At 48.9% G+C, this 144179-nt stretch overlaps 2 protein-coding genes across 2 annotated transcripts; one reads left to right on the top strand and one right to left on the bottom strand.

Moving 5' to 3' along the window:
* Window positions 1-31157: 31157 nt before the first annotated feature.
* On the bottom strand, window positions 31158-65888 carry LOC133339452 (odorant receptor 131-2-like). The gene is made up of 3 exons (XM_061547622.1): window positions 65827-65888; window positions 34114-34628; window positions 31158-32815 (listed from the first exon to the last, which is right to left on the bottom strand). Exons 2-3 carry the CDS (start codon window positions 34567-34569, stop codon window positions 32279-32281), a joined length of 993 nt encoding a protein of 330 aa, XP_061403606.1. The 5' UTR covers window positions 34570-34628; window positions 65827-65888; the 3' UTR covers window positions 31158-32278.
* On the top strand, window positions 65351-121163 carry LOC133339451 (UDP-glucuronosyltransferase 2A2-like). The gene is given in 10 exon segments (XM_061547620.1): window positions 65351-65473; window positions 72065-72192; window positions 74204-74276; window positions 74278-74437; window positions 94595-94948; window positions 98527-98675; window positions 99183-99314; window positions 107932-108019; window positions 111053-111272; window positions 119566-121163. Coding segments are annotated over 9 exon segments (1590 nt in total). The 5' UTR covers window positions 65351-65473; window positions 72065-72067; the 3' UTR covers window positions 119855-121163.
* Window positions 121164-144179: the final 23016 nt, after the last annotated feature.

Here is a 144179-nt window from a genome sequence, read left to right as displayed (position 1 = left end):
CTGTTTAGTTGAACGCGTGAGTGTGTGTCGGATGTGTGCGTGGGCCAAACGTGTGAGGTGCCGCGACTCGCCGTATTTCTCTGCTGGAGCTTGGGAGGAGACGGCGTGGCGTCCGGACGAGGTGTCGCCCCGCGCTGACGGGGAGCCCGGCATCCTGAGGCAACGTGGCCTTGCAGGCCACAGTTGTAGCAGCGTGTGAGTGCCCCCGATGTCCTGGGCTGCTCCTGGCGGCTCGGTCCATTCCGAGCCTGCGGTGCCGCCGATCTCCATTCCCCTCGCCGCTCCACCCCGCAGACCTCTTCCGATGGGGGGGCGGTAGCCGCCATGGCATGGCCGGCCGCCCCCTTTGCCGCCTTTCGACGTAGGGACCGCAAGCCCCCGTGGATGTGGCGCGCGACCAGCAGGGACGACATCTCCGCGTCGTCTTGAGCCAGGACGTTGACGTCCAGCTCATCAGCGAGTAGCAGCAGCTTCTCAGCCACCATGGCATCCACTCCTTCCTCGTCCATCCTTGGAAAAGCAGCCTTCGCCAGGGCCAGGAGAGCCGTCCGGAAGGCCAGGGGCGATTCGTTGGCGCCCCGACGCTGATCGTGGAACAGCTGCCTGCAGTCCGAAGGCGGCCCATAGACGGCTGACAGCAGCTGCAACGCCAGGTGTAGAGTGGCGCGCTTTTCCCTCGGCGCCGAGGTGAGGGTAGCCAGGGCGTCGTTGTCTAGCATCGCTGGCAGCGCGCGTAGAGCCTCGGCGTCCGACCAGTTCGCCATCTCTTGATGAGCGATGAACCGCCTCTTGAAACCGCCCCAGTCTCCGTCTGCGCCTACAAATTCTTTAAGAGGCGGCAGACGCTGTTGTAAGGCGGCGTCCGTGGCTGCAGAAAGCTCTCCGTCGCTCCCCGCCGATGATACAGTGTGGGCGGGCTGTGAGCATGGCATCGCCGGTCGCTCTGATGTTGACGCGCCGGCCGGTGTTGATGATGTCACGGCTTGTGCTTGGCGCTCAGCAGACACGTGACGCGGCCCGGCCCCGCCCTCCGCTCGCACTGTAGCGATGGCGGGAAATTTGACCGCGAGCCGCGTCGGGGTGGCGGGAAACGTTGCCCCGCGCCGGCTGCCGTCGTCGACCCGCGCTGCTCCTCCAGCCCTCAGCCGCGTGATCTCCTCCAACGCGGCGGCCGCGGCGTAGAGCAGTTCCGCCAGGCGGGAGTGGGCCAGCCGGAGTCCTTCGGCCGACGCATCCCCCCCCTCTTGTCGTGGCGGCGCGGGCGTACTCGGCCCCGGCAGCTCCGATCCGACCCCGGCCATCTCTGGTGGTGATTCGGCCGCGGCGTCTTCCATCTCCGACTCCCTGGTACGTGTCGTCCCTCGTGTGTCCATCGTTGGACGTTTTTCTTCTGACACCAGATGTAGTAAGTATATGGAGGCTTGACGACAGGATCGGAGGCACACTTATTTATTACACCAACACAGTTATTACAGGTCACTTGGCTACAGGGATTTCTCGACAGCTAACCCCTCTAACCTATACCAATTCCTCCACTATGGGACTAGGGGAGGCTATCTGTCCCAGCTTGGTTAAGCTGGGATCCCGGCTCCCTGAGTCACCAGACCAGCTTCGTCTGGGCTCTCGGGGCCACGCCACCGGCTTGCCCTGGTCGGCCCTTATAAGGACAGCGAGCCAGGGGAGCTCTGGGGCCTACACTAGCCGGTCTTCCGTCTTCTCTGGTTAAAGCTGAGTCTCGACCTCGAGCCCTCGAGCTCATCACCTTTTATAGGACTCGCCCCCGAGGGGGGGCCCGTGGGGGATGCACATGCGGACGTCGGTGCGAGCGCCACCCTTGTGTACGGCCGTAACCCCGCCCCTTGTGTTTGTTGGCCATCCGTGGCCATGCATAATCACACCTCAACATTCGTAGCCATGCGCAATTACACCTCTACAGAGGTATGTGGATGACACTTTCGTTATCTGGCCACATGGCCTCCCAGCATTGAACCACTTCTTGGACCACATCAATTCTAGACACCCATCCATCAGATTCACTATGGAAGTGGAGAAAGACGGTAAACTACCATTCTTGGATATTCTGTTTGAGAGGAGGCCTGACAGATCCTTGGGACATTCTGTCTACAGGAAAGCCACCCACACAGATTCCTACTTGAACCCGGATTCCCACCACCACCCATCTCAAAATAATTCTCTCATCAAACGCTATACCACAGAGCCCATGGCATTTCTGACCAACACCACCTGGCCGGTGAATTATGACATGTACATCGGGCCCTCAGGATGAACGGATACTCTGACCGCACTATCCGCCAAGCTGTTTCTCCCATCACACAGAAACAGCCACATGAAACTCCAACCAAAACTATCACGTTACCATACATAGCAGGCGTCACCAAAAAGATCTCCAAAATTCTAAACAAACATAAGATCCAAGTCCGATTCAGTACAGTGCATACAATCCGTGATCTGATTCCATCTGTGAAGGATGTCGTTCCTGACTTACAGTATCCTGGAGTCTACAAATTGAGTTGCATTTGTGGTGATTGCTACATTGGAGAAACGAAACGTCATGTTTCTTATCGTGTCCGCGAGCACAAGTCGGATCTGAAACACGGCAGAACTGATTCTTCGGCCGTTGCCGATCATTGCTACAACTCGGTGGGCTCTCATGAAATTGTCTTTTCCGAGACCAAGGTTCTCTGCAAACCTCCTGGCTACCATCAAAGGTTTTTACACGAAGCCATACAAATATACAAACACAGACATAATTTCAACCGTGATGATGGTTACAAACTGAGTAATCATTGGAAAGATGTGATTAACTATGCAAAAAAGATTTGACTACACTTATTTAGCCAATTTTATTTGACAGACAACTATTACAGGTTATTGATAGACAGCCAGGCTTGTTTTACCATGTTTAGTTGTTTCTTTTTTTCACACTATTGTTATGTAGGCCAGGCTTAGTCACAAACCGTACCTCTCCATAACAAGGGTTCACCCTCTTAAGCCTCACCTTACCATATGAATAAAAAGTGTACCGTACTTGGCCCTTCCCCCCTCTCCAACCATTATATATACGGAGTGGTAGCTCTTGCAATCTCTCATTTACTTGATACAGCTGTCGTGGCTGTGACGGTTCCACCTGAAGACGGAAACTTGTGTTGCCTCCGAAACGTCGTGATTTTTATTTTATTTTACTTTTATTAATTTTAATGTTTTACCTACGTGACTTTACCGAAAAAACCTAAGAATATGAATCTTTGCAGTCACGAAAGCTTCAAATCTAGAATCTGTAAACTGAGTTGCAGCTGTGGTGATTGTTACATTGGTGAAACGAAACGTCATGTCTCTGATCGTGTCCGCGAGCACAAGTCAGATCTGAAACACGGCAAAATTGAGTCTTCCGCCGTTGCCGATCATTGCTATAACGCTGTCGGCTCTCATGATATTGTTTTTTCTGATACCAACGTGCTCTGCAAACCCTCTGGCTACCATCAAAGGTTTGTGCACGAAGCCATTCAGATATACAAACATAGACATAACTTCAACCATGATGATGGGTACAAACTGAGTAATCATTGGAAAGATGTTAGTAACCATGTAAAATAGATTTAACTACACATATTTGTACCATCTTATTTGACAGGTACTTTTCTACTTGACCGAGTTTCGACATCCGCAGCGTTTAACAGTACAGCCTTTTTGTATTTGGATTCTCAACCAACATCGGTTTATGTCGAGGTACACCGATTGTTTTCTTGCACATGACGACGTTGGCCAATTTCTCTTGTAGCCCCGAAAACCACCCCCACGTTCCATTCCCTGGTTACCACATTCAGATAAGCCCATCCCCCCTTAACTTGTATTCAAGGGCTGGTCTTTTGGAATTTTCCTCACTTGATGCAGTAATTTTAGCTGTGACGGTCCCACCTGATGACGGAGACTTGTGTTGCCTCCAAAACGTCGTGATTTATTATTTTATTTTATTTCCATTATTACTTCAATTAACTTTTAATTAGATTTTTTACCTACGTGACTTTACCGAAAGAACCTTGCAGTCACAAAAGCTTCAAATCTAGAACTCCAGTGATACATCCGGAGGCGATGATCCCAGCGGAGCAGCAGAAGAGGGACGTCAGCCCCTTGCTGCCGCAGGTCGGAGAGGGGTGGCATGACCCCACCAGACGTCTCGCGGGCCTGCTTTCCATTGCAGTGGAGCTGGTGATCCAGCTCGGATCCACGACGCCTGTCAGAGATGCTGCAGCATGGGGGCAGCTGGCGGGCAGCTCGACCGTCGCCGCCATGCCACCGCGTGAAACGACGGAGCTCCCGCCCACGCAGGCGGCCGCCATTTTGCCCGCCGCGAGCAGGGCTCAGCAAGCGACCACCATTTTGCCGCCCGAGCGGGAAATGTATCCCGCCAAATTTGAGTCTCCATCAGCGTCTCTTGTGGAGGTACCATGTCTACAGAAGCGGCTGCCTATCATCAAGGAGTTCGTGGCCGCGGGGGCGAATGGACGGCTTTTCAGCTCTGCTTTAACGCATCTTGCGCCCTGGTTGGGTGTTTGGATGAAGAGGAACTTGCGAGCTTTGCCCTATGGTGCTGTATGATGGCTCCCTGGCGGCATTCGAGGCCATCCCCGCAGCAGACTGAGCAATACTGCCTTAGGCATGTGCCCAGATGGCTGCTATTTTTGACCCGCAATCCAACACGCGTCGAAGATTTGTGCTGCGAAGACACCTCATGCCGTCCGCAGTACATTACTGGCCTTGGGCCATGCAGCATTCCCACGAATGGAGCAGACAGTGCTGGATTCCTTTGCGCTGGAGAGACTGCTGTCGCTGGCCCATGAGCTGGGCATCTTTCTCCCCATCATCTGTTGTCCCTGAAGGTGGCCCACTGCATCCAGGCCCATGTCAGCTTGCAGCGGTGGCCCGGGATGGCTGCCTGCATGGGATTCCCGGAGAACACGGAGGAGTTGGCGCTGCAGGAACCAGAGCGAGCCTGCACATCATTCGTCTGAAGTCCGCGCGGGAAGAAAAGCGAGGGGCGACGACTGGAGCGGGGATGGCGAGGTGGGACCCCCCTTCCAGCATGGAGGTCCCCCTTCCTCGGGACCGCAGGCAAGTCGCGATGCATCAGACACTCGGGCGCCTAATGTCACTTCATGCATCTCCCTTGTCGAGCACATTAGGTCTGCACACTGTCATCCCTCATCGTGTCACGGCCCGCAAGCAGCGGACTTCGGCGGAGAATGGGTGGCCGCGGGGCGCGGGGCAGTGGAACGCGTTGGCGCACCATGTCGTGGCGGCGGCGGATCGTCTGTTATGGTCAGGTTCATACAGGTTTCAATCTTGATTTGAAGCTTTCGTGACTGCAGGAATCCATACTCTTTGGTTCTTTCGGTAAATTCACGTAGTTATAAAATAAAATAGATCACGACATTTCTGGCGCAACACAAGCGTCCGTCATCATGTGGGAAAGCATGGTCTGTTGCTGATGCAAACTGTTTTAAAAGGTTTAAAATGGGTGTAGCCCAAGGGTTATTAAGAAGTGGCTGGGTCTAGTGATGTTAATGTGAGAAATTAGCATGTAACTGGGCATGGAAGTGGCTATGTTAATGTGCAAGTGCTGAACGTCGGGCTGGAATCCGCGGTGGTTCGAAGTGGATACAGTTTTGGCCCACGCGACGGCCGTGCGTTGTTAGGAGGCCTGCGAAGGGGCTGCAGAGGTCGTTGTGTGGGGAAAATTCTAAGCTGTCCGCAGAGCAGTGGGGTGAGTTGTGAGCCTTGTTCCGAAAATTTGAAGATATTTTTAGTCAAGGGAAATATGATATTGGCCGCACGTCACTATTGCAACACCGTATCGACACGGGTGATGCTGCCCCAATACGTAAACATTCGTATAGGCTCAGTCCCAAGGAAAATGACCATGTTCACCAGGCAGTCGACCAAATGTTGGCCACCTACATTATCTCCCCTTCCACCAGTCTATAGAGGGCTCCTATTGTCCTGATTAAAAAGTGAGATGGGAGTTTGTGTTTTTGCGGTAATTTTCATAAATTAAATAAAGTTTCCGTAGCGGACGCGTACCTGCTTCCCCGGATGGACGACTCCTTGGACGACTTGTCGGGTGCGTATTTTTTCTTCTTGCCCTTGGATGAAGGGTCCAAACCTAAAACCGGGTTTCGGACACCACAGGGGTTGTTCTAATTTAACTGTCTCCCGATGGGTCTTCACTCCGCTCCGCCCACGTTTCAGCGGCTTATGAAATTGGTTTTGGCAGGTCTTCAATGGGACTCGTGCCTCATTTATTTGGACAATGTGATTGTGTTCGGGTGCACGTTCCAGGAGCACCTGCAGCGATTGTGGCCAGTGTTCGTTAAGGTGTGGGTGGCCAACCATAAATTCAAACCTTAGAAGTGCCATCTCTTGAAAACGTCAGGTGCGGTATTTGGGCCACATTTTTAGCGAGTCCGGGATAGCCACGGATCCCGACAAATCTGCGTGCGTGCGCACATGGCCAACCCCCATGTCAGTGAGTGAAGTCCGCAGTTTTGTCGGGTTCGCATCGTACGATTGCTGGTTCATTCCCAAGTTTGCGACGATCGCTAAGCCGCTCCACATGCTCACAACTCAGGGCCAGAGATTTCGATGGGGGAGAAGGAGGAGGCCGTGTTTGTCGTGCTACGCGGTGGCCTCGCCAATGCGCCTCCCCTTGGATACCCTAATTTCTCTCTGCCCTTTGTTTTGGATACGGATACCAGCTGATGGTCAGTCATAATCATCATCATGATCCATGGACAGATAGCCCAGAGTAGGTGTCCACTGCACATTTCGTCATTTGTTTCCACTTTTTGTGCCAATGTGATCCAGTAGTACACATCTTGCTGGCACCAATCTCTTATGTCATTAATCCATTCTCTATCATGGGACCTTTTTGCAAGTATTAAAGTATGAAAAACACGAATAGGTTTTATCCTTTCTGGCAATAATACAGATGTTAAGATGTTCAAACACCAAAAAGACACCTTTTACAAGGAATAAAGTCTGCATTAAGCACACGTATTTGTGGTTAACATGCAAACAAACATGCTCTGATATATGCATCTTTGAATGGACAGCTTTCTTTATGGCCTAGTCTCACCAGTGTCAGACCAGAGAACGCCAAAAGGCGAACATTACAAATACAATGCGCATATCAGATAATTTATAGCTCTGATACGTATACTGACAAACAGTTCCCATGATATAGCTGCTCACCCCGAGCTATGAATGCAGACCTGATTCCTTGCAAAAGGTATCTATTTGGTGTCTGAACATCTTAACACAACTCCTGTTTTATTGCCAGAAAGTGTAAAACCTATTCTTATTTTTTAAGCCATTCTCTGTTAGGTCTTCCTCTCTTTCTGGTCTCCTTCCGTAGGCAGGAATAATATAATTAGTGGCAGAGAATGCAGGAAATACACTGAAAGAGATATCCACCGCAATGAATTTTAGTTCGGGTACAAGTGCTTTTGTATCACGGGACCGCGAGTGATGTTGGAGACTTGGATTGATGATAATGATGAATGCACCACTGCTTTTATTTGCTTATATTGCCGATTTATAACTGTCAATAAGATGCCTATCCCAGAATGCGATGAATCGGCTTTACTATGGAAAACAATTAACAAAAATACTGTTTCCTTGAATTTCTCATTTCAGGATATGAGATATTGTCAACTGATTGGGCATCACGATGGCATTATCACCGAAGGGAACGACTGTTCAGGACGAGCTGAAAAAAGTAGTGCAGCCAGCTGTCGCGGAAGACATGAACGCCCTTCAAGAAATTAAAAACACTGTCAGTGGCAAAGCTCACAATGTTTTTTCACGTGAATATGCCTTAACATGGAAAATTGGTAAAGCAAATGCAAACTTTGAAAAAGCACTACGATTTACGAGCAAAATGCTCGTTCATTAAAATACTGAATCAGAGAAGGTTGTTGTTACACATGCACACATGAAGAGAGCTTTGAATGAGCAACAAAGTTCGCTTTGCTCTCTGAAATCGAGAATGACTGCCGCTGTGAAAGAGAAAGAAACACGTTGTGAACAGGTCTTGTCAGCAAAACATGCATTCGAAAAATCCGAAAGGAAATATAAAATATCGACAAAGTTTTCGTGACTGCAGGAATTAATATTCTTTTTTTTTCGGTAGAACCACGTAGATAGAAAAAAATAATCAATATAATAACAATATCATATATCGCTGTAGAGCACCTTGGAAAAGCGAAACAGAAGTACCCAGATTATACGGCTGAATGTTTACAGATTCTAATTATTGGGAAGTGCAAACAAAGATGCAAAGTCCCACATTCACAAGCTGTATCCTATGAAGACAAACACTACTGATTTTCCATGAAGTGGTAGTAATTTTCGACATTTGTATGTATGTGTAGGGCTTGAGTATAGCGCGCCACGCACCCCCCGTCTCTGTTGCTGTGCGAGCAAGCACAGTACAGTAGGGTGACTAGCAGTTGCCGCCCGCTTCGCGGGCGGTGTGTATATACTTGGTTGGTGGGGAGTTGAAAGTGGCTGGACACAATATACATGTTTTGGTGATTGTTTTATGTTTATTTTTGTGAGGTTATATGTATTTTAATGACATTATTCAATAATGCAACTTCTTCAAATATAGAATGCAACTTATTCAAATATCTGGCGATTCACGATATTCTTCGTGTACACTCCGTCTTCCTCCTCGTCGTCAGGTCCCTCAATAAGTGCCTTGATGTTGGATGTTGCCGTGACTCGCGATAGTGCCACGTACAGTTGGCCGTGCGAGAAGCATGGCGTTGGTAGATATAATCGCAGGTTGTGAACAGTTTGCCCTTGCGCCTTGTTGATGGTCATCGCGAATGCTGGGACAATGGGGAACTGTTTGCGCCGAAGTCGAAATGGGAAGTCCTTCATGTCCAATTCGTGGCGGATATGGTTGTTCTCAAGCAGCGAGTCCAAGACCAAGTGTGGGTACTCGGAAAGCTGCGGGAGGTCGTCAAAGTCCGACAGAGCGATCCCACCTGCCGTGAGGAACTCGTGGAGGCTGTGAAGGGTCTTGAACTTTACCATTTTTTTTGTATTTTCTTTGATGCTGCTAATCCTGCATAATGCACGGGTATAAGTAGTACTAATCACATACCTGCATTTCCCATATCCCCTCCCTTTGATGCTGCTAATCCTGCATAATGCACGGGCATAAGTAGTACTTATCACATACCTGCATTTCCCATAAATATGCTAAATTGCTCTTGATATGCAAATTTTTTTTCAAGGCGCCCTTTCCCCCCCTTCCAACCCAGCTTATATATATGCTCCAAGCACGTGTGCTGTTTCATTCAGACGCTGTCGCCTCGACATACCTGGTTTTCACCTGAGGACGGCGGCTTGTGTTGTGGCCGAAACGTCGTGAGAATTATTTTATTATGTTTAATTTTTTTTATTGTATTACTTCCCTTGTACGTGACTTTAGCGAAAGAACCAAGAAGATTTAGCATTTCTTCTTTGTTGGTCAGCTGGCGGTACTGGTACTCGTAATCGCGAGCCAATTCGTCGTAGAATTTACCCCAGAGAGCCTTGGTATCTGCTGCCATGGAATACAGCAGAATGGTAGCGAAGAGTTGACGAAGCTGGTACGGCATCTGAAAGAGCGAGGCTTCTTCCAGACACGCAACCAATTCGCGATCGCTCTCAAGGTAGCCTGCTCGCATGGCTGCTTCCAGGGGTTTGTTTTGTTTAATTTTATTCGTAACGCACCATCCATATACACTCCACCATCCACCATGCCCTTGCATGGCAAAGACAGCTCCGGTGTGCGTCAGCGTGTGCGCCATCCACAGTGACATTGGTCAGAAATTGCACCGTTCCGATCGCACACAGGTTAGCCCCTGCATCCTCCGTCTGTATGTACACACACAGACAAATCCGTTATGGGGCCACCTATTTCTTTCTTATAAAAATATTTTGTTGGTGTTTTTACGTTTACGTATTCCCATTGTGGGTGTTTTACGCATGCATCAGATTTTTGGGTTCCTCACATATGATATCAGAGGTGTGGGTCACTCCATTTCTCAATCGAACAATAACGGGGATCGTTTCAGTTATGACAGTTTGCAGATAGAAACATTGCATGATCGTATACTAATAATGACAGAATTTGTACCCCAGTGGAGGGCATCCCCCACCCGGCGCTTCTTACCGGTACTGTGAGACTTAGAAAACCAGACCTCTCCTCCTCCTGAACCGTTCACAATACCCTGTGGTAGTACCATAATCATCTCAATAAAGCGATCACTTTCCAATGCCCATTTTGATCCCGGGAGTTACCCGGGTGGTGTCACACGAAATTTGCATGTCACAAATTTCGATATGGCTTGTGCAACGGCCAGAGAGTGACAGCGGCGGGGGCCGGGCTGCAACCTTTTTTGACAGTTTATTAAATTTCAAAGTGCATGGGATTGGCACTCCAAAACATGATAAATGTACAGTAACGCCAACTGCATCCGTGCCAAACATGATACGCGGACACATGCTGCATATTATGCAACACATGCCCTTACCAGCAGCAGCATGCACAACATCTGAATTACACAACCGAAGTAGACAGCAAGCCGTCCATGGAGACGTGATCAACGTCAATACATAATAATGGTAATAAGCCGGATAAACCGAAAAGTACCCATTGTACCCATCAAACAGTCAGCTGAGTTGCCATGGGCGAAACTGTAGGGGTGCGCTACGCAACTGGCCGTGGTCCCGGCAGGTGAAGCTGCCAGCTCAGTCCGCTAAGACTTACTGTATAGCGACCCCTGCCTACTCGTAAGGTAAATGTGTTTGGGGACTCCACTAATCGCAGCACGCAGCACCCATTTTTTACATAAATAAACGTAATATTAGCGTAACTACCATTCGCACACTTGCATACACACCACACTCACACAGCGCAGGGTCTGCGCCCACAGTGCACTGCAGCACTGCGGCGCAGACCATGCCAAACCTATGCTATCGCTCTCTTCCGGGCGTGTTAATTATTTATTTTTATCGAATCAAAGTGAGCTGTGGCTTTTTGCCGGCTGTTTTATTTCCATCGAATCAGAGCGAGCTGTTTGGGCGGGTCCGTAAATAAATTAACGTCCAGATACGCACGCAGACGACCAAACCAGCGTAGTTGTTTATGATGTGAGGTAATGCTTGTTGTTGTGGCTTTAGGCGAAGTGGGTCGTTAAGAGTTGAAACAGGTGTCAAGGTAGCCGGGAGGACACAGGCCAGTGATTGGCTGAAAAGGTAATTGGGCATTAGCGGGCGTCGCTCTGGCGGCGAAAACAAGGCCAGGTGACACGGGGAGCCAGGGGGCGAGCGATAAGCGGGGGGTAGAGATAATTAGGGAGATTAATTGGTGTGGGGATATAAGCCAGAGCGCAACGGAGAGAAGAGGGTCCTGTACGAGTTGGCGTCGTGGATGGAGCTGCAGCAACGGTGCCCAGGGAGTCTCAGAGAAAGCGATAGTAGAGTAAAGCGTAGAGAGACAGTGTTAGTAGAGTTAAGCGAAGAGAGACAGTGTCAGTAGAGTAAAGCGTGGAGAGACAGTGGTAGCGAGAACGCAGTGAGCAGACAGGGTAGCCATGCATTGGAAGGATGCAGAGTAGGAGAAACCGTAGAGACGACAAGCGTAGCAATAGTGAGGTAGAGAGGCGCGGAGCGACGCGGAGTGGAGTGAGGGCACGGAGAGACGCGGAGCGGTGGCGCAGCAGAGAGACGCGGAGCGGTGGCGCAGCAGAGAGACGCGGAGCGGTGGCGCAGCAGAGAGACGCGGAGCGGAGCGAGGCCGCGCCGAGACGCGGAGCGGTGGCACGGCGAAGGTGGACTCTAAGAGGAAAATAAAGAAAGAGAAAGACAACCCTTGTACGAGTCCTACATATGTATGTGAATGAAGGCTCTGGCCCTTTTCCTTATCCACAAGGGATGGATACCAAGGCACTGGTCCACACCTTCGTACTCACTCTCTCACGTAACGCCCCGAACTCTGCCTCCCGCTCCCTCTTTTAACCTCTACCTGGCTCCACACCTCGTCGCACTCCGTCTCTACCAATCGGCCCTTCTCACCCTGACCTGGCCTAACCGTCCCACGTGACGCTCACCCAACCCTCCAACTCTATTACATTTTGAATGTTCTGGCCAACCATCTTGGCTCCCCATGCCCTAACCAATCAGAGCGTGGAGTGTTTTCTCCCACCTTCTTGATTACTCTATCCCAAGGATCGTGTGGGACAATCACTACATATGTATGCGGAACTTCTTTTTGCACAGTATGCAATTGAACATTCAATCCAATTATAGGCGAAGTGCTAGCCTGCCTCTTCACAGTTCGGCACATTTCTAAAAAGTATTCCAGTCAAACCACTCCGCAACCTTCATTCGAACACGATGTCTTATTTTTTCAAACGTGGTATCTGTGATACATTGTTGCAGTCCTGCCATTCCTAATTGTGTTTGTCTTCAGCACGTGTCATGGAAAATGTTGTTCCTGAATAAGTGAGGAGCAGCGAGGTTTTTAAATATCACAATTATAAACAATGCAGAAACACTTTCCTATCGCCTATTGTGCAGTTTTACAATTACTGTAATGGAGTGTATTGTGTCGTGTATAGTAGTGTACTGTATAAGTGTCGTATGCATGTGCAGTGGAATAACGCGTACGGCGTTTTGCAAACAGTGTGCACGCATATTGTGAGCAGCGGACAGTGAGGTCACATCAGGGCAAACAGGTGCTGCGAGAGAAAGCGACGAGAGAGAGACGACCAATTAAGATGCATAGCGGTGATTTGCTGGCTGCAAATGCAGGCGCGGAACAAGCGCCAGGTTGGCGAGAGATTGAGGTGATAGCAGCGGAAGCCACGGGCGAGAGACGACGGGAGGACGCCATCTTCATTATGTCATTTAATGAGGAGCAGGATAAATAGGGTACGTGTGAGGCAGAGAGGTGGAGTTGGTGGGAGTGAAGAGAAGAGTGAAGAGAAGAGTGAAGACAAGAGAAGTCTGGGGCCCCGCTCGCCACACCTCGTCCACTCCAGCGGTGATGGCTGATCCCTCACTGGAGGCAAGGGCGAGGTTGGAGAAGTGAGGGTAGAAAAGCTAACAGTAGAGAAGCTAGAAGAATCCTAAGTGTGAGTGTGCGAAGACTAGCATTAGAGAAGCTAGCAGAGTATATAGCGAGAGGCTAGCAGTAGAGAAGCAAGCAGAGTATATAGCGAGTATATAGCAAGAGGCTAGCAGTATAGAAGCTAGCAGAGAGTATAGTGAGAAGCTAGCAGAGTGTGTCGTGACAGGCTAGCAGAGTGAGAGAGAGCAGGCTAGCAGTGGAGAGGCTAGTTGAGTGAGTGAGAGAGAGCAGGCTAGCAGCGGAGAGGCTAGCAGAGTGAGAGAGAGCAGGCTAGCAGCGGAGAGGCTAGAAGAGTGAGTGAGAGAGCAGGCTAGCAGTGGAGAGGCTAGGAGAGTGAGAAAGAGCAAGCTAGCAGCGGAGAGGCTAGGAGAGTGAATGAGAGTGCAGGCTAGCAGTGGAGAGGCTAGGAGAGTGAGAGAGCAAGCTAGCGTCGGAGAGGCTAGCAGAGTGAGTGAGAGAGCAGGCTAGCAGCAGAGAGGCTAGCAGAGTGAGAGAGAGCAGGCTAGCAGTGGAGAGGCTAGGAGAGTGAGAGAGCAGGCTAGCAGTGGAGAGGCTATGAGAGTGAGAGAGCAGGCTAGCAGTGGAGAGGGAGAGAGCAGGCTAGCAGTAGAGAGGCTAGCAGAGATGAGAGAGAACAGGCTAGCAGTGGAGAGGCTAGCAGAGTGATTGGGAGAGAGCAGGCTAGCGAGCGCGCGGAGCGTGGCAGGCGAGCAGAGCAAGTGGGAGAGTTGCGACGGAGATGCGTGGTGTTAAATTGGAGGAGTTGTGTTCAAATTAAGTGACAGGAGAAAAATAAGTTGTCCACGTGCAATAACACCACGACACATGTATGTTGAACTTATTTCGCACCGTACATAGCCAACCATGCTAATCGGAGGTGCGGGGGAAGGGCAACAAACTTAACACAAAAATCAGTTCTAAAGAAATAAGTTTGATTCAAGAAAGTGAAGGAGAGCAATGCACATGGGATCTACCTGTGAGAAACGTTTTCATTGGAGTGGGTGGCCAGGAGTGGCGGATATGCAAAGAAGCAGAACCGAGTCAGATGTCAAAAGTTAAGGTTTTTATTTAATTATCATCAAATATTTCCATCAATGCTTCAATACCTGCCACAAAACACATTGAATACTTTCAACTGAGCGGCTTTACTTTCAGTGTAAAATATATGTTAAACACTTTCATAAACAAATTCAAATTATTTCAGTAACAACTCTAAATGTTCAGCAGATAATTGTCAAAATTCGGTCAATAGACCGTTTCAACTGGCATCTGGCGCACATCAACACAACAACATAACTTTAATAGCTGAAACCAGCCCCCCAAATCGGCCAAACAACACCAAGCCACAAGTTGAGAGTGGTTGTTGGTTCGGGATGTTGGCATCATTCTTCCCAATGACAGTGGGTCATGTTTTTCGAGAGGTACTGGGGGAGGGTGGCTCCATTCATAAAATGGAAGCCTTAAAAATAAAAAAGGCGGATGTTTTGGCCTCGTGTTTCTTTAAACATTCTCAGCCTTAAGGTGATTCAGTTTGTCCAAAAAAGCAAATGTATTCTTGTAAAAGATAAAACAAATGAATGCGTGATTCAGTTTGTCCAAAAAAGCAAATGTATTTCTTGTAAAAGATAAAACAAATGAATGCATTTCTAGGTTAACATGAAGCATATAAATTAACCGCCCCCCCCCCCCCCAATAAAAAATACTTTACGGAGTATTATATGAAAATGCATATTCCAGGTAGGAACAACAGGTTCCACATTGCCCACCAGGGATTATTTGTCTGTCGTGCATATGGGGAGGGGAGGGTGGGGCTGGGTGGAGCGGGGAGGGTGGGGAGGGGCTGGGTGGGAAGGGAGGGGCTGGGCGGGGACGGGAGGGTGGGGAGGGGCTGGGTGGGGAGGGTGGGGTGGGTGGGGAGGGGCTGGGTGGGGAGGGTGGGGAGGGTGGGGAGGGGCTGGATTGGTTGGGTGGAGAGGGGTGGGTGGGGAGGGGCTGGGTGGGGAGGGTGGGGAGGGGCTGGATGGGGAGGGTGGGGAGGGGCTGGATGGGGAGGGTGGGGAGGGTGGGGCTGGGTGGGAGTGGGTGGAGAGGGTGGGGCTGGGTGGGGAGGGTGGGGCTGGGTGGGGAGGGTGGGGCTGGGTGGGGGGTGGGAGGGGTGGGGCTGGGTGGGGAGGAGCTGGTCACCCCGTGGTGCCCTTATAAAACTCAAAGTTTAACCTACTCACTACACTATACACGACATGATACACTACACTTATACAGGTAGGAACAAACGGTTCCACACTGCCCACCAGGGATTATTTGTCTGTCTGTTGTGCACGAATGCGCTGTCCAACCAAGTTCCTACCTGCCCACTCCGAAGGACCGTGTTTGTTTAGTCAGGTTTAATCGTGTGTTCTTTCTACATCTCTCCATCATCATCTCTTTCCTTCATCTCTCTCGTGAGTGTAAATATAATAATGTACGTGTCTGTATTCATTACAGTATTCATTACAATTTATTAACTTCGTTTATTGCAGAGGTGTCCAAACGTTTTGCATAGAGGGCCAAATTTGATAAAGTGAAGATGCCCGGGGGCCAATAGTTCCTTCTGACATTTTTTTTACCACAAAAGTTACATGAAAACACACAGTGTTATAAAAAAATAATTGTCACAATTACCTTTATTTTTCAAATGACAATGTAACCAAATATAAGCCAATAAGGCAGACGTGAACAACTCTAAAAACACAATTTTGCCTTTCATTCAGTCAGATAACATTGAATACCTTAAATTTCCATGAGTTAAATATCTTTTCCTCATGGACATTTTAAACAGGAGTTATAAGTAATGCAAAGTGTCTGTTATCATTAAACTTTAAAACAAGTGAATTTGCCTTGTCTTTTACAAGATCTTTCAGAAAGCAATAGTTTGTGTCACATCTACAGGTACATAACATCAACAGTTATAACCATATCTTATTCAAGAGTTTAATAAAACAAGTGCCATAAGTCCAAGTGCATTAGTGTGCTTTAGGCTTTTCACTGTTAATAGTGACAGATGTTACCATTCAAAACACTCAATTTCAGATTGATCAAGGAACAGATAACCATTCTACGTGACTTTACCGAAAGAACCAAGAAGATAGTTGTGCAGTGTCAGATGCATCGGTGCTTTCATCGCAGGCTAATGAGTTGTCTCTGAATTACTGACGATATGTCCTCAACTCTCCGTGCCACAGTGTTGCATGCCAGGCAAACATTCATAAATTCTTGCTTCTTCTCAGGGAAAATGTTCTCCACCATTTTCATGACACAGTCTTTGATAAACGCACCTTCAGTAAAAGGTTTGCCATGTTTAGCTATTAACATCGCCACTTCGTAGCTGGCTTTGGTGATGTTTTCCTTTGACTCACAGGCCCGCGTGAAGAATCGCTGTTGCGATGCCAGAGCAGCTCGGAGTTGCTTCACTTTTTCAGCACGGTCACTCCCTGTTAGCTTGTCGTATGTTGTAGCATGTTTAGTCTCGTAGTGTCTCTTTACGTTGAAATCCTTAAACAAGGCAACCGTCTCTTTACAAATTAGACAAACACAATTGCCTCGATTTTCAGTAAAGAAGTATTGTAATTCCCACCGCTCCTGAAAGCGGCGGCCCTCACTGTCAACTTTTCTCTTTTTTTTTGCAGTCGCAATTGCAGAAATGATTCGAGAAGGGTTCGCGGCACAGATGCAGAGCCAGATAGCATTAGAATGGTGCTGCCACCGTGTTGTGAAAGGAGGAATTACATCTTTAAAGTGCTATGATTTATTTATTCTGACAGAGCTAGCGAGCCATAAATAACACATTATAAGACCAAAGCTGCGGACCGTATGAAATCTGACCGCGGGCCGTGATTGGCTCGCGGGACGGACTTTCGACATGCCTGGTTTATTGAGTTTAAATGTGATTAAGGCCTAATCCGTTAGCGCCTCGCCTAAAGCCCACGGCTTTTTGTAAGTTATTTTAAAGAGTTTGTTAATTTGTGTAAATTTATGCACTTTCAGATATAAATGTACGTGTCTGTACAGTGATACCTCGGTTCACGAACGCTTCGGTTCACGAACAACTCGGTTCACGAACAGAAAATTCCATAAAAATATGCTCCGGTTCACGAACTCCGCTTCGGTTCACGAACAGGAGCCGCGGCCATTTTTATGCTAATTCCAGGCTGTCACATGGTCGTGACTTCCTGTAGGAAGATCGTGGAGAGAAGCAGAGACACAGAAAGAAGTACTGTGAGTACTGTGAAGACACTTTCAGTGACTTTTTGATTTTTGGTGTGCTTTTTAGCACATACAGTACTGTACTGTACTACTGTACTGTACAATACTGTACTTACTGTATTGTACAGTTCATCCGTTTGAGTGCTTACTGTCTCCCACCCGCCTCCCACCTGCCTTCCTCCATGCCAGAAGTCATCTCAAGCAAGGTTAGTGTTCTCTCTTTATACATTACTATACTGTACAGTACTACAGTAATGTGTATTGTCATTTGTTTCATATTTTTGTCCTTCAAAAACCAAAAAAAAAGGTCAGAACGGATTAACCGGATTTACATTGAACCCTATGGGAAAATGTGCCTCGGTTCACGATCAATTCGGTTCACGACCAGAGTCAGTTCACGAATTAAGTTCGTGAACCGAGGTATCACTGTATTTATTCAAATACATCGAACTCGGGTCACCGGGTTCATAATGCAACAACAAGATACAAATACACATATATTTATTCTAATTTAACATTTATTCACTTTGTTTATTGCGTTTAAACGTGACACAGGCCTAGTCCGTCAGCACCTTGCCTAAAGCCCTCAGCTTTTTGTATTGTTTTTTTGTTAAGTTGTGTACATATATGCACTTTCAAATATAAATGTATGTGTCTATATTTCTTATAATACAAATGCACGGATATTTATTCAAATGTAAGGTGTATTTACTTTGTTTATTGAGTTAAAATGATCAAGGCCTAGTTCGCCAGCGCCTCGTCTAAAGCCCTAGACTTTTCGTATTGTGTATGTATTATCCTTTAAGGTTTATGAATGAATGTGAGGAAGCCACATGGCAGATTGAAAACTACTTTCTTTAGAACAGTTTTTTTGCGTGTTCAGTTTGGTGTCCTTCCCCCCGCACATCCGATTATCGCGGTCGGCTGTGTACGGTGCGAAAGAAGTTCAACGTAGGTCTGTGAGCTGCTCACACGAGACGGCCTGGTGACACCCAGGACGGGTCGTAGGCAGGCCTCCCGGGACGTTCGAAACCGTGCAGATATTCAACTCAACACTCACAAACACCCACACACAAACACACACACAAACACACAGACAAACAGTGACAACTGCAATTTGCCGCTAAGTGGCGGTGACGTCCCCACGACGCTTGTGCCAGGCTATGTGCACGACCCAGGTGCCACAGGTCGACTGACACACAAACACACTCAGACCCCCATTTATCCTTAACGTGCTTTTGGGGCAAGTGCTGTTCCCGAGCAGCATAAATTGGGGCCCGCATGGCACAGGAGGAGGTGTGTGAGTAGCACCAGGCCCGGCCACCTTTGTCTCCCGAAGTCACAGGGAGCAGGGCCCTGCGGACTGCCGTGGTCGTGGTGGTGAGGAGTGACGCGTCGCTCGTGTGAGGTGCACGGAGAGTCTGTGGCGGAGTGCTTGAGCAGACTGAGAGCCACGGAAGAAGGACTACGACGCCATGGCAGAGGTGACGGTGGTGACGGATGGATGGCTCTACAAGCGTGCTGCAAGCATATGACTCAGACGATGAGAAATCAGGCGCAGAGGCCGACAAGACGGAACTGCAGACCACGCTCCGCTCGCTGTCCTCCAAACTCGAGGATATGAGCACATGCAACGACCTGATCGGCAAGCATGGAGTCGCCCTCCAGCGCTCGCTCAACGACCTGGAAATCAATAGTGATCTCTTGCTCTGATGACACATTGAGGGCGGTGCTCATCTCCAAAAACTCAAGTGCAATGGCGAGAAGCCGTGCATGTGTGACGAGTGAGGCAATACATTTCTTGCACTCGGCCTACAAGTATTTTTTTCGCTTGTGTGTTTAACTGTGTGTACCCTTGATATTTTAAAGATGGCAGTTCTCCTGCTGTGTATCCTATTGCTGTCCCTCCCGGCCATATCTAGTGCCACACTCAACTCTACCACCGGCAACCCTCATTATTTCTCGTCCACACTTGTTGCTTCAATTTGCCATTACACCTAATGAAACAGCTTATAGACACTTCTACACTCCATCATTGTATCCTTTTAACCCCTATTTTTGTCCCATTACTTCACCAGAGACACACACACCCATTAGAGTGTTTTTCTCTGTGTGTGTCTATCTATCTCTGCTTGTGTGTATATGTGTCTCCATGGCTGTGTTTTATCTCTCTCAAATGTTGCAATCTTTGGAAGAACGTAATCAACCAGGTAGGGTGTTGACTGTTGTGTTAGCCGACTCTCTGTGTTGTATTGCATTATATTTCCAAGTTTACTATGTTTGTTTTCTCATTCATTCTTACCTGATGATGTTTGCTTGTGTTGCAATCGTAACGTCGTATTCTATTGTTATTTAATATATTTTTTTTCGACGTGACTTTACTGAAAGAACCAAAGAGTTATCCTATTCTGTTTACCTTTCCATTCACAGTTTTGTCGATGACAGGGCATGTCTCAATTATTGAGCGTATCTTTCTACGAGAAATTCGCTATGACCGCATTTTTTAAATTGTGCCCAATTTGTTCGCAAAATAAGCAAAATGTTCGCTTGTCAAGTGGAGACCGATCGATCGAATGCGTCCGGTGGGGGCAGGGGGCACGCACGATATCCCGCAGCTGTTGTTTATCAGCTGTGCTGTGCTGCTGTGCCCGCGTGCTTGGTCGTGTGGGGGAGGGGGTGCTCGTGGCGACGCTCTAATGCAGGGGCAGGGAATCTTTTTTCTGCCAAGGGCTATTTGGATGTTTATAATATTCGCGGGCCATACAAAATTATCAACTTAAAAATTTGCCTGTTATATTTGGTCAAACATTTAATTGACTTGTCCCTAATGTGATGGCTGCAATTGCTTCTCTTTGAGGCGTGTGATGTTAGCTGGTATTGATGATGTTGCTACTCGCAACTGCTTTTCCAGGTTTGCTCCTTGACTTATTGAATTTCGAGTCCCGCCTGCGGTTACCGTGGCAGTGCCATACGGGGGCCTCATACGGCCATACGCGGGCCTCATACGGCCCGCGGGCCTCATACGGCCCGCGGGCCTCATACGGCCCGCGGGCCTCATACGGCCCGCGGGCCTCATACGGCCCGCGGGCCTCCTACGGCCCGCGGGCCTCATACGGCCCGCGGGCCTCATACGGCCCGCGGGCCTCATACGGCCCGCGGGCCTCATACGGCCCGCGGGCCTCATACGGCCCGCGGGCCGGACGTTCCCCACCCCTGCTCTAATGGGTGGGGGAGAGGGGTGGGGGAGAGGGGTGGGGGAGAGGGGTGGGTGGGGGAGAGGGGTGGGTGGGGGCGAGCGGTGGATTTGGGGGATGGGGGCGTGGCGGCGCTAATTAATTACAACGGTGAGGACAGGCACCTGTAAGCACTGTGATGTCAATGTGTGGTAAAGTGCGGTCGTGCATGTTTGGTGCATACCTATCAACCCCTTTTCAGTTCCCTACGTCATTACAGACCAATTCAAACCGTGTTAGCCTTTATACATCTCAACGTTCATCCTACAAAGTTCCGTCGCAAGGGAGAAACACAAACAAAGAGACATTTTTATTTTATTTTGCTCGTATTGACACGGCTGTACGCCTCATGCACCTGCAAACTAATTTTCCCTGTACAAGAATACGGGTAAACCGTATGGGTTGACATGTATGGTGTTGTGTTACATTTTATGTTATTTTCATTTCTGAATTTTTTTTTGCTTGTATTTCTCACTTTAACAAAAAAAATGTTCAGGAGTGGAACATTTGGGGGCTGAAACGTAGCTTAACTTTTAACATGGGACTGAGTCAGGAGGAAAACGATCATTTTACAAGTGTAATGGGTTCAATTTAGGCGCACACACTTCTTGGGAGGCAACACTCATTTATTAATGAACACAACGGTTACTCAACAGTTACTCTTACTCTACACAGCTTAGCTACTCCAGCGTGACCCAGCCAGATGGCTGCTGGCGGTCCACTCACTGTAGGCCTTCTCTTCTTGGCATCTTCACGAGGCGTCTTCATTCTCCGCAGGAACAGCCCCGAACCTCCTGAGGCCGCTTATATGGGCCTCGGCGTGCCCGGGCCCCACCCCGGCCACGCCTCCCTTCGAGCACCCTCTCAAGCCCCCCCTGCTGTCCACGTGCCCCCCGATGTCCCCCTGGACCCCGGGCCCCCACTGGGATCCGGTCACGTGTCCAGCACCGGCCCTGATGTAATTCCCGCCTCCAGCCGGGATGACGGCATGTGTGTGTGTAGACCAGGGGTCGGCAACCAAAATAACAAGAAGAGCCATTTCTTTCCAATTCGGTACAAAATTCAGTATTTCAAGAGCCGCAATGCATCTGAGTACATACTGTACTCACGTACATATCGTCAAGAAGCAGCCCGTAAAGAGCCGCATGCGGCTCCGGAGCAGTAGGTTGCCGACCCCTGGTGTAGACCCACATGGTAGTAACGCTCCCGGCACAGTGACGTCATACGTGTGCACACAGTAATGATACCACAATCATTACACAAGTTTTCGCCTACCAATCAATTTTCACTGAACGTATCTTGCTCGTTAAGCGAGACACACCTGTAATGAACACTACTTTTTTTCCGTGGAGTGGAGATGGGGGGGAGGTTCGTGCGGCCACAGAGGGACCCCAATTTGTTCTGTAAAGTGGTGTGACTGGGTGATTTGGATATCATCACAGTGCACATCCAAAGGAACGTCCAAATGAGCGTGCACTGTGTGTAACAACTCTCAGCCTTAAGTGTGGAAAACCGCCAGTTCCTGAAGAACTGCATTGTGGTATTATTTGTCTTATGCCCCCATTAATACATTGAGACAATGTGCCTTACGAGGCTCGCAGCGTCCCACTGTACCCGCGTGTAAACCTCGTGCGATACGGGCAGCACAGTTTCGGGGTCCTCCGGCCCAAAGACCTGTACCATGCTACCAGCTCATGTTTGGGATCTATCCCTGAGTCTGAGCCAGTTCCGCAAAGCAAAATAAAAAGTGTTGTTTCAGAGAGCCTACTTCAACGTGTGGTCAATGCGCTTTCGTTATGGACGCATAAGATTGCACAATATAAAATGCCCCCATTGATTTACTTACCAACAGGTAGCATTGAGAGGGCGCGACTTTAAACTTTTTAAACTGTCCTGGTTCTTATTAGGAATCGTCAGGACAGTAGAGCCACCAATGATCACTTTTACGATTCGACTTTGACGACAATTCTCAACTTCTCTGTTCACTGCTTCTGTTCTGACAATTAACCATAGCCCACAACATAAACACCCCAACCTTTATACTGTATTCATATCATATTTTATCACTGACATTCCACGCAAATATTGACAGATTTACCTTCTAACCGATCAAGTTACACACGCACACGGAGGAATGTTTACAGATTCTAGATTTGAAGATTTGAAAGAACTTAGAGTATGAATGTTTCTAGACCCATTGTGGGAATTTAGGATTTGATTTGCATGTTAATTGATGCATAAGGGTATAGGCTTACACCAGGGTAGGGGCCCCCATAACCTATTATAGAAGGCTGGTGTTCCATGTGCCCGTTTGTCCATGTGTCCGTTTGTCCGTTTGTCCGTCAACTAAATGATGAGAGCCTTTCAGCAGGCCTGAATCAAAAAGTTATAGAATGTGGACCCCGCTTCCCCCAGATGTGGGTGTAAAAAGTTTATCCAACAGGTTTCTAAAAATTGTCGTCCCCCCCGCCAAAAAAGAATAATTTTGTAGGCATATATGCCTACACACCCGACGTACAATATAGGCAGTAGTATTTCCTATCTACTGACTCTATATATGCCTACACACCCTACATACAATAAAATCGGTATTATCTGCACACATTTTGGGGTGGGAGACGAGGACATCAGTTGGGGCCACGGGTGAGGCGCGGAGCATCGAGGAGCATTCTGCAGGAGCTAGAATAAGGTGGCTACGGACCCCAAAATTCTAGTATTTTAAAGCTGGTGTCATCTTACGTGGAGCAGGGACATTGCATTGTGTAAAAGGGTGAACTGCATAGTTATGTGGGTATACCGCAATGCATCGCTGTGCAAACGTTGTTATTTATCAGGGCAGCCGCATTGCATCGTGGATAAGGGCGTGCTGCATTGTGGATAAGAGCGTTGTCGAGGAGGGTGTTGCATTCAAAGTGTTCGCAATCTTCGTGAGAATCATATTACGCACTCACGTCAACTCCCGATTTGTGCGATACACCACGATCTACAACACCACCACTTCTAACATCATCACCACCTCGAGCATCACCACCACCAACCTCTACCATCACCACCACTACCACCACCTCCATCATAATCACCAACAGCTTTACCATCACCACCACTATTTCCACAATAACTTCGACCATCACCACCAATAGATACATGGTAAGGCCTATGTCACAACTCTGAGGGCTACTCAACACTATTCATAGCGGTTGTCAGAAAATTATATTATGCTGACACTTTGAGAAGAACTTCAACTGCATAACATAATTATAATACTTTTTTTTATTTCACGTGGACAGAGAAAGATATATGGATGAGACATTGTCTGCTTATCGAACTTCAATTGTTGAGGCTAGAGTCTATAACAGGGGATCGGCAACCGAAATAATAACAAGATGAGCCATTTTTTCTAATTCGGTAACTGGACTTCCATGGTGAACTGCACTTCCATGGCGAATATGATTACCATGGTGAACTGGACTGCCATGGTGAACCGGACTTCCATGGTGAATTGGACTTCCATGGCGAATTGGACTATCTTGGTGAACTGGACCCCCATGGTGAACTGGACTTCCAATGTGAACTGGACGAACATGGTGAACTGAAACTTCCATGGCGAACTGGACTAGCATGGTCAACTGGACTACCATGGGCAACTGGACTACCATGGTCAACTGGACTACCATGGTGACCTGGACTACCATGGTGAACTGGACTACCATGGTGAATTGGACTTCCATAGTGAATTTGACTACCATGGAGAACTGGACTGCCAAGGTGACCGGACTTACATAGTGAATCGGACTTCCATGGCGAATTCGACTACCATGGTGAACTGGACTGCCATGGTGAACTGGACTACCATGGGGAACTGGACTTTCATGGTGAACTGGATTTCCATGGTAAACTGGACGTCCATGGTAAACTGGACTACCATGGTGAACTGGACTACCATGGTGAACTGGACTACCATGGTGAACTGAACTGCCATGATAAACTGGACTTCCATGGTCAGGGAACAGCAACAATTATGTAGGGATTATTACGGGAGAAACGGCGGACAACAAACACAGGGGTGTCGGCACTCACATACACGGGTGGTCACACCGACGTCCGCATCCGTTATTGCCCACGCCCCCAGCCCTCGGAGGCGATCCCTATAAAAGGTGGAGACCCAAAGAGCTCGAGGCAGTTCGACACGAAGCTGACCAGTGAAGATCCAAGACTCGGAGATTAGGCCCTGGGACTCCCCGGTCTCGCCGTCCTTATAAGGGCCGAGCCGGGTAAGCCAGTGGCGCGGCCCAAAAGCTTCCAGACCGCTGCCCTTATCAGGGCAAGGCTGGTTAGCTGGTGCCGAGATCTGTGCTTGCCAGGGCCAGATCAGTCAGCCTCCCGTAGCCCAGTAGAGGAGGACTGGGGAACAGGACAGAGGGCTTAGTACTAGGGTGGGTTTCCCATAGTACGGGTGAAGGGGCCGATACCCCTTCAACTATTGTGCCTGTCCCTGGGTTAATAAACAGAGTGTGCCTCAACTTCGACATCGTCTCCTCGAACTTACTACATCTTGTGTTGGAAGTGGTCCAAGCATGGATACGAGACGGAAGACTCGTGCCCAAGACCCAGGAGAGGATGACGACGAGGGAGGGGCGGTGCAAGACATCACCGCCGACGTACCTGCACAACCGCTGCCGGCTCCGACATCGGCGGGGTCGTCGGAGAGGGCCGGGACGTCGACTGACGAGTTGGCGTTGGCTCACTCGCGGCTGGCGGAGCTCCTGTATGCAGCGGCCGCCATGCTGGAACAAATAACTAGCCTGGGGCCGGGAGGAGCGACGCGGCGGGAAGATGGACAACGCCCGCCAGAAACTCCCGCCTTTACAACAGCGGGGAGACTCGAAATTCCCGCCACGAAGACAGTAGGGGCAGAGGGAGGAGCCCCAGCTCGTCACGCGGGGGACGGAGCCCAGCCAGCAGCCGCCACGTCATCGGCGGAGGCGGGTCGCAGTGGCGGCCTATCAGGGGTTGCAACGTCACCACCATCGGACGCCAGCACCGACCAAGCCCCGACCAGCACGTCACTGACGGCGCGACACCCATTAGAGTCCGCCATTACTCGTACAGTACGGGGACGCGATACGGATGCTGCAAGAGGTTCAGAGACGGAGCCGACATTCCAGCAACGCCTGCCGGCCCTGCAGGTATTCATAGCAAGCGACGGCGATTGGGGGGGGTTCCAGCGCCGGTTCCTGGCCCACCAAGAAATGGCGGGCTGGTCGGACAACGAGGCGCTGTGTGCTCTCCCGGCGATGCTGGACGGCGACGCCCTGGGCACCCTCACCGCTGCACCCAAGTCGGAACGCTCCACGATTCAGTCGGCGCTGCAGCTGCTGGCCACGGTTTATGGGCCGCCCTCCGATTGTCGCCAGCTCTTCTATGAACGGCAGAAGGGCGACAAGGAATCGCCACTTGCTTATCGCACGGCCCTGCTGTCATTGGCGAAAGACGCTTTCCCGCGTATGGACGAAGAAGGGATCGATGCGATGGTGGCCGAGAAAATGTTGCTGCTGGCCGACGATTTGGACTTCATCATCCTAGCACAGGATGATGCGGATATGTTATCATTGCGGGCTGCAAGGCACATTCACGCCAATGTCATCTCCCAGCGGAGGAAGGCAAACAAAGCAGCTGCACGACACACCGTGGCGGCGACCTCTTCCAGAATGGAGGAGGCCTTCGCTGCGGATCGTTCTGCAGGATGGCGATCTGCCGAGCGACCGGCTCGGGACGTTCCGAGCCACCGAGATCAGCCCAAGTCCTCTTGAGCGCTCGTCGTCTGCTACAATTGTGGCCTCCGGGGCCACGTGGCGTCCGGATGCCGGGCTCCTCGACAGCGCGGAGCGAGACCTGGAGCTGCGGACGGCCCTCCCCACAAGCCTTCGCAACATCCTCGGGCAAGTCATGGCACCCCACATGTTCGGCCTGCACACACACCCACTTTCCTCTCACAAGGTCCGACACACGATTCTCGGGGTTTGGGTGCCGGTGCATGTCGGGGAGGGCGCTCCAACCGGGCCAATGGTCTGAGTTGGCTCACCGGGTTGTGGCTGCATCGGCGGGGTCGTCCGTTGTCACGGGGCATATTGACGGGGTGGAGGTACGGCTACTGGTCGATACGGGAGCTTCGGCAACTATCATTTCGGATTTGATTTATAATATCCTGCCCGTTCAGAGTCGCCCGTTGCTCCCTGTCGACATACCGTTTTACGCTGCGAATGGGGGCTCGTTGGGTATTATCGGCCAAATTCGAGTGCAAATTTCTATAGGGGACATTAAACTATCTGGCCCGGTGTTCGTCTCCTCCTCGCTGGCTATTCTGTGCCTGTTGGGGACAGACTTTTTGGCCAAATTGCCCATCAAAATTCTGATTGACCAGCGATGCATCGAGCTTCCATCGGGCCGACGTATTACGTTCCTGCCTTCCACCCCTGCCTTGCATACTGCCTGTGCTACGGTACAGGCGCTCGTTGCTCGAACGGTGCGTGTACCCCCGGGGGCACAGATGTTAGTACCCCTGCGGTTGCGTCGACCGTTCGATAAAGGGGTCTCTGACCGGGGCATTATGTTGGGACCATCTAGAGCCGGGGTGAGTGGGCCAGATCTGGTGACGGCCAAGACTATTGTTAAAGGGGATGGGGACCCGTTTATCGCGGTCCTCAATGTCGGGACACGGACGGCAGTGGTTTCACAGGGTACCGTGTTCGCACATGCGGTTCCGGTACCTGCGGAAACGCCGATCATTGGCCAGGTGGCCACCGATTCTCAAACGCGATTAGCCTCAGACACTGACCGGGGTTGGCTGGAGGCGTTGTGTGCTGAGTCACCTGACCTGTCCGACGCACAACGTGCTAAATTACGCGCCTTATTGTGAGAATTTTCCGACGTCTTCAGTAAACATAAATACGATATCGGATGTACCAAATTGCTACGCCACCATATTGACACCGGTGACAACGCTCCTATCCGCCAAAATCCTTTTCGGTTAAGTCCCGCCGAAAAGGATCATGTCAAATCGGCTGTAGATGACATGTTGAAATCTGACATCATTTCTCCCTCGACCAGCCCTTGGGGTGCACCCATAGTGTTGGTTAAAAAGCACGACGGGTCCCTAAGGTTCTGTGTTGATTTCCGGTGATTAAATAAGATCTCGGTGGCCGATGCTTATCCGCTTCCTCGAATGGACGAATCGCTGGATGCCCTCGCGGGATCGCGATTCTTTTCCACTTTGGATTTGCTCTCAGGATTTTGGCAACTTCCCTTGGACGACGAATCTAAGCCCAAAACAGCTTTCCGAACGCCGCACGGCCTCTTCCAATTCAATCGCTTACCCATGGGATTACACTCTGCTCCCGCGACGTTCCAGCGCCTGATGGAATTGGTCCTCGCTGGCTTGCAATGGGAGGTGTGTTTGATTTACCTGGATGACGTTATCGTATTCAGTAAGACGTTCGAGGAACATCTTGATAGGCTTCGGGCCGTCTTTCTCAAGATGCGCGCTGCTAATTTGAAATTCAAGCCACAAAAGTGCCATTTGCTGCGCGAATCTGTTAAATATTTGGGTCACATCGTCGGCCGGTCAGGCATCTCAACCGATCCCGCCAAAACGCGTTGTGTCAGCTCCTGGCCTACTCCCACCTCGGTGGGGGAGGTTAGAAGCTTCATCGGATTTGCTTCATATTACCGCCGGTTTGTCGCGGACTTTGCTTCCATCGCTAAGCCACTACATGCCTTAACGTCAAAAGGGGTCAAATTTCATTGGGAGCCGGTGGAGGACGCCGCTTTTGTCTCTCTTCGGGATGCCCTGGTGGGGGCCCCGCCGTTAAGCTACCCCGATTTTTCCATGCCCTTCGTGCTCGACACGGACGCAAGCAATACCGGGATTGGAGGCGTGCTGTCACAAATTGTGGGTGGCGTGGAGCGCGTTGTGGCTTATGGTAGTAGAGTATTGTCTCCGGCCGAGCAGCGGTACTGCGTCACCCGCCGCGAACTGTTGGCTATCGTGTTCTTTATCCAACAGTACCGGCCATATCTGTACGGCCGGCATTTCACCGTCCGTACAGATCATGCGGCGTTGCAGTATGCCCTACGAATTAACCAGCCATCGGGGCAGTTGTCCCGATGGCTGGAGATCATGCAGGATTTCGATTTCGAGACAACTTACCGAAAGGGGATTCGCCACACCAATGCCGATGCCCTATCACGCCTGCCGATCGCTCCGGATTGCACTTGTTTCTTGGGTTCGGGCCGTTGCAAATCGGCCAGTGACGGCCGGGATCGGGTTCTTGCGGTCGCAGTTGATACCCCTTCGGACGCTGGTCCTATTTCGGGGGGAGGGAAAGATTCCCTACTAGGCTTGTCAAGTGCTGAGTGGGGTCGCCTCCAAATGGAGGATGCGACCCTCCTGGCGCTACGACGTCGCGCGGAAGGATCAGGTCAAGGGAAGTCGGGCGTTGACTCATGGGGGTGGTGCCAGGGCCTACTCATGCATTGGGACGGGACGATCCGCCGTCACAGGCTGGTGGTGCCTTCCACGTTGAGGGGTAGGGCTGTATGGGCTGCTCATGAACGGCTCCTGCACCTGGGTACCCTCAAAACACTTGCCATGCTCCAGCTTAATTACTTTTGGCCGGGCATGGCAAGAGACGTGGACGATCTGCTGCGGTCCTGTACCCAGTGTGCACAACGGAAGCCGCCAGCAAAGGGAGCCAGTCCACCGCTCCAGTCTATTTCGGTCACCCGGGTTAATGAGCTGGTCGCCCTTGATATTTTGGGACCGTTTCCTTCCACGCCGAGGGGTAATAAGTACCTGCTGGTTGGCGTGGAATATTTCACGCGATGGCCTATGGCTTGGCCCCTCGCCAACCAGTCCGCAGCAGCCGTTGCGGAGGCTTTTGTTCAGGGCTACGTCCTCGACAAGGGCGCTCCGGAACGGTTGTTGACCGATCAGGGAAAGAATTTCACTAGTACCCTTTTACACGAGGTATGTGGCCTTCTGGGTACAAAGAAAATTCGTACTTCACCTTACCATCCACTAACGGATGGGATGGTGGAACGCCTGCATAGGACTCTTACGTCCATGTTATCCCACCAGGTATCTGAGTCCCAAACCGATTGGGATCTACGGATCGGGGGAGTCCTGGCAGCATACAGGATGGCTCCTCACGCGGCGACCGGTTTTTCGCCATTTTTTTTTATGTATGGCCGCGAGGTTGACCCGCCTGTCGCGACTCAGCTGACGATTGCCGCGCCTCATGCTAAGTCCAAAATCGCGGACCATGTTAAATTTAACATCCTTCGGTTGGCGGAGGCACGGCAGGTGGCCATGCAAAACTCTGACTCTCGCCAGAAACAAAACGAGAGATTGCGATCGCGCCGGACACACACGCACGAATGGCACCCGGGCGACCGAGCATGGTTGCACTGCCCCCAGGTGCCATTGGCCACCTCGGCTAAGTTGTTGCGACCATGGAGGGGCCCCGTAGAAATTGTGCAGGTTATGCGGCCTCAATGTGTGCGCATTAAGTGGGGGAAGCGTCGGTGGTTTGTGCACCCTTCACGGTTAAAGCCATTTTTTGCTCCGCACGCTTCCTCTCACGCAAATGGCCGAACATGTGGGGAGTCCACTGACTCTGGGAGGGCGGGGTCACCGCCAGCCTCTGATCCGCTAATGACTGTCCCGTCTTCAGGAGCCCCAGGACTGAAGCCCTCTTGGCTGCCAGCCTCCCCCGTGGGGGTCGGCGCTGGCACGTCCGGGAAGCCGGACGACCAGGCACCTGCAGATGCGACACCTGCCACCGACTCTACCAAGCCGGCCCCTTGTGACGGGCCCGCTGCACGGACTCGCGCCAAAACGCGCCGGTTGTTATGAATAGCTTTCCGCGCGTGTTCCGTTGCTGCGGAACCCGCTCATTGTATATATGTTTTTTTTGTTGTTTGTGTGTGTGTGTATGGATGCTTCTTGTGCGTGGGGATGGCGAACCGCGTTCTGTATATGTGTTGCATTTTTGGGGAGGGGGTTTTTATAGGGGACCATCGGTTGTTGTTACACTTGTTCTTGTTATTGTTACTGTTACGAGGCACACGTGTGTTGACTGTGTTAATCTTTATTCTTGGGGGTTGAAGGATTGTTGCAGCCGGGACGGCTGCGAGCTGTACAGGGGGGGGGGGGGGTGATGTAGGGATTATTACGGGAGAAACGGCGGACAACAAACACAGGGGTGTCGGCACTCACATACACGGGTGGTCACACCGACGTCCGCATCCGTTATTGCCCACGCCCCCAGCCCTCGGAGGCGATCCCTATAAAAGGTGGAGACCCAAAGAGCTCGAGGCAGTTCGACACGAAGCTGACCAGTGAAGATCCAAGACTCGGAGATTAGGCCCTGGGACTCCCCGGTCTCGCCGTCCTTATAAGGGCTGAGCCGGGTAAGCCAGTGGCGCGGCCCAAAAGCTTCCAGACCGCTGCCCTTATCAGGGCAAGGCTGGTTAGCTGGTGCCGAGATCTGTGCTTGCCAGGGCCAGATCAGTCAGCCTCCCGTAGCCCAGTAGAGGAGGACTGGGGAACAGGACAGAGGGCTTAGTACTAGGGTGGGTTTCCCATAGTACGGGTGAAGGGGCCGATACCCCTTCAACTTTTGTGCCTGTCCCTGGGTTAATAAACAGAGTGTGCCTCAACTTCGACATCGTCTCCTCGAACTTACTACAAATATAACAAAAGCCGTTTTTTTTTCTAATTCCAAGAGCCGTACTGCGGTCCTTAAAGAACCGCCTGTGGCTCTGGAGCGGCAGGTTCTGCCGACCCCTGCTGCAGAGTGAGGGAGGCCTTCATCCAGCAGAGACGATTTACAATGCTGGTGCGCATGTACCGCCGATCACATTGGTGTATCACGCAATAGCAGCGTGCGTCAGCAGCAGCTCTTTCTCAGACACGCCCAGTGTCTGAAGAATTTCCGTTGAGACGATTTCTTGAAAATGTCTACATTTGTTGGCGTCACTTTTTACGAAAGCGGAAGTCATGGAGGGTGATTTGTTTTTTTAGTTTTTAAGTTCGAACAAAAGAATAATTCGTAACCATTTCGAATTAAAATCGATTTATTTTCTCATCATAAACAATATTATTTTAGTGTATCTGAGACCTCGAAGGAGGCCTAACCACTAGTATGAATGTATTTTGGGTCGAAACGGTGGTGAGATGTTAACTACCTCGCCTGGTTTACAGGCGGCCATGAGTACGATCCCGACCCCGACGCCTGCGGGAAATTGAAGTTTGCACGTTCTCCCCGTGGTCGTGTGGATTTTTCTCCGGGTTTTTTCCGTTATTTTTCTCTACATTTAGAAACAACATCATGCGTTTCGGGAATTTGGCTGCGATAAATTTCCACGTGATAATAAGCCACTTCGTTGAGCTATCATTTGTGATGGCCAGGTCGCTTCTGCAAAAAGAGCTATACAGCTCAGTGAGCCTTATCTGGTGAAATAAAAATAGTTTAGTTTAAGTAATTTGTTTATTCAGTTGTCCACACGGGAGATCCATGGTGGCGCACGACTCCACTTAAGGATTCACTCGCTTCGAACGGACGCAGCAGAGGAGCCTCCGCAGGTCCTTCATGATCTCCTCGTCCCTGACGCCATAGAGAAAGGGGCTCATGAAGCGCGGGACCACGTGTAGCACAAAGTATATCGTGACGCGAACTCCGTACAAGCCGACGGGGCTCAGGTCGAAGAGGCCCACAATGTTGTGGGCCATGGGCAAAGCAGCGGGCAGGAGGCACAGGCCCAGCTGAATTCCGTGCAACACGATGGTCTTCAGAGCCTTGGAGAAACTGCTCCGTCTCTCTGACGCCCTCTTAGCGGCGCGAGCCGTCAGGACATAGGCAATCAGCACGCCCAACGTGCACAGGACGAAGAAAGTGTACAGAAACACGTTGCGGATGATGATGGTCTCCTCCCCGTAGGGCAATTGTGCGTCGAAGGTGTTGATTTCGCAGACCGGTTCGCTGCCCGTCAGGAAGGGCGGCCCGCTCGCGAAGTAAAGGCCCAGGCGCAGGATCGGAGCCAACAATGACAGCAGCCAGATGCTGGCGACTGCCTGCAAAAATAGCAACAACAATACAAGTTCAATGTGGATGAGAGAACATACAACAGTTAAATACATAATGCCGTCTGATTCATGATGATATTTTTTTAGTTAGATCATCGTGCAGGTATAATGTAACATTTAACAGTAACCCTGCACCACCCGACAGAGGCCATCGAATCACGTCACGTGGCCAATTATACCGATCGATTTCCTTTTTTGCAACACAAATTAGAATTTCGATTTAAAGCTTTCGTGACTGCAGGGATTCATCTTATTGGTTCTTTCGGTAAAGTCACGTAGAATGGAAATAATAAAATAATAAAAATTAAACATAATAAAATAATTCTCACGACGTTTCATTCAGACTCTGTCTCATCGACAGACCTGTTCTCCCTCCACCTGAGGACGGCTACTTGCGTTGTGGCCGAAACGTCGTGAGAATTATTTAATTGTTTTATTTTTATTATTTTATTATTTCCATTCTACGTGACTACAGAAAGAACCAAGAAGACAAATTAGAATGTTGAAACACAAAGCTAAATTCTGATTTATATTTTTTCTGCGACATTTTTCTATAGGCATAACCCAGCATCATCATGTGTTAATAAACGCTGATCTGAGAATAGGTTTTCCCCTTTTTTCTGGCAACAAATAGGTGTTAAGATGTTAAAACACCAAACTGAAACTTTTTACAAGGAATCATGTCCACGCCTTTTGGCGTCCTCTGGTCTAACACCGTTTTGAGACTAGACTCAAAAGAAATCTGTCTCTGGTGTGGACCAATCAGTGGGTGACAGATGCCCACCCACCTCACTCATCCACTCACCCACCACACTCACCCACCCACTCACCCACCACCACACGGACTCGCTCACTCACCCACCCATTCACTCACAGACTCACTCACCCACCCACTCGGTGTAGCATACAATTGGCTATGTTTGTCTTTGTGAGTATGAATGTCACGACGGCACTTTGAGTGGGAAGATTTAAACAAAGCATTTACAGTTGACATACCTGCATGTAGGTGGCAGATGGCCACTCACCCACTCACCCACTCTCCCCCACCCACTCGCCCACTCTCTCACCCGAACTCTTACCGACACACTCAAACTACTCACCAAACCACTCACTTAATCACCCATCTCACTTAGCCACTCACTCACCCAACCACCCACACACAGATTCGCCCACTCACCCACCCACTCCCACACTAAAATTGTCTGCATTTATCTTCATGAGCGTGAATATCAGAGCGGTGCTCTGAGTGGGCAGATTTTAAACAACGCATTGACAATTTGACGCACCTGCAGACCAGAGCGGCGGTGCGACAGCTGGTGGTACCTGAGCGGGTGGCAGATGGCCACATACCGCTCCACGGCCATCGCCGCAACGCTGAGCACGCTGTTCACGTGCAGCGTCATGCTGAGGTTGACCTGCAGGGCGCAGAGCACGCGCGACACCCACACCTGCTCCGAGCGGAGCACGGTGAGGATGCCCGACAACAGCATGTACATGGAGTCGCTCGCCGTAAGGTTGGCGAAGAGTATGTACTTGGCGCTCTCGCTGTACGCCCTGAGGCGGACGAGGAGGCACGCCATGAGGACGGAGAGCGCGAAGGTCGGCACCCAGGTCAGGGTGAGGATGGCGTAGACCACGAAGCGACCGCCGTTCCAGAAGGGCGAGGGAGGCCCTCCCGCGTGCTGGGTCTCGTTCCTCAGGGACTGAGAGCCATTCGCCGATGGCCCCACTGCGCTGGCCATGGCATGCGCACACGCAGAACGTCGACGACGATGGTAATGCTATTGCTGCTGCTGATGATCTGCGGCAGAACGAAGGTGTACACGGGGCAGGGTGGGGTAAACGAGAGAGGGAACGCGTTACGAGGAGTTACACAGCGAGAAGTGTCGGGGGCAGTTTGGCAGTTATGCTGCGCGGGTGATGCTTGCATTGTTGTTGTCCTTCCGTCCTCACCTCCGATTATCACGGTTGGCTACGTACGGTGCGAAAGAAGTTCAACATACGTACATAGACTCACACAGAGACCTATAGACTGACACGGAGACCGATAGACTCACACAGAAACCCATAGACTTCCACAGAGACCCACAGACTCGCACAGAGACCCATAGACTCGCACAGAGACCCATAGACTCACACAGAGACCCATAGACTCACACAGAGGCCCAGAAACTCACACAGAGACCCATAGACTCACACAGAGACCCATAGACTCACACAGAGACCCATAGACTCACACAGAGGCCCAGAGACTCACACAGAGGCCCAGAGACTCACACAGAGACCCATAGATTCACATAGAGACCCATAGACTCACACAGAGACCCGCAGACTCGCACAGAGACCCATAGACTCGCACAGAGACCCATAGACTCACACAGAGCCCCATAGACTCACACAGAGGCCCAGAGACTCACACAGAGGCCCAGAGACTCACACAGAGACCCATAGATTCACATAGAGAACCATAGACTCACACAGAGACCCGTAGACTCGCACAGAGACCCGTAGACTCGCACAGAGACCCGTAGACTCGCACAGAGACCCATAGACTCACACAGAGCCCCATAGACTCACACAGAGGTCCAGAGACTCACACAAAGGCACAGAGACTCACACAGAGACCCGTAGACTCACCCAGATACCATAGACTCACACAGAGACCCATAGACTCACACAGAGACCCATGGACTCACACAGAGGCCCATAAACTCACACAGAGACCCATATTTTGGTGTCCTTCCCCCCACACCTCCGATTAGCACGGTTGGAAATGTACGGTGCGAAAGAAGGTCAACATACATACATTTATAAAGAGAGTTTTGTCATTCAGTGATTGGTAAATTCAACAACAATTGAGCCCTACGTTCAATCACTCGTGGATAAAACCAAAATTTGGTCCCAAATTCTCAGCGGTTCCGGCTCAAGAGATCTGACCCCTTGAGGCACCCGGCAATCGCCCGTTGCATAACAAAGACCCAATTAGTTGTCGTTGTGGAAAAAGCCGCTTGACTTGCGTGTAATGTTTAACAGCTGTGCCAACCTTCGCCAAGATGCGCTCTGTAGGATGCGTTGCCTTCTTTAGTTGTCATGCCGTTGTCTTCCTTAACCATCATTCACATCACCCTATCTAGAGAAACCAAGACCAACGTACTTTTTGTTTTTCTCCGTACTTGTTGCGCACTCTTCATCTGTTAATTTAACATGTAGTAGGCTTTCGCGACCAATATTATCCATAATAGAGGTTTTTGGTATAGATCTCGTAAATACAAATGTGTTGTTAAACCCATCACCACCCGACACCACAACCAATCAGTAAGGGTTGTCACGCATGCCAATTAACTAGTTAGTTAAGCACTAACCGATAGTGTGTTGGAGAGTAAACCCACTGCAACATTTACAATTCGAGAACTGTGACGTTTCGCCGGTAATTACAACAACCAGCATCATCAGGCGACAGCCATAGTTGTGGAAAATGATTCTCTCTCAGTCTTAAATAGCTAGATTTGAAGCTTTCGTGAACGCATCGGGAGGGGGCCCCGCCCCCCCTCCCCCTCCCGATGCGTTCTACGTGGCACTTCGTGCCGTCTTTGAGCCCCGCCCCCCTCCCCCCGATACGTTCCATTCATTGGCTACCACATTCTGATTAGCTCCCCCCCCCTCTCCTCCCCCCTCAACTTGCTTTTAAGGGATTACATCTTGAATCATTGCCTCACTTGATGCAGCAAATCTGGCTGTGACGGTCCCACCTGATGACGGAGACTTGTGTTGCCTCCGAAACGTCGTGATTTTTATTTTATTTTACTTTTATTAATTTTAATGTTTTAACTACGTGACTTTACCGAAAACACCTAAGAATATCTTAAATAGCTGTTGTATATTTTTTTCTACAGTTTTATTTAAACCAGGTAAGGTCATCACTGAGCTGCTGCTTTGTAGATCCTTTTCAGAAGCGACCTGGCTATCGTAAATGATAGTCCAACAAAGTGGCTGATGTCATCAAATACTCGAAACGCGTGAAGTTGATTCTAAATGTGGAGGGAACAACACTGGAGGAACCAGAGAAAAATCAACGCGACCACGGGGAAAGAGACATGCAAATTCCAAATATACAGCAGGCGTCAGGTTCGAATCCATGAACTCCTGTATAACATTCTAGATTTGAAGTTTTCGTGACTGCAGGGATCCATACTCTTTGGTTCTTTCGGTAAAGTCACGTAATTTTTCTTGCTGTGGTTATCACACCGGATGATGGACGCCTCTGTTGCGCCCGAAACGTCGTGATTTAATTTATTTTATTTTATACCTACGTGACTTCACCGAAAGAACCAAAGAGTTTAGATCCTGTATACCAGTCGAGGTAGTTGACATCTAGCCACTGAGGTGCCCATATTATGGTAGTAAATACACTTTTAGTGGCGTTGGAGAGAATATAACTAACAAAAAGAAGTGGGTGCCACAAATACGTGTGGGTTGATGCAGACTTGATGCCTTGCAAAAATGTAGCAATTTGGTGTTCGAACATCTTAACATCTGTTTTTTTTTCCAGAAAGTGTAAAAGCTATTTTTATTTTGATACTGCCAAAAAGATCCCATTGTTATGTCTTTCTACTGTTCGTCTTTTGGCGTTGTTCTCTTTTCTAGCACTGGTAGTGAGACAAGGCCATAAAGAAGGCTGTCTCTGGTGTAAGCCTTAACATTATTATCAAACCATGTTTATTTGCATGTTCACTACAAGTACCGGGTGTGGTTCATGCAGACTTGATGCCCTGCAATAGGTATCTATTTAGTGTTTGGACATCTTAACACAACTGTTTTATTGCCAGAAAAGGTAAAATACCTAATCCTAGAGGCAGCGATGTCACCTTCCGCACATATCCCCTTCTCCACGAAAAACAAATATTACAAAAGCGTTTGTTGCACAACGCTATCGGAAACACAGCCTTCCTGGAGTGTGCAATATCGGCAGTGCTTGACTCAAGACAAGCAGAAACTCTGGACCAGACTCATCAGCAGCATCACAGCCTTGCTTGCATTTATGCTGGTAAACGGCCAATTAATTATGTTTTCCTAAAGCGCGGTAGTAATTGCGTTCCTGAATAACACCGCGTTCTGGAAAAAAAATATCGAATTCTAATTAATAATATATAATATAGGGTAATGCATAGTCCGCGTTGAGATGCGTTACGCAGGCTGAACAAAGACTCAGGCACATGGGTAGCATCTAGAAGCATCCAGCAGCGTCCCACCTTGTGTGAAGCTGCGCCGAGGCAGCCGTACAACCGCTAATTCCTACTCGCGCAATGTAGTTCCATTGACTCGATCGCGTTATATCCAATTCGCATCCGCGTTATGAAATAAGTGTTCCCTAATACATTCATCGCGTTATATCCAGTTGGTGTTATGAAAAAACGCGTTATAGGAGAGCAGACTGTTTTGTACGTGTATATTGAACTTCTTTCGCACCGCACGTAGCCAACCGTGCTAATCGGAGGCACGGGGGGAAGGACAACACACTTCACACAAAAAAGCAGTTCTGAATAAATTAGTTTTCAATATCGATAATTTTAAAGTGCACACCTCCAGTAGCTTCTTAATTTCGGAAGGAAGAGCATTCCAGAAGGCCGCAGAAGAACATCTGAAAGCGCGCGATGTTGTGACCATTTTTGTTCGATGGTTAGCCAAAAGCGTGATGATGGTTTATTTTCCTTGACAAGATCATCAAGGTATTGTGGTTAATATGTTGCAAGAACTTTGTGTGCAATGAGTGCTACCTTATGTTATTAGTAACTAGGATCTTTCTCTACGATATGGGCGACAGTTCTACGTACAATCAGGTGGCTCAGGTATCAGAGTGCTGAGTTGGCACTGATGTGAATCTGGATTCGTTTCCAGGAAGCCACTTGTGAATTAATCTGTCCCGGTCAAAAACAAATGGCATTAAGGATCCTTGCAGTCACAAAAAACTTCAAATATAGAATGCATTAAGGTTGTTGCTCTAAATAATTTCATTAAATTCCATTTCTGAGACTAAAACTACGTGGTTTTACGAACATTATCACTATGTGTGGTGACAGAGAGTGTGGAAATATCGTATAGATATCAGGATCTTTATTTATTCTGGAGAAATCCGATGAGCTATGAAGCCCTTATTTCACAGATCGATGTATAGCATCACCGTTGTGTGGCAAGGGCTGGAGGTGACTGAGGCCGCCCTCTGTACTGAAAACCTCATTCCCCCTTTAAAGACTGAAAGTAAAATCGCGTCGCTGCAGTTATCCCTCCCCCACGTTGTTCGATTGCGTAAATATTAACATGTCGTTAAACCCGCCACCACATCCTGACACGGCCAATCAGTAAGGTTTTCCACGTAAAAAAAAACGTGGCAATTCGAGTACAGTGTCGTCTCGCTGGTGATTACAACCAGCTTCATCAGGCGTGAGTGAACGTGCGGAACATCCCAGAGTGATTAATGGCAGGGTCTTTTGGTTACTCACAAATAGCCAGCGGACCATCATCTCCATCGCAGCTCGAAGCTGCTAAGGCAACGAGTTGGGAGCGGTGGCGCAGCAGTTAGCGCACCACGCTACGAGCCTGGCGAACCGAGTTTGATTCTCGTTCACAGCCAACAACAGCGGTTACAATAATTTGAAACGGTCTTGGGTCTCCCCTAGGTCGACTCAGCCTCAAATGAGGCTGAGTAAATAAAACGTGCCAATGAGTTGCTAGTTATGCAAACCAACCGGTTGTGTCTTTAAGAGTAATGCCACAGCATTTGCAATTCAAGTACGACGTATCACTGGTGATTACAACCAGCTTTACCAGGCGATAGCCAGAATTTGTCGCAAAAGCCTATGTGTTAAATCGAACTAATTCGGTCGTCCCTTCTGCCCCCCCTGCCACTGATCTACCTCCTGTCCTTTCATCTCCTCACCGTGTCACCATTTCACCTCTCTCTCCTCCTTCACCCTGACTTCTCCAGCCTAACTCTTCGTGGTAAATTTCCAAAGCTCACCCTGCCTGCCTTCTCCTCCCTCACTTGACCCCATGCCTGTCTCCCTTCTTCCTCGCCTTCTCCCCATTATCATTCCCCACCTCATGCGTCGCCTCGCTCGCCAGGGGCGTCTTTCCCTCCGCCTTCAAATCTGCTGTCGTTGATCGTCTCCTAAAAAAAACAATTCCCTTCAACCCTACCATTCTTGGCAATTATCGCCCCAATTTCTCTTTCCCCCCTCACGATTATAAAATGCGTAACCAGCTCTCACTCCTCCGATTAGTACGGTTGGCTTCGAAAGGAGTTCAACATGCATACGTACATACGCCACGTGTCTTAACATTCCCTCCATCACCAATTCCAATCCAGAACCATCTTGCGGCATTTCCAACATTCTCCTTCTTCTTGACTTTCCCTCCACCTTTGACACGGTCGGTCACCCCACTCGTCCTTTCCACTCTCTCCGACCTCGGCATCTCTGGCACCCACCCTCTCGCCTGGCTCAAGTCTCACCTTCCTTTTCGCATGTCCTAAGCCTCCAAGTTGCGGAATGACTACGTTATTATCAGCTCAGGGGAGGGGTGCGGCAATCGGTCGGGTGGGGGCTCCCAATATTTGATTTGTCTTTTGCACGGTCGCACCTCGAGGCTATTATATATCGCGGAATCCCCTCGCCTAATCAAATTGCCGTCACGCTCACGGCCTCGAACATTTAACCGTGTACGTGGCGATCCGTCTAAGCAAATTACAGCCACGACAGATCCGCAGTATGGTGGTTGTCAAGTGGGCTTCCAGGGGGAGGGAAAGGCACCCCTGCCCCCAAGCTCGTTACAACGTTGCTGCTGTATCCCCTCTATCCCCTCTCAACGTTGGTGTTCTGAAAGGTTCGGTTATGGGTCCCTTTACGAGTCTCGGTATATTATTAATCTACTATCTCATCTTTCTGATTTCCTCATAATGGATTTGCTGACGACACTCATCTTCTTCTTTCCCCCCAGTCATTCGTTTACACCGTGACCTTTCCTCTCGTATTTCATCCTCATGGCTGGCTGCCATCCACTCCTGGATGGAATTTCACTCACTCGATCTATCTCTCTCAATCCGTCCAGAACATCAATCATCTTCTTTCTGGCCTCTTTCTCTCCTCCTCCTCTTCCCACCATCTCCTTCCCTCCTCCACCCTTTCTCTATCTCTCTTGCCACTCTTTCCTCTGTCCTCAATCTCGTTTCCGTCTTTGACTCTTCCCTCACATGTCCCACCCACAGCTTCGCTGCTGCTCGCATGCTGTCGCTTTCAACTGTTCAACATCAGGAGAAATCGGCCCTCTCGTTTCAATTTCGGACATCAAACACCCGCTTAATCCTATGGTCTTTGTTTACCACATATTTGGGATTTAGCGACGAATATTATCTCTAACAAATGTGTTTTGGGGTTAGGTCACAAGCTGGTTGCAATCAAAAGCGAAATGTCACAGTCCTCGAATTGTAAATGTTGTGGGTTTACTCTCGAACACACCGGTATGTTGAAGTAGTAAATAATTACTCTTAGGTTCTTTCGGTAAAGTCACGTAGGTATAAAATGAAATGAATTAAATCACGACGTTTCGGGCGCAACACAAGTGCCCCTCATCAGGCGGGACAACCACAGTGACTTTACCGAAAGAACCAAAGAGTAATTGGCACGTTTGTTTACATTACAACCCTCACTAATCAGCTGTGCCAGGTGGTGGCGCGTTTAACGACACATTTATATTTACGCGATGTAACCCCCCCAAATCTCTGATCTTTACCCGTTCTGGACCACTGCGATTCACTTCTCGGTCTCCCTGCCTCTGCGCTCACTCCCCTCTAACAAATTGAAAACGCCTCTGCACAAGTGATTATTACAACCTCCCCTGTAATTCTCACACTTCACCTCTCCTCTTTTAACTCCACTGCCCTCTTGTTTACTGCACCGCTGTCATTTGAAACGCATTTCGCTCTTTAAATTTCCCCATGGCTTTGGCCCACCTCTCATCACTTTGCTCGTCTCCTTCCTTATCCCCTTATCTCGTGGTCTTCATTGCCAATCTTCTCTCTGTGTCTCTGCTTCTCCCTCGACCCAATCCCGTGATTGGTCCTTCGCCCTCCTTGCTCACCTCCACTGGAATTAACTTCCCCTGTACATTGAGCAGCACATCCCATAGACTCAACACTGCCCATAGTCTTAACACTTCCCATACACTCAACACTGTCCATAGACTCAACACTGCCCATATTCTTAACACTGCCCATAGACTCAACACTGCAGTCACGAAAGCTTTAAATCGAAATTTAACTGCCCATAGTCTCAACACTGCCCATAGACCCAACACTGCCCATAGAATCAACACTGCCATAGACCCACCACTGCCTATATAATCAACACTGCCCATAGAATCAACACTGCCCATAGACTCAACACTGCCCATACACTCAGCACTGCCCATAGACTCAGCACTGCCCATAAACTCAACACTTCCCATAGACTCAGCACTGCCCCTGTACATGAAGCAGTCCCCCCCCCCCTTAACCTCCTTCCGTTCCTCTTCCCTCCCCTCACTTCTCCACTCTTTCCCGTCCTTCCCCTATAGCCCTTTTAGTGATCCACAAGTACCCCTCTATCGCTGTCATTCCTCAACCCATGCACGCTCCTGCCATCTAAATCATCCTATCTCAAGCGCCTTGAGTGAAGACGCTCGTTAAATATTAATTAGATTCGCTACAGAAGATTGAAAGAGTCGCATGGAGACTCATGGAGATACACAGATAAATGCATTGAAATACATTAAAGATAAGCCACGGGAGTGCGATTGTGGCGATGCAATCGAAGTCCATGGACTATTCCATTAACCACTGTTGTCTGCACTTCTTCAACGGATGAGGAATAGCAAAACTACCCAAACTCTTTCCTGAAGCGCTCTTTACACGACCACAGAATAAGTATAACCCGTAAAAACAAAGTTTTTCACTATAAATCCTTTATATGCGTGGCAGCGAACTTAATATAAAGGATTTAAAAAGATATTCGCCTGTGGAAGACACGGGGATCGATCCCGCGACCTTTGGCATGGGAAGCGAGGGCGCTACCAACTGCACTACTCCGCCACAGCCTGTGGAGGGGTTACGCTCTGGGCTCTTATACTGTGACGTTCAACCAAAGCGATGAATGAGTTATATTTGAATATATGTAAAGTAAAAAATTTTTTGCATAAAAAGTGTAAAATTTTGGGAATTTTTTTTCACGAACAATAATTGTCTGGCACAACGAGTCTGTGTGGAAAATGTCAGCTCGATTGGATCACGGGAAGTGGGTTAAAAAACGACCGAAAGATTTGCACGGTCGTAAGCAAGCAAGCAAGCACGCAAGCAAGCAAGCATGCGAACTTAATATAAAGAATTTAAAAAAATACGCGAACTCACAAAATCAAAGATTCCCCGTATAGCCTCAACAGACTGTTGGGTCAAGTGCTGTTAGCAAGCACATATGAAGGCCGGTACAGCACACGAGAGGGTGGGTGGACAGCAACACGCACGGCCACCTGTGTCTTCCCAGCAGAGAAGTTCACTACACACCTCACCAGGTACTAATTTGAGGCTGAGCCGACCTAAAGGCCCAGGACCAGAAAATATAATCGTCAGAGGCGTTGGTGGTGGCCGTGAGTGGGAATTAAACTTTGGTCTATGCGGGGTTCGTAGCGCAGCGTGCTGATCGCCCCGCCACACTCCGTCACACTTACACAGGCGCGAATAGACATTTCCTGCGTGGCTCAGCATGTCCCTGAAATAACACGGAGCCAGCCGACTCAGATCCACTCTTCAAAATAAGAATAATGTATTTATGCCGGAGGAATCCGACGAGCTATGAAGCTTTTTTTCACAGATGCCCAGCAGGGGCAGGTCAGAACGTTACAACAACAAACAGTACAAAAACACAACAGGAGTGGAGAGTATAGGAAAGGTAAACCAATCACTTAAAATGTTTTACAAACAAAACTTAACAGCCATTGGAACCTCATTTGCCAGTAAAAAATATGATAATTGTTTTTTTTACCCTTTTATCTGGCAACAAAACTGACAACTTTTTTTACAAGGAGTCATGTTTGCATAGACCACAATACCTGCAGCCATAATGCAAACAAAAAACATAACTCTGAAGTTGATTGGTCCACTCTCTCGGGTGTGGACCAATCAACTTCATGGACAGTGCATATATTATCAGAGTTATGTTTTTTGTTTGCATTATGGCTTCAGGTATTGTGGTCTATGCTAACATGACTCCTTGTAAAAAAGGTGTCAGTTTTGTTGCCAGATAGAAGGGTAAACAAAACTATTATCAAAACTTAACAGGTAAAGCCAACTGAGTTATTAGCTTATTTTTTCAGAAGCGATCGGGCCACAAGTGATAGCGCAACAAAGCGGCTCATCGCGTGGAGATTTATAGCAGCAACATCATCTAAAAAAATGTAAACGCGTGATGTTTCTAAAATGTGGAGGAAAAAAAGACATGAGGAGAAAAATCCACGCGACCACGGGGAGAGAGAAAGAACACGCAAACTCCAAACATACAGCCGGCGTGTCGGGTCTGTATCGAACCCCCGACATCTTGCATACCAGGCGAGGAAGTTAACATCTCCTTGCCACCGTGGTGCCCTTTAAATGTTGTTACCTTCGGAGTTCGGCGCTCGACGGGCACTCGCCATGAAGCTAAGTTTTGTGCATGGCGTGTGTCCCTTTATATTGCTCTGGGTGCCCCTTGAAGGTGATTGCGCCCAGGGAGATTTAAAAATACGCCTGTTGTGTGAGATGTTATTTTTTTCGCTTTTTTCTCTCTTTGTTTCTATGCAGTGACCACTGAGGTGGCATCGTGCTTGGTGGGGGTCCCTGGCTGGCTCTGGAGAGTCAGTTTGTCCAAGGTGTCGCTAGTGACAGACTATCAAGGTGGGGTAGCGAAGGGGTATTTAAGGCATTCATTATAACACGTGTGAACTGACAGCCTCAGGGATTTAAGCCGTTGCACTTTAAAGATTATCTTTAGCCGAGCACCAACCCACCTCTTCAATGACAAGGACGGCAATGCCCAATTCGTAGCGCGCTGCACAGTGCCCCTCTAGCTCGAGGAGGGAAGAGAGAGGAGACTGACTCCTCAAGAGGAATCACGATCGAGCGGGTCAGGCAGCAACAGTCACCGGAAAAATGTATTTGAGAGTCCACACGCGTTTTAGTTTTTTTTGCTGAACCTGCCCTTCTGCTTGCGAGCCAGGGAACGGATCCCTCCTCGACTGCCCCCAACGGGGATGGAAGTTTCACGCGACGTTCGTGCGGTGATCCAGAAAGCCTCACCACGTACTGAGCCGCTGGCTTACAGGTGGTGCGTCATCAACACCGCAGATGTGTGCGTGAGTACATCAAGTGCTGTTAGCGAGCAGCACCTCACAAAGGCCGGCACGGCACACGAGGGGATAGGTGGACAGCACCACGCCCGACCACCTTTGTCTCCCCAAGTGGCGATATTTGCATACCGCACCAGGTACTCATTTGAGGCCGAGTCGACCTAGGGCAGGCCCAGGACCGATTCAGATATTCGTCACTGTTACTGTTCGTGAGCGTGAATCGAACTGGGGTGGCTAGGTTCATAGGGTGGCGCGCTAACCACTGTGCCACCGCTCCAAGCTTTGTTTTTATGTACAGGTGTGTCGTGTTGTTAAAAGGCGAAGCGATGCTGCCGCTATGGTGTAATGAATATCACACTGGACCTCAAAAAACTCAAAAGAACTCAGAAAAAAACCCACCACATTGTTGTGAAAGACCTAAAGCAGAAGATTCCTGGAGTTGATCTTCCACGAAGGTCATGGTCAACCCTAAACCGCATCCACTGCACAAAGTTTGTCAGATGCGGACGCCCGATGCACATTTGTACAATTAAAAACTCTCCAGTAGTGTGGGACTATGGTTATACAACGTATTACGACGCAACGCCCCGATCCGCTGCTTCTGATGAGGTTATCTGGCTTGACCACCTGAATGTGAAATTGCAGTTGTTGCTCTGCATCTACATCGGCCTTACGGAAGAATGTTTTTTTTTACGACACATGCGCTCTGACCGATCGATTCTAAAGCACCCACACCGACAATGCACACGCGGACCACAATTGCACAACACTTAGCACTTGCGCTGTGACTATTTACTATTTGTATTTTACCAAGTATGTAGATATTTTTCAGAAGGGATCTGACTATCACAAACGATAGCTCAACTGTGGCTTATCCTCACGTGTGAATTTATGGCAGCCAAATAAACGAGTGATGTTTATTCTAAATGTGCGGGGGAAAACCCAGAGGACTCGGAGAGACATGCAAACTCCAAATATACAGCATCAGGTGTCAGAGTCGGGATCGAACCCACGACCTCCTGTATACCAGGCGAGGTAGTACCATCTCGCCACGTTTGGCTACTCTCACCTGGTCGAATACCATCTGGGCCAGCGTGGAAGAGTACGCCAAAGTGCCCTCTTATAGAGGGGACTTTCAGGAGCACCCTCTAGCGGAGGCCCTTTCACCAGCGGTGGCGTGAGAAAGCAATTGCAGGGCTGATCCTTTACCTTGTTGCTAAAAAAAATGAATCAAACGATGCAAGGACCGGCTTCTGTTTCCAGAGACGCCGAGGTTCCTGTTCACTGACAGCTCCATTCGCTGTCTCCCTCTCCTTCTAACGGGTGCATGTGCGCTTATTTAGAACTGCTTGCTATTGTTGTGTTCAGTTTGTTGTACTCCCCCCACCCCGCGCCTCCGATTAGCATGGTTGGCTATGTATGGTGCGAAAAGAAGTTCAACACGCATGCATACGTATGTAGACTCACGCAGAGAACTATAGACTCACACAGGGACCCATAGACTCGTACAGAGATCCATAAACTCACGTAGAGACCCATAGACTCACACAGAGACACAGACTCACACAGAAACTCACAGACTCGCACAGGGACCCATAGACTCACACAGAGACCCATAGACTCACACAGAGACACAGACTAACGTAGAGACCCATAGACTCACACAGAGACCCATAGACTAACACAGAGACCCATAGACTCACACAGAGACCCATAGACTCACACAGAGACACAGACTAACGTAGAGACCCATATACTCACACAGAGATCCATAGAATCGCACAGGGACCCATAGACTCACACAGAGACCCATAGGCTCACACAGAGACCCATAGACTCACACAGAGACCCATAGACTCACACAGAGACCCATAGACTCACACAGAGACACAGACTAACGTAGAGACCCATATACTCACACAGAGACCCATAAACTCACACAGAGACCCATAGACGCACATAGAGACCCATAGTTTGTTGTCCTTCCCCTCGCACCTCCAATTAGCACGGTTGGCTTACGGCCGATGTGAAAGAAGTTCAACGTACGCACACACATGAAGGGGACAGAAAACTCAACACATTTGTGACACTGCGTGGCCTTAATGTATGAAATCTATGACAGGCGACGTTTCGGACCTTGGTCCTTCTTTTTCATAGCACAGACAATCGAAAGGCGAGTAGAGAGAGACGGAGTGGATGATAGGAGTTGGAGACTGCACCGAGCCTACCCCACAGAGACCCATAGACTCACACAGATAATTATATTTCGCAAATGTTTTCTGATCACCGAGTTTTGCCAAACAGCCTTTGCGTAGTCACACGAATAGTGAAAGCTATTAAACGTAAGGCACGTGCGCAATACTAATGGAACTGCACGACCCACGCTACCGTTGCGTTTCCAGCTCATTGCGTGTCATAGCTGTCCCCCATCTGTGCGTGACCCACCAAACCCCCAGAGTGCTGGATAAACAGACGCGCGATCCCGCGGCAGATGTGATTACGGAAATAACAACGCACGCGGTTACAGCCGTTTCTTTGTCTGATTCACTGCTGGTTGAGGGCCACCTCGCACGCCACCCGGGATGTGGGGGTGGTGGGTTATTTGACCTTTACTTCACTACGCAAGCCAATACGGGCTGCTCTCTGATACCCATTATTGCCACGTGACCTCCGACAATCGGTGTGTTTGCGTGCGTGGTTGGTGGTCGCCCACCCAAGTTACTACTCTGGCTTATCACTACTGTCTAGCTTCTAGTATCTGATGAAATCAGTGACAATCGCCTGGTAGGTAGGAGAGCATGGGTTCGATCTCGACCCTGACGAATGATGTATATGTAATGCGGTTGTAAACGGCCCTTCTGAGGTGCCGTCAGGGGGGGAGGAGTTAGGTCACGTGGGGGGAGAGGGGTTGAGTATAGAAGGAGGGGAACCGGAAGAGCAGAGGGAGTGACGGGGAACCAGGAACAGAGGAAGGCCACGAAGGGCGAAGCGGGGTGTGGCGAGATCGCCACGAACACGGGGGGAGCGAGGATCGGCACCGTTGGCCAGCGGTGACCGACCCGAAGCAGCGAGGAGGCTGCAGTCAGCAGCGGGGCTGCACAGAGAGAGTGGGCAGCGGGTCTGCATACAGGGACAGCCAGAGGGTCTGCACATAGGGGTAGCAGCAAGTCTGCAGGGAGGAGGTTACAGTAGATGAAGCAGAGAGTCAGAGGGGTGAGGAAGCTATAATAGCAGTGAATAGCCGGGGGCTACAAATACAGGAGTTATAACAGAGTGCCGTGTGGGTAAAGACGTGAACCTGAATAAAGACACGAAGACAGAAAGAAGTGTTCGAGTCCTTTTATTACACTGGAGTCAGAAGTGAAACGGCATGGCGAAACAACTGAGGAAGAAGAATATCCCATCTCCGGCGTCGGCTTCATCATCGGACGACGACGATCTTCCTCCTGAGGTCGGCTTCACTTCGGCGGAGGGAGAGATCCGTGAGGGCCCGGGTGTGGAGGAGGTTGCCGCTGCGCCCGACCCATCTGCGTTGAAGGACGAAGATTTAAGATGGACCCGGATGGCGGAGCAACTGGCGACCCTAAAAACCGTCATCACGGAGTTGTGTGACCTTGTCACGCCAAGGGCGGCGTTGGAAGGTGATGGTGGTGATCGGCAGGAGCCCGGGTCGTCTTCGATGGCGCCGCCATCGACCACGCGGCGTGAAGACGCCATCTTGGGCGTGGCGCACCACGGAAGGCGGGAAGCCGCCATCTTGGGGCCGCCACGAAGATCGTCCGCCATCTTGGCGACACCGCGTTGCGACGCCTTGCTGAACTTGCCGCCGGAAGAGTCGGTGACGGACGGAAGCAGGCCAAGGAGCCGCAGTCGTCACCTTACAACTGTTAAGGAGTTCTCCATCGGGGGCGATTGGAGTGCGTTCGCTTGTCGATTTTTGGCGGCGGTACGAACGGCAAGGTGGACGGACGCCGAGGCGCTGGAGGTGCTTCCGACTCTCCTTGACGATGAGTCTGTTCGTTTTTTTCGCTCTATAAAAGCTGCGAAGAAGAAAACATTGCGTGGAGTGTTCGACGAAATGGCGGACGCGTACGAGCCACCGGATGACGCCCATCGCCGCTTCGTGCAGCGGCAACGCGCACCGGAGGAGTCGCCTGTAGCGTACAGGGGCGCCGTGCTGGAACTCGCGATGGCCGCTTACCCGGAGACGGAGCCTGACCTGCTGGAACCTCTCATCTTGGGGAAGATGTTGGAGTTATCCCGGGATCTGGGCATTCCTATGCCGGCTTGCGGTCACGAGAAACTCACGTCCCGGACCGCGGCTAAGTGTTTGGACGCCCAGTTCAATCTCCGCCGCTGGAAACAAGTCACGGCGTGGACGGGCTGTCCTGTCGTCGATGGGGGGGCCGTAGGGTGGGACCCTACAAAGGCCGTGTACGTGCCGGATGCGACCGGCCCAAAGGAGCTGTCGGCCGCCTCCACTCCGTGGCCGGCTCGAAGCGAGCCGGGGCCGCGGGCTCCGCCGCCGGCGCGGCCACGTCGGGACGGGGTGCCTGCTGCGCGCCGACCCGACGTCGACTGTTTCCGCTGCGGCCGTCGGGGCCACTATGCCAGGGACTGCTGGGCCCGGGTTCCGGGGCCGCCCCAGCAGGAGGCCTCGATCGCGGATGTCCCAAAGAAAGACCCTCCGGCACAGGCAAGTCGGTGCGCACCAGACACCCGGCAAGGCCTGACACCTCACTCATCGCCGTTGTTGTGCGACGCGGATGTTCTAAAATATGGGAGGCCAGTATCTGCGCCTTGTCGCTCGATAACGCAGTGGCGTAAGTTGGCTCGGCGGGTTGTCGCGGCCGCTACAGGTTCGTCCACTGTACCGGGGTCGATCCAAGGGGTGGACGTGCGTATTTTGGTGGATTCCGGGGCGTCCGCGACCATTATTTCGGATGTCATATTCCATCTTTTGAACATCCCACCGGGGGCCGTGAGGCCGGCTTACGCTTCCTGCATCGCTGCGAACGGGGGTAGTATGGGCATCGTGGGACAGGTGGACGCTAATATTTCTATCGGGGGGGTCTCGGCCTCGGGCGTTGTGTTAATTTCGAGGTCCCTGGCGGTTCCTTGCTTGTTGGGCACGGATTTTTTGGCTAAGATGCCCATTTTAATTAGAATCAATGAAAATTGCATTGAACTGCCAGGGGGCCGCAAATTGGCGTTTTTACAGTCCACCTGGGGGCGACCGGCTCCGGTTGCCCAGGTGCAGGCGTTATCGGAAGTTTCAGTTGATATTCCACCTGGCTCGCAGATGCTCATTCCCCTACGATACCGGAAGCCGGTTCCGGGTCGGCAGAGTGCTTGTGGAATTTTGCTGTCGCCGTCCGCCGCTGTTACGGGCGGATTGGCACTGGTGGGGGCGCAAACCATTGTCCGTCCGGATCAGCGCCCGTTTTTGCAGGTGTTAAATGCGACTTCTGAAAGCGTGTGTGTGCCGGCTGGTACCGTTGTGGCACACGCCACTACGGCGTTTACGGCTCAGAGTGACATTCCGGACGGGGGGCTGGTGGGTGGTGTTTCACACGACGGAGGGGTGGACGATCGTTGGATCGCCGAATTATGTGCGGAAAATTCGGCCCTTTCCGCTGAGCAGCGTTGTGCGATTCATAAATTATTAGCGAGCTATTCCGATGTGTTTAGCTCGGACGATTTGGACTTGGGACGCACCTCGCTGCTCTCTCATCACATCGAAACGGGGGACGCGGCCCCTATCCGCTTGAACTCGCGTCGGATGAGTCCGGCTGAGCGTGAGCACGTTCGAGGGGCAGTGGAAGACATGTTGAAAGCGGATATTATATCTCCGTCTAATAGCCCGTGGGGTGCGCCTGTCGTGTTGGTTAAAAAGAAAGATGGTAAATTACGATTTTGTGTGGATTTTCGGAAGTTAAATAAAGTGTCGGTGGCAGATGCGTATCCCCTGCCGCGTATGGACGATTCTCTCGACGCCTTGTCAGGGGCTAAGTTTTTTTCAACGCTAGATCTCTCTTCGGGCTTCTGGCAGCTTCCCCTTGACGAGCCCTCGCGGGAAAAGACAGCGTTCCGTACGCCGCAGGGGTTGTTCCAATTTAACTGTCTGCCGATGGGGTTGAATGCAGCCCCTGCCACCTTTCAGAGATTGATGGAGTTGGTATTGACGGGGTTGCAGTGGGAGACATGTTTCATTTATTTAGATGATATTATTGTCTTCAGCCGCACATTTGATGAGCATTTATTGCGGTTGGAGGCCGTTTTTGCCAGAATGCGTTCTGCTAATTTGAAATTCAAGCCTAAGAAATGTCATCTACTGCAACGTTCCGTTCGATACTTGGGACATATTGTTAGTGCGGACGGGGTGGCCACGGATCCAGAGAAAACTGCGTGTGTCCGGGATTGGGCAACCCCCGCCACGGTGGGTGATGTGCGTCGGTTTTTGGGGTTCGCCTCATATTACCGGAGGTTTGTTCCGAATTTCGCTACTATCGCCAGGCCTTTGCATCTCCTTACTGGGAAGGGGCACAAATTTGTGTGGGGACCGCCGGAGGAGGCGGCGTTTCGGAGCCTGCGCGATCTACTGGCTACTGCGCCGACGTTGGATTATCCGGATTTTGAACATCCCTTCATTCTGGATACTGATGCGAGTGACACCGGGATTGGGGCGGTGTTGTCCCAGTCAAAAGGTGGTGTTGAGCGTGTGGTGGCGTACGGGAGTCGGGTTTTGTCTCCTGCGGAAACTCGTTACTGCGTCACTCGCAGGGAACTTTTGGCTATTGTGTATTTTCTCCGCCAATTTCGACCGTATCTGTACGGTCGGTCGTTTATTGTCCGAACGGACCATGCGGCCTTGCAGTACGCTCTTAAGATGGACCAGCCATCCGGACAATTGGCGAGATGGCTGGACACGTTGCAAGAATTCTCCTTCCAAATTCACCATCGGAAGGGTGTGCGTCACGCTAACGCGGACGCACTGTCCAGGTTGCCGCAACAATCCCCTTGTGCGTGTGCGTCGGGGACGCATAGGTGTGGACCGGCTCAGCCCCCCCCTCAACCTGTCGCGCGGGCAGTGGATGTTCTCGAACCTCCGCTTACACCGGGACCGGTTGAAGGGGGACCGGCTGACGGGATTTTGCGTCTTCCAAGGTCTGTGTGGATTCGGGAGCAAATGTTGGACGATTCTTTGGTGTCGTTACGGAAACGAACGGAGAAGGCGGGTAAGGAAGTCGGTGCGGGTGGTAATTTGGAAACTGCTCTCCGAGATGGGTTACTGATGTGGAGGGAAGGGATACAGGAACACTGGCGTCTCGTTGTGCCTGCGTCATTGCGCTATGAGTTGATTCGATCTTTGCACTGTGACACACTTTTACACCTGGGGGTGCAGAAAACCCTATTGACGCTGCAACGAGACTATTATTGGCACGGCATGACGACGGATGTCGTCGGTCACGTTCGCGCGTGTCCCGATTGTGCCCGCCGTAAGCCGCCTAAACATCCATATGTTCCGCCGATACAATCGATTAAAGTATCTCGGGTTAATGAGTTGGTGGCGTTAGATATTTTGGGACCCTTTCCGCCATCAGCTAAAGGGAATAAGTATTTACTGGTGGGGGTGGAGTACCTCTCTCGCTGGCCGATGGCCTGGCCCTTGCCTGACCAGTCAGCGGCGTCTATCACGGACGCCTTTCTATTTGGGTATGTAATGGACAAAGGGGCTCCGGAGAGGCTCCTTACGGATCAGGGATGTAACTTTTCGTCTAAATTGTTGGGGGAGGTGTGTGCGGCTCTTGGAACTAAAAAGATACGGACGTCCCCCTACCACCCGCAAACGGATGGTATGGTGGAACGGTTGAATCGGACTCTGTCCGCCATGCTGTGCCATACAGTCGGGGAAAACCAATCTGATTGGGATTTGCATATCCCTGGGGTGCTTTCGGCGTATCGCATGACGCCGCACGCGGCTACTGGATACTCGCCGTTTTTCCTTATGTACGGCCGTGAGAACGTGCCGCCGATTCATGACCAGTTGGGAACCGGTGCGAGGGGGCCTGTTAAGCCTCTTCCTGAGTATATTAAGGACAACGTTCGGCGTGTCGCTGAGGCGAGGGAAAATGCCCGCATGGCTACTGCCAAGGCTCAGGCCAGGAATGAGCGGTGTGCCCGACGTTCAAAGGGGGAGTGTCCCTGGAAAAAGGGGGACCTGGCCTGGCTTCATTGCCCACAGGTGCGGCCAGGTACATCTCCTAAATTACATCGACCTTGGCAGGGTCCGGTCCGCCTCATTGAGGTTCCCAACCCACAGTCGGCGCGTGTTCAGGTTGGTGCACGGCGTTGGTTCGTGCACACGTCCCGGTTGAAGCCATACATTGCCCCACGGCCGGATGCGTCATCTCCCCAAGTTGCCTTGCCGGGGTCTGTTGCTGCCGACTCGCCCTTGCCTGTGTCTGCTGACCTTGCGAGAGCGCCTGTCGTACCCTTCACAGACAAGCCGGCCGTGACAGCGCAGGGAGGAGGACCTTCCGCTTGTGGGACGCCGACCGGAGCCGCAGAACCCACGGGACCTGCAGCTCTTCCTATCCCTCCGCGGACGCGAGTACGGGATGTTTCTGGACGCGAGCGGGACAGTGGCGGGCCTCCAATGGCGACGGAAGAACTTGCGCCCGTCGCCCCTAAAACCCTTCCACGTTCCCGCTCGGCGGGTGGGCCGCCGACCGTCCGGGACGGCCCGGCTACCCGTACTCGCTCGAAATCCCTCACGTTTCGTTAGATTGTGTTGTGTTGTGTTATTGTTATAATGTTCTTCAATGCTTCGTGTCTTTTTGCGTGTTGGCCCTTTACACCCGCATTGCTTTTCAGGTTGCAATTCAGCCGAGGTCGGCTGGATTTTCTTTAGGGGGGAGGGTGATGTAATGCGGTTGTAAACGGCCCTTCTGAGGTGCCGTCAGGGGGGGAGGAGTTAGGTCACGTGGGGGGAGAGGGGTTGAGTATAGAAGGAGGGGAACCGGAAGAGCAGAGGGAGTGACGGGGAACCAGGAACAGAGGAAGGCCACGAAGGGCGAAGCGGGGTGTGGCGAGATCGCCACGAACACGGGGGGAGCGAGGATCGGCACCGTTGGCCAGCGGTGACCGACCCGAAGCAGCGAGGAGGCTGCAGTCAGCAGCGGGGCTGCACAGAGAGAGTGGGCAGCGGGTCTGCATACAGGGACAGCCAGAGGGTCTGCACATAGGGGTAGCAGCAAGTCTGCAGGGAGGAGGTTACAGTAGATGAAGCAGAGAGTCAGAGGGGTGAGGAAGCTATAATAGCCGTGAATAGCCGGGGGCTACAAATACAGGAGTTATAACAGAGTGCCGTGTGGGTAAAGACGTGAACCTGAATAAAGACACGAAGACAGAAAGAAGTGTTCGAGTCCTTTTATTACATATATCTGGAGTCTGTATGTCTCTCCCTGTGGTCGCATGTCATTTTTCTCTGTGTCCTCTGTTTTTTTCCCTCCACGTTTAGAATCAACATGCGTTTAGATTGTTTATATTATTTTGCTATTATATATTTCCACGTGATAAGCCACTGCGTTGAGCTATATTTTGTGGTCAGGCTGCTTCTGAAAAAGAGACTAATAGATTAGTGGGCTTTACCTGGTAAGATACAACACATATTTTGGGTTTTAATAGTGCATTTTTTAAAATGCTATCTATTGTCATTATATATATAAACTGTGTAACAACACAAATGTTTTGTTTCTGGGTAGTAAGTGTTATTTTCCAATTGCTTATGCCTCAAAAGTACAGAAAATGGTTCTTATTCCCCACAAACGTCGCTTTTGTGACCAGGACACAAAAGCAAAGTTAATAATCCACTCCATTAATAACACTGTGTAACAAAAAAATCAAGACTGTGTAATAATTTTTTTTATTTTTTGTTCCTGGGTAGAAAGTGTTATTTTCTAATTGCTTTTGCCTCAAAAGTACATAAAATGGTTCTTATTTTCCACAAACTTTGCTTTTGTGACCAGGGCAGTAATATTTTGAAATTGACCTATTTTTAATAAGAAAACGTGTGCATTTGTGTCATTCCTTCACATAGTGTCCTGGTCACAAAAACTTTGAGTGGAATAATAGCCATTTTCTATACTTTTGAGGCATAAGCAATTAGAAAATAACGCTTACTATCCAAGAACAAAAATCATGTTATTAATGTATCTATGTTTCTTCTTCTCCTTCCTGTGGAGTCACCTCCAATCCGTTATTTACAAAACTCGATCAAGAACAACAGCACCCACACACATTATGACCGTTCAAAGATTATAGCTCTAATATTTAAAAAAATATTTCAAAAGAGAATTCATGCGTGCATTAATAGAAGTCAGTTTGAACATTTGTCGAAGTATATTAAATAATCCTTCTTGATTTGCTAAAATAAATTGAATGACCCTGTGTGACCTGACTTTTGATCCACCATGTATATGTAATGCTGGCGTAAATGGGCGGGTCGGATATGACGATCCGAGAGGGAGGAGTCAGGGTCACGTGGGGGAGAAGTTATAGCGGGGAGACAGGAAGCCATCTGGGTCAGTCTGGAGAGTGAAGAGTGGTGAACACGTTGGGTGGTCGCCGTGCCTCAGCCTGGTGGCTGAGGGGCTCATGACGGCGCCAGCCAGCGGGGTGGAAGAGAGAGTTGGGGATAGAGACAGAGAGTGGCGAGATCGCCACAGAGGCCACGCAGGGCTGAGGTTGGAGATGGCGAGATCGCCACAGAGGCCACGCAGGGCTGAGGTTGGGGAGTGGCGAGATCGCCACACACGGTAAGACTCGGCACCGCCAGCCAGTGGTGACCGAGCACGGAGGAACGGGGAGCAGCGGTGGAGCTGCTGTGAGAGCAGCCGGAGGCTGCACCAAGAGCCTGCAGCGGAGCTGCAGGAGCGCGGAAGGCTACGGGAGCGAAGGCAGCTGTGGAGCTGCCAAGCAGAGAGTCTCAGGAGGAGTTCCGTGAGGGAAAAGAGATCGAACCCAAATAAAGGACACAGGACAGAGAGAGAAGCGTCCGAGTTCTTTATTACATATATATGAAGTGGGATGTCATGCAGCATGCTCATCGTTGGACATATGCCATGCTGTGCAAAAATACGAATAAAGAACAGCTAATACTGTCCGAAATTGCCTTTAATGAAAGAACGTAGTTATTTCCACTTCAACCAAATGATTACTCGGATATTCCTCTCACTGGCTTCATAAAATGAAGCCCTCTATATGAATGTGGAATTTCCACCTCCTAGGGATGGGATCAAATAAAGGTAATGTCTGTAAGTTAAAATGTTGCACCCTAACCCATTTTTTCTGGACCACCATCATCATTGTACGTGCGGGGTGGAATGGTGGCACAGCGGTTAGCACATTGCACTGTGAAGTACGAACATTACAAGCCTGAGTTAAATTAGAGCCACAGCTACATCGAATGTCAGGGTGATAGATGAGCCGGTCCTGGCGAGGTATGTGTGTATGCCCCCTTGAAGGACAGCCGTATTAAAAAAAAAACTCTAAAACGTAAATGAACACGAAGATAATTAGCAATGTATTAAACAGGGCAGGGAATGTATCACTATGGAATGTCTTCGTGACAAATAAGTGTGCAGTATCGTTAAAGAACAACTAAGGGGGGACAAAAACGAAAGAGATGCAGTTTATTCCATCACCTATTTTGTTTATTAAGTGAGAATGTGTGTTGTTGTCATCTGCCATATACACGCTGCTGTGTTTGGGTTCAAATGGCTCTGCGTGTGATGCGGCTCTCGTAGAATTTTGGTCAACGACAAAAAACAATGGCTCCTCTTCTAATTGGCAACGTTGCTGCCGATCCCGGGTCTGACACATCCCATAGCCAAATAGCGAGGGGAGGTTTTAGTCCAGCAGTGGAGTGATATATATATAGAAATCAATCATTTCAACTTGGAACGTTGTGCCACACAGCGGTCCTTGACACTCGCAGAGAGTGAGGGAGGACGACTCAGAGGTGCGAGGAAGAACCGCACCTCCGATTAGCACGGTTGGTTATGTACGGTGTGAAAGAAATTCAACACATACATACGTACAATACATATCTGGAGGTCTGTTCTTGCGATGTCACACACGGCAGTTGTGTCAATGTTGGTTCTACTCTGCTGGAATCGTGACGAACGAGGGGTTACATTTTCGGCCTTCCGGTGCTGTGAGGTGACATCCGTCTCGCGGAGACAGCAATGAAGTCCGCTATTTGTGCAGGTGCTGCTGGGGTATGGTTCCATCGCAGGCTCGCGTCATACGACATCGACTACGGGGAGGGCCTTCGTCCAGCAGTGATTGTTCACTGGAGCCGGCACCAAATTATCCCCCCCATCCCTTTGCAACTGCCCCCTGCACAAGCTCTGCAGTTCTCACTTCATGAAGATGTTATCGGCCAGTGAATGAGCATCACCAATTGTTTGAGAAAACCGGAGCACCTCCCCCGCCCCCCCCCCCCCCGGCGGACAACTGAAACAAGCTCTGCAGTTCTCTCTTCATGAAGATGTTCTCGGCCAGTGAATGAGCATCACCAATTGTTTGAGAAAACCGGAGCACCTCCCCCCCCCCCCCCCCGGCAGACAACTGAAAACTCACACGAGGTGCGCAAGGGGGCAACGCTCTATCCCGTACAGGTAGGACAGTTGAGAGTGCACCCTTCCTTTGAACCGCCATCTCCAAGCACCGTGTATGTTGAGCGTGCATGGTGTTTTCTCTTCAGCAGTGCTCTTTACTCATTTTCAGCGGGGTGGCACTTCGGCCGATAAGTCATCACAAATGTGAGGGTCACCACACATTTGAAACCATTGGGGGGTTGATAGCAGCACGATGATGATGGGGTGGGGGGGGGGTGTTTTCACTGTTTCATAGCTGTAAACGCCTTACCAGTGCCCTACCTTACTACAGACCAATTCAAACCTTATTAGTCACCTCGTGCCCTTATAAATCTCAACTTTCATCCTACATAGTCCCATCACAAGGGACAAACACACACTCATCACTACTCCACTCACCAGTAAAACACTCACCACTAGTACACTCACCACTACAATCACCACTGTCAACCCCTTATCAGTGCCTACTTTCTCACAGACCAATTCAGACCTCATTGGTCACCTCGTGCCCTTATAAATCTCAACGTTCATCCTACAAAGTCCCATTACAAGGGAGAAACACAAACAGAGACAAAAACAATTCCCGCATTGAAACTACTGTACGCCGCATGGACCTGTAAACTCAATTTCCCTGTACAAAAATACGGTGTAAATTATAGATTTGAAGCTTTCGTGACTGCAAGGATTTATACTCTTAGGTTTTTTCGGTAAAGTCACGTAGGTAAAAAAATAAAATTCAAATTAATAAAAGTAAAATAAAAAATCACGACGTTTCGGAGGCAACACAAACTTCCGTCTTCAGGTGGAACCGTCACAGCACGATTGCTGTATCATTGCTGTGAGCAATCGTGCTGTGACGGTTACACTTGAAGACGGAAGCTTGTGTTGCCTCCGAAACGTCGTGTGTTTTTATTTTACTTTTATTAATTTTAATTTAATTTTTTTACCTACGTTACTTTACCGAAAAAACCTAATAGTATACGGTGTAAAGGCGACCAGGGTCCGCCAATGGCCCGCGGGTCCTTGCAATGAAGAATACTGCTCGAGGGTGATGCGTGGGCTCACGATGAGTGGCCAAGTGCGATGTCAAGCTTGCGGCCCACTGAGGCGAGGGAGGGCCGCTCGTGTAGCTCACCGACTCGTCTGGGTTGACCATCACTGATGTCCTGACGAGTATATGGGGGCCCTCTTATCCAGCACGTATAGTTGTGTCTGCAAGACACTCGGACCTCTTCACAATGTCGCCGCAGATCCCCAGTCAACGCCTTTAAATAATACGGAAAAAAATGCCACTTGCGTTTTGTCGGGGGGCCACACTAAAGGTCGCCGCGCGGGCCTTGCCATGAAAAACCACTGCGTTGTGAAGCCGATGCGTTAGTACACCACTGCAAAAAGGGCCTCGGCAGGCCGTGGGGGTCGTTTTACCATACTTCACCATGCTGGTCAGTGCGGGTTATTGAAGTGTGAGAAGTGTGGACGCGAGAGGGTGGGATCACCGTGCAACAATGGATTTTAAAAGGACAATCGGTTCCGCTACAAACGTGTGTTTCCATCACGCGAATTGGATCTAAACGCAAATTAATGTTTTTGAGGAGCACATTATATATATAACGCAGATGCGAATTGGACACAACTCGATCGACTGAACGAAACTGCGTCGCGTGAGTAGGAATAAGCGGTTGTACGGCTGCCTCGGCGTAGCATCGCACAAGGCATTGGGATGCTGCTGGATGCTTCGAGATGATACCCACACGGCCACACGCCTCGGTCTTTGTTTTTGCCTGCGTACGCATCTCACGCGCCATCGCAGACTCTGCTTTACCCCCTATATTATTTGTCTCGTTTTGCATGCAACTTTGTTGATTTGAATCGCAACGAGTGGCTTAGGGACTCACACTGTAACATGCATTTTTCACTCGTTGTCGTATTTGTATTTAATTCATGAATTAAATCATCAAACTAAAACACAGTAATGATACAATAGCACGTAAAATCAACAGTAATATAACAAATATGTAATGAAAACTGTCAGTCATGTTGTTGTTTCCGAAATCGACTACCCACTAACGTCTTCATTCCCATTGAATCGATGGTTATTATCGCGCGATTTGTCTATAACGCGGGTGTTCTTCAGGAACGCAACTACTACCGACGTGCTACAGGAAAACGGACTGTAGCATCAACTGTCTCGGTCTGAACGTGAAAATGCACTCGATGTAGCCGTGTAGACGTAAAACTACACGCGGGTCATACGGTCGTGCCTCAACACGCGTGGTTGGTGAAGGCGGGGGACCATATACGTCGTAGCGCAGTAGAGCACAACTACTGCTTCTCTGCAGTTGCCTGCTGACCAAAATGGTGCCTACCGCTGCTGCTGCTATGCACGGTGGCCGCCCTTCGAAAGCACTTCACGCAGTCGCAAATTTTGCTTAATAGCTTCCGAGCAGCTACACAATCGGAGGCGGTATTCCTCGTGATCAGTTCGAGGGCGCGGGGAAGTTATGCACCGAACCGACCCTGGCGAAATGAACTTCGAAAGAGAAGGCAGGTTGTCAACACCGCCGGTGGCGGCAGCTTGGTACGTAGAATTTATCCAAACATTAACTCGCGGTTTAATAACCTGGTTCATGCATCGAATCATTGAGTAACCTCCATTACGTGAACCTCGGGTGACATCCAGGTTTTTTTGGCAGCAAAGATAAAAGATCGCCAATTGTGTAGACCCGTTGAAGCGAGTACTGTTAGCGAGCGCCTATTAAGACCGGCGTGGCACACGAGGAGGAGGGTGGCCAACACCGATCCCGGCCGCCACACACCGCAAGGTAGTCATTTGAATTTGAGTCGACATAGGGGAGAACCAAGACCGGCTCAGATTATTGTAACCGCTGTTGTTGGCTGTGAGCGGGATTCGATCCTGGGTCGCCATGCTCGTAGCACGATGCGCTAACCGCTGCGCCACCGCTCCCAACTCGTAGCAGCTTCAAGCTGCGATGGGGATGATGCTCCGCTGGCTTTTGGTGAGCTACCTAAAGACCCTGCCACGAATCACACTGGGATGTTCTGCACGCCTGATGAAGCTGGTTGCAATCAGCAGTGAGACGTCACGGCACTCGAATTAAAAAATGTTGTGGGCTTACCCTCCAACCCACTGGTGTGCTGGAGTAGTGACTCATTGGCACGGGTTTTTTACGTGGGAAATCTTACTAATTGGCTGTGTCGGGTGGCGGCAGGTTTGACGACACATTTCTATTTACGGATTCTAATCCAAGAAAAGCACGTTTGTTTCTGCACATTATACCACAGATATGTGTGGTTAATGCAAACTTGATGATGCTTTGCAATAGGTCTGTCTATTTGATGTTTGAACATCTTTAAAATTTTGACAATTACTTTCGCGTTTTGCGTCGCGATTGCATCCGAAATCGTTGAGCGTTAACCAACGCTCAGATTTTGTGCGAGAGAGCCTCCGGATCCTCATGGGCCCTTAATAGTTGGTGTCTGCTCACTATTAGGGGAGCACCCGGTGGCGAGATGCTATATGTCTCGCCTGGTATGAAGGAGGTCGTGGGTTCAATCCCGACCCTGATGCCTGTTGTAAATTTTTATTTTCCGTGTCTCTCTCCCCATGGTCGCGTGGATTTTTCTCCGGGTCCTCCGGTTTTCCCCTCCACATTTAAAACACGCGTATAGAGTATTCGGCTGCTATACATTTCCACGTGACGATAAGCAACTTCGCTGAGCTATCATCTGTGGCCAGGTGGCTTCTGAAAAAGGGCTAATTGCTAAGTGGGCCTTTCATCCCATATGCAATATGCTGTGCCACCCGATTATGCACAACCCTGCCAAGCCACGCGCTTGGCCCCCTCTCCACAGTTGCCAGAACATTGCTCCCTGGACAGAATCTCCCTTCTGCACTCTTCTGTCCGGATATTGAACTGTCGGCAAAATCACCGATTATGGTCTTCAGGTCTTCAAATGCCCCGAGTTCACACACATGGACATCTTCTAACTTCACCTGCGTGACGTAATTTGTTCACTCTCGCTGGTTACTCTTGGAAACCCGCATTGTTTACTATCAATGAGTTTATAAAGGTATTTTGTATGGTTTTTCGTTACCATATGGATTTTTATGTTATCGTAGTTATTTAATATTGACATATTCGTACGACGTAATTATTCACCCACGACTCTCATACATGATATAACTTCATACATTTGTAATGCGGGCGCGGGCGACCTCCCGGATGTGACGTCACGGAGAGGTGGAGTTAGGTGACGTGGGAGCAAGGTTAAGGTTCTTAAGAGATGAGACCGGAAGAGGAGGGCAGAACGAGTGAGACTGGACCAGAGCAAGGCCACGTGGGCAAAGCCAGAAGGGGTGGCACGGCGGCCAGCGGTGGCCAGCTAAAGGAACAGCCAGCGAACCTGAGAGGGAGAGACAGCAGTGGGGCTGCTGGAGAGAAGGCGGTCGGGGAGCCGCAGTGAACACAGCCGGCGAGGCTGTGTGTGAGGGAAAGGCTACAAGAGCAACGAGAGGAGAGAGAGAGGCTACGAGAGCGACGAGAGGAGAAACTGCAGAGAGAACAGCCAGTGGGGGCTGCGTGAGGATAACAGCCAGCAAGGCTACAACGACGACGGGAGACCAACAGAGGAACTGTTGGCGTGACGGAGTTAACAGCAGTATCAGTGTCGGTATAGAAGTCTAATAAAAGGACAGCCGTGTGGGTTACGAGGAAGGACCGAATAAAGGACACCAAGCCAGACTTCGTGGTCGAGTCCTTTATTACATTGGTGTCGGAAGTGCAACGGCATGTCGAAACAAGTGAGAAAGAAAAATGTTCCAGCGCCAGCATCGGCTTCTTCGTCCGAAGACGAAGACTTCCCTCCAAACATGGATCCTGCCGGGGTGGTGGAGGAGTGCCCTGCTGAAACGAGTGCGGGGACGGGAGTTGAAGATGTAGCCGCAGTGTCAGGGCCGCCGACAACATCAGACGCTGATCTGCGATGGCTGCAGGTGGCGGAGCAACTGGAGACTCTCAAGGATGTCCTGGGCCAATTGTGTCATCTCGTCACCCCAAGGACGGCGACGGAGAGAGCGGAGAGTGCTCCACAGGCCGCCACGGTATCTTCACTCCCGGCGCCATTGGCCACGCGGCAGGAGGCCGCCATCTTGCGCGTTCCGCGGCGGGAAACCGCCATCTTGACCACGCCGCGGTTCGACGCCATTTTGAATTTGCCTCCGGAGGAACCATCGGCGGAGGGCGGAGTAAAGCGGAGTCGGAGTCGCCATCTCACCACGGTCAAAGAATTCGCCATTGGGGGCGACTGGAGCGCTTTCGCCTGCAGATTTTTGGCGGCGGTCCATTCTGCGAGATGGACCGATGCTGAGGCCTTAGAAGTGTTACCGACTCTTCTGGACGACGAATCTGTTCGTTTTTTTCGCTCCATTAAGGCCGAGAAGAAGAGGACTTTATACGGAGTTTTTCAATAAATGGCCGACGCCTACGAGCCACCTGACGACGCGCATCGGCGATTCGCTCAACGACAACGAGCGCCCGAGGAGTCGCCTGTGGCGTACAGGGGTGCGGTGCTTGATTTGGCTATGGCCGCGTATCCAGATACAACACCTGACCTGCTCGAGCCTCTCATCTTGGGCAAGATGCTCGAGCTGTCGCGGGATCTTGGGATTCCCATGCCGGTGTGCGGGCATGAGAAGCTCACCTCCCGGGCGGCGGCGAAATGTCTCGATGCGCAATTCAACCTACGACGGTGGAAACAAGTTGCGGCGTGGACAGGGGGGCCCGTTGCAGAGGGTGGCGCTCTGGGATGGGACCCTACGAAGTCGGTATACGTGCCGGATGGGGGGGGCCCTCAGGAGCTGACGGCCGCCTCGGGGCCATGGTCAAGCCCCGGTGGACCGGCCTCTCGTGCTGCACCACCGATACGAGGCCGGCGCGATGCAAGGCCTGCGCTTCGGCGCAACGACGCCGATTGTTTCCGCTGCGAACGGAGGGGCCACTACGCAAAGGACTGCTGGGCCCGCATCCCGGGTCCGCCGCAACAGGAGGCCTCATTACCGGCCAAGCCGCCCAAGGATCCACCGAAACAGGCCGGCCTTGACGCCGGAGGGGACGAGGCGCCCTGCTCGGAGGGTGCCTGCCAGATCTGCGGGTCCTTCGAGCCCTGCAGCCCTTCCGACCCCGCTGCAGACACATCCGCGGGACACGCCCAAGACTGATCCTTCAGGGACACGGGACGTTGGTGGACTTCCAACAGCGACAGGGGGATTTCACCCTGTCGCTCCTCAAACTCAATCACGTTCCCGTTCCGCGGATGGGCCGCCGACCGTCCGGGACGGGCCGGCGACCCGCACACGCTCTAAATCCCTTGTGTTTCGTTGATTGTTATGTTGCGTTGTTCTTACTGTGTATTTATTGCCTGCTTCTGCTACGTTATTTGATTGTTGAGTTGTGTTGATTGTTCTTACTGTTATATTGCATGCTTGGTGTCCTTTGGTGTGTTACGCTCGGGTTCGCCCGCATTACTGTTGGTGTTGTTCAGCCGAGGTCGGCTGGGTTTTTCTCCACGGGGGAGGGTGGTGTAATGCGGGCGCGGGCGACCTCCCGGATGTGACGTCACGGAGAGGTGGAGTTAGGTGACGTGGGAGCAAGGTTAAGGTTCTTAAGAGATGAGACCGGAAGAGGAGGGCAGAACGAGTGAGACTGGACCAGAGCAAGGCCACGTGGGCAAAGCCAGAAGGGGTGGCACGGCGGCCAGCGGTGGCCAGCTAAAGGAACAGCCAGCGGACCTGAGAGGGAGAGACAGCAGTGGGGCTGCTGGAGAGAAGGCGGTCGGGGAGCCGCAGTGAACACAGCCGGCGAGGCTGTGTGTGAGGGAAAGGCTACAAGAGCAACGAGAGGAGAGAGAGAGGCTACGAGAGCGACGAGAGGAGAAACTGCAGAGAGAACAGCCAGTGGGGGCTGCGTGAGGATAACAGCCAGCAAGGCTACAACGACGACGGGAGACCAACAGAGGAACTGTTGGCGTGACGGAGTTAACAGCAGTATCAGTGTCGGTATAGAAGTCTAATAAAAGGACTGCCGTGTGGGTTACGAGGAAGGACCGAATAAAGGACACCAAGCCAGACTTCGTGGTCGAGTCCTTTATTACACATTAATAAATCACCTCACGTATCCCCCTGGGACATTTCCAACATATCCCCCAGGGGTCCGCGTCCCTCTGGTTGAGAACCACCGCTTTAAACATTATAAACATCATCATAGTGAGTCACAGTCCGAGGTTAAACTTATCTCCTCGATGTATCGCCTTTGTGTGCTCACGGGCCAAATGGGGTTGCTTGTCAGTGGAATGTCAATGATTAAAAACGAACTTTGAAACCTTTTACCCCTTTCTCCAATAATCTTTGTACCTGCTTGAGCTCGCTCGCTGTTATGCAACACACACGCGCGCGTGCGAGGTATAAATTTCCTCTGCCAGGCTTTGCAGCTTGGAGCCACCGTTGATGTGTTTTGTTGGAGCGCAGTCAGACGACTCTACGACCAGCGGATAACCCCCGGTATGCACACACGAGCCTCTGGGTTCACCGTCACGACCTCTCAACATCGTCATCATTATAATTGCCTCTCGGTTGTAGAACATTACTGAACGTTCATAATAGATGTTTTTTGGGTTAGATAGAGTAAATATATAAATGTGTCGTTAAAACCCACCACCACCCGACAGAGCCAACTAGTAAGGGTTGTCAGTTAAACAGAACATGGCAATTCGTCACTCGTACAGCACATCGGTGTGTTGGAGTGCCAAGCCACAACATTTACAATCTGAATACGACGTTTCGCCAGTAATTACAACTAGCTTGATCAGGCGACAGCCAGATTTGTGGAGAAGTCTAACTGTTTTGTTCCTTACTTAGAGGCGTAGATGTGGTGACCACGCTTCTGCGCTCTTGCGCCACGTGGGGGTGGGGGGTTGCTGAGGCAACGACCATGATGCATTATGCGAGCCCTTTGAACTTGTCCTTCCTTTCTATTGTGTGTATTAAAATAGCCGTACCAACGGTAAACCCTATTGAAGTATGCTGCTCTTTATAGGTATGCATTTAAATCATACTCTTTGGTTCTTTCGGTAAAGTCACCTCTGTAAAAAAACTAATATATCACGTTTCGATCGCAACGCAAACAATCGTCATCAGGCGGAAAAAACAAGCAATCGCATGATGACGATTGCTTGCGTTGCGATCGAATCGTCGTGATCTATTATTTTTTCTACCTACGTGACGTTACCGAAATTACCAAAGAGTATGAATTCCTGCAGTCACGAAAGCTTTAAATTAAGACATTTAAATAATGTATTATTTGATGATTCGCTTCCACGCAGCACTAAGGCGGTAGCTATCTTTTCGGTTAAAGTTATTTTTATTTCTTTAAATTTCGATAGATTCTATAATTAGTCTTGACCAGTCGTAGCTAGTTTTGCACAGAACTTCAACATTATCAAAATCAATTGATTTTGATAATGGCTTGGCACGCGTGTTCTGCTGCTGCTGCTGACAGTTGTTTTGGGTGGATTTGGCGTCTGCTGCTGGCATGAGTTTCTGGACGCCTGTGCCAAAGAAAATCTTCATAGCTCATCGGAATCCTCTGGTCGAAATAAAGATTCTGATTAAAACAAATTAGATTCTGAGATGTGAACTCCCTCCCCTGGTAGTTCAATCCCCATCCTGACGCCTGCTGTATATTTGGAGTCTGCGTGTTCTCTCTCTCTCCGTGATCGCGTGGGATTTTTCTACTGGTCCTCGGGGTTTTCCCTCCACATTTAGAATCAAACATCACGCGATCACAGTATTTGGCTGCTGCTGTAAATTCCCACTTGATGATAAGCCCACTTCGTTGAGCCATCATTTGTGATGGCCAGGTCGCTTCTGAAAAAAAGCTACATAGCTCAGTGGGCCTTACCTGGTAAAATAAAAACAATATAAATAATAGGGATTGTTATTATTCTTCTTACATGCCCCCACCTCTGTTCACCTCGGTATGCAGCGTGTGGTGGGTGGGGGAAATCGTGGCTAAACTCCCACTACTTTCTAAGACGTCTGAGCCAACGTGGAAGAGCAGGCAAAACATACCAAATAGAAGGGGCTTTCCAGAGCTCTCTCTCTTGTGGGTGTACTCTCTAACACACCGGTTAGTGCTGAACTAGTAACTAATTGGCACTTTTTGTGAACGTGACAAACCCCTCCTGACTGGCCGTGTCTCCTGTCCTTACCTGAGCTGGCTTTGTGGTTCGAGTATCCCTCTTTCTTCTTCTCCTCTCCATCGCCTTTCCTCTCCAAACTCTTCACGCTCTTCTTCGACTCCCGCTCTGTTTCTTTATTCCACATCTTACGTCGTTTATTTTTATTTTGTGCTTACCGCCGCTAATATCGGCGCGCCTGCTCGTGCCGGTCGTGAGCGCAGGGGGAGGGGGGGGGGTCGCCTGCTGTGCTCTACCACCGGTCCAGTTTTGCTGTGCCACGCTACCGAGGTGGTCCCTGCCATTGCGACCGTTGCAAGTGCTGCAAGTGGGCTGTGCCCCACCATCGAAGTTGCTGTCTCCAGCGCCAGCGTGAGCGCGGCATTGCCTGCTGTGCCCAATCACCGCCGCCAGCGTGAGCACGGCACGCCCGATCCTGCCGACTGCATCACTATTGTCGATGTGGACGCAGTTCGTGCCTCCCTCCAGTGGCCCTGCAAACAGTGCAGCTGAGCGCGGTTCGTCGTCCTCCGCCAAGCATACATCAGCGAGCGGGAGTTGGACGCGGGTCGTCCCCCACTAAACACCACCAGCAAGTGGGGGGGGGGGGGGGGGGCCTTGGTGTTGCTCGCCCCCCTTGCTCAGCTGCACTGTTGGGCTCCACTGCTCGGCCGGCTCTTAGCAACACCAGCGAGTGTGGGCGTTTGGCGCGTCTCGTACCTGGCTCAGCACCAACAAGGCAGTGGAAGTCTCGATTTGAAGTTTTCGTAACTGCAGGGATCCATACTCTTTGGTTCTTTCGGTAAAGTCACGTAGGTTTAAAATAAAATAAATCACGACGTTTCGGGCGCAACACTTCAGCAATTTTCTTCTTGGTTCTTTCGGTAAAGTCACATAGAAGGGAAATAATAAAATAATACAAATTAAACATAATAAAATAATTCTCACGACGTTTCGGCCACAACACAAGCAGCCGTCCTCAGGTGAAGAACAGGTCTGTCGGAAAGACTTCAGACGCTGTTTTTCCGACAGACCTGTTCTTCACCTGAGGACGGCTGCTTGCGTTGTGGCCGAAACCTCGTGAGAATTATTTTATTATGTTTTATTTTTATTATTTCATTATTTCCATTCTACGTGACATTACCGAAAGAACCAAGAAGATGAATCCCTGCAGTCACGAAAGCTTTAAATCGAAACTTCAGCAATTGTGTATTGCTGTGGTAGTCCCACCTGATGACGGACGCTTGTGTTGCGCCCGAAACGTCGTGATTTAATTTATTTTATTTTATACCCACGTGACTTTACCGAAATAACCAAAGAGTAAGCCAGTGGAAACTCGGCGAGGCTGGCCCCGTGCTCAGCGCCACCTGCGAGTGGGAGCACGGCACGGCCTGCTCACCCCCCCCCCCCCCCACTTAGGGGCCGTCTATAAATGACGTCACGCACCTGGGGGGGGGTCAGACATTTGTGACGATGTATGACGACGGGGGGGGGGGGGGTGAGAAATGTGGCGTCACATCAAAATGCGCAACTTTAAATAAATATACACAAGACATTCTACTTAATTAAATAGACTTCTTAATAAATGTTTTCTCCTACAACATCAGAGTGCATAGCCACATTAAATGCACTACAATGACAATAGTTTAAAGCGATTTGAAGCATGTTAATTTTTTTGGGGGGGGGGGGGGCAGAGTTTTGTGACGTCATATTTGAAGGGGGGGGGGTCTGACTTTTTGTGTCGCCGCGTGACTAAGAGGGGGGGGGGGTCAAAAATCGTCCAAAATCGCGTGACGTCATTTATGGACGGCCCCTTAGTATTGGCCATTACTCCTGTGCCCTATTTGCTCGGCACCACCCACTATCATACGGCCCGACGCTGCAGGAGACGCTGCTTGCGCTGTATTTGTTTCTAATTTTACTGCCCACCGTTGGGGAAGCAGTTGGGCATGGAACTACCACTGGCAAAGGCAGGACTTGTTCCTGTGGTGCTCCCCTTGATCGGACTTTGCTGTTTTTTAAATCCTTTATATTAAGTTCACTTGCTTGCTTGCGCGCTTACGACCGTGCAAATCTTTCGGTCGTTTTTTAACCCACTTCCCGTGATCCAATCGAGCTGACATTTTGCACACAGACTCGTTGTGCCAGACAATTAATGTTCGTGAAAAAAAAATTCCCAAAATTTTATACTTTTTAGGCAAAAAAAATATATTTTACATATATTCAAATAGAACTCATTCATCACTTTGGCTGAACGTCACAGTATAAGAGCCCAGAGCGTAACCCCTCCATAGGCCGTGGCAGAGTAGCGCAGTTGGTAGCGCCCTCGCTTCCCATGCCAAAGGTCGTGGGATCGATCCCCGCGTCCTCCACAGGCATATATATTTTTTAAATCCTTTATATTAAGTTCGCTGCCACGCATATAAAGGATTTATAGTGAAAAACTTTGTTTTTACGGGTTATACTTATTTAAATCCTTTATATTAAGTTCACTTGCTTGCTTGCACGCTTACGACCGTGCAAATCTTTCGGTCGTTTTTTAACCCACTTCCCGTCAACCAATAGAGCTGACATTTTGCACACAGACTCGTTGTGAGTGACAATTTATTGTCGTGAATTTTTTTCCACAAAATTTTACACTTTTTAGGAAAAAATAAATTTCATATTAAATTTAAAATACCAATGTGATAAAAATGAAACTCTTACTCAAGAAAAAACAGAAATGAATAATAAAATAAAACCGATGCCACGCATATTAAGGATTTATAGTGAAAAACTTTGTTTTTACGGATTAATTTTTCCTGGATTATTCTGTTTGCGCGTAGTCACTTTAAGATGTTTCTTGTTCATGTTTTTGTTCGTTGCGGTTGCACCCGATTCAAGAGCCGAATGGCTCACAGGGCTATACCAAATAAATGAAACTGCAACTGAAAATAAATGAAACTGAAAAACTGGTATTCATCCAAATCCTGTTCCATCCAGGTACACATGTCTTTCACGTGATTTTCTGATCGGTTTCCGTTATTCCGATTGCGCTTAGCATCGCACGCTGAACTCTGTTCACTCAGCTTCTTAGGGGAACGAAGTCTACAACGCTGTCTTACTCGTCGATGCAAAGGTGGCATTGATGTTGGACCGGTTGAATGTAAGAGGTTGGTCCATGCACTTGTCCTCTTGTGAATTGATTACTGCAATGCTTTGCTGGTTCGTATTTAAAATAGGTCCTTGGTAGAAGACAAATTATTCAGAATGCGACAGCTAGGGTGCTCACCCGAACCCCATTACGTGACCACATTTCTCCAGTTCTCTTATCATTACACTGGCTACCGGTCTTGAAGTGAGTATAGTTTAAGAGCCTTCTCTACTCGTTTTTAAAGCCTTGCATGAGCTGGCACCACCATATATTCACAAGGTCGTTAAGATCTGCGTACCTCGATTCTGCTGCATTGCTGGTGTGAGTGGGCATTTTTCGTGGTTGCGTCTGGGTCGTGGAATTCCCTACCATTGGAAATTTGTTTAACCGACAATGTGGAAATGTTTAAGTCGCGCCTACAAATACATTTTCTTAATTCCATTTATTATATTCAGCTCTCTTCTCGTGGCCTTTCCTTAACCTTATTCTTACAAGGCCCCTTAAGACATTAGTGGAAGGCGCCTTACAAATACATGTAAATTATTATTTAGATTTACGGGCTCTAACCCAAAATATCCCCTTTTATTATGGAAAGCATGTTTGTTTGCACGATTTACCACAGGCATGTGTGGTTAATGCAGATTTGATGATGCTTTGCAATAGGTATGTCTATTTTGTGTTTGAACATCTAAAACATTTTTACAAATGTTTTTCGACGTTTTGCTTCGTGATTGCATCCGACATCATCAGGCGTGGTGGCAGATTCAACAACACATTTATAATCTTAATTTTAGAACTTTCGTGACTGCAGGAATTATTATTTGGTTCTTTCGGTTAAGTCACGTCTAAAGATAAAATAATAAATTAAATTAAATAATGGAATACGTCGTATTCTATAATAAATTAAATTAAATAATAGAATACGTCGTATTCTATTATTTAATTTAATTTATTATTTTATCTTTAGACGTGACTTAACCGAAAGAACCAAATAATAATTCCTGCAGTCACGAAAGTTCTAAAATTAAGATTGAACCACTTCTACGGGGAAGTTTTAAACTTATCTTCTTTTTTCTCTCTCTCTGACTACTTATTCTCTCTGCCTGTGTCCTCTCTTTGGAATGTTCACACTTAAATTCTAACTTAGCAATCTTTGAAATACGTAATCAACCAGGCTATGCGTTAATTGTGTGTTGACCGACCCTCTGTGTTGTATTACATTACATTTCGATATTTTACTAGGTTATTTAATTTTAGTGTGTCCTCCTGATTTTCAGGCTTGCTTGCCGTGTCATTGCACTTGCAGCACCACGTTTGTTGTCCACTCATTGATATGCTAATTTTTTCTCTAACCCCCCTCCCTCTCTCTGCCTCCGCCCCCCTCTGTCTATTTAAGGCCACCCCACAGAGACGATCACCCCTCTCTGTTACCTGTGTTGCTCTCTCTATGTATCTTGGTGATATCTGTCTGCTAATGTCTCTCTATAGTTTTCTGGTTAGATTTTATGTCGCTATTTCATTATACCTGATGATGATTGCTTGTGTTGCAATCGAAACGTCGTATTCTATTATTTAATGTAATTTATTATTTTATCTTTAGACGTGACTTATCCGAAAGAACCAAATAATAACACATTTATACTTACGCAATCTAACCCCAAAAAACTTTATTATAGATAACATTGGTCGCGAAAGCCTATGTGTTAAAGCGATCTTTCATATTATCTGTATAAAATGGCTGCATTTCTTTTTGTTGCCAACGCGTGCCTTCTATGTACCCAGGAAATGCTGCTTCACTGGACTTCCCTGTGTCTCGTCGCTGGGCTGTCCCAAGTGGCACGTGGTGGCAATGTTTTGGTGTGGCCAGCCGATGCCAGCCATTGGATCAACATCAAATCCATCATGGATGAGTATGCAAGAGACAGTCATCATAATGCCATCATTATCAGCATCATCACCATCTAATTATACCCTACTGGATGAAGGCTCCTATACGCAATCGCCATCCTTCACAGTCCCACCATGGCACAATCCAGCTCGCTACCTTATCCTTACCTGATGTCATCACTTAATTCCCACGGCGAGTTCTCTCCTATGGGATTCCACTCCGTCTCTTTGTCTTAATATATGTTCTTTAATTAAAGGGTGCTGCGGTGCCATGGAGTTGTCTTCCTCACATGGTTAGACGGATGTCGGAGGGTCAATCCTGACCCTGACGCCTGTATATTTGAAAGTTTGTATGTTCTCGCCGTGGTCACGTGGATTTTTTCTCCGGGTCCTCCGGTTTTTTCCCTCAACTTTTAGAAACATGCGTTTATATTATTTATATTAAGTGGCTGCTATCATTTGAGGCCAGGTCGCTGAAAAACGGTTAATATCTTGGTGGGCTTTACCTAGTAAAATAAAATAGTTTAGTTTATTTATATATATAATTAAGTGATTTGCTTACCTTTCCTATACTTTGCACTCCTATCGTGTTTCTATATTGTGTTCGTTGTTGTAACGTTCTTGCCCACCCCTACTGAACATCTGTGAAAAAAAGCTTTATAACTCATCGGATTCCTCTAGTTGAAATAAATAAACTGATTCTGATTTAACACCACTCATCATCCCTTCTGATGGGCCCTGTCCAATCCATTATGTTTTTAACAGTAAATATGGTGTGTATGATTCTACTTTATTCTCTGATCCATCTCTAATCGTAATAAATGACCCCATTCTAATTTGCGCAATATTGGTATACATTTTTAAAAAGATCACTAACCATAGTTCTTATATATTTTTACGGAATGCTCGATGTCATGCAAAAGGGCAGAAGGAACCCAGCACATGTATGAACGTATAAACAAGGAGAACAAACGCACCTCTGATTGGCACGGTTGACTATGTATGGTGTGAAAGAAGTTCAACATACATAAAAAAACCAAAAGACAATCAATTCTTGGTGAGATTAATATGCATGTATGTTGAACATGTTTCACACCTTACGTAGCCAACCATGCTAATCAGAAGTACAGGGGAAAGACAACACATCTAAACACAAATAGCAGTTCTAAAGAAATTATTTTTAATCGAGATTTAAAAGTACGTGGACGTGCCCATATTTAAATTAGTTGAGGCAGTCATGTGCTACAAGGGTCATAGTAATGAACCCCACATTCATGAAACGTGGATTTCAATCCAGGCAGCCATTCAAGCAAATGTATAAGTGTCGTGAATTCTAAGTTTAACTGTATCTCGTTTAATCAGCTGTGAGAACTCAAGAAACCAGGATGAGCAATGTGCAAGAGTGACCTGGGGCATTAGCCTGCCAGTTAGGGCGTGACGATCGCTGGGTATAAGTTCGACCTCAAGTTAATGGGAGTTGAAACAAGGAAAATATATTAAAATTCCCCCTCCCCCTTTTAACCCCTACCCCCCTTCCCCCTGCCCCTCCCACTGCCTGTCCATCCAGCAGTGTAATTGGGTACACCACAGTGTCATGATTGGGGTAAAGAGTGCCTAAACCTGGAATAGTAGGCAAAATATCTTACACAGGGGTGTCTAGAACTACCTCTATTATGTAACTTTTCATATGCCCATTTAAATAAAAACTGGTCATCAGATATACTTTTTTAAATTCGATTTTCATCAAGACCCATTGTGTAAAGTGCAGTCTCCAACTTGTATTATCCACTCTACCTCTGGTTTATTTACGTGCTACGAATAAGGGACATTTATTGAAATGTCTACATTTACATATATTGTTTCGTGCCATTTAAAGCCACACAGTGCTATTGACGAATGTGTTGGAATTGTTGCTATTTGTGCTTGTGCACCACTTCCAAATACATCATCACCAAAAATGAGTCCTCTTGTAGAGGCCCCATTCCGTCAAGAATGGCGTGACTGCAGGGCTTGCACCGTTTACCGTTGCACCAGGCTCGTCGAGAGAGGACACCAGGTTACCGTTATCATCCCCACGGGGGCGATGTTCATGGACACGCGGACGCTGGGGACGCGTGAACCACGAACTCCTGAAGGTCAACTTCACCAAGGAGGAGCAGGAGGTGAACATGGACAAATTCTTCCAATTCTGGATTTTTGAGAGTACAAAACTCTCTTACTGGGAGGTCTACTGGAGACACAATGCAGAGGTTCAGGAGAACATGAAAGGTAAGGAAACTATCAAATAATATAAACTATCTTTATTTTAAACTATTTTTTATTTTACCAGGTAAGGCCCACTGAGCTATACGGCTCTTTTTTGCAGCAATCTGGCCACAAGTGATAGCTTAACGAGGTGGCTTATCACGTTCAAATTATAGCAGCCGAATACACTAAACGCATGTTTCTAAATGCAGAGGGAAAACTCGGACTCGAATAAAAATCCATGCGACTATGGGGAGAGAAACACCGCAAACTCCAATTATACAAAAGGCATGAGGGTTCGGATCAAACCAACAACATCCTGTATATTAGGGGAGGTAGGTAACATCTCGCTACCGTTTTACTCCTCACATTAGCCCGACCACCAACAACCAAACAAACAAACCATGTGGTTGGACAGATCTTTCACATTTGGTGCACCACACCTTTGGATCAATCTCCCCAAAGCGATCTGCACACCCGACTCCAACATTCTGATATTCAAGTCACAACTAAAAACACATCTCTTTGCACTTAGATACAACTAACTCTCAATCACATGCTTTTTTTCTTTCAAACAACAGTAGATATTTTGTCAATAAATATTCTCTCATTGTTTAGTATCTTTCTAATTTTACATTGAGTTTAAGAGTTAATGTGATGATGGTGCTTTGAATGGCGGATTTGTGCCAGAAAGGCACCATATATGTAAACAAAATAAAATTCACTTGATGTTGCTTAAGAAGCTTCCGTATTTTCCGTCCATATCTTGAACTTCTTTTGCACCGTACGTAGCCAACCGTGTTAATCAATTGGAGGTGCAGGGGAAGTACAACAAACTAAACACAAAAAGCAGCTCTAAAAAAATGAGTTTTCAATCTATAATTAAAAGTACATACGTCCCATATCAAACATCCCATATATCTCCAAGGTCCTCGAGTGCACAGACACGGTGGCGAGATGGAATGCAGGTATGCATCGTCTGGTATGGAGGAGGTTGTGGGTTCGATTGCATCGCTGACGCCTGTACATTTGGAGTGTGCATGTTTTCCCCGTGATCGTGTAGATTTTCCTCCGGGTCCTAATGTTCTTCCCTTCACATTTAGAATCAACGCCTGTTTGGAGTATTTGGCTGCTATACCTTTCCACCCGACAAGACACTTCGTAGAGCTATTTTTTGTGGTCAGGTCGCTTCTGAAAAAGAGCTTTCTAGATCAGTGAACTTTATCTGGTAAAATAAAAAAATTGCTTCGTTATTAGTTTAGTTCAATGATGCAGACTTGCATAGCATTTTTATCCTTATAAACCTGAGCGCCCCCTGTGACACTGCATCTTGTTCGAGTGATTGTAAGGCTACTTCAGAAAAGATTTGTCATCTCCGGCTCTGTCTTGTGCCAGTTCACCTCTTATCTTTCTGATCGAAATCCGTTTATCAACCTGGAGAGAGCGAAATTCAGACACGTGTTCAGATTTATTTGCCGTTCTCCATGAATCAGTCCTTGGCCCACTTTTGTTGTGGATATACTTGACCCCATTTTGGCATTTAAGCCAAGTCATGCTTAGTTTCCACTGTTATGCTCACTCCAATATATATTGATTCCAAATCCCCCCTCAATGTGTCTGCCTCGAGTCGTTCCTGGTGTTTAGTTTATTGTCGTTCCCCCGCACCTCCGATTAGCACGGTTGGGTATGTCGGTCTGGAATAAGTTCAACACGGATACATATGTAGTGACATCGCAGACGTCACTCTGTGGTGCCGGCCCAAGAGAGGCACAGCGCGCGATGTACTTACATCGTGGACATCGCGGACATCGCGGATGTAGCGACATCATGGATGTCACTGGGTAATGCCGGTTATAGCGAGGCATGGCATGCGATTTAATTACATCGCAGATACCCCGTATATGTGGGTGTAGTACCAGCCCTAGAGGAGCTCAGTGAGTGCTGATAGAGAGCGCTGAGTGGCACCACGCTCGGCATGCAGTGCTGTCCCCTATAGGAGGGAGGTGTGAGAATGCCGGCCATGAACAGGGTTAATGTAGGCCATGGCACTCTGGTTGACCCTAGAAGGCACGTGACGGGTAAGATCTACAAAGGGGCCCCAAGTGGGGGCTAAGGGTGGTCACGTGTCGGGGTCCAGATCCTGCTAGAGGATTCGAGAAGGTGGTCGTGGCCAAAGGCGGAGCCAGCCACGACCAGGGAGCATATAAACCGGGTCCCCAGATGGGCAGGGGTTCAGCGTTGCTGTGTTATCCTGAAGATCTACGTTCTATGTTCGATGTCTGAGAAGAGTCACCAACACGTGGACCTAGACCCAAGCTGGGGTTCTGTCTGTTGTAGCTACTCCCAGTGTAATTAGTGTAGTTAGCCTGGTGGTTCACCATCATAGGTTGTTTTCTGGTAAAGGGGAAGTTACCCCTTTGTGTTGGTATCAATAAATGTGTTGCCTCCAAGGAGTACGTCTGCGACTCAGTTGAATCCACTACACATACATTAGACTGAAGTTGAATCTAAGCCGGACCAAAACAGTAACCAACGTACAAGTAGGAAAAAGGTTGCACACAGAAGAAACCCTGATGATGCAGGAAATGTTGAGAAAGAACCTAGCACTATTTGGACACGTATGTAGGGTGGATAACAACAGCAAAATTAAAAGTGTGCTGTTCGGAAAAATGTAAGTAACCAGAAAGAGAGGAAGACTTTAACAGAGAATGGCTTGACGACGACACAAGGGATTGGTGCCGTAAAGATGTGGCACTACTTGAGCATATTAGAATATATCTCACAGAGAGGAAAGTGGAAACAAATGACGAAATGTGCAGTAGACATCTACTCTGGGCTTTCTGCCCCATGGATTGTGATGATGATGCTGATGTTGGGGTTGTTGGTTCCGCACACCAATGGTCTCAGGTTAGTTCTGTGAGCGTAATGATCAATGGCCACAACACTGGTGCTGCTCAGGCATTCCACAGTCTTGATGTTATCCATAATCCCTCAATACAATTTGGAAGCGCACATTCACAATGCCACTGAGGCTGATTTCTTTAACCTCGTAAATATATAGCCAAGTTGCGCCCCATCCTCTCTCTATGTGTTGGATTAACATAAGCTGATTCACGCCTTTTATCTTCTCTCGCATCGACATCAGCAACGCCTTTGTTTTCTGTTATTCCTGTTCAGCTGTTGCATCAGCTGCAGGACGTGTGGAATTCGGCAGCCAGTATTATCACCCGTGTACACCTGTTACTGAATGCATTATCAACCGTACATAAAACGGTTGGCTAACTGGGGTGCGAAAGAAGTTCAACAAACATACATACATACTGCTCCCTTGCTCGTGTCTCCTCACTGCCTGCCAGTCGGGTTTTTGGGTGGAGTTCAAGATCCTCCTCACCTACGAAGCTCTCAATGGTGGCACTCCTTTGTATATACACGATCTTTTCCATCTCTGCATCCCAGGTAGCGTCCCTCCAGGTCAGCTTCCACCAGATAGTCGGTTCATCCTGAGTCAGCTAATTCAAATCCCGCCTTAAGACGCATCTGTTATTGAAGGCATTTTAACTTCCTTATTATATAAGCGTATCTATTTATTTGATCTGGATTTTTCCAGTGCAGCTGCCAAGCTTTAGAACGCTTTGCCTTTGCCCATGAGACAATCCGAGTCGTTATATACAGTATATTAAAACTGTTGTGAAAACTCACCTATTTAAACTTGGTCTTACCCTGCAGGTCCAGTTTATTTCCTGCTTTCCATTGATGTCGCATTGGGATCTACGGATGAAATCCACATTACAAATGTAAACTATTATTATTTATTAATATTGGGATGAATAAGCTGGGATATAGTTGGTATCAGCGAGGTGAGAAGAAAAGGGGAAACAACTACAAATATTCAAAGATTAGCAATCCTTTCAATTTCAGAGGGGAGTTGATAGTACGTATGGAGCAGGGGCGGTTTCTTCATTAGGGCGATTGGGCGACGCACCACCAATGTCATTCAACCACAGAGTCACGCTAGCCGTCACTGTCAGCCTCTGGATATAGTCCAATCAGCGTCATGTCACGTTCTGTGGAGTACCGCCTCTTTTTGGGCGATTTCACTCCGGCTGAGAATCGCCCCGAGTGGCCCCATAGACTTACATTCAAAGATGGTTTTTTTCGAACGGGGGCGCTGCAATGCATTCTCTATGGCTTCCGGGAGGGCATGCACTAACGTGCTTACGTCATCATACGTGCTAACATCATCATACGTAAGCACGTTTCATCCAACAATATAATTTATCGCTACCTAGTGGAATCTTTAATAAAATAAACTTGAGTGGTTTGTTTTAATAGTGAGTATATAAACAAACAAGATGTATTGTAAGAGTCACTTTATTTTTCATTAATATTAAAGAAGTGAAGTTGCCTTTACATGCTTAAGCTGTTAATTTATTCATTGCATGGGTGGACCTTATCCTTATCAATCATCCAGACATTTGCCCCCCCTGAGAGATTTTGCAGGAGCCGCCACTTGTATGGAGTAGTGGAATTTGTAGTATATGCAGGACTTAGACATATAGTTGTACGGTTTAAGGGTTCATAATATGGAGATGGACGGCTTACGCCCAGGCAAGAGGCGATCAAAACATTTCAAGTTAAATCTCATTCAAATATATTGTATGTATGTTGAACTTCTTTCGCACCGTATATAGCCAACCATGCTAATCGGAAGTGCGGGAAAACGTTTTGGAAGTTATGATTCATAATAAGCCTCAATGAGTGGTGGACCCACCTTGATATTGTATTGATAGATATAGTGTTAGCATATTGATATCGTTTTTGATGCAACCAATAATGTTCTGTTAAATTAATAAAAAATATTCCCATTTTTGTAATAACTCCCCTGCCACCTTTTTGTAATGTTTCTACACCAGCTCCTAGTCACATTTATAGAACGAAGATCAAGTTTATGAATATACAAACCAAACCATAAATCAAAGTTGAATTTGTTCAAATATCACAACGGCTGACTTAAATGCTACATTTGTTAATAACATGCAAAAAAAATTTGTTTCCCACTGCATTGTTCCAGCATACTTTTATATTTTGACTTTCAATATGAATATTCCTGGGTTCTTTCGGTAAAGTCACATAGATAGAAAAAGGAATAATACAAATAAGTGAAATAAAATAATTAAAATAAACTAAAAGTAAAAATAATAAATAACAAAACACCGTTAATTTTGGAGCTTTCGTGACTGCAGTAATTATTCTTTGTTTTTTTCGGTAAAGTCACGTATAAAAATAAAATAATAAATTAAATAATAGCATACGACGTTTCGATTGCAACACAAGCAATCATCATCAGGTATAATGAAATAGCGACATAGAATATAACCAGAAAACTATAGACAGACATATAAGCAGACAGATATCACCAAGATACATAGAGAGAGCAACCCAGGTACAGAGAGAGGTGATCGTCTCTGTGGGGTGGCCTTAAATATTTAAATATTTAAATATTTGTCTGCTTATATGTCTGTCTATAGTTTTCTGGTTATATTCTATGTCGCTATTTCATTATACCTGATGATGATTGCTTGTGTTGCAATCGAAACGTCGTATGCTATTATTTAATTTATTATTTTATTTTTATACGTGACTTTACCGAAAAAACCAAAGAATAACAAAACACCGCTCATGTAGACTGGTTCTTAATCAGAGTGAGTGTACTGGCAGTCTATAATGTAGACCGTAGCCTGGTTATTAAGTTGGGTGAGTGTACTGGCAGTCTATAACGTAGACTGTAACCTGGCTCTTAACCTCGGTGAGTGTACTGGCAGTCTATAATGTAGACTGTAGCCTGGTTTTTAATCTTGGTGAGGTTATTGGCAGTCTATAATATAGACTGTAGCAATGATTATTAAACTGAGTGAGAGTACTGGCAATCTATAATGTAGACTGCAGCCTGGTTCTTAACCTGAGTGAGTGTACTGACAGTCTATAATGTAGACTTATTCTTGGTTCTTTCGGTAATAAAATAAAAAAATAAAAACCACGACGTTTCGATCACAACACAAGCGATCGTCTTCAGGAGGAAAGAGTGGGAAGGTCACCGAAGGTAACCGTTTATAAAGGTTTAAAAAATGGGCGTGGCACAAGCGCTTTGGCGGTGCAATTTAGTGCGTGGGGAATATGTGCCCTGGGATCAGAGAGCACCAATGTGAAGCACGGAACATGCAGTGCCACAAAACGTCTCAGTGTCAGAACGAAGTGGGCAGGGCATATAAGCAAGAAAACGACACAAATCAAGTCATGACTTGACCTGTGCTCCCTTGACAATTAAACACAAATCAAGTCATGACCCAAAGTGATTGATGACATCTTTCCAATGATTGCTGAGTTTATAACCATCTTCTCGGTTGAAATTGTGTCTGTATATATGGATGGCTTTATGAACGAATCTTTGTTGATATCTAGTTAGCTTGCAAAAAACTACCATCTTAGAGAAATCAATTTTGTGTGAGCCAGCCGCATTAAAATAATGATCAGCCAAGGCAGAAGTAATGATCTTACTGTGTTCAAATCTTCTTTATGCTCACGAACAAGGATCCGAGATATGTCACTTAGTTTTACAATGTAACTTACCGCAGATACAGCTCAGTTTGTAGACGCTGGGATATTGCATGTCAGGAATCATGTCATTCAGAGATAGGATCAGATCACGAATTTTATGTACTGTGTTAAATCGGATCTGGATCTTGTGTTTGGACATGATTTTAGAAATCCTTTTGGTGACCCCTGCTATGTATGGCAAAAAGATGGTTTTGATTGGACCCTCAGATGACTCCTTCGTCACGGTTGGGGTGATGGCTTTGCTGATTGTGTAGTCAGAATATCCATTCGCCTTGAGAGCTTGGTGTATATCTCGGCCTCGCTGTGCGCTGCGTTGCACCGCTAGTCGAGTAGATAACCTTGCGTTCAATAAACCCTCGGAGCCAGGATGAACGTCCAACTCCAATCGTCATTTATTGATTGTGTAATAATCCTTCTTGAGACGGCTTTGGAATCAGCCCTTTTTATTTCCACTTCCACAAATACACTTTACTCACACACTCTCCGTTGCTGGCAGACAACGGAGAGAGGGCAGACTTCACACCAAGTCCCCACCGCGCACGTGGCACCCAGAGCCCCCGTACGCGCGTGACCCTGCTCTTGTCGTTCCCAAGTCTGCTCTCGATCATTCCCTCTCTCTCTCTCTCTCTTAATCCCTTCGTCACGTGGTACCCCCCAGCCAATCCTCCATGGACAGCCTTGACCGTTCTCGATGGTTCCCTGTCAATCCCGGGACCACGCCTCTGATCCGGCTCCCCATTAGCTGGGGCCCCGAATGGCCAGGCCAATCACCCCTGCTGACATGCCGTGATCACGCCGGGGCCATGCTCCCTGTCTCAACCCTTATTGGCTACAAAGCAGGACCGGCAAGCCAATCCCCACGTGAACCCTCTATGGCTGTTATTACATCACCCCCCCCCCCCCCGGTGAACATTTTTTTAGCCGTCTCGGCTGGGAAAAGGGTGATGAACCAATTCCGTTAAACATCTTATTAGGGCACCAAGGTGCGTTTAACAGTTGAGGGTGAAACGGCGTCCCCGCGCCTAACAACACTTAAAAACAGTCACCCATGAAAACCCCGACATACATTAGGGCGCCCCTGCAGCGCAGTAACGACAGGGAAAATAGCTAAACGATCAAACGTTAACAAAACGGAAGAGATTTCGTCCGCGTACGCGACGTGGGACCCTCTCCGCTTCCAGCGCATGGTCGCTTTGCTTCCGGATGGACAGGAGGTAGTAGGCTCGAAGAAGAAGTAGGTTGTTGGTGCTTGGTCACGTCCAGGGCAGGCCCCGTTGGAGGGGGGGCAGCGGGGGCTTCCTCAGCCCTCAGAACCTGTTCATCTGTAGGAGGCACAACACAGTCCCCCTTGGGATCAACGGGTGTGGCAATCGGCGTAGTCGGCTCGGCAGAACCCGGCAGGTCAGCTAGTGGGGATGAAGGACCGACACGCGCGTCAACATAGGGTTTAAGTCGCGAGGAATGAACATACCACCGACGTTTTCCGTACTGAACACGGATACTTTGCGAGTTCCGAACATCTACCAACGTCACAGGCCCCCGCCACGGCCTGTGCAGTTTGGGGGACGTGCCCGCCGGTACCTGGGGGCAGTGGAGCCACGCCATGTCTCCCACTGACCAAGGCATGCGAGTATGCGATCGACGCGCATACCGTTCGTTCCTTGCCTGGGCACGGGCCGTCGCACACCGGGCAGCCTCTCGCGCCTCCGTTACTCGTTCAAGCGAGTCACGCACGTGGTCAGGCAAGGAGCGGGACGGTCGTTCACTCGGCTTACCCAGTTGCACATCGATGGGTGGAACATTTTCACGGCCATACATCAAAAAAAATGGTGAGTATCCCGTGGACGTGTGCGCAACCATGTGGTATGCCGCTAAGACGCCTGGTATGTGCAGGTCCCAATCGGTTTGCTTTTCACTGACCGTGTGACAAAGCATAGCCGAGAGGGTACGGTTGAATCGTTCCACCATACCATCTGTTTGTGGATGGTATGGGGAGGTGCAAACTTTCTTTGTACCCAGCGCGTCACAAACGTCCCTAAGCAATTTAGAGGAGAAATTCCGCCCTTGATCTGTGAGCAGCCTCTCAGGTGCCCCCTTGTCCATGACATACCCGTTCAAGAAAGCGTCGGTGATGGACGCTGCCGTTTGGTCGGGCAGAGGCCAGGCCATCGGCCATCGAGAAAAATATTCCACCTCGACCAGAAGGTATTTATTGCCCCTAGTCAACGGGGGAAACGGCCCCAGAATGTCGAGAGCAACTAATTCGTTGATACGGGACACCTTAATGGAACGCAACGGTGGTACATAGTGGTTCCGAGGCGGCTTCCTCTTCGCACAATCATGGCATGAGCGGACAAAGTCATTGACGTCTGCCGTCATACCGGCCCAGAAAAAATCCTTTTGCATCGCGGCCAAAGTCTTTTGGACGCCGAGGTGCATCAACTTATCAGCGTGCAGAGCACGGAGCAGGTCGTAGCGAAGCGAAGTAGGCACTACCAAGCGTGGTCGGTCAGACAACCCGTCGGTACACATTAACAATCCCGACTTGCCTCGGAACATCTGCCACTTCCAGCCCGCCAATTGAGATTTTTGTTTCCCTACCAATTTCCGTAGCGGAGACAGCGAGGCATAGGCCTCCTGCTCACGTAACCAGACCGCGTGCGGCAGCCGTAAGGTATCATCGGTGTCCACCGACACCTGTTGGTCATCTTCCTTCGCTTTCGCCCCTGCGTCGTCCTCATTCGCTATCGCCCCCATAACCGGGCAGGGCGACGTGGGCGGTGCCGCACAGCGGTGCGTGCCCGTCAGGCAAGTGCACGGAGGAACGGGCGGCAGCCTTGAGAGCGCATCAGCGTTCGCGTGACGGGCCCCCTTTCGGTATGTAATATCGAAGGAAAATTCCTGTAACGATTCCAACCACCGGGCCAATTGGCCTGACGGCTGATCCAATTTCAGGGAGTATTGCAAGGCCGCATGATCAGTGCGAACCAGGAATTTCCGTCCATACAGGTACGGCCGGTACAATCGAACAAAATGGACAATTGCCAAGAGTTCCCGCCTTGTCACGCAATATCGCGTTTCCGCAGGGGATAGAACCCTGCTGCCGTACGCCACCACTCGCTCAACCCCATCCTTACGTTGTGACAAAACGGCCCCAATGCCGATATCACTAGCATCCGTATCAAGGATGAATGGCTGCGAGAAGTCTGGGTAATCTAGCGTAGGCGCTGTCGCGAGGTGGTCCCGAAGCGCCCTAAAAGAATTTTCTTCCTCCGCTCCCCATTTAAACCTTTGATTTTTGCCAGTTAGAACGTGTAATGGTTTTGCCAACGTCGCAAAGTTCTTAACGAAGCGGCGATAATAGGAAGCGAATCCAATAAACCGCCGAACATCACCCACTGAAGTGGGTGTGGGCCACTCACGTACACATTTGGTTTTCAGAGGGTCAGTGGATACACCGTCCGAACTGACAATATGACCCAAGTAACGGACGGAGTGTTGCAGAAGGTGGCATTTCTTAGGTTTAAACTTAAGGTCAGCCGCGCGCATTCTTTTAAAAACCATCTCTAGGCATTGGAGGTGTTCCTCGAACGTGCGGCTGAAGACAATTATATCGTATAGATATATGAGGCACGTTTCCCACTGTATTCCCGCCAACACCAATTCCATGAGCCGCTGAAACGTCGCCGGAGCCGCATTCAGGCCCATAGGCAACCGATTAAATTCAAAGAGACCTTGCGGCGCGCGGAATGCCGTTTTGGCTTTCGACTCGTCATCGAGGGGAAGCTGCCAGAAGCCCGAGGACAGGTCGAGGGTGTAAAATGATTTAGTACCCGATAAAGCATCCAATGAGTCATCCATCCTCGGTAAGAGGTACGCGTCCGCTACCGAAATTTTGTTCAACCGGCGGAAATCAACGCAAAACCTCGTACCACCATCTTTTTTCTTAACCAGAACGACGGGCGCGCCCCAAGGGCTGTTGGACGGCGAAATAATATCCGCCGCCAGCAATTCATCTACTGCCCCGCGCACGTGTTCCCTTTCCGCCGGGCTCATGCGGTGAGGGTGCATACAGATGGGAGGTGCCGCACCGGTGTCAATAAGGTGTGACAAAAGCGACGTGCGGCCAAGGTCCAAATCATGTCTGCTGAAAACATCAGCGTATCGTAGCAATAGTGAACGCAGGGCGTTCCTATGTTCATTTGACAAGGAAGAATTCTCTCTGCATAAATCTGCGATCCAGCGTTCCTGTGAACGATCGTGCGGAGATCCACCCGCGGGCATCCGAGCGTGCGGCGTTTTGTCACAAGAGGCGAAATCAGTAATGGGGTGAGCCAGCACCGATCCCTCCGGAACAACAATGCGGTCAGGTCCCCCATTCAACACCTGTATGAAAGGTGCCTGACCTGGTCGCACGATCGTTTGTGCCGCCGCCAAAGAAAAAGATTTAGATACCGAATTCGATGGGGATAATAGCACGCCCTTCGCATCCCTTCCCATTTGAAGGGGTTTTCGGTAACGCAGCGGAATGAGCATTTGCGCTCCCGACGGAACCTCCACCGTAGCAGCAACTACGGCGGTAACTGCATTACCTGTAGGCGCATTGGCCAGCAGGGAAGGCAGGAACGCCATCCTACGACCCCCCGGCATTTCCAAACAGTCCTGGTCGACCCGTATTCTCAGCGGCATCCGGCGCAGGAAATCAGTACCAAGCAAGCATGGAACAGCTAGCGAGCGAGAGATTAACACAGGTCCTGCGGCGGTAATATTTCCGATAGCGATGCTCACATCTACCTGACCACAGATACCCATGCTTCCCCCATTTGCGGAAACACACGCATCATTAACCTTGCGTATCCGCGACGTAGGAATGGACAACAAATGAAAAATAACATCTGAAATGATGGTAGCAGACGCGCCCGTGTCTACCAAGATATGGACGTCAACGCCGTCGATGGTACCCCGTACCGTCGACGAGCCCGACGCCGCAGCCACAACCCTGCGAGCCAATTTCTTCCACTGTGTAGCAGAACGTGTAAATGGAGCAGGAGAAGTAAAATTATCCTTAGGAGTGTAAGAATGAGTGCGAGTGGATGAGTGATGTGACAAGACCTGCCGGGTGTCCGATTTGTGCCGACTCGCCCGAGGTTGTTGCAGCTCCGCAGCAGGTGGAGGAGATGGAGGTCCCCTTGGCGGAAGAGGCGACGGCAGAGGTCGGCAGCGGCAGTCACGGGCGAAATGACCCCGTCTGCCGCACTTGAAACACGCGGCCGACGTCGGCCGGCGGTCGGACGACCCGGCCCTTGCGTGTGGACGGCCCGTGTAGTCGCCACGCTGGTCGCGCAGCCGCCGTCCCGGAATCCTATGCGGAACAGCAGCAGCCAGCATGTCGTCGTCGCCCGAGTCATCGGAGCAGTGGACAACCAGTCGCGGAGACCACCCCAAAGGCGGCCCGTCGATTTCGGGTTTCCCCGTCCACGCCGCCATTTGGTCCCAATGCTTAATATTAAACTTAGCGTCCAGGCAGCGCGCCACCCATCGCGATGTAAGCGGTTCGTGGCCGCACACTGGTAGAGAAATGTTGAGCTCCTGAGACAACTCCAGCATACGAGAAAGGATGAGAGGATCCAAATGATCGGCCGTCGCGTCGGGGTAGGCAGCCATGGCCAGCGCCATCAACGCCCCCCGATAAGCCAACGGCGATTCCTCCGATGCTCGGCGACGCGACATAAATTTTCTGGTGGCTGACGTCGGTGGGTCATAAAATTCCGCCATCTCTGCGAACGCATCCCGCAGTGTCTTCTTCTTGGACGCCGGGATGGAGCGGAAGACCCCCAGAGAAACATCATCAAGCAGTGTAGGTAGCGCTCCCAGCGCTTCATCCTCCGTCCAGTTCACGGATCTAAAAGCTGACTCGAAGCGCCACGTAAAAGCACTGCAATCGCCCCCGGCGATAAATTCTTTAATTTGTGGAAGGCGATGTCCGCGGTGGCAAGCGCGTGCCGCAGGCATCTCCGACTGCCGTTCCCGCTCTCCACCCGTTGCAGGCAAAATGGCGTCCGGCGGCCGCGTGGTGGTAGGCGCTCCCAAAATGGCGGCCGATGGCTCCGGCGCAGCCGCCCCACCCAAAACGACGGCGTCTTCCCGCGTGGCAGGAGCAATGGCGGACTCAGATTCCTTTGCAGGACCCCTTCCCGCGGCGTCCAGCTGATCGGCGATCTGGCGACCCACGGCTGGTGAGGACGCCACCGCGGTCACCAGGCTTAGCAGAATGGCGCGTAGCGACTCGATCTGCTCCGCCATCAGCCGCCATTCGTCTTTTGTTCCTGCGGTGGTCGCATCTTCCCCCGGTCGACGCTGAGAGGCGTCGAGGAGAGTATTATCAGCAGGCGGTATCGGGGCTGTAGCTCCCAACAGCTCATTTTCATCTGTCTCGACCTCTTCCACCGATAGAGGCACGGGCAGGTTCTTTTTTCTGGGGTGTTTAGACATCTTGACGATTGTCCAAACAGTCGCAGAAGCACTTCTGACACCAGTGTAATAATCCTTCTTGAGACGGCTTCGGAATCAGTCCTTTTTATTTCCACTTCCACAAATACACTTTACTCACACACTCTCCGTTGCTGGCAGACAACGGAGAGAGGGCAGACTTCACACCAAGTCCCCACCGCGCATGTGGCACCCAGAGCCCCCGTACGCACGTGACCCTGCTCTTGTCGTTCCCAAGTCTGCTCTCGATCATTCCCTCTCTCTCTCTTAATACCTTCGTCACGTGGTACCCCCCAGCCAATCCTCCATGGACAGCCTTGACTGTTCTCGATGGTTCCCTGCCAATCCCGGGACCATGCCTCTGATCCGGCTCCCCATTAGCTGGGGCCCCGAATGGCCAGGCCAATCACCCCTGCTGACATGCCGTGATCACGCCGGGGCCATGCTCCCTGTCTCAACCCTTATTGGCTACAAAGCAGGACCTGCAAGCCAATCCCCACGTGGACCCTCTATGGCTGTTATTACAATTGTAACAAGGTAAAACTGGTGAGAAAACACAGATACAGCATCTGTTATAATCCGGAAACACCAACACAATGAACACCACAGCATCAGAAAATTGTCTTAGATAACAATAGATCCTGGACGGACCAGGCCCCTACATTACCACTGAACAACTAGACAAAAGCACAAGCCGGTGCGTTGCATACAGGCACATCGTGTATTCATCCCACTGCACCCCAAATGTACAGCATTACACATAACACTAAACTGTGGATGAGATACTCCGTCATCTTTACTCTCAGGATCGCAACATAGGCACAAGTCTGACTCGACCTACTAAATCACAAGTAACATCCACAATAAGGAAAGTCGCAGGCTTCGTTACTAACTAGGCCTCGTATTTACTACAACAACTTAACGGCACCATAAAGGCATTTACATCACTATAACGGTCATTCCAACATTACAACCGCATTGGCAATATTATAGGAATATAAACAACTTACAGACAATGCTTATTAAACTCCCACAATGGACAAGTGCGGCTGTGGTCTCACTGAGATGCGATGCGTGCCGCCATCTTGAATTATGAGTAAGATGGCCCATGCCCGCGTGGTTCACTGAAATCTAACATCGTGACTTCCTGGTCACGTGACCAAAATTAGCATAAAAAAACAGGAAATTCCTGTGAACGAACGCTCCACATCTGCCGTGAGGCAAGACAGTGTATGTGTTTGAGTTAACTGGTTAGGTGTTCATGGTCGGAGATACATTGCGCTCTATGATGTAGCGTTTTCATGAGGGAATTATTCTGTGATGGATGGTGGTGGGAATCAGGTTTTAGTTAGGCATCAGTATGGGTTACTTTCCTGTAGACAGAATGGCTCATTGAGCCATCTGGTCTCTTTTTGATATAAATTATATTTCAATATAAATTATATTTCATGATACTTTACATGTTTGAAGGATGTGTATAATAGGGTTTTCCCCTTTTTTCTGGCAACAAAACAGGTGTTAAGATGTTAAAACACCAATCTGAAACCTTTTACAAGGAATCATGTCTGCATTGACCACAATGCTTATGGTCAGAATGCAAACAAAAAACATACTCTGATAATATATGCATTGTCCTTGAAACTGATTGGTCCACACCAGAGACAGCTTTATTTTTAGCCTGGTCTCAAACAGTGTTAGACCAGAGGACGCTAAAATATGATAATAGTTCAGTTCATTTATTAGGTTTCGCCCTGTGAGCCATGCGGCTCTTGAACCGCAACAAACAAAAACATTAACAAGAAACATCTTAAAGTGACTACGCGCAACAAAAAAATCCAGAAAAAAACAGCAAAGCCTTCCAGAAAAAGCACCGTATATCAACGCTGTGTGCAAAAATCCCAGTGGGATGCAAGTCAAACAATAACAACCGTATAACATTTAGATTAAAGTTATCAGTCGAACTCTGTACTACAACAAACTAATATGGCTAAACCAAAACGTTTTCGAAATCACCAAAATATATCTATAAAAACAATGTAACAGTGATCATAGGAACTCTGATTCAAATTTAACAATAAACGATATACATAACATGTACGACCAAACTTTGCAGCCATAGCTGGCAGCATGAGTCACTCCATAACAGCATCAGTATCAGTAGGAGTATCAACATTTTTCAATGCACCTTTGAAGATCAGCACACTATTATCAAAACTCAAGATCATACTTTGCAGCAGTCATCCGGAGCGATACATTTGATTTTAGGCCACTGAATAGCAGTGGCAGCTAGGGGTGTATACCTCTTCTAGAGCAGTTTTAAGTGAAGATCTCACAGGTAGTGATCCAAGTTGCAGTTTATTGGCGAAAGCATTCCAGACCCTGGGGGCATCAATAGCAAAGGCCCTTCCTCCAGTATTTGTACGGCAATAAGGAATGTGAACCTGGTTCGAAACAGTGAGGAGATCCAGCAGGTAATCTGCTGATTTATTTGTAAGTACATCGTGAATAAATAAGATCTGATGCACACGCCGTTGATCATTAAGAGAAGTTAAGTTTGACCCAATATAGAGATCGCAGTGGTGGGTCCTATACGGGAAGTTCAATGCAAATCTTAAGTCCGAGTGATACATTGAGTCAAGATTCTTCAGTACATTCAGTTTTGAATCAATGATGACCACAAGATACTTATAGATCTTGACTTGTTCTATTTAAAAATTCTTAAGGAATGTAATGGGAGAAAAATAACGTCCTGCTTATTCCTGGTGAGAAGCATAGTACCTTGGTTTTGGAGGTATTCAGGACTAGTTTAAGAGCAACTAGCTAATATTGTCGTTTGTTGAAATCACCCTAGAGCTTAGCAATCACGTCATCTGGAGAGCGGCCAGCAGTAATCAGTATCGTGTCATCTGCAAAAAAATTTACCCTGGAATGATCCAGGTCAGTCAGTGCCCAAGTCATTGACATAAAGCGAGAACAAGAGGTCGCCGAGGATGGAACCCTGTGGAACCCCTGCTGTTATCTTAACAATGTTTGACCTTACTCTTTTTGACCTCCAATCATCTATTAATACAGTTTGGGTGTGAGAAGAGAGGTAATTGTTTAACCATTCCACTGCGTGTTTGGAGAGACGGAGGCAACTTAGTTTACTAAGCAGGGTGTTGTGGTCGACTGTATCAAAGGCTTTGGACAAGTCAAGAAAAAGACTGGCGCAGTACTGCTTATTATCAAGGCTATTGTAAATGTGATTCAGAGTCTAATGCAGCAGATGTGGTGCTGTATTTTTTTCGGAACCCAGATTGGTTTCGATGTAAGAGATTGTTGTCGGACAGGAAACTGCTAATTTGGTAGTTCATTTTTTTTTTTATTCATCAACGCGGACAAAATTGAGAAAGGTCGGTAGTTATTTGGATCATATTTAGGGCCCGCTTTGTGAAGTGGACGAACATAGGAATGTTTCCATTCTAGAGGTACTGACGCTTCTTTGATGGACAGGTTGAAAATATGGGCGAGAGTTTTGTAAATTAGGTGACCAACAGTTAGCAGAGCAAAGACGGGAATGCTCTCTGCTCTGGTAGAGGAGGACCCTTTGAGGTAGGAAAGTTGTATCAGAACATTACTTTCATGGATAGGCTGGAAACTAAATTCGTTTAATGTTTGGACAGGTGTGTAGGAAATTGCATGAGCAGGGGTGACTCCCAATAAATTATTTAAAAAGGTCACCAGCTTAAGAAAAATGAAGGTTAAAATTGTCGACTACTTTTTGGGTCTCTGAAAAATAGTTCCCATTTCGGTTAAGCTCAACAAAAAGATTATCTGTGTTAGGTGCCCTTTCGATACATTTGACTGTTTTCCAGAAGATCCTGGCATTGCCATGTGATTCCCGGAGAGTGGAGGACAAGTAAGCATTTTTTACATGCCGTATTTTTTTGACACATCTATTCCTTAAAATTCGCTATTCTAGCCAGTCTTTGACCAAATTACTTCTCTGAGCATATGCCCAAGCCTTGTCCTTAGTTTTCATGAGCTTAGTAATCAAAGGATCAAACCATGGTGGGCAGTTGCCTTTAATTTTAAATCTAACCGACGGAGCATGTTTGTTGAGAATTTGGAGAAACGTGTACCTGAAGGTCTCCCAAGCCGTAGTCAGGTTGGGGATATCACAGACCTCGTCAATATCCGAGTGAAGCACATCATTAGTAAATGCCTGTATGCTGAAGTGTCTGATGGAGTGCTTATCAACCAATTTAGGGGGAGCTTTGGGTTTGGCTAACGATCTCACCCCAAATATGAAGGAGTCATCACTAAGGTTATAACCCAGAACACCAGTAAGTGGGAAGTTGTGAGAGGCATTAGTCAATAGGACACCAAGCAGAGATGACTGTCCCGGATTTTTTAGGTTGGGTCTTGTGAGGACATTTATTAATTGTAATAGGTTAAATTCATCTGCAAAATATGTGGCCACGGCTGGCGGGTTTAGCCAATTCCAATTCCGATCACCCATTAAAATAATTTCACCTTTAAGGAGGCCCCCAAAAAGCTCCCTCAGTGCGTTCCCAGCTTCAACATCCTTACCACTAGGTGGTCTATAGCAGCACACTACCAATATCTGTAGATTTTTAAGGAGAGTGATATTTTTTTAAACAAGGAATGAGCTGGTGAACATGCAATAGCACTAAGAACATATATGGCAATTCCACCTCCTTTAGACCCTTGGTCAAGTCGAAAAAGGTTGTAGTTGTCAATCGTAATCTACAAGTCATTGACGGCCGGAGTGAGAAATGTTTCTGTAAGGCAGAAAATGTCCAGGTCCAGATTTGCCACTTTTAGTTTTAGGTGACTTAATTTAATCACAAGCCTTCTGATGTTGACGTCTAGAATACCAACACATTTTCTGCCAGAAAAATCTTTGTAATTAAATGAGTTTTTTACATTTGGGCCAGGGTGAAGCTCAATACCTCCCAGAAATAAGAAAAGTAGAGTTAATAGTTTGTACAAATATTTTCTGTGAAAGGATGAAGTGCGGCGAACCTTGGACGAATAGCAGCAGCTTGCAGATGGTGACATTTTAAAAAGCAAAATGAAGTTAGGAAGGAGTGCTGGTGAAGTAATAGGACAGAGATAGGGTTTAAAAGGATACAATGATGGAGTGTAGAAGTGTCTATAAGCTGTTTCACTAGCAGGTGTAATGGCAAATAGAGCATCAAGTATGGACGAGAAATAACGACGGCTGCCAGTGGTGGAGTTTAGTTTGGTACTAGATATGGCCAGGAAGGGACAGCAGTAGGATACACAGCAGAACTGCCATCTTTAAAATAACAAACGTCCACAACAGTTAAACACACAAGTGAAAACGTACAGGTAGGCCGAGCACGAGAAATGTATTACCATACTTGTCGCACATGTACTGCTTCTCGTCCATGTGCTTGACAGTTTGTGGTGGCGGTCAGCTCCAGGTCACGAAATTGAAAAGTCGTTCAAGTTATTGCTGTTTGTAAGCACACCTTTGTGCGTTGCTATTTCTCTCCGCTAGTGTGGATGTGACCTAACACTTCACTTTTTTTTCTCTCAAGGAGAATATTCGCGAACAGGGCAATAACCTGATCAAGCAGGTGAAGGGTAAAAACCTCAAGGAGCGGGTCAAGACGGTCGAGGGCTTCCTGCAGAAGCTTCGGCTCCTTGCTGACGAGGAGCGTTTCTGAACAAACCAGGGAGCAGCAGTTAAGGCAGGCTAGGGAGTAGCAGCTCAGGCAGATCCAGGGAGCAGCAGCTTAGGTAGACGCAGGGAGCAGCAGCTTAGGCAGGCCCAGGGAGTAGCAGCTCAAGCAGGCCCGAGGAGCAGCAGCTCAGGCAGACCCGGGGAGCAGCAGCTCAGGCTGACCCGAGGAGCAGCAGCTCAAGTAGACCCAGGGAGCAGCACCTCAGACGTATACTGCGTTATGGCATTACTATTCGCATGAATGACGCTCTATAAAAAATACTGCATGTGATAGCCACAGATCTTATGAGCTGTTATTGAAGAGTCATAATGTCTTGTTCCTTCATATCCAAGTTGAGTGTAATCATGTTACCTTGTTGGTTTACCCCACGAAGGCCGACAGCATATTATGTGCTATACGCCAAGAGTATGAATCCTTGCAGTCACGAAAGCTTCAAATCTAGAACACAGTGATTTGAGGAAGATCTCGTCAGGCTTTCTAGAGCTTCTTCTCGTGGCGGCATGAGCCGCCAGTTGCAGGAGTGCACCTTAACCTCTGCAACATTCATGAACAGCTAGGACCAAGATAACATGACAGATAATTAATCCTCAAATTACATTGAACAAAATTACTTATAGATTAAGGGGTGACATAATCTGCAATTTATGGATCTCGGTAAAATTGGTAAGTTATTAAACACCTTCGGTGAGTAAACAAATGAAAGTTTTAACATTTAGGCCTACTAATCTGGTACTAGGCGAAGCCTGTGGTAAGATAATTGATCCTCAATTTAGTTTAAAAAATACTTATAGATTAAGAGGTGACTGATAATTTCCCATCGAAGGACCTCTGCAAAAAATTTCACACTTCAGCAAAAAAATATTCTTGCTGTGGTTTTCCCACCTGATGATGATTACCTGTGTTGCAATTGAAACGTAGTGATTTAATTTATTTTATACCTACGTGACTTTACCGAAAAAAACAAAGAGCGTGTATAGATTGCTAACATGTGCCCCCCCATACCCAACTCAATAATAAACTGCTAATTCAGAATCATCATCTGTATTTATACTGGAGGAATCCGATTATCTATGAAGCTCGTTTCACATATGTCCAGCAGGGCGGATCATAACGTTACAAAACAAATACTAAAACACAACAAGAGCACAAAGTATAGGAAAGGCAAACAAATCACTTAAAAATACAAATAAAACTAAATTATTTGGTATATTACCAGGTAAAGCCAACTGAGCTATTAACTTATTTTCCAGAAGCCACCTGGCACTGTTGCAGAAGAAATTTAAAATTCATGCATACGTCCTTATATACAACACATACCGTCAACAAACGCACGCGTTGTTCCGTCAAATCTCACCAACAGATAACCGGGAAATCTGCACAGCGATGGTGCGAGACAAGAACCTGATATCGCGTCTCCGGGACTCCCAGTTCCATGTGCTCTTGTCCGACCCATTCGCCATGTGCGGCGATGTACTGGCGCTCATGCTGGGCATTCCCTACGTCTACTCGCTACGCTTCACTCCGGGCTACATGGCCGAGCGCCTCTGTGGAGCAATGCCCGCACCTCCGTCCTACGTGCCCGTGCCCATGTTCTCTCTGACGGACGAAATGAACTTTTGGCAGCGTGTGCAGAACTTTTTGCTGTACAGGATTTTTGAAATGATCGCGATGCACATGGGGCAGGAGTCGAACAACATCTACAGTGAGATTCTTGGTAAGTCTCTGAACGTGTGTATGTTGTTGTTTATTGTTGATCGGGAGTGGTAGGGTTAGCAGTCAGCACACTGTGCTGCGAACCTGGTGACCCGAGTTCAATTCCCACTCATGGCCAACACCAGTGACGATTATATTATCTGAACCAGTCCTGGGCCTCCCCTAGGTATACTCATCCTCAAATGAGTACCTGGTGCAGTGTGTAAGCATCACCACTTAGGGAGACAGAAGCGGTCCGGCGTGGTGCTGGCCACCTGCCCCCTCGTGTGACGTGTCGCCATTCATAGGTGCTACTTGCTAACACCACTTGCCCCAATAGTCTGTTAAGGCTACGTGGGATTTTTGTCTTTGTTCATTGTTGGTTCCAGAGTCGTTCATTTATGTGTGCATGCATATGTAGTGTCATGTGTTTCTTCTTCCTTCTCACTCGAGGCTTGTGTGTTCGTGTGGGTGGCATGCGTCGCACACACTCAGTCGGAGATGAGGTAGTCGCAGTAGGCAATGTCCTCCCCTTTTATTGTTGTTGAGTTCACGCCACCACTCGGGCCCCCTCTCTCTCACGACCACACTGCCGCATGCCCCATCCCAGACACAACCCTGTCTAGATTGCACCGGTGGCATCGACCGGGACAGCCAACTATTGTCTGGCCACGCAATGATCGGGCAAAGGCAGCAGTGATGAGGGCGGCGACAACGACAGCGACGACAAGACGAGTCCAATCCCAGAACTAGCAGCCCGGAGCTTTCGTTCTCCGCTGCATATATCCCCCTCGGTGTGGTTTGGCTCCGCCCTAGCCATGCCTACCTTCTCAAACCAGGGATTCCCCACGAAGTTAACCGTCACCCTTGCCCTAGTTTTCCGCCCTGCCAGCACACCCGTGTATATGCTCAACGGCGTGTAAGCTCAGTGCCACCTGCAGTTGCAGCTACTGTACAACAGTCGGCGCTATGTCACTACACATGTGTAGTGGCATAGCGCTGGCTGCTGGCAGAAAAGGGAATCTGTGGCTTACGGTAGTCCTGACATAAGCAGGCCAGGATATACACGAGAGGGAGATCTAGGGGAAAGGTCACAGAAGGGGCCCACCAGGTCCCCGCTAGTAGGTTCCAGAAAGGGGGGTGGCCGGGGTGGAGCTAGGCCACGCTGTTGCTGAAGTCCATCGTCGCCATTCTTCTTGTCATCTTCATCATTCTTCTTGATATCTTCACCATTCTTCTCATCGTCGTCTCCGTCTCTACCATCTCGGGGCGCCACTAGTAAGACAGCCTACCAACTGTTATAGCTAACATAACAGGTTTTTTGGGTTAGATCGCGTAAATAGATAAATGCATTATGCGAGCCTTTTGAATGTTGTCCTTCCGGTCTATTGTGTGTATTAAAATACCCGTGCCAATGGTAATCCCTTTTGAAGTATGATGCCCTATTTAGTCATGCATTTAAATAATGTATTATTTGATACTTTGCTTCCACGCAGCACGAAGACGGTAGCTATTCGAATGGTTAAACTAATTTTTATTTGAAGCTTTTGTGACATGCAGGAATCCATACTCTTTGGTTCTTTCGGTAAAGTCACGTAGGACGATTGCTTGTGTGGTGATCGAAACGTCGTGATCTATTATTTTTTCTACGTACGTTACTTTACCGAAAGAACCAAAGAGTGTTTTTCATTTTATTTCTATTTCAATAGATTATCTAGTTAGTTTTGGCCAGTAGTAGCTAGTTTTGCACGTAACTTCAACATTATCAAATTAAATTGAGTGCCCTTGTTGGCACGCATGTTCCTCTACTGCTGACAGTTGTATTTGGGAGAATTTAATATTTCTCTGTTCTTTTAGTATCGTGCTGATCAATCGTCCTTTTTGCCCAACATAACATTTCCCACATGTACAGTTAATCCTGTACACACCTTCTGTTGATAGCTTCGGTAATGCATTTTGTATTAGATAATAATTCTGTATTTTTATGTACCGTGCCAAATCTGACTCGGATATTTTGTTTTTCCAAACATCTGGCTAGTTTATCAGTTACTCCCGCAATGTACGATATTTTGATCGTTTTCATTGCTTGGGCAGTTTCAATGCTCATGTTATTTGATTTGGTTTTGGCATTCAATGCCTTGTTTATTTGTGCATCACTGTAACTGGTCATTTGCAGCGCTTCTTTAGAATGTTGAATTTCACTTCTCAGACTGTCACCCTTTGACACTTTCTTAGCTCGATGATAAGAGCAGATTTTTGTGAGGGGTGATGGTGTGAATCTGCATTCAGATAGGCGTCAGTATGCGTTTTCTTTCGGTAAACACTGTGTGTTATTTTACCATTTCGACCTCGTCCGAGCAGAATATCCAGAAATAGTAGAGTTTTGTCAGCTTCCACTTCCATGGTGAACTGGATGGATGGGTTTTACGAGTTAAGATAATTTAGAAATGCGTTCAGTGTATCTTTGCCGTGTGGCCAGACCACCAATGTGTCATCCATAAAACAAGCAGAGGGTTTTAGTGTGCTTGAAGCTATTGTTTTTGTTTCAAAATCTTCCATGTACAAATTCGCTATCACAGGAGACAAAGGAAAGCTCATTACTGCTCCTTCCTTTTGTTTATAGAAGTCACCTTTCCACAAGAAGTAGGTGTTCTTTAGAGAGTATTCAGCTAGTCTTGGGATAGCTTTGACTAAACCGTTGGTCGTTACCAGAGTTTCAAGTAATTTGACTCGTTGACTGGAACCCTCATGAACAGAGAAGTCACATCAACACTTACGAGAATATCATTAGGGTTAAACTTAATATATTTCATTATATTTAAGAGATGTTCATCGATTTTGATGAACGAAGAAGTCCAACCAATGTAGGTGCTGTATTTGTTTCGTTATGTATTGTGCTAATTTGTACATGGCAGAGCCTATTGTACTAACTATGGGTCTTAATGGGACGTCAGGTTAGTGAATTTTTGGTAGCCCATGAAGTCTTGGTGGTTTTGATGCCCTTGGTTTTATCAGTTGGGAATTGATGACTTGGGAATGATAGCCGTTGTTTTACGTTCCAAGGTGCTGGTTGGGTCTCGTTTCATTTTAAGGTAGGTACCTTTATCGAGTAAATCTTTGATTTTATTTTCATAGTCCTTACGGGGCATCACAACAGTTGATCGGTTCTCCAACACACCGGTGTGCTGTACTAGTGATGAATTGGCATGTTCTGTTTACGTGACAACCCTTACTGGTTTGCTGTGTCGGGTAGTGGCGGGTTTAAACGACACATTTATATATTAACGCGATCTAACCCAAAAAAACCTCTTATGGATAATATTGGTTGTGAAAGCCTACGTGTTAAACTGTTATAACTATGTAGTGATAATAGACGGACTAAATATTAAGTGTGTTAATCCCGATGGTGCTCGCTAAATAAAGAAGTGCCTCCAAGTCTTATCGTCTCCGAGTTAGTCACTACACATGTGTTCACATATGTCCATGCGCATCGCTATGTGTGTGCGTAAGTGCATTATGGGGAGTGGTAGTGTAGCAGTTAATGTGATGTGCTTTGATCTCCGGCAAATGGTTTTTACAGCTCCACGTGTTCTCTCACAGGAGAAGGGACTACACTATGTCAAGTGATGAGCGGTGCCGAGTTATGGCTCATCCGGACCAACTGGGACCTCGAATTTCCACGTCCGTTCCCTCCCAACTTTATCTTTGTCGGGGGGCTCCACTGCAAGCCCGCAAAACCATTACCTGAGGTAAAAAAAATCACTAGATTATACACTATTACAGTCTGTTCTCCCATAATACGTGTTTTTATAACATGAACTGAATACAACGCAATGAATGTATGAAGGGACACTTTTTTTAACGCAGATGCGAATTGGAAACAATGCAATTGAGTGAACAGAACTACGTCGCACGAGTTGGAAAAAGCGGTCATATGGCTGCCTCAGTAATAGCATCATCACAAAAAGCGGGACACTGCTGGATGCCTCTATATGTTACCTACGAGCCTCAGTCTTAGTTCAGCCTGCATATGCATCTCACGTGGTATCGCGGACTGTGCTTTACCCCATGTTATGTATTGTACCGCGATCTTTTCCATAACGCGGCGTTCTTCTGGAATGCAACTACTACCGCGTTATAGGAGAACAGACTGGACTCGGAAGCTGCTACTACAATCCGTGTCTCGTGAAGAACATGTTTGGGTTTCCCTCTTTAACAATTGTCACTGTACGTTTTCTCTCTGTGTGCGTTACCAGGACTTTGAAGAGTTTGCCCAAAGCTCGGGTGAGCACGGCCTCATTGTGTTCTCGCTGGGCTCCATGATCAAATACATGCCTATTGAGAGGGCTGAAGTGATCGCCTCTGCACTGGCTCAGCTCCCACAGAAGGTACAGAAATTCCTCGCCAACCACGGGTGTTAGGTTCCTGGAAAAGGCCGCGGTAGGTAAATCCGCAGTTGGTAAAGTACAGGGGGCCTATGGGAAATACGGAGTTAGGGGAACCTGTGAAGGCCGAGGTCTACCCCACCACCTTCGATGGGCAGGTGGGGCGCGACGTCCGCCTCCTCCACTCCCTCCTCCACCATGTCGATCGGCTCCCGCCGGGCCCCCGCCGACTGGGTGATCACCCCCCTCGTGCTGGCACTCTTTCTGAGGGACATGGCTGCAGCGCTGGCTCACCGCCACACGGGGTTACTCCGCACACGCTCACGTACATCACCACTAATACGAAGGCCGTTGTGTGAATATGCGCGCGCGCGCGCGCCTTGGGGTGGTTAAACCCTAATCCGCTTGCACACAAAGTCTAATGCCAAAGGGCTGCTCGAATTTGCGCACGCGCCTCAGGGTGGTTAATGCTATTGTTGTCACGTGAACACGCACGAGCATCGGCGAGCAGGTTTAGCGCGCCCCGCCCTGATACTCGCGCGACTCAGCTGCACGGACGCGCGAGCATCGGCGGCCGTTTATGTTTAACTCCATGCGCGCCTCACACACACAACTCAAATTACCAACACCACGCCGAGGTTCCACCCACACACACACATATCACATTGCACCGATACTCTGGACTAAAGTTTATTAACGGCGCGTCTAAAGAAACACCGTGTGTGGCCCGAAGCAAATATTCTACCAGCAGCACCTAACCTATTACTATCCAATCCCTTAGGTGTTCCCCCACTTTATTACTCACCTCACAGATGCACTCACGGTGTCGCACGGATGCTGTGCGAGTCGGAGGGTCGACGATCAGAGACGACTCTGTCTAGGATTGACTCGTAGCGGCACCTGCTGGTGGCGTCTCACGGATGCTGCGAGTGGCTGGGAGTCGGTCCGGATGGTTGAATGGCTGGAGAAGTCTCTAACCATTCTTCACTCCCTCCTATTATGCCCTGGGATTCCGAAAATTTAGGGTATATGACGTCATCCTGCGCAGCCAATCGTGCGCCTAACTTTCGATTTTCGAACGTCTCGCGGCCGTTACCTAGGGCATTATGTCACGCTATCCCCCCCACCGTCCATTGTTTCCGCGCACGCATTACTCACCCCTGACTCAGCCGGTAAACCCTGAGTGGCCGCCCGGCTCAATACACACCCGCGGTGTCCACAGGGATTTCCCTCCCCCTTTGAGGGGGGCCGCAATGTAATTTGGCCTGGGGGGATTGGCCAATCTCCTGGCACCAGGAAACTGTGGGACATCCATGCTAGGGGCCTTTCAGATGAAAACCCATGATGTCAGGCGATCCCCCACCGGGACCCTACACGTGTGCATGTGTGCGGCGTGTGTATGTGTAGTAAGTTGCAAGAAGCTTGGACGACGGGGTCGGAGGCACACTTATTTATTAATACCAACTTGTGTACAGTAACGGGTACACACAGCACTTGAAGGGGTATCGTCCCCTTCACTCGTCTAACAGGGAGACACACCGTCTAACCCCGCTAACCTACGCCCGAGTCCTCCACTACAGAGCTAGGGGAGGCTACCTATCCCAGCCCTGCTCAAGCTGGGATCCCGGCACCCTGAGTCTCCAGACCGGCTCTTATAAGAACGTCAGTCTGGGCTCTCGGGGCCACGCCACCGGCTTGCCCTGGTCAGCCCTGACAAGGACAGCGAGCCAGGGGAGCTCCGGGGCCTATTTTAGCTGGTCTTCACTCTTCGCTGGTTTAAGCTAACACTCGACCTCGAGCCCTCCGGCTCACCACCTTTTATAGCACTCGGCCCCCGGGAGGGGCCCGTGGGGGATGCACGTGCGGACGTCGGTGTGAGCACCTCCTCTGTGTACGGCCCTAACCACGCCCCTTGTGTTTGTTACCCATCCGTGTCCATACATCCACACAATTACACCTCTACATATGCATTCAGGGCGGGTTCGCAGCGCTTGCGGAGTGACTCCGTGATCGTGGCACCACAAACCACGTCCTCGGTCAGACTCGTTATAGCTTAACGAAGTTGCCTCTTTTTTCTTCACTAAACACTAAAATAATATCGTACATTACACAATGACATAATAGAACATAATAACCATTCAATCAACGTTATACATCTTTTAATATTAACGATGCTGATGGCAACTAGGTGATGTGGGAAGGGCTGGTTTGAAGGAGGAGCGAATCAGCCCCCCCCTCCATCTTCTTCCAGGCCACAGGTGCAACATGAGTAAGTGAAAAATTATTGTGTCCTGTACAGTATGTCCAAGAAAACAGACGGGCAGCTGATCAACTAAGCCGCGTTCCGGGTGGCAACTGTAGCATGCAGGGGCGGCCTGTCCATATAAGCGAACTCGCCAATCGCCTTGGGTGCCAAGATAAGTGGGACGCCAATTTCAAAGAATAAAATACAAGTAAAAAAATACGAATAAAATTACAAAGATATAATTTCAATTCTCATGCGTATACATAGGGAATATGAATTATGATTCATTTCTCAACGTTTACGATAATTAATTCACGTAAAATATTTTATTTAATGCAAAAATAAATACTGTGAATCGGACTGAAATGTTGTCTAGCTGTCGTGTACAAATCTATTCTTAAAATTTAGTGTCTCTATTTTATCTGATCTCAGAAACATTGGTTAAACAGTTGGACAGATGGACAAACCGAATAATTATGACTTAAAAAAGCTTAAAAGACATTAAATGAGAAATAGGAGTGGTTAAATCTTAACTTAAAGCTTTCGTGACTGCAGGAATTCATATTCTTTGGGTCTATTGGTAAAGTCACGTATATAGGTTCAAAGAAAATAACAACATTTTATTTGAACCTATCTACGTGACTTTACCGAAAGACCCAAAGAATATGAGAAATATGAGTAAATCTTTTACAACTTTATTAAAAACCTCAGCCTGGATCTGGCCTCGGGGTTCGGAACTGGGGGCGCCTCGGGTACTAGTTGCTGGCAGCTCGTCTAAGGTCACCCCTGGTAGCATGGAGAACTGTGGGGGCCGACGTCTGCCCCATAGCCCACAACGTTTGCCCCCTCCACTCCCTCCTCCACCGCGTCGATCGGCCCCTGCCGACCAGGTGATTGCCCCCCCCCCCCCCGTGTTAGTGCCCCCTCTAAGGGACCACTAAATCGCTGGCTCACCGCCGCACAGGGTTATTCCACACACGCACACACACTAACGCTAATGCTACGGCGGCGGCAAGAACGCGTGCGCCCCTGCCAGCTGGTTAAACCCTAATCCGCTTGCACACAAAGGCTATCAATAAAGCGTCTGCATAAATATACGCGCCGGCGGGTGTTGATCCGCTACCCCGCACCCGCGTTAAGACGCGCTCTAAATTGGCAGCGCGAACGCGCGCGCACCTGCAGGCGATTAATTTAACACGCACGCGCGTAAACATGCGCGAGCGTCGGCGAGTGGTTTAAACTTACCCTGCCTCTGCCCTAATACTCGCGCGGCACAGCTGCACGGATGCGCGAGCATTGGCGGCCGTTTATGTTTTAATACACGCGCGCCTCACACACACACAAATTACCAACACTATGCCGAGGTTCCACCCACACACAGAATTCACACTGCACCGATACTCTGTATAGGAAGAGCTTAGCCTAACTCTACGAACCCAGTCACTCAAACGTCCTACCACGTACCTTGAAGCTGTGCTCACGGCGTGGCAGGGACGCTGTGAGTGTCGGAGGGAGAAGGACGAGATAAAACTTTACCTATCACTGCCTCGTAGCAGCACTCGCTGGCATCACACGAATGCTGCGAGCAGCTCGAGGAGACAAGACAAGAGGCTAAAATCGTCCTGGGCTACTTTTTGTATTCTCTAAATCATGCGCTTACCTGCGGCGGCGTCCCTCTTGACCGTCTCTACCGTGGCCTAATCCTAGTCCGCGGTGGTGGGCGCCTGCCACCTATTGCCTCTTGTTGCCCATTTTCTGGAAGGGCGCTTGCGCTTTTCTTGCCTAATATTCCACCCTCCGTCCTCCCGCCAATGTTGTGAGTAATTCATTGCGGTTGGCTCAGGGAACATTTTCTTTCTGCGCCCATACAATTTTAAACCAATTTTAGGGGCATCACAATGTAACCTGTCCTACGAGGGTCGGCCAATCTCCTGGCACCGGGAAACTGTGGGACTTTCCCTCTAGGGGCCCTTTGGATTAAAACCCGATGTGCCAGGCAATCCCCCGCCAGGACACTACGTGGGTGCAAGTGCTACGTGTGTGCGTGTGATCAGGGTGGAGGGTAGTGGACTATCGCGGCGCTTGCGGAGTAGCTCCACGGTCGTGGCACCACAGAACGTCGGCCCCGCGGAATTTATAACAATGACGTCACAAAACACAATTACGTCACGCTGTAATGCAATGACGTAATACCTCTCTCACGTGACTTCCTTAATGCCGTGCATACTCGTGGATACTAAAATGTCCAGGTCGCAGTTGGTAAATTGGTCTACAAATAATAAGCCGTGTATACACCACACCGCAGTTGGCAAATCAGCGGTTGGCGAGGGATTTCTGCATTTATATCGGTTGAAAAAATGTATGAGTTGATGCTGCTGCTGTTGCATTGGCAGTGGTGCGCAAGTAGAAATAACAAACGAAAAAAATCTCAATACGTTCCTTAATAACAACCCTATGTGTATGGTCTTGAAGTAATATATATATAAACTATCAAAATACATTTTTACCAGGTAATGTCCAATGAGCTTTATAGCTTATTTTCAGACGCCACCTGGCCACAAATGATATGTAATAGGGACCATTACCATTCTTCATAGCCCATAAAGATAGAAGCCAGAGATATGAAGTGGATAATAAAAGTTGGAGAATGCACTTCACTACATGGGGCCTAACGAGAATTATACTTTTAAAACATATCTTCTGATGAACCAGTTTAAAAAAATAGGCTTATAAATAGATAACTAATAGTAGCTATTAAGTTCCAGACACACTGTTAAATGACTTTACCGAAAGAACCAAAGAGTATGGATTCCTGCAGTCACGAAAGCTTCAAATCAAGATTAAATAAACTTATTTTGCTTGCCACTAATGAAGCAAAATATCTTAAAGATATTCGCACCATACGTAGCCAACTGTGATAATTGGAGATGCGGGGGAAGGACAAACTAAACACAAAAATGCAGTTCTAAAGTACTGACTCTTCAATCGAGATTATTTCAAAATCCATAGCTTCAGTGGCTTCCTAATATCGGAAAGAAGAGCGTTCCAGACGGCCATAGAAGCGCATTTGAAAGTGCGCGATGCAGTGACCATCTTTGTTGAAAGCCTGCCAAAAGCCCCCTTGTTGATCTGGACGAGATCAACAAGGTAGTGTGGTTCATAGCAAGGTGTTGTGTGGCAGCACTGCCATTTGTTTGCCGTAACGTTTAACAGTAATGCAGCAATTTCAATGCTTACATTTGAAAGGTGAAATGCACGGGTTTGTTTTGCACAGGCCACCAGTGCGTAGTGTCTTCATAACAGTATATTGTGATTCATTGGGTAACTATAGCCTTCTGATTTTGCTTGATTTCTAAAAGAGCTATTTGAGAACACCAGTAAGCGATGACAATTAAATAGCCAATGCACTGCTCGAACAATCCAAGCAGATGATGCACACGCGTTATGTTTTCTGCAAGAGAAACGCCGAGACAGGCTGATGTTCTGCAGGTTTGAACAAAGAAAACGTGCACGTCGTTGCATTGCTTCGATTATTATAACGCGTTATGGAAAACTTGTGTTATAACAAATAATATATAATATAGGGGGTAAATCAGTCCACAATAAGACGTGAGATGCATAACCAGGCCAAACATAGACTGAGGCGCATGGGTAGCATCTAGAAACATGCAGCAGCATCCATATGCGATGCTACGCCGAGCCAGCCATATAGCCGCTTATTTCTACTCGCGCGACTCAGTTCCATTCGCTCAATCGCGTTATATCCAATTTGCATCTGCGTTATAAAAAGTGTTCCTTAATACATTCATCGCGTTATATCCAATTCGCGTTATGAAAACACGCGTTTTAGGGTAACCGACTGTATCTTGCTTCCCTCATTTCGTTGTACACCCCTTCTCGCCCTCTCCACTCACAACCCTAGCTGTCTCTGTCTCTGTTCCCCCTCCTCCTTGTGACCAATCACAATTACATGCTCTCTTGCTTCTGACCTGCCTTACAATGGAAGGAGCTGCCTGTCCCTATGCGTCAAACAATCAGCCAGCAAGACCTTTTTTTCCGAATGCAGCAAGTCCGTGCTTAACGCGGGGGTTGCGTTCCTGAAAATTGCCTCAAGCAAGCGAATTCGCGTTAAGCCAAAGTACATTTTCCAACGAGGAATATTGATGAAGGAGGTGAATGCCGTTACAGACCGTAATTTTACGATTGATTTTATCTGACAGTACACTATATTTTACGTATCTCTTTCTAAATGTGTTGTGTTTATATAGTTTTTTTCCAAAAATACGCTAATCGTCACAGTCGTTCATTTATATTTTAAGCGCGTGAGAGACATATATTATTGGTTCTTTCGGTAAAGTCACGTAGAGAGAAAAAAAACCGTTTTAAAAAAAAAAAATAAAAGCCAAAAAAACCACGACGTTTCGATCGCAACACAAACGGTCTTCATCAGGCGGAGAGCAAAGAGAGGGCAAACCTCCAACTGCAACTGCTTATAAGGGCTTTCAGAGTGAGCAAAGCTGTGCGGCATAAACAGCATGGGCGGGGCAGCCAGCAACAATGTAGGAGCAAAGCACCACAAGAACCAGGAGTCAGAGGTCGCAAACGGGTTTTGATTCCTTACCCGTACCCGGCCGCACCAGGGTCGCAAACGGGTACCCATACCCTACCCGATACCCAGCTACCCGTACCCATTGGCAGGACGATAGTACCAGCAGTGGCTTCACTAGGATTGGTGTCACCCAGTAACTCATGGTGTCACCCCCCATGGATCTCCTTTCGTACCTGACTACACATAATCCTTCGTAATGTTTTTTTTGTACCAATGTTAATTGTAAATCATAATTCCCGTATATCACTGAATGTAATGGCAATAGTAGTGATGTAAACAACTAGCAACATACAAATTACACCTTTAAATTGCAATATCATACGCACAACCTAAATGTATTTACATTTACATAGTTCCATGTGGTTAAATGAAAATTCGGTAAGAAAGCAATATAATTCGAAGTAAAAACGTTAAAGAACTTCATCAAAATTACGTTCATTTTAACATTAAATATTACCGTTACATGAGATATATTAATGGATTAGGTTTGCATGATCAATAATTGCCCAAATAATGTAGAAGTTGTACACAAATGCATATGGAAATATACTCCTAAATGAAATAATGGGGAAGAAGATGAAAACCTGCTCCCGGTCTTCCCTGCTACGTGCGAAAGCACAACAAATATCATCACACCGGCGGCCGAATGTCCGACAAAGGTATTCTGACCTGAAAAACAACAGCACAGAGAGGATTTCACATGATCAGAGCAATGTGAATGTCTGTCAGAGCAACATACGTAAAGAACGACCTGAAGGACACGTTCCAGGTCGTGCCACACACCTCGTCACACTACATCGCCATCAATTACCGCAGCCGAGCCACCCTATCATCCACATAGGCAACTTCAACAGCCACCACACCTTGTGGGGTTATAGCGCCAACGATAGAGCTGGTGAACAACTGATATCATGGGCAGCGGCAGAAGACCAGCACTTGCTCTATGACGCAAAAGACGGCGGTACTTTCAAGTTGGCGAGGTGGAAAAAGTGCTCTACGCCCGATTTATGTTTGTGTCTCGGGACCAGAACGGAAATCCGATGCCGTCGACGAGAACAATCCTAGACGACTTCTAAATATCAAACATAGACCTGTAGTGATCCATATAGATCTTCAAATTCTGCTCTTCCGCTTGCGCTCAAAACCGAGTTGGAATGATACCTCCACGCGCAGTCAACTACCGTCGCTTCGTTGGTCTCATCAAGGCAGTTGCCAAGGCCAACATCGCAAGAGGCTTCAGAAAAGTCTTCACTCCATGTTGGGCTACAGGCAGTGCCTTACCTGTTGGACCAGGTCTACTTCCACCCCCCCCTCCTCCCGTGCCTATTTAGAGCCACAACAGCAGATCATTCTTTCTCACCTGGTGACGGACGCTTGTGTCGCGACCGAAACGTCGTGTTATTTTTATATATTTTTCTACCTACGTGACTTTACCGAAAGAACTAGAGAGTATGGATTCCTGCAGTCACGAGAGCTTCAAATCAAGATTATATTTATGGAATTAAAAAATAAAATACATTAATATTATCCAGTACTCTACATATATGTTATGCATTTATGAGTTACTAATCTTCGTGCGTGTCCTCTGCTGGCCTTCCCGTGTCGTCTGAATCTTTCACAAAACTCCCAAAAACTCCCAAAAAATTCCCATTTAATTTATTATGCCGACCCCGCGATAAATCGAAACTGCAATGGGGAAAGTCGCGATGCAGAAGGATCGACTGTACGTGCATTGCTTGCTGGTTGTACCACAACTGTCGTGTTAGGTCGTGTGGAGATACACGGGAGAGAAGCCGTCTTCCCTGGGCTCCAACACCAAACTGGTGCCCTGGCTACCACAGAACGACTTGCTGGGTACGTCCTGCTTGTGGTGGTGTCATGATTAAGCGGGGAGTGATGGCGCAGTGGTTTGCGCGCTGTGCTGCGAAGCCGGCGGCCCGAGTTCGATTTCCAACATCGGTGACGATTGTTTGAACTGGTCCTGAGCCTCCTCCCCTAGGTCGACTCGGCCTCAAATGAGTACCTGGTGCGGTGTGTAATCATCGACCACTGGGGAGACAACGACAGCCGTGCGTGGTGCTGGCCACCCACCCCATCATGTGCCGTTTCAGCCTTTTTGGGTGCTTGTTAGCAGAACCTGCCCCAACAGTTTGTTAAAGGATATATTGGGGATGTTTGTCATTGGTGTCATGATATTAAAATATGATTCAACTTCCCTAAAACCCTATTATTTCACAGATGCAGTCCTACGTATTGAGTCCAAACCTGGACGTTGTTTGCCCTCCTCTTCCCTTTCGTAATCCTCAAGTACCCTCTTTCTCTATCACTCAATCATTGTACAACATCTGTCAGCTACATCATTCCTTTGTGTCATCGTTTTGTCAGCTATCTATGCCAGGCAACTTGTGTTAAGGTGCTCTATGCATATACAATTAGACTTGATTTTGAAGCTTAAGTATAGCAGTGACAATGGACATTAGCTTTGTCACAATACTCCAATCCCTCCAATGTCCGAAATCCCCCCTTCCTCTGGAGCATCATATATTTTTTGTTTGTTTTATTGCCTTGCAAAAGGTATCTATTTGTCGTCCTAACATCTTAACACTTATTGCCAGAAAGGGTAAAACATATTCCTATATTTATCATGTTTTGTTTATTGCAATTCCCCCGCACCTCCGATTAGCATGGTTGGCTACGTATGGTGCGAAATAAGTTCAACATGCACACGTACATCACATATTTCCCCCTGCAAGCACTCTCCCGCCCCTTCCCTTTCATCTCCATCTACTCTCCTGATCACTCTTCGCTCCAGCAGTCAAAGCTCCTGGTCAATATAAGCTCAACCTCCTCTGCTAGAGCCTGGATCTCCTCTGGCGTCAATCTCCTGTCCCTTTTCAAAGCCAGGCTCAGGATTTCCCTACATGTGACTGATTGACTGCGTCTCTATGTAAAGTAAGTATGATCACTGTTTCTGTACATAATGTTGAGATGTGGTCATAGTTATACGCGATATAAAGCCACAGTGTACTGTGTTAATTTTCCATAATAACGTTATTTTAGTAAGATCGCTCTAATCTAAACGTGTTGTTAAACCCACCACCACCTGATACAGCCAATTAGTAAGGCTTTTCACGTAAACAAAACGTGCCATTTAGTTACTAGTTCAGCACACGCGTGTGTTGGAGAGTAAACCCACAACGTTTACAATTTGAGTAGAACGTTGCATATATGTTGTTGGTTTACTCTCCAACAAACCGATGTGGTGAACCAGTAACTAATTGGCACGTTTCATATACGTGACAAACTTTACTGATGGGCTGTGTTGGGTTTGTGGCAGGTTTAACGACACATTTATGTTCATTCGATCTAACCGAAAAAAAACCTTCATCGTTGATAACATTGGTCGCGAAAGCCCACGTGTTAAACTAACATGAATGACGATTTAAAGCTTTCGTGACTGCAGGGATTCATCTTCTTGGTTCTTTCGGTAAAGTCACGTAGAAGGGAAGTAATAAAATAATAAAAATAAAACATAATAAAACAATTCTCACGACGTTTCGGCTACAACGCAAGCAGCCGTCTTCAGGTGAAGAATGAGACAATGCCAAGCTAGGAGCTTATATATAAGCTGCGTTGGAGGTGGAGGAAAGAGCGCCTTAACAAAAGAATGTGCATGTGAAGAGGAATTTAGCATATTCATGGAAAATGCGTAGGAGGTGGGCGGGGGGGTTTCAAAGTCATATTATGCCCATGCATTATGCAGGATCAACAGCACCAAGGGGGGGGTGCAGGGATTAGCAGTAACAAAGGAAAGGAATGTTAATGATATGTAGCTGCAGTTACTCAACCACCACGTAGAAAACTAAAGTATAAACTACATAAAAAACTAAAGTATAAATAGCATAGCACCATCAGTATACTTACTATACTCTACACTAAGCTGAGTTACTAACAGCAAGTAATACATTACAATTCTACGTCGTAAAAATTATATAATATGCTTCCATCTAAACTTTATTCTATTGCATATATTAAATGTATAAGCTATAGGTTGGTTTACAGCAATACAGTATATAATTTAATGTTGGCAGTATATAGTACGGTATATGCTCGTTGATGCAATAGAATAAAGTTTAGATGGAAGCATATTATATAATTTTTACGACGTAGAATTGTAATGTATTACTTGCTGTTAGTAACTCAGCTTAGTGTAGAGTATAGTAAGTATACTGATGGTGCTATGCTATTTATACTTTAGTTTTTTATGTAGTTTATACTTTAGTTTTCTACGTGGTGGTTGAGTAACTGCAGCTACATATCATTAACATTCCTTTCCTTTGTTACTGCTAATCCCTGCACCCCCCCCTTGGTGCTGTTGATCCTGCATAATGCATGGGCATAATATGACTTTGAAACCCCCCCGCCCACCTCCTACGCATTTTCCATGAATATGCTAAATTCCTCTTCACATGCACATTCTTTTGTTAAGGCGCTCTTTCCTCCACCTCCAACGCAGCTTATATATAAGCTCCTAGCTTGGCATTGTCTCATTCTTCACCTGAAGACGGCTGCTTGCGTTGTAGCCGAAACGTCGTGAGAATTGTTTTATTATGTTTTATTTTTATTATTTTATTACTTCCCTTCTACGTGACTTTACCGAAAGAACCAAGAAGATAACATGAATGACATTTGCACCGTCTCTCCCCTCTTGAGAAGGGGTCTGTTAATCAGGTATTATTGACGCAAGCACTATCTCTTCTGACGTGAATCTGTTCAATTGTGACCGACTTTACAAAGGGGGTTGCTGCAAAAATCTAACATCGAAACAAATCAATTACTTATCATCAGTGTGGTAACGCTAATAGTGAGGCTCCCTTGCTGTGAAAGGCCACCCAAAAACTCGCGCCTTCATCACACACGGCGGGACTAACGGGGTCTACGAGGCCATCTACCACGGCGTCCCGATGCTCGGCTTCCCGCTTTTTGGCGACCAGAAGGACAACCTTTTGAGACTTCACAAGCATGGGGGTGCCATCGTGCTGGACATCAACACGGTCACTGCCCCAGAGATCCGAGACGCACTGGGCTTGGTCATCCATAACAGCAGGTGTGTGTACAAAATACAGGACGTCGTGGGTTCGATGATGACCCTGACGCCTGTTGTATATTTGGAGTTTGCATGTTCTCTCTCCCCATGGTCGCGTGAATTTTTCTCTGGGTCCTCCGTTTTATCCATCAAAATTTAGAATCAATATGCGAACAGAATCTTTGGCTGATATACATTTCAATTTGATAAGGCACTTCGGTCAGCTATCATTTGTGGCCAGGTCGCTTCTGATAAAATAATCTATTTAGCTCAGTGGGCCCTACCTATATGTATAAAATATATGTTTTATGTAAGTTGAACTTTTTTCACACCATATGTAACTCACCGTGCTAATTGGAGTTGGGGGCTAGCCCCGCAACATTGACAGGATGTGCAACGCCATTGCCGATCTACGGAACTAATCCAACCACCGTACTGTAATGCGAGCGTAAACGGCCTCGTGGATATGACGTAACAGGGGGGAGGAGTTGGGTCACGTGGGAAGAAGGGAGAGCTCTTAAGGGCAGGAACCGGAAGGGCCGGGGAGAGAGTGTAAGGATAAAGACAGGAGGAGGCCACGCATGGCAGGAGGTGGAAAGTGGCGTGATCGCCACAGGTCGGGACTCGGCACCGTTGGCCAGCGGTGTCCGGGCACGGGGGAGACGGAGAGCAGTGGTGGTGCTGCAGAGAGAGCAGCCGAGGGGCTGCAGATCGAGGACGGAGAGGCTGAGAGGAAAGCCAGCAGCGGAGCTGCATCGGGAGCCAGCAGCAAAACTGCGGGAGCGACAGCAGCAGAGGGGCTGCCGAGCGGGAGGCGGAGGAGACTCTGAGCGAGGCGCCGTGTGGACAAAGTTGTACGAACCACAATAAAGGACAACGGAGACAGACCCAGTGAAAGAGTCCTTTATTACACTGGTGTCAGAAGTGAAACGGCATGTCAAAACAGCTCAGAAGAAAGAATATCCCCACACCATCATCTGCTACATCTTCCGACGACGACGACCTTCCTCAGGCAGTGGACCTGCCTACAATGGAGGAGGAAATCCCAGCGGGAACGAGTGGTGGGCCGGGAGTGCAAGACGTCGCCGCGTCGGTGGATCCGCCCGCGCTGGAGGACGCTGACCAGCGATGGAGACAGATGGCGGCCCAGCTGGAGACTTTGAATACCTTATTGGCGCAACTGTGCGACCTCGTCATGCCGGCGACGGCGTCGGGGAGGCCCGGGGGTGATCGGCAGACCGCGGCCTTGCCTGCGCCGCCAGCGCCCTCTGCAACGCGGCGCGAGGACGCCATTTTGGGCGTGGCAGGGGAAGAACCGCGGGAAGCCGCCATCTTGCGCCCTCCGTGGTGGGAAGCCGCCATCTTTGACACGTTGCGGTGCGACGCCATCTTAAATATGCCACGCAATGCACCGTCTGCGGAGGACGGCGGAGCGAGGAGCCGCAGCCGTCACTTGACAACAGTTAAAGAATTTTCGATTGGAGGCGATTGGAGTGCATTCGCCTGCAGATTTTTAGCGGTGGTGCGTTCTGCCAGATGGACTGATGCAGAGGCCCTGGAAGTTCTGCCAACTCTTCTCGACGATGAGTCGGTCAGATTTTCCTGTTCCATCAAGGCCGAGAAAAAGAAGACACTGAGAGGGGTTTTGACGAGATGGCGGATGCGTACAAGCCACCGAACGACGCTCACCGACGATTCGTTCAGCGCCAGCGGGCACCCGAAGAGTCGCCACTGGCATACAGGGTGCTGTCTTGGAATTAGCCATGGCCGCATACCCTGAGACGGAGCCTGCCTACTGGAACCCGTGATTTTGGGCAAGATGCTTGAGCTGTCGAGAGATTAGGGGATCCCTATGCCGGTGTGCGGCCATGAGAAGCCGACGTCTCGGGCAGCTGCGAAGTGTTTGGATGCCCAGTTTAATCTGCGCCGTTGGAAGCAGGTGACGGCGTGGACGGGGGGGGGGGGCCATCGTCGAAGGGGGTGCCGTGGGTTGGGATCCCAAGAAGGCGGTGTACGTTCCTGACGGGGGGGCCCGCAGGAATTGACGGCCGCCTCTGTGCAGTGGCCGGCCCGCGGTGGACCGGGGCCGCGATCTGCGCCGCCGATGTGGGAGCGTCGGGATGGGGGGAGTGCGGTGCGTCGTAATGACGTCGAGTGCTTCCGCTGCGGTCGCAAGGGCCATTACACCAGGGACTGCTGGGCCCGTATCCCGGGGCCGCCCCAGCAGGAGGCCTCGACCGCAGACGTGCCGCGGAAGGACCCTCCTGGACAGGCAAGTCGGTGTGCACCAGACACCCGGCAAGGCTTGGCACCTCATTCATCACCGTTGCCGCGCGATCCGGGTGTTGTTAACAACGGGAGGCCACCGACTGGCCCATGTCGCTCGGTAACGCAGTGGCGTAAATTGGCACGGCGGGTTGTCGCGGCCGCTACTGGTTCATCCACTGTGCCGGGATCTATACAGGGGGTTGACGTGCGCATTTTAGTGGATTCCGGTGCGTCCGCGACCATTATATCTGATGTCATTTTCCATCTGTTGGGCATCCCACCGGAGGCTGTGTGCCCGGTTTACGATTCCTGCGTTGCAGCGAATGGGGGAAGTATGGGCATTGTGGGCCAGGTGGACGCCAATATATCCATCGGGGGGGTGTCGGCCTCGGGAATTGTGTTGATCTCGAGGTCCCTTGCGGTTCCGTGTTTGTTGGGAACTGATTTTCTGGCCAAAATGCCCATTCTAATAAGAGTTAATTAAAATTGTATTGAATTACCGGGGGGTCGAAAAAGTACATTTTTGCCGTCGCCCTGGGGGCGACCCGCTCCGGTCTGCCAGGTGCAGGCGCTGTCCGAGGTATCTGTTGACATTCCACCTGGCTCACAGATGCTTATCCCCTTGCGATATCGGAAACCGGTGCCTGGTCAGGAAGGAGAGCCTGGAGTTTTGTTATCGCCGTCCGCAACCATAACGGGCGGATCGGTGCTGGTCGGGGCGCAAACTATTATCCGGCCGGACCAGCAGCCATTTTCGACCGTATCTCTACGGCCGTTTGTTTATTGTGCGCACGGATCATGCGGCTTTACAATATGCTCTGAAGGTAGACCAACCATCTGGCCAGCTGGCACGATGGTGGGACACTCTGCAGGAGTTTTCCTTCCAAATTCAACATCGGAAGGGGGTGCATCACGCGAATGCGGACGCGCTCTCCAGGTTGCCGCAGCGATCCCCTTGCGCTTGACCGTCGGGGACGCATAGGTGTACGCCGATCCAGCAGCCCCTCGGCCTATTGCATTGGTGGTCGAGGTGCCTGAAGCTCCAGTGTGCCCGGGACCAGCCGATGGGATTTTGAACCTTCCACGGGCTGTATGGATTCGTGAACAAATGCTTGACGACTCGTTGGGGACCCTGCGGAGTCGGGCTGCAGAGAGAGGGGGGGCTGGTTTCCGGGGGGACGCCGGGGACCGCTCTCCGCGACGGACTACTGATGTGGAGGGAGGGGTTACAGGATCGCTGGCGTCTTGTTGTACCGGCGTCGTTATGGTACGAATTGATTAGGACTCTGCATTGTGACACCTGGGGGTGCAGAAGACCTTATTGACGTTGCAGCGAGATTACTTTTGGCACGGCATGAAGACGGATGTCGTCGGGCACGTTCGCGCGTGTCCAGAATGTGCCCGGCGGAAGCCGCCTAAACACCCATATGTTCCGCCGATACAGTCTATTCAAGTGTCTCGAGTTAACGAATTGGTGGCGTTGGATATTTTGGGACCCTTCCCGCCATCCGCTAAGGGTAATAAATACTTGCTAGTTGGGGTGGAGTATCTCTCCCGCTGGCCAATGGCCTGGCCCTTGCCCGACCAGTCGGCGGCGTCCATTACGGACGCCTTTCTATTTGGATATGTCATGGACAAGGGGGCACCGGAGAAGCTGCTCACGGATCAGGGCCGGAATTTTTCTTATAAATTGTTGGGGGAGATGTGCGTGGCTCTGGGAACTAAAAAGATCCGGACATCTCCCTACCACCCGCAGACGGATGGCATGGTTGAATGGCTAAATCGGACTCTGTCCGCCATGCTGTGTCACACGGTTAATGAAAAGCAAGCGGACTGGGATTTGCACATCCCTGGGGTACTCTCGGCATACCGGATGACGCCTCACGCGTCCACAGGATATTCTCTGTTTTTTCTCATGTACGGTCGCGAAAACGTGCCGCCAATGGATGTGCAGTTGGGAACAGGAGTGAGAGGACCTATTAAGCCTCTCCCTGATTACATTCAGGACGCCGTTCGCCGCGTCGCTGAGGCGCGGGAGGGGGCCCGCATGGCTATGGCCACAACCCAGGCCCGGAACGAACGGTGCGCTCGACGCTCGAAGGGGAAGTGCCCCTGGAAGGTGGGGGACATGGCTTGGCTGCATTGCCCGCAGGTGCGGGCAGGGACCTTCCCTAAATTACATAAACCATGGCAGGGGCCTGTTAGGCTCATCGAGGTTCCCAACCCGCAGTCCACGCCCGTTCGGTTCGGATCTCGGCGCTGGTACGTCCATACGTCTCGCTTGAAACCATACGTGGCCCCTCGAACGGATGCGTCATCTCCTGATGTTGCCTTGCCGGTGTCTGTTGCTGCCGACGCACCCTTGCCTGTGCCTGTTGACCCTGCAAGAGCGCCTGTCGTGCCTTTTACAAACAAACCGGCCGTGACACTGCAGGAGACAGGGGACTTTGCTCTGGGTGGGCCTACCACGGCTGTGGGGACACCTGGCCTCGCCGCCCCTCCAACCCCACCACAGACACGGTTGCGGGACGCTCCGGACTCTGGTCCTTCGGGGAAACGGGACCTTGGCGTTGGCGGGCCTCCAATAGCGACAGGCGGTTTTGATCCTGTCGCTCCTAAAACCCCGTCACGTTCTCGGTCTGCAGGGGGCCGCCGCTTTTCCGGGACGTGCCGGTGACCCGCACGCGGTCGAAGTCCCTTTCTTTTCGTTGATTAATGTTGTTCTCGTTCTTGTTGTTATTGTTATATTCGTTGCATTCTCCATTGTCCGTTCATGGCGGATGGTTGGTGGTCGCTCGCATTACTTGGTTGTTTCAGCCGAGGACGGCTGGAATTTTCTCCACGGGGGAGGGTGGTGTAATGCGAGCGTAAACGGCCTCGCGGATATGACGTAACAGGGGGGAGGAGTTGGGTCACGTGGAGAGAAGGGAGAGCTCTTAAGGGCAGGAACCGGAAGGACCGGGGAAAGAGTGTAAGGATAAAGACAGGAGGAGGCCACGCAGGGCAGGAGGTGGAAAGTGGCGTGATCGGCACAGGTCGGGACTCGGCACCATTGGCCAGCGGTGTCCGGGCACGGGGGAGACAGAGAGCAGCGGTGGGGCTGCAGAAAGAGCAGCCGAGGGGCAGCAGATCGAAGGCGGAGAGGCTGAGAGGAAAGCCAGCAGCGGAGCTGCATCGGGAGCCAGCAGCAAGACTGCGGGAGCGATGGCAGCAGAGGGGCTGCCGAGCGGGAGGCGGAGGAGACTCTGAGCGAGGCGCCGTGCGGGCAAAGTTGTACGAACCACAATAAAGGACAACGGAGACAGACCCAGTGAAAGAGTCCTTTATTACAGTACTTTAAACCGTGCTGGTTTTCCAATAATTACAATAATGCCATTTGTGATGGTCTGGAGAAGCCTTTATCCAGTTTTTGCCATGCTGAAAATAACGTAACAATTAGGCACCTTCATGCATTTACTTCGGAGGCGTTTTAATGGAGCATTAAAACGTGCAGCAACCAGATTGTTGCACTTTCTAATTCTCTGGTAAAACGTGCATCAATCTGGTTTCCTGAAACAGTTATTATATTAACGTAAGGGAATATCTACATTTTACGCGTTGAGATGTATGGATTCATTTCAAGAGATACCACTACAAAATTACTCTAGATACAAAATATTAAGCTGTTATATCACAACGGCGGTTGTTTCAAATAAAATCTTGCATGGTTCATCAGTTATACTAATATGCATTGTTTCCAGTGTACTGAATGCAGCTTACCTCAGCAATGCCCACTCACCCTGGCGGTCGTGGCCTAAGCTCGGCCACCTTGATAAACAGAACGTACATCCACAGTGTTAGCTTTAACCCATATCTATCCTTAATCGATAGTTCACATTTAAACGATTATCATTTACGAGGGACGTAGTTTTCTCAATCGTGCACTTGCTTATACAAACAAGTTTGGCAAGTCCTCACACTACAACACATTTTTTCTAGAGCGCAGTTCTTCCATTCGGGAACACTTTTCTCACAACGTGGAACGTGCCCTAGTACAACGCGGAATGCACCCAGTTATAACGCGAACACGCCGTAATAACGTGGGACGTGCTAGTTATAACGTGTAAGATGCATATTGCAACACGGAAAAAGTACATACTATCTCGCCAAAACTTATCGTTACATTATTCACGGGGAAATTGTTTTCTTGCCCGTTTTTCGCTGAACGAGGCACTTTTCAGGAACGCGTGAAAGACCATGTTTACACGTACATTATATGAAGCTTTCCAGTGTGAGTATAGCATGCTATTTCGTTTTCAACAATATTGGTAGGGCTCGTGCCAAGCGTGCAAGAAACAAAACATGCAACAGGCCTTAGATAGACGCTTTTCCAAGGGAGGGTGCGCTTCGAGACAGTAGAACTGTGATTATGAGACATCTGTTTATAGAATCAGACTATTTACGTATGCTGGAGGAATCCGATGAGCTATGAAGCTCTTTTTCACAGATGGCCAGTCAGGGTGGATACGAACGTAAGGACAACTAACACAACAAAAGTGAAAAATATAGGGGGGGGGGGGGGGAAGCTAATAACAAAAAAGCATACACATGAAACTAAACTATTTTATATTCTTAGGTTTTTTCGGTAAAGTCACGTAGGTAAAAATTAAAATTAATAAAAGTAAAATAAAATAAAAATAAAAATCACGACGTTTCGATTGCAACACAAGCAATCATCATCAGACATAAATGAAATAGCAACAAAAAATTCTAACCAGAAAAACTATAGACAGACATATAAGCAGACAGATATCACCAAGATACATAGAGAGAGAGTGACACAGGTACAGAGAGGGAGATCGTCTCTGTGGGGTGGCCTTAAATAGGCAGAGGGGGCGGTGGCAGAGAGATGGAGGGGTTAGATAAAAAATATACATGTCAATGAGTGCGGAAAACGCGTAGTAAAGTAAGCAAGTTTGAACATTAGGAGAGAGGGATAAAGAACACACTAAATTAAATAACCTAGCAAAATATCGAAATGTTATGTAATACAACACAGATAGTCGGTCAACACACAATTAACGCATAGCCTGGTCGATTACGTATTTCAAAGATTGCTAAGTTAGAATTTAAGTGTGAAAATTCCAAAGAAAGACAAAACATAAAACAAAAGGAACGGAGACACACAGACAGAGCAGAACATAAGAACGACAAAAAACGAGTGTAGACAGAAAGAGAACACTAAATACACAGGCAGAGAGAGAAAACAAAAACCCAGAGAGAGAGAAAAAGATAAACTTGGAACTTCTCCGTAGAAGTGGTTCAATTCTAGATTTGAAGCTTTCGTGACTGCAAGGATTCTACGTGACTTTACCGAAAAAACCTAAGAATATGAATCCTTGCAGTCACGAAAGCTTCAAATCAAGAATTAAACTATTTTATTTCATCATGTAAAGCCCACTCAACTATTAGATATTTTTTTCAGAAGTGACCTGGCAACAAATGATGCCTCTCCAAAGTGGCTTATCATGTGGAAATGTATAGCAGCCACATAATCTAAAGGCGTGACCACAGAGAGAGAGACACGTAAACTCCAAATATACAACAGGCGTCAGGGTCGGGATTGAATCCCCGACCTCCTGCATACCAGGCGAGGTAGTTAACATCTCGCCACTGGCTTGGGGATCCAAGTGTTAGGTAACCCATTTGATTTATTTTGCCAGTTCAAAAAAAAACCTTTACGGTATAACTTTGGCGCTGCTATGTCTGCTACGCAGGCAACATGGGCCGGCATTAAGTGTTGCCAGATTCCCTTGTCCATACCAGTTACGCCTGATATGGGTAAACATGGAAACTAGCACGTGTTGTGAACGCATACAGATGGAGATTCTGTTCTAGGCTCACTCTCGCATCGCCCCGTGATACTCATCACTGACGCTTCGGCGTCTGGGAAAACACCGGTAGCACTGCATTAATGCATGTTGAACTTATTTCGCACCGTACGTTGCCAACCATGCCACATTGGTAACCGCAATGGCTGGCCATTCCTTTGACGTGACGTCCACAGCTACCAAGAGAGCATTGAGCGCCTCTCCCGCCTCCACCACGACCAGCCCGAGCGACCGATGGACCGCGCGGTTCACGCGCTGGAGTTCGTGATGCGTCACGGCCACGCGCGCCACCTGCGGCCCGCGGCGCATCGACTGGCCTGGTATCAGCTGCACTGCCTGGACGTGGTGGCCTTCCTGAGCGCTGCTGCAGGGCTCGCCGTCGCACTGCCCGTCCTCCTCTGCCGCCTGTGCTGCCACCACAGGAGGGCGACCAAAGTGGCAGCCAAGAAGAGCAAGAAGGAGTGACCGGAGTGTGGACACGGTTTCGCATCTTCGAATCAAACAATAGTTGATGGTTTGATGCTCACGTAACACAGTGAGAATCACAACACCATTGTTATTTTCTCTAACCCATGAGGTGAATATGCTCGTGATTCTAATGAACAAAATTTAGCAGGAGATATATGTTGTGATCGTATCTCTTTGTCACGTTGGAGTGTGTTACCAAACCCTCTTTGTTCGAACACAGACAGCCGGAACGACAGAGCTAAGAGTTAGCAGGGGACCATGTTTACTTCCGTTTTTACAATTACATTGTATGAATCAATCGCACATGTTTCAGAAGAATGCTTATTATTCTCACCCTTCACATCTCAAACTCTTTAAACATAAGGCTACGTAAAGCCCAGACCTGCATGGTGAGCAAAAACCAGTCCACAATAGAGCATATAAGACCAAACTGTTGAACTTTTTATTTTTGTGAATTATGCGCATGCATAAAATAGCTTCTGATGTTCATACAAGTCAGTTCATCAGCCTTGGACCACGTTTATTCACAGAACACGACGCCACGTATGTTTCTTGAATTAATATGTTTTTGTTATAACACAGCGTTGAGCACTTGTGGTGTATGTGTTCATTGCCAAACACGTTTGAGCACTTCTACAGATCTATGAGATTTGGCGCAGTGCAGGCTACTATCTCAGTTGGAAGGCTGCGGTGGAAAAGTAGTTAGGAGGTGTTAACTCCCTCGCCTAGTATACGGGAGGTCGTGGGGTTCGATCCCGACCCTGACGCCTGTGTATTTGGAGTTTGCATGTCTCTCTGTGGTTGCGTGGATTTTACTCAGGGTCCTCCGGTTTTTCCTTCCACGTTTAGAATCAACATCACACGCTTAGAATAATTTGGCTGCTATACATTTACACACGATGATAAGCCACTTTCGTTGAGCCATCATTTGTGATAGCCAGGTTGCTTCTGAAAAAGAGCGCGATAGCTCAGTGGGCCTTACCTAGCAATATAACACGAAATATTGCGTAATAGTTTAGTAAAAAAAAATGTTGAAAAAGTTACATGGCCTTGGAATGTTCAAAAATGTGCACATCATAGGTACTTTTATCTATTTCAGCGCTCACATCTGATGCCTGGGTCATTTTCTCCCCTATTCTTACATTTGTGTGTCGCGCTTCATTCATTACACTCACAATTAACATTTTTGTACATATCAGTTATCCAAATGGTTCACAGCATTGTTAAGTCACTAAATAAATAGGCAGGCAATATGTCACCTTCACTTGTCTTGCCTACCAACCAAAAAATAAAAACGATTTTTGCATCTCATTATCCACACCGTCTTCTGCAACACACAACCGGCGTGTTGAAGTAGTAGTTAATTTGCACATTTCTTCTACGTGACAAACCCTTACTCATTGGCTGTGTCGGGTGTTGGTGGGTTAACGACACATTTACATTCACTCGACCTTACCCCCTCCCAAAAAACGTTACTTTGAATATACTTTCACATACCCACACATACACATGTCATGCATTCATGGCTACGAGTGTTCATTAACACCTCCACTCACTCCCTCCTGCTGCTGGATATACTGGACGTTGTTTTTTTTTGGGCATGAAGCAATCAATCAAACCAATAGGCCTCGGGATTCTTATGGCCGCCCGTTTGATCACATCAATTTAACAACTAAAAGCCAACCACGCGATTAATTTTATTACACATGGGATATTTGATCCGATGAATTACCCCGAGAGCACGGGGATGTATTGAAGTAACAAACAAAAACAGCTGTCTCCAACTGAACATTTTTCCTTAGTAGGCGTACAGTGCAGAAAATCGAAAATCTTACACAAGAACGGGTCCAGGTGCGGCCTGGGGTCGGCAACCAAAATAACAAGAGAGCCATATTTCAGAATTCGTATACCTGTCAACCGTTTATCAGTGCCTACCTTAGGGGCCGTCCATAAATGACGTCACGTACCTAGGGGGGGGGGGGGTGTCAGACATTTGTGACGATGTGTGACGAGGGGGGGGGGAGTTTGAAAAATGTAACGTCACATTCAAATTCGCAACTTTAAATAAATATTGAATTATTATAACAACACTAATTGTTATAACAACACTCCTACAACATCAGAGTGCAGCGCCACATTCAATAGGCACTACAATGACAATAGTTTAAAGCGATTTGAAGCATGTTTTATTTTCAAAATGGAATTATGATTTTTGGGTGGAGGGGGGGGGGCAGAGGTTTGTGACGTCATATTTGAGGGGGGGTCTGACTTTTAGTGACGCCAAGTGACGAGTGAGGGGGGGGGAGTCAAAATCGTCCAAAATCGCCTGACATCATTTATGGACGGTCTCTTATTATATACCAATTCAGACCCGATTGGTCACCCCGTGCCCTTATTAATCTCAACGTTCATCCTACAAAGTCCCATCACAAGTGCAGTGGTGATAACTTTTCGCTGTTCGCAAGCTGTGAGAAAGCGGATTGTAAACAGGGTTTTCTCGCTCGTTCAAACGGTCAGGGTCAAATCGGGTAAGGTGGGATCCAAACGCCAGAATGGGAAGGACCAATCGGCGGGTTCCACAAGGTGGCCGGTGATTGAACAACCCGGCCACGAACTGGTATAAAAGCCAGAGCGCTGAGAGCTCTTGGCCAGTTCTGCTACACAAAGACCGAAGTCGGCCGAAGACATCTAGGACCCTGGACCAAGCCCTCCAGCCCTTATCAGGGCTAGGGCTCAGTGTAACCAGTGGTCATGGAGAGATCCCCTAGGTCCAGCCAGAGGACGCTGGGATAGCAGATAGCAGGGAGATCAGAATACGGGAAGACCGTATGGGTTGACAGGTATGAATTCGGTATGTAAACTAAATATTACCTGGTTACACCAGCCCACAGAGGATTATTGTGTCCGTCCGTCCGTCGTGCATTCAAAAATGGGAGGGGTGGGGCTGGGTGGAGAGGGGAGGGTTGGGAGCGGCTGGGTGGGGAGGGTGGGGCTGGGTGAGGGGTTGGAGGGGTGGGGCTGGGTGGGGAGGGGTTGGTCACCCCGTGGTGCCCTTATAAAACTCAACGTTTAGCTTACTCACGCCGGCTTGTGCCCGCCCTCACAGTCGGCCATATTTGCGGGATACACCACGCCGCCGTTGACCCTGGCCATTGACCGAGCAACCCAACGTTCCTACCAGCTCCCTCCGCAGGAATGTGTTTCAAGAGCTGCAATGCATAGTGAATTACGTCACGAAGCAGCAATTTAAAGAGCTGCATGCGGCTTCGGAGCCGCAAGTTGCCGACCCCTCATTTAGACCATAAACTATTTATTGTAAAAAAATAAAAATAAAACTCCCCGCAGAAAAACTGAACTCTTGCAGGTTAACACCCAATTAAAACGAAACAAGGATGAAAATCTCAATTAGGTATGATATTTAATTTGAGGCTACCTCAAACATCCTCATGACAACATCTGGAAAAGAGATTAAGAATCCAGGAAAGTTAAAATCAAGAAGTCACCTGAAATGGCTTCCTGAAAGAGATGACACGACCTCACAAGAACAATCAATTAAATTTAAAGTCGGTATTAACCATGACCATGAATTGATTATCATGTTATTATGATGCATGTTTGCCAATGGTTAAGATTATGTGCTTGATCCGTTATAGCTGCTCATGAATATGCTAGCTTGTAGCAAAATGGACATATTATTTTAAAAAGTGCTGAAAGTCTGATAGTATCCATGAAAGAAATAAACTAAACCTTTTAATATACTTTCAAACCGCACTTCATGTATAGCTATCAGCTGAAATAAAGATCGTTTTTCTTATTCTTTGGTTCTTTCGGTAAAGTCACATAGATCAAAAAAAAATATTTTAAATCAGATAAAAAATATTAAAGCAAAAAACCCACGACATTTAGTCGTGAGGTTTCGTCGTGGGTTTTTGTCTTTGTTTTATTGGCTTTCCAAATTCCCCTCTGCAATATAATTTCGTTTTGCATAATACTTCCATGTTCTGAAATGGACAGATACGTTGGTCTGAATATTTAATGCATCTCTGATGCTGTGCGCCGACTGGCAGCCGTGAGGACTAATCACGAGTGGCAAAACAGCACACAGCCTAAGCATATGGGAGTGAGCACAAGAGATGGAAGAACTAGGCCAAGGGTCAAAGAGGAGGGGGTCTATCAGGATGCTCCCAGAACCCGCGAGAGACTTCGCGAAGAGAAGCGTGGCCAGGGGCGGGTCATGGCCGCGCGAGGGGGGATATAAGGGAGAGGGAACGGAGTTTTGGGCGCGCGGGGAGTTCGGGGTCATCATCGTCGTCGCTGCTGTCTCTTCGTCGTCGTCGTTGCTATGTGGCTGTCTCACTATATAGTTAAACATTATCGTCACTATATAGTCAACCAGCTGTATAGTCAGACATCGCCGTTGTCGCTGTATAGTCAACCAATTATATAGTCAGTCAGAGATACGAGTTAGTGACTGTGTCATTAAAGTCGTAACTGTATGCCGACGAGAAATAAATGAGAATCCCTCTACAGTATGTGTCTGAAGTCGCTACGTTACACTAAGCGGTGGTGACCTCTTTCGCACCGTACGTAGTCAACCGTGCTAATCGTAGGCTCGCTGACAGGAGGTCACGGGACCCATGGCACCTGGGTTTGTCACGGAGCAGAGCCAGGTGCCATGGGTTGACTGACTGAGATGAAAACAACCACCTCATCTAATATACATCCCTCAGATGCCAAATCAGGTTGTCTACATATAATCGGTGTTAACATGTTATTTTATTTACGGTGACAATTTATAATTTCTTGTTCGCAAATAAACTTAGCAATACGATTGGCCATACTGCTCACAAAGGCTCATTTAAATGTTTTAACGGTTACAGTCTCTTTGTAATGTGGGCTATTTTATTTTTTGCTGTGCCTTAAGGTTATTTACATATCATATGTTCTATACCCGTTACACTGGACATGCTGTGATTAACCTATTCAGTGCTCAGCAATTTATCACAGTATTGGCCAGGTGAATGAGCCTCTGGATGAGGGAGAATATTTGTATCAGATTGTGGTCTGATTTATACTTTACATAGGAATCAGTATGTTGTACAAAAATAAAGCTCCATTTTTTTTCCATATGTATTATGTCCTAGCAGATCATCCAGGAAGCGGGGGTTGTTTACCCTCATAGACTTCCGTGTTTTTTTAAATAAAGGTGATTAAAATTGATTTCAGGTTATACCTCCCATGTAGCCAAGAAACAAATGTGATGTCCAAACATTTGAAACAATGAGATGGTCAAAATGTACTTGTAGTAAGTGCTCGCGTCTCATCTGGTGTCGTGCGTGCCAGGGACATTTTCAAGAACTTAAATGCCATTTGAACCCAAGGCAGAATCTTGGCACATTCTGATCTTAATTGTCGAATGTACAGTCTGTTCTCCTACAACGCATAGTTTTCATAACACGAACTGGATATAACGCGACGAATGTATTATGGAACACATTTTTGTTTATAACGCGGATGTGAATTGGATATAACACGATCGAGTGAACGTAACTACTTCACATGAGTTGGAATAAGCGGTTGTGCGGCTGCCTTGGCGTAGCATCACTCAAGTTGGAATGCTGCTGGATGCTTCTAGATGCTACCCACGTGCCCCAGTCTTTGTTTGGCCTGCTTCCGCATCTCACGTGCTATCATGTACAGTGCGTAATCTTATATTATATACTAGCTTCTTTGCCCGTCCTAGGACGGGCAAAGCCACCGAAGGTGACTGGATGGCCTTCAAGCACCGATTCCAGACAAACTGCGACTTGGTGGGGTGGACAGAGTTGGAGGCGCTGAGAGCGCTGCCCGCTGCGCTTGACAACGACACTTTAGCGGCGTTTTTCACCATCCCGCCGTTGGAGAGGGCTACAAGAGGCCTTTGCTCAAATGGCGTCAATCTACGAACTGCCATCAAATGTTCGCCATAAGTTCACTGCACGGAGGAGAGGGGAGCTAGCAAAGGCTGCCTTCCTGAAGATGAACCACGACGGAGTCAACATCGCTGGTCCTCGGGAGATTGTTGATGTTGGCAAAGGACCTCAACATTGTCCTGCTGGCCGTCGACAAAGACAACTTGTCTTCTCTCAAGGTTGCAAGATGCATCCATGCGCACCTGCTCTTGCAACGACATAAGGGGTTGGTGGCGTGTACCGCGCCCCGTGAGGCACGTGATACACCCGAAGATGTGGAGCCCGTCCAAGCCTGCGCTTCAATCCAAGGCGGAGGCTGGCGGGGGTACGGCATAGTGCAAGGGGGATGAACAATACGTTTTCCCCTTTTTTCCAGCAACAAACAGGTGGTAAGATGTCAAAACACAAACTGAAATATTTTACAAGGAATCATGTCTGCATTAACCATAATACTTGTGGTCAGAATGCAACCAAAAACATACTCCGATAATATATGCATTGTCTTTGAAACTGATTGGTTCACACCAGAGAGAGCTGTTAGACCAGAGGATGCCAAAAGGCGATTGATGGAACTGGTTCTGGCTGACCTCCAGTGGGACTTGTGCCTGATATATCTCGACAATGTTATCGTTTTTAGCCGTATGTTTAAAGAATATCTGGAACGGTTACGTGCTGTCTTTCTTAAAATGCGTGCGGCGAATCTCAAATTTAACTGCAGAAGTGTCACTTGCTCCAAAAATCTACTCGGTATCTTGGCCACATAGTCAGTAAATCAGGGATAGCAATAGACCCGGACAAAACCACGATCCCCACGTCAGTGGGAGAGGTGCGCGGTTTCATTGGTTTTGCGTCTTATTACCGCCATTTTACTCTTTTGTCGCCGGGTTCACCACTATCGCCAAACCTCTCCACGACTTTACGGCAAAGGGTCAGAATTTCCATTGGGGGGAGGAGGAGGCCGTATTTGTTGCGCTCCGGGATGGCTTGGTGAACGCCCCTCCCCTCCGATACCCTGACTTTTCCTTGCCGTTCATCCTTGATATAGACGCTAGCAACACCGGAATTGGCGCTGTTCTGTCTCAAGTCGTTAATGGCGTTGAGAGTGTTGTCGCATACGGCAGCAGAGTGCCGTCTCTAGCCGAACAACGGTACTGTGTCACACGCCGGGAACTTTTGGCTATTGTTTTTTTTAGTGCAACAGTATCGCCCCTATCTTTATGGCAGACGCTTTGAGGTATGCTCTGACCATGCATCGCTACAGTACACGCTGCATATTGAGCAGCCGTCTGGGCAACGTTCACGTTGGTTGGAAGTACTCCAGCACTATTCCTTTACTGTTTTCTATCGCAAAGGTACCCGACACACGAACACGGATGCTCTGTCGCGATTACCAACGAGCGACGGGTGCGCATGTTTCTTAGGCTCGGGGCACTGTAAGACGCCTACCGAGGACTCGCCCCCTTGTTGTATATATGCCCTTTTCCAAAAATGTATATTAAGAGTGATTCTGTCAATTTTTGTTGTTGTAATAATTGATCGGGGTATAGCGCGGGAGCGCGAAAAGGGGTTTCCACCCCCTCCCCCCTTGCCTCCTGCCTCGCGACACAAAGGCAGCTGGAGGGAGGAGGTCATAAAAAAGTAATAAAAACCCAGTGCAAGGGGGGGCTAATGAGATTCTGGGGAAATACCAACCAACTTCAAAAGCCGCCATAAACACGTACAAACAGTAGGGGCCATGGATCTCTCCGGACCGCGAGAACAGCAGGGGTGGTTGAACATGGCAACTGTTTTTCTTTCTTGTAATACAACGATAAAAGTTTGAAGCTTAGCTATAAGAATAAGTCGACATTATAAACTGCCAGTACACTTACTCAGATTAAGAACCAGGCTACAAACTAAATTAGTGGTTTATTATTACTCTTATATTATTTTATTTTTAATATTATTCCTTTTCATTTTATTATAATTCTTCTATCTCCGTGGCTTTACCGAAATAACCTTCTTCTTCCTAGCGTTGTTCCCGCTGTGGCGCAGGGTCCGCTTTTCGGCATTGTCTTCTCCATTTGGCTCGGTCCAGGGCATCTTCAGGGGATGCGTTGACCGTCTTCATGTCTTCCTTTATTCGATCCATCCATCGCTTCTTTGGACGTCCGCGTGGACGGCGGCCCTCTGGCTCAATACGCACGGCAGTCTTGGCCACTGATGACTCTTCACTTCGCATCACATGGCAGTACCACCGAAGCCTTGCCTCAAGCATCTTGTCCGCAATGGGGGCCACACCAAGTCGCTTCCGAACGTCTTCGTTCCTGACACGATCCCATCGAGTGAGCCCGAGGCTCCATCTGAGCATCCTCATCTCCATGGTGTGGAGAGCTTGTTCATGTACAGTTGTGGCTGGCCAGCACTCGGATCCATAGAGTGCCACCGGTCGGACGATGGTCTTGTATATTTTTCCCTTCAGCCTATCCGGCATTATTCCGATCACAGAGGACTCCGGTGACTTGCCTCCATTTCATCCACGCCGCATTGACTCGTGACCTCACATCAGTCGTGATGCTACCATCTGAGCTGATGGTGGAGCCCAGGTACTTAAAGTCCGTCACTTTCTTCAGATCTTCTCCGTCAATGCTGATGGTGCCGTCGGTTTGGGGGCCACACTCCATATACTCCGTCTTTTTGATGTTGAACCTCATCCCGTTTTCGTCCAAACGTTCCTTCCACAGGCGCGTTTGTCTTTACACTTCTCCTCTCTCTTCATCTGAGAGGAGGACGTCATCCGCGTAGAGAATTGACCATGGAAGGGGCGTGTGCAGGTCGGCAGTGATCGTGTCCATGCACAGGATAAACAGGAGTGGTGACAGGGCCGATCCTTGGTGCACTCCAACGCTGATGGGAAATGGCGGTGATATTTCCACTGCACACCTGACTACACTGGTGACGTTCTTGTATAGTAGTTGCACCCAATGCACGTAGGTTTCAGGGACTCCATGGGATCGAAGCGAGTGCCAGATGAGGTCGTGGGGGACCCTGTCAAATGCCTTTTCAAGGTCGAGGAACGACACGTGCACAGCTTTGTTTTTCTCTCTGTGCCTCTCCAGCAGGAGCCTCGCCGCGAATATGGCGTCCGTAGTGCCACATCCTTTGACGAAGCCGCATTGGTTGGGTGATAGGGTGATGATGTTTATAATCCTCGTGTCCAAAACTCGCTCAAAGATCTTCATCGCATGACACAGGAGCCTGATTGGCCTGTAATTCGAGCATTCTGCCACGTCCCCTTTACTCTTCCAAATTGGAACCATCGTGCTGGTCGACCAGGCTTCTGGGACATCACTGGTGCTCGTGATGGTGCTGAAGAGCTGGGTAAGGAGGGCAGCACCCTGCCTGCCAATGATCTTCCAGGCCTCAGCAGGGATATTGTCCGGGCCAGTCGCTTTCCCATTCTTCATTCTCTTGATAGCTTGTTCCACTTCGGTGATGGTGATAGGTGAAACCGGACCGAGGACGTGTTCAGCGCTAATAATAGGTGGGTGGGGAAATTCCTGGTTGCAGATTCCAGAGAAGTAGTCGCTCCAGCGTTGAAGGATGGCGGGCGAGTCTCTGAGAGCGCTGTGATTCTCATCCTTTATGCATTTGACCTGACCAATATCCTGAGTCGAACGATGGCGCGCCTCTGCCAGTCGATAGATCTTATTGGCACCTTCTGGGGTGTTCAGTTCGACATGCAGTTGGTCGTATTGAGCTAATTTCACCGCTGCAACTACTCGCTTCGCTGCCGATTTGCAGTTTCTGTATTTTTGGTAATAACCAAAGAATGAATTTCGGCAGTCACGACAGTTTTAAGTCAAAACTTATATTCAACCTCAGTATATCAAAATATATCTCGAGAATAAGAAGCACGGGTCCCTGGTGATACAGACGGGGCACAAAGGTTAATAAAACCCTCGGAATACCTGTGGTACGAACTTTGGTAGATCACAAATCTTGGTTAAACATAAACCAAATAATAATTATAATGTATTAGACCTAGGGTCATTCAGAAGAGATACAAGGCGAAATAGGTAAATCACACACGACCAAGACAATATGTATTCCATAGAATCAGAGCCTCCCCAACCGCCTTTGTCTTCCAGCAGCACATGATAGCAATACATTACATATGCAGGGAGGGTGCCTCCCCTTGATATATCAAACACCATGAAAAAATTCCAAACTACGATGGAAGTGCTGTAAACACTGCTCAAAATATACCATGAGTCACTTACAGAGTCAAAACCGCGGGAAGGGATACGATACTAAGATAAGGGGTGGAAAATAATATTTATTTTTTCTCTCAACTTGCAGCCCATAAGATTGAACGGAAAACATGGTGACAAGAGAACACTTCAAAAGACGGCGCACCTCTTTGTGAGAGACAACAAGTAAAATGTAACACGCCCAACCGTGAGGGAAGATAATGGGGGAACGCACTCCAACAAAGGACAAAAGGACCCCCCCCCCGCTTCCCTGTGAGTGGCATGGGTGTCGTGTCTCGCAGAGAAAAGGGGCGATGTATTGTGAAGAGTTGAGTTCGGCATGGACCGACAGAGTATCGCTGAAAGTTGTATTCTACATCAAGCCTTATGTTTTGAGTCGCTTGCTGAGTCAAGGACTGCGATACGTTGTATTATGCTCAGCTATACGAGTTGTGATGAGCTAAGAGGTGTGCTAATACAATTTACGAGTTTTGAGAGTGAGTGATCCAGCCAGCGATGAGCAGCTCAAAGCAGGAGCCCTCTTGAAAGAAGGGCAGAGAGCACGAAAGTTAAAAACGGCGCTGCACACCAGCAAAGGTCGAGTCTACAAGGATCAATGGAAATTGAATCTGGCTGTAGCAAGCTCCGGGGGTGGGCCCCGCAATCGACCATGGATGACGAGGCTTGCAAAGGAGCGTTGAATTGCTGAGTGTGAAGTCGGCGCTGACAGACGAAGTATCGCTAAAAGTTGTATTCTACATTGAGTGCCAGCGAAGCTGGCAGCTGCTCATCCAGGGTAAAGAGCACGGAACAGTGGAAAAAGCCTGAACCAGCGCAGCCCTGTAGGAAGGGCGGGAGAGGCACCACCGGGTGCCCGCGTGAAGCTGGTAGCTGCACGCCAAGGGAGAGATAACGGAGAGAGCACGGGGAGAGCTGGCACAGCCAAGAGGAAGGGCGGGAGATGCACCACCGGATGCCCGCGTGAAGCTGGCAGCTGCACGCCAAGGGAGAGAGCACGGAGCAAGGGAGAGAGCGTGACCAGCATCCGAGAAAGAATGTTGGCACTGGCGACCAGCGAACAAGCTGCGAGCGCTATCCGGCACCGCCGAAGGCGAGCATCGTGCTGACTCAACAATTATCCAGTAGTGGAGAAGCCTGGAGCTGCCACCAAGAGCTAGAGAGAGAGTGCCGGGTATATGACACGCCCAGATACACATCGCCCAGCAGGGAACATGAGGTATTTTCAGTACAAGTGAAGTACTCTCGAAGACGCGTGGACAAGGTAGTAAGGCACACCGTATTTATTACACAATGTCGTACAGCACTGGAGGGATGTATCGGCCCCCTCACCCGTATAACTGGGAATTCACCTCTATCTAGCCTTCCTAGCCGAGTCCTCCACTAACGGGCTAGGGGAGGCTGTCTGGCCCGACACTGGTCAGTCGGGCTACGGTACCCGGAATCCCAGAGGACTAACTCTGGTTCCGGGACCACGCCACTGGCTCCAGCCTGCGCTGCCCTTACAAGGGCGGCGGTCCCAGGGGGAGTCCAGGGCCTATCTGGCCGGTCTTCCGTCTTCCTTTAACTACTCTAAGACTCAACCCCGAGCTCTCTGGCTCATCCCTTTTTATACCCCCCTAGAGGATCGAAACCCCCCTCACGCCGTCCAGTGCGGACGTCGTTGCGGGCACCACCCCGTGTGCTCACGGAGTCCCCGCCCACTGTGTTTGTTATCCGTTAGCTCCTATGCAAACAGCCCTACACAAACAGCCCCTCTGTAACAGCCCTACATCACCCCCCCCTGTACAGCTCGCAGCCGTCCCGGCTGCAACAACTTCAATAAAGGTTAATTAACCCCTGGATCCCCGCGTGTGCCTTAAAAAAACGTTTTTTTTTTTTTAACGATAACATGAAGGGAACAACAGCAACAACAACAACAAAACCCACAACCCCGAAGGAAACAATCCGACGCACCCCCCCTGAATAAATACGAATACCGTAAGATCGACGTATATACAGGTTTAGCAGGGAACCCCTAGCACACATGCAACACAACAAAAATGTGGTAGGAGCTCCCCACCGACGCAGCACCCCGCAACCGTGCACAAGAGAATTAAGTGTTCCTCCAATGCATCATAAGAGTCTGCGCATTTTTGCGCGTGTCCTTGCTGCAGGCCCGTCACACGGGGCAACCCCGGGTGGCGAATCGGCCGGTGGCAGTTGTTCGTTCTTTATTGAGTCCGCGTTTGACGTCGCGAGACCCTCGGCATCCCTCGCAGCGGTAGGTGAGTGCGAGCTCGTCAATCCTGGTGCACCTGTGGGCGGGACAGCCGGTGACATGTCAGGCGAGGGCAGTAAGGACGGACCCTTTGAGTCGGCCGACCCCCCACATGTTTGGCCACGCGTGTGTGGAGTGGGGCCTCGCACCGCAACGAATGGTTTTAGTCTCGAGGGGTGCACAAACCACCGGCGCCTCCCCCATTTGATGCGAACACACTGAGGCCGCAGAACCTCGACCACCTCTACAGGACCCCTCCACGGCCGCGCCAGTTTGGGGGATGTTGCGAGCGGTACCTGGGGGCAGTGCAGCCATGCCCTGTCCCCCGGCTTCCACTGCAGCACGTGTGCGCGACCCAGTCTGAGGCGCTCGTTTGCTTTTTGACGCTGTTCTGAATTTAGCATGGCAGCTTCCCGTGCCTCAGCCAATTTTTCCAGGTTGAATTTGACATGGTCAATTAATTTTGTTTTACTCAGTGGTGTGGGGATCTGCAGCTGCGCCCGAATGGGTGGGTCAGGGTCGCGCCCATACATGAGGAAGAATGGTGAAAATCCCGTTGCAGCATGGGGGGCCAATCTGTATGCTGCCAAGACCCCTTGGATTTTCAAGTCCCAATCAGTCTGTGAGTCCGAAACCTGCTGTGATAACATAGACGAGATGGTGCGATGCAGACGCTCGACCATCCCGTCAGTTTGCGGGTGATAGGGGGAAGTACGAATCTTTTTCGTTCCTAGGAGCTCACAAACCTGTTGGAGGAGTTTTCCGGAAAAATTTCTACCCTGGTCGGTCAGCAGCCGCTCCGGGGCACCTTTGTCCATGACATAGCCTTGGACAAAGGCGTCGACGATGGCCGCTGCCGACTGATTGGCCAGGGGCCAGGCCATAGGCCAGCGCGTAAAATACTCGACCCCGGTTAACAAGTATCTATTTCCCCTAGGGGTGGCGGGGAATGGGCCCAGAATATCCAGCGCGACAAGCTCGTTTACCCTGGAAACCCTGATAGACTGCAAGGGCGGGTTTGATTCTCGTGCTGGTGGTTTGCGCTGTGCACACCGCGGGCATGAAGCCAACAGATCAGAGACATCCCTTGTCATGCCTTGCCAAAAGAAATCACGCTGGAGCAAGGCGAGGGTCTTCTGGGTACCCAGGTGGAGGAGGCGCTCATGAGCAGCCCACACCACCTTACCCCGTAAGCCCGAAGGGACCACCAGCCGGTGTCGGTGGGATTTTCCGTCCCAGTGCAACAGCAACCCCGCGTGCATTTCCCATGCGTCGGTATCACCCGATCCCCGCCCTGCCTTCCCGGCGCGACGACGCAACGCGAGGAGGGAGGTATCCTCCATCTGGAGGCGCCCCCATTCCTGAATGTGCAAACCCAGCAGGGAATCTTTCCCTTGTTGTTCGATAGAATTCTGAACAACTGTCCCTCCGTCGGCGGCGGCCGCAAGGCCCGGAACCGACACGTCCCCTGCTGGTTTGCAACGTCCCGACCCCAGGAGGCACGCGCATTCCGAGGTGGTTGGCATGCGCGACAGAGCGTCCGCGTTGGTGTGGCGAACGCCCTTACGGTATGTGGTATCAAAGTCAAAATCCTGGAGGATCTCCAACCATCGGGACAATTGTCCCGATGGCTGTTGAACTCGCAGGGCATACTGCAGTGCCGCATGATCTGTGCGGACGGTGAAACGCCGACCGTACAGATATGGGCGATACTGTTGGATGAAATAAACAATTGCCAACAGTTCTCTGCGGGTAACACAATATCTTTGCTCTGCTTGAGACAACACCCGACTGCCGTACGCAACCACCCGTTCGACGCCATCAACCACCTGGGAAAGCACGCCCCCAATACCCGTGTTGCTCGCATCGGTGTCGAGCAGGAACGGCTTTGAAAAATCGGGGTAGATCAAGGGAGGAGCTTTTACCAAGGCGTCCCGAAGGGAGCAAAAAGCAGCCTCCTCCTCTTGACCCCAGTGGAACCGAACCCCCTTTGATGTTAATGCGTGTAGGGGTTTGGCAATTGTTGCAAAGTCGGCGACGAACCGTCTGTAATATGACGCGAAGCCGACGAAACTCCTGACCTCTCCCACCGTGGTGGGAGTCGGCCAGGAGCTGACACACTGCGTTTTGGCGGGATCGGTAGCAATACCCGAGCGCCCTACGATGTGGCCCAAATAATGCACGGAATCGCGTAACAAATGACACTTTTGGGGCTTGAACTTCAAATTAGCAGCCCGCATCTTTAGGAAAACCGCCCGCAACCTCTGGAGATGTTCGTCAAAAGTTTTAGCGAAGACAATAACATCATCCAAATAAATCAGGCACGACTCCCATTGCAATCCAGCCAAAACCAATTCCATCAAACGTTGGAAGGTTGCCGGCGCTGAGTGTAAGCCCATCGGCAACCGGTTGAATTGGAACAGGCCGTGCGGTGTACGGAAAGCAGTTTTAGGTTTCGATTCATCATCCAGAGGAAGCTGCCAGAATCCCGAAAGTAAATCCAGCGTGGAGAAGAATCGCGCTCCCGCCAAGGTGTCCAGCGATTCGTCCATCCGTGGGAGCGGGTATGCGTCGGCAACCGAGATTTTGTTAAGGCGCCGAAAATCCACGCAAAACCGCAACGAGCCGTCCTGCTTTTTAACCAGGACGATCGGCGCTCCCCACGGGCTGGTAGAGGGAGAGATAATGTCGGCGGCTAACATGTCATCCACAGCCAATTTGACATGGTCCTTTTCGGCGGGACTCAACCGAAACGGATTTTGGCGAATTGGCGCACTGTCACCCGTGTCAATATGGTGACGCAGCAGATGAGTACAACCCAAATCGTATTTATTCCGACTAAAAACGTCGGAAAATTCCTGCAGTAGTGATCTAAGCTGTTGGCGCTCTGAATTTGACAGGTCCGTCGATCCCGCACAAAGCGCGTCGAGCCACCCGTCATCGCTGTCCGAATGTGGGTGCAGTCGGGTGGCGGTGCCGACATGATTCGCAACCGGTTCCTCACAGGGCATCGGCGTCGCGTGCGCAAGCACCGTCCCTCGAGGAACCACAACAGATTGCGATCCCACATTGAGGACCGCGATGAAAGGGTCCCCATCTCCCCTCACGACGGTCAGGGCCGGAATCAAATGTGGTCCACTAACCCCGGCCCTAGACGGTCCCAACAGGATTCCCTGGGCCCCGATACCCTCTGCGAAGGGCCGACGAAGTTTTAGAGGTACTAACATCTGAGCCCCCGGCGGCACACGAACGGTTTCGACGACGGACGCAGGTATAGTTACGACCGCCGTCCGAATCACAGAAGGGGAGGGTAAAAACGCCATGCGCCGTCCCGACGGGAGCTCAATGCATCCCTGGTCTATTAAAATACGGATCGGCATTCTACCCAAGAAGTCCGTCCCCAGCAGGCACGGAACCGCCAGCGAGGAGGAAACAAAAATCGGGCCTGATAATTTAATATCTCCGATACAAATTTGCGCTCGAATTTGTCCAATAATACCAAGGGAGCCCCCATTCGCCGCATAGAATGGGACATTAACTGGTAGTAAGGGACGGCTTTGGACAGGCAAAATGTTGTAAATCAATTCGGAAATAATGGTCGCCGATGCCCCCGTGTCAACCAGGATGCGTACCTCAACCCCGTCAATAAGTCCCACGACGGCCGACGACCCTGACGATGCGGCCACAACGCGATGGGCCAACGCGGACCACTGCCCGGGCTCGATTCGAGTCCCCACAGTGGTTCGCGCCGGCCCGTCGCGATGCGACGTCGTCCCCCCATTCGTTGCGATGCGAGAGTGTGCGACAGGTGTGTGTGTTGGCCAAACATGTGTGGTGTCGCGACTCGCCGGATCATGTTGATGAAGCTTGGGAGGAGGAGGAGGCCCGGCGTCCTGGCGAGGCGTCGTCCCGCGCTGTCGGGGAGAGCGGCACCCCGAGGCGACATGGCCCCGGACGCCGCAGTTGAAGCAGCGCGGGAGCGGCGGCGGTGATGATGGACGGTCGAAGCGGCTCGACCCATCCCGGCCCGGCCGTGCTCCCGTCCCCTGCTGCCGACGATGGTGGACGGCGAGGACCTCCTCCACCGGGAGGGTGGCTGCCGCCACCGCACGCCCAGCCGCTGCCCTGCTGGCCTTCCGCCGCTGCGACAGCAGGTTGGCGTGGAGGAGTCGCGCCGCTTGTAGAGAAGTCATCTCAGTATCCTCCTGTGCCACGACGGCGATGTCCAGGTCGTCTGCTAGCAGGAGGATTTTCTCAGTCACCATGGCGTCGACCCCGTCCTCGTCCATGCGAGGAAAGGCTGTCTTGGCCAACGCCAGGAGACTTGTTCTGTATGCCAGCGGCGACTCCTTCGCGCCCCGCTGGCGGTCGTAGAACTGCTGCCTACACTCCGCGGAAGGCCCGTAGACCCCGGCCAGCAGCTGCAGCGCCATCGGCAGCGTAGAGCGCTTCTCCTTCGGCGCCGATGAGAGGGCGGCGAGCGCGTCGCCGTCGAGGAGCGCCGGCAGCGCGCAGAGAGCTTCAGCGTCTGTCCATTTGGCCATTTCTTGGTGGGCGAGGAAGCGTCTCTGGAAGCCGCCCCAGTCGCCCTCTGCGCCCACAAATTCTTTAAGCGGAGGCAGCCTTTGGTGCAGCGCAGCGGTTGCCGTGGAGTCCCGTGGGCTGCTGTCTCCCCGACTCGGCTGTGTCTCGGCGCGAACGGCAGATGGAATCGCCTGTCGCAGCCTTGATGACGCGCCCTCCTTCGCCGTTGACGCGGCAGCCCCAGCGCGGCCGATGTCGGACCCCCGGTTGAGGTTGGCCACGCCCCTAGCGGTCGCCGCGTCGATGGCGGGAAATTCAAAGTTTGAATCTTCGGAAATGGCGGGAAGGCGCTCCGGACGCCGGCTCCCCTCGCCCCGCGGTGGACCACCAGCCCCCAGCCGTGTGATGTTTTCTAGCATGGCGGCAGCGGCGTAGAGCAGTTCAGCCAGCCTTTCGTGAGCCAGCCTCAGCTCGTCTGTCCGCGGCTCCTCTTCATGCCGACGCTCCGGTAAGAACGCGTCCGGCCCCGGCTGCACGTTGTCTTGTTGAGCCATCTCGGGCTCGACAATTTCGGCGGCGTCTTCCATTTGTTGTACTTTGGCTCGAGCTGATTGGCGCGTGTCCATGTTCGTGGTTCTTCTGACGCCAGATGAAGTACTCTCGAAGACGCGTGGACAAGGTAGTAAGGCACACCGTATTTATTACACAATGTCGTACAGCACTGGAGGGATGTATCGGCCCCCTCACCCGTATAACTGGGAATTCACCTCTATCTAGCCTTCCTAGCCGAGTCCTCCACTAACGGGCTAGGGGAGGCTGTCTGGCCCGACACTGGTCAGTCGGGCTACGGTACCCGGAATCCCAGAGGACTAACTCTGGTTCCGGGACCACGCCACTGGCTCCAGCCTGCGCTGCCCTTACAAGGGCGGCGTCCCAGGGGGAGTCCAGGGCCTATCTGGCCGGTCTTCCGTCTTCCTTTAACTACTCTAAGACTCAACCCCGAGCTCTCTGGCTCATCCCTTTTTATACCCCCCTAGAGGATCGAAACCTCCCTCACGCCGTCCAGTGCGGACGTCGTTGCGGGCACCACCCCGTGTGCTCACGGAGTCCCCGCCCACTGTGTTTGTTATCCGTTAGCTCCTATGCAAACAGCCCTACACAAACAGCCCCTCTGTAACAGCTTTACACAAGGAACGCTGTACTGCGTAAGCCGTTAATTAAACAAGAAGCAAGAAGACACACACACATAACGTGCATATCAGATTGCTCCAAGAGTTATCTTGTTTCGAAAAGGACCATCCTAAGGTGGTGCGTTAACTATTAGCTGATCCTAGATTTGAAGCTTTCGTGACTGCAATGATTCATATTCTTAGGTTTTTTCGGTAAAGTCATGTAGGTAAAACACATTAAAAAGTAAAATAAAATAAAAATCACGACGTTTCGGAGGCAACACAAGCTTCCGTCTTCAGGTGGTACCGTCACAGCCACGACAGGTGTATCAAGTAAATGAGAGATTTCAGAAGCTACCACTCCGTTTATATAATGGTTGGAGAAGGTGGTGGAGCAAGCGCCGCATACTTTTATTAATATGGTAAGGTGAGGCTTAAGACTAAGAATAGACTGCATAACAAAGGCTGAGCCTTTGTTATGGAGAGGTGCGGTTTGTGACTCAAACTGTAACAGGGAGACCTCCACTAGACATGGTAAAACTGTGATGGTTGTCTGTCAAATAAGATTGGCAAATAAGTATAGTTAAATCTCTTGCACTATCCGCGAAGCTGTTTCTCCCACCATACAGAAACAGCCACATGAAACTCCGACCAAAACTATCACGTTGCCATACATAGCAGGCGTGACCAAAAAGATCTCCAAAATTCTAAACAAACATAAGATCCAAGTCCGATTCAGTACAGTGCATAAAATCCGTGATTTGATTCCATCTGTGAAGGATGTCGTTCCTGACTTACAGTATCCTGGAGTCTACAAATTGAGTTGCATTTGTGGTGATTGCTACATTGGAGAAACGAAACGTCATGTTTCTGATCGTGTCCGCGAGCACAAGTCAGATCTGAAACACGGCAGAACTGATTCCTCGGCCGTTGCCGATCATTGCTACAACTCGGTGGGCTCTCATGAAATTGTATTTTCCGAGACCAAGGTTCTCTGCAAACCTCCTGGCTACCATCAAAGGTTTGTACACGAAGCCATACAAATATACAAACACAGACATAATTTCAACCGTGATGACGGTTACAAACTGAGTAATCATTGGAAAGATGTGATTAACCATGCAAAAAAGATTTAACTACACTTATTTGCCAATCTTATTTGACAGACAACCATCACAGTTTTACCATGTCTAGTGGTGGTCTCCCTGTTACAGTTTGAGTCACAAACCGCACCTCTCCAATAACAAAGGCGCAGCCTTTGTTATGCAGTCTATTTTTAGTCTTAAGCCTCACCTTACCATATTAATAAAAGTATGCGGCGCTTGCTCCACCACCTTCTCCAACCATTATATAAACGGAGTGGTAGTTTCTGCAATCTCTCATTTACTTGATACAGCTGTCGTGGCTGTGACGGTACCACCTGAAGACGGAAGCTTGTGTTGCCTCCGAAACGTCGTGATTTTTATTTTATATTACTTTTTAATGTTTTTTACCTACGTGACTTTACCGAAAAAACCTAAGAATATTAGCTGATCGTGACAAACATTGTTCGGTCCATTGAGCTGCATTAATATGGTTGTTTAGAAGTTTTTAGTCATTCGTTTTCGTTAATTGCGTAAGTATAATATTGTTTCCGGATATTCCTTAATTACATAACCCCACCAATGAATTCATTGATGTTTACTTTCGCCATTGGGCACCTGTTTCTCTATCACTGTTCGTATGAATATTGTCAAAATATTTTTTAAAGGAATTTTTCCTATCGCCGTGTATGCTCGCTCTACTCTGAGGGATTAGCCGATTTTTTTATGCTCAGTTTAACAAACGTAACCATTGAGGGTTATTTATATGGATCAATTCGTAGGACATACTGTCTTGACAATTCTGAGCATAAGTGTTCGCATGTTAGAGTGTTTTTATATATTAAAGTTGCCGAACACAGAAGAGTCTGAGTGGTGTCTTCCTAAGTTCATGCATAATAATCTTAATTAAAATAACTCTATCCTGCGGTGAGATCTGAATTTTGAGACCTGACATAAAACACACTAAGACATAATCAGTAAGTTAAGCGAGAATTATTGTATTATCAGGATTGGTAATACACCCCTAGACAATAAAGCCGAACCTAATTAGCATAATTACATACACTTGCATAACGTCATACAATTACACCTTCATTTTAGTATCACAATTGGTAATACCCCTAGACAAAGAAGCAGAGACTAATTATCATGAATGCATAATTTACATAATTACATAAACTAACATAATTTCGCACAATTACAAATTGGTCAATTTTCATTACTTTTTTATTATTTTTATTATTTTTCAAGACCTAATATATACAACACCATCTTCTTGCGGCGTTGGCTGAGGTTGAAACCTCTGAGGAAGCCGACGGTCCTGTGGCGCGTGACACCGTTATTGACTTGGACCATGCTGAGTGGGGGCGCCTCGAGGTTGAAGATGCTTCCCTGTTCAATTTACGACGCCATGTCAAGGAGGTGGAGGAGGGTGGGGATCGACGGGGTGTAGCCTCTGTCATCCTCAGAGACGGATTGGTCATGCATTGGGACGGAGGGTTGCGCCGTTACAACATTGTCGTGCCTACTGCCCTATGGGGTAAAGTCAATTGAGCGACTGGTGCTCCGAGGTGTGCATAAGATGCTAGCCACACTTAAGTTCGACTTCTTCTGGCCTGGCATGGCGGAAGATGTCACTAATTTATCAAAGGGGTGTGTGCGGAAACCCTCGTCTAAACCCTGTTGTCTACCGTTGCAATCTATACAGGTCTCACGCATAAATTAGCTAGTCGCTCTTGATATCCTTGGTCTATTTCCTAACACCCCGCATGGGAATAAGTATTTCCGAGTGGGCATCAAATATTTTTTTTCGCTGGCCGATGGCCTGGCAACTTCCCAACTAGTCAGCAGCGACCATTACCAAGGCATTCATCGATGGCTATGTGATGGACAAGGGGCCCCTGAGCATCTTCTGACTGATCAGGGTAATACTTTTTTTCGAAATTGCTGCAGGAGGTGTGTGACTTGTTGGGAACAAAGAAAGTACGTACGTCGCGATATCACCCACAGACGGATGGAATGGTGGAGTGCTTGCACAGGACTCTGACTTCCATGTTGAGCCATCAGGTCAGCGAGTCGCAGCTTGACTAGGACTTGCATGTTCCCGGGGTCCTGGCTGCTTATAGAATGGCCCCTCATGCGTCCACTGGCTACTTAACATGTACGGAAAAGAACATGACCCCCCGATTGATTTCCAATTACGAGCCGAGCCAAACAAGCTAAACCAAAAATTTCGGAGTCCATGCGCTTTACCCTTCAGAGGCTTTTGGAAGTGCGTGAGGCTTCCATAGAAAATTACAATTCGTGACAATTGGCAAATGAGCGGCTGAGGGGTCTCCGTCTTTCCGCACATAAGTGGGCTCCATTTGACAAAGCCTGGCTGCACTGTCCCCAGGTACCGGTGGGTACGTCACCCAAATTGTTTAAACCCTGGAGGGGGCCGGTTGATGTGATTCGGGTCATTTGGCCCCAGTGTGTTAAAATTCGCTGGGCTCGGCGGAGTTGGTTTGTACATCCCTCTTGCCTCAAGCCTTTCATCGCACCATGTGACTTCATCCCATCTCCACTATGCAGGGGCCGAGTGTCAGATGTGTCCAGCGAGCTGAGTTGTGTACCCGCTGAGGTTGGTCCTCGGGAGAGTCATGTGATCCCGTCCTCAGGTGCCGCGCGTTTAACGTCACCCAAGCCGCTACCTGCGCCGTCTCCACAAGATTCGGTAGAGGAAAGCCCGTCTGCCCGGCTGACTGCTCTTCGTGAGGAGCTGGGTTCGACGGGAAATTTTCAAATTCTCCCTGGAACCCCCCACAGGGAGAGTAAGCCCTCCTACCCTGGGGGCACGGCCACAAGGACTCGATCAAGGACTCTTCGGTTTTCGTGATCCCCACACACACACGCTCCCACACCGTCAGTTGGTTGTCGCACTTGGCAGGCCATATTGGTTATTGGCTGAACCTGGCCTTTATTGTGCTTGTGGGTGTTGTTACACAGTGAGGGTGGAAGATGCTGGTGCTGGAGGGGTCCCGAGGTTTCGCGTGTTACTACTTTTTTTTACTCTCTCTTCCCTTCTCTCTCTTCCTTTGTTTTAGCCTATTGTTGTTCTGTACTTTCGTCCCCTTTCCCCGTTAGTTACTGTATATTCTGTATTTAGTGTACATATTGTATAGATGGGTTGGGGTATTTATTTTTTGAGGCACACAAAGGGGTTGTTCGTTTTATTCTTTTGTTGAAGGGGGAGTTCACAGCCAGGAGGGCTGAGTGCTATGAAGTGGGGGGGAGGGGGGTGATGTAGTGACATCGCGGGATGTCACTGTGCAGTGCCGGCCCTAGAGAGGCATGGCATGTGGTGTAACGACATCGCGGACACCACAATGGTGTGGGTATAGTACCGGCCCTAGAGGGGCCCGGTGAGCGCTGATGGATAGCGGTAGATGGCACCACGCTTGGCGTGCACTGCCAGCACTACAGGACAGGGTGTTGGAGTGCTGGCTGTAGGAATGAGGTTACTGAAAGCCATGGCACTCTGGTTGACCCAAGAGGACACGTGACCAGTTAAGTCTACAAAGGGGCCAAAGTGGGGGCTCGGTGTGGTCCCGTGGTTAGCATCCAGATCCTTCCCAAGGATTCTGGAAGGTGGTCATGGCCAAGGACGGAACTAGCCATGCTGCAGATAATATAAGCCGGGTCCCAAGAGGGACCAGTGTTGTTGTTCATCCTGAAGAAACCTCGTCAACGTTCTACGTTCTCCGTCAAACAAGTCTCCAACACGTGGACCTGGACCCGAGCTGTGGTCCCGGTCCGTAGCAGCTAGTTACATTGTAATTAGTGTGGTTGGTCTGGTGGTCACTACCATAGGTTGTTATTCTGTTAAGAGTAAGCTACCCCGTGTGTTGGAGTTAAATAATTGCCTCCAAGCATACGTTTGCAACTCAGTTGAACTCACTGGATGTAGCATATACAGTGAGGGAAAAAGTATTTGATACCCTGCTGATTTTTAACGTTTTCCCACTGACAAAGAAATTATCAGTCTATAATTTAAATGGTAGGTTTATTTGAACAGTGAGAGACAGAATAACAACAACACAATCCAGAAAAACGCATGTCAAAAATGTTATAAATTGATTTGCATTTTAATGAGAGAAATTAGTATTTGACCCCTCTGCAAAACATGACTTAGTACTTGGTGGCAAAACCCTTGTTGGCATTCACAGAGGTCAGACGTTTCTTGTAGTTGGCCACCAGGTTTGCACACATCTCAGGAGAGATTTTGTCCAACTCCTCTTTGCAGATCTTCTCCAAGTCATTAAGGTTTCGAGGCTGACGTTTGGCAACTCGAACCTTCAGCTCCCTCCACAGATTTTCTATGGGATTAAGGTCTGGAGACTGGCTAGACCACTCCAGGACCTTAATGTGCTTCTTCTTGAGCCACTCCTTTGTTGCCTTGGCCGTGTGTTTTTGGTCATTGTCATGCTGGAATACCCATCCACGACCCATTTTCAATGCCCTGGCTGAGGGAAGGAGGTTCTCACCCAAGATTTGACGGTACATGGCCCTGTCCATCGTCCCTTTGATGCGGTGAAGTTGTCCTGTCCCCTTAGCAGAAAAACACCCCCAAAGCATAATGTTTCCACCTCCATGTTTGACGGTGGGGATGGCGTTCTTGGGGTCATAGGCAGCATTCCTCCTCCTCCAAACACGGCGAGTTGAGTTGATGCCAAAGAGCTCTATTTTGGTCTCATCTGACCACAACACTTTCACCGAGTTGTCCTCTGAATCATTCAGATGTGCATTGGCAAACTTCAGACGGGCATGTATATGTGCTTTCTTGAGTAAGAGGACCTTGCGGGCGCCGCAGGATTTCAGTCCTTCACGGCGTAGTGTGTTACCAACTGTTTTCTTGGTGACTATGGTCCCAGCTGCCTTGAGATCATTGACAAGATCCTCCCGTGTCGTTCTGGGCTGATTCCTCACCGTTCTCATGATCATTGCAACTCCACGAGGTGAGATCTTGCATGGAGCCCCAGGCTGAGGGAGATTGACAGTTCTTGTGTGTTTCTTCCATTTGCGAATAATCGCACCAACTGTTGTC

The sequence above is a fragment of the Lethenteron reissneri genome, unplaced genomic scaffold, assembly GCF_015708825.2.
Source record: "Lethenteron reissneri isolate LAM-NWPU_2019-01 unplaced genomic scaffold, ASM1570882v1 scaffold_1864, whole genome shotgun sequence".
Lineage (NCBI taxonomy): Eukaryota > Metazoa > Chordata > Hyperoartia > Petromyzontiformes > Petromyzontidae > Lethenteron > Lethenteron reissneri.
Note: the sequence above shows the minus strand (reverse complement) of the source record. Positions and strands in the feature narration are given on the sequence as shown.

Coding starts and splice junctions, on each gene's coding strand:
- LOC133339452 (XM_061547622.1), bottom strand. CDS start 34,569: ATGGCCAGCGCAGTGGGGCCATCGGCGAATGGCTCTCAGTCCCTGAGG. Junction 32,816..34,113: donor ACCGCCGCTCTGGTCTGCAG/GTGCGTCAAATT, acceptor CTATTTTTGCAG/GCAGTCGCCAGCATCTGGCT.